The following is a 144,179-nucleotide window of genomic DNA, read 5'->3' as shown; positions in this document are numbered from 1 at the left end:
AAATCTGAATCTTTCACAATTTGTTACCGCTTTTCCTAATTTTATTGACAATTTTAACGCAATTCCAAATAAACCAGTTTACGTTGTAATATAATTTCAAAAGTAAATTATTTCCCGAGTAAAATGAAAGTTCATTTATAAAAATTGAACAGCAATTGTACAACTTATGATTTTTTTATAAAACACTATAGGTGTTTTAATTTCCTCTGACGCTCAACTTTGAGATTGATCTTTCGTAGTAGCTTAATTTCATTTATTTTTCAATTGTTTTTAAGTTTCTCTAAAGTTCCACTTATGTATGTAGTAAACTTGATTCCACTAAAATACATTTAATTATACATATTTAATTAAACCTAAATTTTTTCTAAATTTGTTATCGTTTTTTCAAATTTAACTGACAATTTGAACACAATTTCAAATAAACAAGTTTTCATTGCATTCCAGATTCTAAAGTAAATTATTCCCTGAGTAAAATGAAACTTCATTTATAAAAATTGTGCAGTAATTGTCTAACATATGATTTTTTATAAAACATTCTATGTATTTGAATTTCATCTAATACTCAATATTGTGATTGATTCTTCATAATAACATCATTTTATTTATTTATCAATTGTGTTTAAGTTCATTTGGAAAGGGGAAAAATAAATAAAGCTCTCCAAATGTGTATGTAGTAAACTTGATTCCACAAAAATACACTTAGTTATACTATTTCATTAAATCTGAATTTTTCAAAATTTAATGTTTTTCAACATCTATCGTAGTAGCTTCATTTCATTTGTTTTTCAATCGCTTTAAAGTTTTGGAAAAGGGAGATATAAATAAATCTCTTACGTATACAGTGAATTTGATTCCACTAAAATACATTTAGGTATACGTATTTCATTAAATCATAATTTTTCAAAATTTTTCAATTTTGATTGATAATTATAACACAATTTCAAATATATCAGTTTATGTTGCATTGCAATTTCTAATGTAAATTATTCCCCAAGTAAAATGAAAATTCATTTATAAAAATTGAACAGCAACAGTATTTGACTTTCATCTGACACTTAGTATCGGTATTTATTTTCCGTAATAGCCTCATTTCATTAATTTTTCAATCGTTTTTAAGTTTCGGAAAGGGGAGAGATATATAAAGCTCTCCAAATAAGTATACGGTAAATTTGATTCCGCTAAAATACATCTAGTTGTACATATTTCATTAAATCTGAATTTATCAAAATTTATCGTCGTTTTTTGACTGACAATTTTTGCAGACAAAAACAGTTAACGTTGCATTATAATTTATAAAATAAATTTTATCTCAAGTAAAATGAAAGTACCTTTATAAAAATTGATCAGAAATTCAACTTATGATCTTTTATAAAAGTAAATATAATTATTTGACTTTCATCTGACACTTAATATTGAAATTGATTTTTTTAATGGCCTCATTTCATTTATTTTTGAATCGTTTTTAAATTTCTTTATAGTTTTAGAAAGGAGAGAGAACTTTTCAAATATGTACGCAATGAACTTGATTCCATTCTGGTTATATGAATTTCATTAAATTTCAGTTTTTCGTCTTTTTTTTAAGATTTAATGACAATTTTTGCACAATTTCGAAAAAATGTTTTTAATATATAAAAAAAAAATCTTTTACCATAATATCAAATTTTAGTTACTGCAGTTTGAAATAAGATGGTATTGCCTCAATCTGTAACTTACGGTACATGATTTGAAAGTTCGAAATCACAGTAGCACCTTGTAATTAATCTGACTATTGTATACCTTTCGGATTATATTTTAATTACATGTAGTTTTGTGATGACTTAATTATACACCTGCTGTTTAATGAATTAACAGGCAGGCAACAGACCGAACAATGGCATATGTTGTCCGAAATTTCCGATAAAAATTGTATACAACAAGCATGTTATTTCGGTGCTGTATCTAGAGCAATAAAATTTATCGCCCCAAACACGTTACGTTCCACCCTCTGTCAAAAAGCTTAGGTAACACGACATTATTACGAATTGCTTTATTAATTATTTAAGGACCTGTTTCACATTATTCCGGGGTTAAATGTTTCAAAATGATTTAAGTCATGCAACGAACTACTTGTGGCAGTACGGGCACTGTATTAATCATACATCAATGTATTTTTTCATGTATATTTGCACATATGCTATCAGCGGCGTTTATTTGTGATGTAATTATTTTGAATCACAATTCTTGTTTGATGTTTGCCTCGTGCTATGAAAAAAAAAACGAATGCCGTTTTTAAACATAATCATTTTGTTTGTGTTGCAGTGATCGTACGTAGCAGATTCCGACGAGACATAAAATCAATGCAACGAAATGTAGAAGTCAAGGTTTCAGTTTGAGACTTTCGTTGCCGGTCGAAATGTAAAATACCGACCTTCATTGCCGGCCATTTCTTAGAGAAACTCCTCGTAAAAGTATGTAGGACGTGAGCCATAATGGATTTAACATTTTTTTCTCTTCCGCCGTGCAAACACCTAAAAAGACAAACGTCAAACAAACGGATGACATAGTTTAAACAAGTTGTATCAACAAGAAATCACACCGCCGTAAAACCGTATGCGCACTATGATTCAAAGAAAACGGAACATAAAATCCGCCATCGTCCACGTTACGTGAACACATGTGAAAATTATATATTTGATCAGAGTCGGCCAGTCGTACAATCGACATTGCCGTTAACACTGATTCACAACGTCATCTTGCAGTCACGTGATCGCCGTCCAAGGCATGCCTGATGTAAAATCAATCTTGACCGTTGAATTTTTAATGACTCTCGTGGCAGGCATTACCATCCAGGTCATGCACTTACCGATTTGAGTTATTAAATCCACAACACTTAAAGGCATTTCGTGACTGTCGGCTGCGTTCAGTCAAAAATTCGAAGGGTTTCGCACGAAATTTCACCAGCGTTTGCCGGACAGGAAATATGTAAAATTAGGCACCTACATAATTAACGAAGCCAACACCTAAACGAAAATTTCAATTACTTCATGCAAACATCAATTTCTCTTGTCCAATACGTAGTGGAGATCCATTGAAGGAACTCGGTACTTCATGTTGAACTCAATTATTTCGTCCCATTAAAAATCAGACGATTTAACGAGTTAATTAAACGAACACACAAAAACAGCAGAGTAATACGTTTGAACAGCAGTCCCCGTCCCATTATTAATAACGTCTGATGTTCAATAAGACGAGTAGCTTGAAGACACATCGATAGGGAAGGACCTGATACAGGGACGTATGTATAAAGGAAAAGCAAGGAAAGGGATAAAATCTGGCGAGATTGAAATATTCTAATATCGGCGGATCTGTTTGTAGAGAGAGCGCAGCGAAATATTAAAACTTGGTAGCTGGAAGTGAGCCGGGGGCTCTTGCGAGGTCTGCTGCCAGTCAGAGGCTCCCAAACTGACTGACTTAGGGCTTGAACAGACCGCCGCCACCGTTGCCGATCCCTTTGTGCTCCGCATCCGACTTCCTATATTACTTTTCAGTTTTGTTACTTCCGCAAACGGCGCCCCCGCCGGTCTCCCCTTCCGGACCTGCCGCCGCTGCCGCCGCCGCCCGTCCTTCTCCCATCCCGCTTCTTCCCGGTTTCGGTGAGTGTGTGCCGCGCCCCCGCTTTTATATATTTCGTGCGCGACTGCAAAACTAAGTTGGCGAGTGTGTTTCTTACATTAGAATGCCGGGATCGGAACGGGGTGTGGGGGAGGCCGAAAACAAAATGGTGTTGGGGGAAAATATACGATCTTAAAGTAAAATGAATCTTTCTTGTCTTTTTGTTCGTAGTTTTTATGTTTTATTAATACGGATTCTTAATATGTTTGTTAATGCACACAATGATCTATCTATTTATTCTCAGAATTAAACACTAGTTAATCTTGTGTATGGATGCTATCTAAATCTTCTGAGAAATTTGTTTGTTATCTGTTTGTTGAATTATCTCTTTATCGTCAGAGCCGTTTTATTATAGTTTTCTTACTGCAACCATAATTATATTTGTTTATCAAACTATTTTGAAGTAACATATACTTTTCAAAAATAGGAATAAAAATTGTGAATAAACTTAATTAACAGATCAATTAGAAATTGACTAATAGTATCTTTTACAATTTTATAAACTGGGAAGTTACACACAATTTTAAAATGAAACAATGGAAACCAGTTTCTTGAAGACTATATTCCATTGAGAGATTAGTAATTGTCATTTGGTTTGGAAAACTATTTAATAAGCAGTTTTTGAACTTTTTCAAAATGATCTGCATGGAATTATCTTCTTTTGTTTTTGTTATTGGTATTCCAGACCGATGAAGATGATGAAGAATACCTTCCTCCGATTTCCACGATATTTTCAAAACTATGATTTTACAAATTGACTTTATAAGTTTCAGTTAGAACTAGTAAAATAATGATAAATGATTTTTTATTTGTTTTGAAATGAAATGAAATCTATACAAATATTAATGAATATTTCGATATTATTAGAGGCTCACGAAATAATCAACCATTATTATATTTATTAACCACTCTGTGTAATCATTAAATCTTTTGTTCTTCAATTTTCTATACATATTCTCTACTTCCAGCACTGATTGATCATCAAAATTAATAAAATTTATTTTTATTCTATTCTAATTTTTCAAAGAATCCAAAAATAAAAAAAATATTAAAAAAAAAATTATAACTCACTCCTCATTGTAATATAATACATAATCTACTCTTTAAGATGGTTTATATTATTGATGAATATTTTGTTTTTCTTAGACGTTCACAAAATAATCAACCATTGTTAGATTTATTAGCCATCCTGTATAAACATTAACTCCTTTGTTCTTCAATTTTCTATACAAACTCTTTATTTCAAGTACTTATCTGCTGATTGATCATCAAACTTGTTAAAATTTACTATCAGCAAAATTACTAATTGACTCTTTAATAGTTTCAGTTATAGCCAGAAAAGACAATTTGTTTTAATTAGAATGGATGAATGAAATTTGCTCCTCAATATTTGAAAAGCAATAAAAAATGAATATAGAGTATGTTATAACCATTTACCTAATTTTTCAAAGAATCCAAAAATGGAAAAATATTTAGGGATATTAAAAATTATAACTTTATTTCATCACGGCTTGTTGTGTACTTAATTCACGTTTTTGGGGTGATCAAGCTTTACAACTTTTGATCAATATTGATAACCCAATAAATTTCTTAAAAATAAATTCCACTTCAAGCACCAAGCTACTAATTGATTTTCAAACTTAATGAAATTTATTTGTTGACAGTAAAATTATAGCTTGTGTTTATCCAATATTTTTGGACGTTCTATTAATAAAGAACATTCATTATGAGATCTGACGTTTTTATGTAATCCATATGTAATGAATCTTCCTTCCTCGAGACATTTTTCAGCGTTCCCCGTCATATACCATCCGTCTGCCGCAGCCGAATGCATACACCACAAGTTGATTATTGATCATGCATTTGAAAAATGTAAAACTGACAGACGAAACTCGTCTTCATAGTCAAGTATTCGTTCGATAATCCATTCGGTCCATTCTCCGCGAAACCTTTATTGCCCGGCCAATAATAGTGAAAAACTGAATAGTGATCTCTAATCCGCCAAGTATCCTTCAAACAAAAACGCACTAAGCGGTTTATTATATCGGCGTGTTCCAGGAGTTCTCTCCCGGCTTTCGATCCCCCGGAACAAAGGCGTAGTGTGCGTCTGCCGTTAGTTTCGCCGGTCCCCCCACGCCGGAAAACGGCTCGTTATCCGCGTCAAATCCCGCTCTGTTTATATGATTGACAGATGATCAAGTGTTTTCGCGTCTAAAATGAGAGGCTTTTATTAAAATGTGCGGTACGACAGAAATAAAACCACATGCTCGATTACTTCTGCTCCACGGGTGTATTATAATGAGTTCGGGTTTGGCATTTTGACATCTGATACTGGAGCTTCGACTACGCCGAAAACTTACACTCAAATTGATTTATAATAAAAACACCCACGTACACATGAAGCAATCAATTTAAAAATCCGTTGACAAAACGTTTTAAAAGTAACTTAATGCATTGTATTAAACAAAATGTAAATCGTGTTTAATAAAAGATCAATTTTTAATTATCCGGATTAAAACCGTATCGCCATGCTAATTATAATCATAATCACTTCCCCCTAAGAGGATCTAATTAACGCATTTTTTTTTTCACCCGACCTTATCGGACCTGATTAAAATAAGACTTAAATACATATTGATATTCATTTGTAATTTTCGTCGCCCCCAAAGAAAGAATTCGACGCCGGTTCGTTAGTTAAAGTCCGAATTAACAACTTTTTTACATTTCATTAGCAAATCTAACAGACTTTAAATACTCTTTGACAACTTTTTAAATTGCACAAAATCGAACCGTGATTTCATGGAAATCGAATGATTTTCGTTTAATTTAATGGCTTCCTTTCCTATCGAGTGACTTATTAATTCCGCAGCCTTAAATAAAACACTGCAACGACCGGCGGTTAATTAGCTATTTGTTAGATTTAATTATGCCAAGATAAAATATGCTTTATTTTGCCTCCCATAAAAATTGTGAATTATGTCCGGTAATCTTATCAACACCTGTATTTTTTTTATACAAATTGTGCGATTAACTTTATTGCAAATGTAATTCAGGTTAAAAAGAACGAAGTTGTGTCTGAGTTAAATTGCATAACTTAAATATTGAATGAATCTAAAATTACAGAAACTCTGACATGCATTCAAGTGTTGTTTAATTTGTAAACATGATTTAGATCCTACATACACATAAAATTGTAAATATTTTTTTGACTCAAATATTTTTATTTGACTTTCAATTTATCGTTTATAATAAATTTATTTTATCGGTAGTTAGTTAATATTTACTTAAACAACAAGTGCAAATATTTTTGAATATATTAAACAATAAATTTAAATTAAATTATTTCATTTGGATATTCCATTATTGAAATTTTTTTTTTAATTTGATATTTAATTTTCCTCGTTTATACCGTTTACCGTTTTTATTGATATAAATTTTAATCATTTTTTATTTATCTGGAAATTCAATATGCCCACACTTTTACATTTATTAACTAAAACATGCAAAATATATATTTGATGACCGGATTATTTGGTTAAATTTAATAATTAGAACTGCTAAACAACATACGAGTACATTTTTAATTATTAAATTAACGTTTCTAGTTTATATCAATATTGTATAAGCATGTCCAATTTATATTAAAAATGTGTATAATTGGAAAACAATATTAGCAAACATGATTTAAAATTGTTTTGAGCCGTGTTTACAAATGAGAAAAATAATGATTTGTTGAATTAAATATTTTATTTTAATAATTCATTATGGTATAAAGTTAATAATAAATCTGTAACGAGTTATAAACTCTTCATATATCGATTTTGCCTTCCAACTAGAAAATATTTATTATTACTGAAGTGTATGTATCAATCCTGTTACATCACCAACTCATTCCCAAGACGCATATCGTTTTCTGGAAAATATGTATGTTTGCTTTTCGAAAAAATTATCTAAGATGTTTGTACATGGTGTATCCGTTCGGTTTTGGTTTGTTACAAAACGTTTTTATGGTCGGTAATTACGTCATTTTATGATGGTTCAGCCTTGATTCGACTCTTATCTACACCAGGTACAGCACCGACAAGAATGTAGATAAGCGACACAAATACAACGAGTTTATTCAAAAACGAGATAAATATTATATTTTCCTCTATATATGCAAAATTTCCGTATTTGCAGTTTTTTCCTTTTTGATAGTCACTGTACTATATTTTTTGATTTTTTTGTCACTTCTACAGGGATTTTTGGAACCTTTCTCAAAAGTTACGAGAAGGGATGGTTTTTCTTTTGAAATTGATTTAAATTGTGTTTTCAAATATTGCCATATTTCAATGTTTCTATGCCGTCAATATTAACATTCAAAATCTCAATATTAGCTTTGCTCAAATTACTCAGCTTTATTGTTTCGATGTGGAGAGAAAACCACTAATCATAACGTTAATTTGTCTATCTATTTTAGTCGTTTATCACATTAGTGTCATGTTTGGTACTAAACTAAATGCAGTTTAACATAATTTCAAAAGCAGTTTCCTTAAGTTCATTATTAGTATCTTTCTATGTTTTTCCTCTATATTTTTCTTAGTAGAAATTAAGTTAAAAAGTCATAATAATAGAATATAATATTCTATCCAATAAGATTTTTTATATCCAAAGACATTTTACAAGATACTTAACAATGTTAATTTATCTATTTATTTTAGTCATTTATTGGGATTCAAATTTTGGGTTTCAATATTTTCTTTATAGCCTAATTTGAAAGTACTCTTTAATTTAGTTAAATCATTTCAAAATTAACTATAATAATAATTAATTATCAGTACTTATTTTTTCAATGAAGAAATAAATTTAATAATAATTAAAGAATATAATGTTTATTTTTATCAAATAAGAAAATTTAAAAAATATTATAAGAAAATTTAGAGTTCATGAATTTTCTGGGTTTTCCATTATTATTTTAGGTGTTAAAAGGTAAAAGGGTGTCTTTAAGTATCTACCCCAAAATATTTGAACTTCATATAAAAGAAATTTTTGGCAGAAATTAAAAATTTCGAATATTTCCACATTTCCTGTAAAAATTTGTATTATTCGAAATTTTAATTTTCAATTTTATCCAGAGATTTTTCGAGTTTTTCCATTATTATTTGGGTTTTTAAATGGTAGGATGATGTGTGGTGATACTCAAAGTGATTAATTAATTTCATATCAAAAAGATTTTGGGAAAGGATTAAAAAATCTCTTCCCATATTTCTATACTGCCATATATTATGTATTATTACACATTTCAAGATTTTTCATTATTAATATTTTACTTTATTCCTTTCCATGTAGAAATATTTAAAAAAAATATATTAACTAATAATCATTCTGATTCAGTAAAATTTTTGGCATTCTTTAAACATAATTTAATTTCCATCAAATTTCGAGGAATTGAATGATATTTAAAATGGTAAAAAAAGTAGTTTTTGTTTTTTTAACGCATGTTTTATTTAGCGTTTCTATGCATTAATTCAATTATTTTCACAGGCTGGCATCACAGCCCAAATTTGAAGCATCATTTAGCTTAATTGTAGTTCAATATTAACATCTTTCCTTACTTTTTCCATGCATGTATTCAACAAAATTAAAAATACTAATACTAAAATACAATATTCATTCCTATCCAGTAACTTTTTTGACATTATAATAAAAAATTTAAAAAATGCCAGTTTTTGAGCCATTCCATTATTAACTGAGTAGCTGGGTATAAAAGTAAGTTAATTTAATAAGAGGACAAAGTGATAATTATCATGAGTCTGTCCATTATTATTAACTAACAAGTTAAAAGGCAAAAGGGTGTCAAGTAGCTACTCCAAAATTTCCGACCTTGACTGAACAATTTAATTAACGTTTTTCCATATTAAAAAAAATGTTTAATAAAATTTTGAAAACGTTTTTTGTTTGAAACGTGACATTTTTTGAACAGTGAGTGAATTTGTTTGGTATCTTTTATTTGATAAAAGGGCAAAATCATAATTATCTTCGATAAAAAGTTTCACTTGTCGTTAAACAATTGGCATTGGCGACACACCGAGAAAATTGGCATCGTTTAGACGCGCCACTAAAACAACAGATATAGATTAGACCCGTTTACGAGGCCATATGTTACGCTCACAACTCGGCATGGTAAGCCGTGACCAGAAACAAGCGGGGGTCAGGCCCAGATTGATTGTATCTTTTGTTGCCGGAGGGGTGGATTGGCGCCCCCGTTATGTTTTGGTTTGACAACTATTAGATCCATTGTTGGGTTATTAGTGCTGAGCGGATGAATAAATTAGCAGCGACGAATTGAATAAATCCACCGTACATGTGTTTGGTTTGTCTTTTCACTGGCATCGAAGATGCACCAGTTCTGTACGAGTTTATTGGCAAATCAATTTTGAACGGGGTGTAAAATAAATTGTCGGCGTCCTTAGAAAATCGCATGCGAACGGAAACGCGGGCCAAAACAATCGAACGAACAAATAGCTAAATGGTTGTCAATAGAGAATTGTGATGATGGCAAGTAAATGTTTGCAGTGTAGCAGATTTCCGATCGCGCCTCACCTATCCTCATCCGACTCATATCTGCATCTAGTCATCCGCGATAATGCCGTTACGGCTCTATTTTTGTTTCGTATTAGTTAATATCGGATTCGACGAATATGGGTAAACAAAAGAGGAATGCGTGTCAACATACTGACAATTTAACTTCATGAACGCCAACTTCGCGATTTTATGCGATGTTGATGTTTATGTCACCCGGTTGTATCGTTTTGAACAACGCAATGTATACGAATTATTTGTTTAACAATTTTTATACCTCATCTAATTATAGATATAATAAACTCATGTTTAAAGGTTAAACTTTCATAAATTAAAATGTCAACTTAATTATTCTTGATTGTCAGGCAGTGATTATTGTCTTATTTTTAGGAAGTCCAACACAAAAAAATTAAAATCTTGGTACGTTTTTAAAGAAGTCAATACAAAATTTAGTTATAATTGATTACAAAAGTGTTTGCACGGGTATTTATCGATATTTGTTCGAATAATTATGCCTGAACGTAGATTAACTTCAGATGAGAGGGGTGGAGCAATTGGAATATTGGAATCTGGTGTTAATGAGATCGAAATCACAAGTAGACTAAATGTTGCACAATGTGCTATTTCTCGCTTCCCTACACCATTTTATCTAACTGGTTCTACTTCAGATAGACCAAGGATTGCTAGATCTAAGAGAGCTACCGGACAATATTTGCGATTAAGAGCTAGTAGAGGCCTAATATCGTCTTCCTTGCAACTGGCTGGTCAGTTAGAAAACACTACAGGATCTCATATTGCTCCACTTACGGTAAGGATGGATGGTAAATGCAGATTTTCATTCAGGAAGATTATTGTGATGCTTACATTTGACCCACGACGATAAGCAACAACGGTTGGAATGGGCAAAGTCCCTTCTTCCCTCGATGAAAGAATAGAAACATATTATTTCCGCAGATGATAGTAGAAGGAAAGTACAATGATGCTCGTTGAGTTTGCGTCTGATCCAGAAAAAATGATCCTCGAAGTCGCCGAAGAGTTCAAGAATTTTACCTATTTCAGAGATTCCATTATAGTATAGAGAATAATTTATTATAATGGCCATACTAAACTATATACAGTATCAGATAAAGATAAAAATTCTAAATACGTTTTTACATTTAAATTAGTACATGAGATTAGAAACAATATTTATATTTACCTTTTATCAGCTATATACAATTGACTTAAAATAAAAAGGACGATAAAATAAAACAAGGAGTCAAAAGTAAAGCAACAAAATCAAATACCAAGGTTTGTAATATTCTTTATTAGTATTTAGTGTATATTTAGTAGTATCCATTATTTATTATTACCTCTTGACATCATCTTTCATGGAAGAAATCAGGTTGTCAATTTCTTACTTAGGAACAGAATTCCAAATAATATTAATAGCTTCAAACAACAACTGAGTTTTGAAATTTGCCTGAGTAAGCTTGCCTAATTTTAAGATTTATCATGTCCCATAGATTTTCTATGGGGTTTAGATCGGGGTTTAAATCGGGTCTTTGGGCTGGCCATTTCATAAGATTTATATTATTTGGACCATTGTCGTACTGGAAAATCAACGACGAAGGTGCAATACAATTGGTAAGGATGTCAAAGTATTGAAACCTATCCAATATTTCATTTATTTTTACTAATGTTCCCATTTCAAGCCCAGAAAATAAGCTCCACACCTTTATTCCTCCAATCCTATGCTTAATTGTTCCCTTGGGGTACTTAGAGTCAAACATTTTGTTGACTGACGTCTAATCCATCGAATTCCATCTGATGAAAATAAATTAAATTTACTTTCAACAGAAAACAATACAGTGACAGATACCCCCAAATGTGCGATTATTTAGTCTTAAGATCTTCTGCAGTTTTATTAGGGTCTCTTTTGGATGCTCTTACAATCCTCCGAACCTCAATATTGTTGGTTTTTTCAATCGTACCACAGTTCCTCTGGTGTTAGAGCTCGAATTGTTCTTGATACAATACTTCGATTTAAATTTAATTGAGACGCAATTAAAATTTAAATCGACATTCGACAAAGCTTGTCCTGGAGGCATTTTTATCTAACATTATTTAATATTAAATAATCACCGTATGCATAAACTACTAAAGACAAACTAAAATTAAATGATTTATAACAGTGTTGCTTTACTTTTGACTGTTCAGTAACTTAAAATATTCATAAAGATTTTATAAAAACGGATTATGTTTAAATTCAAGTGTGATATAAATCAAGTTATAAAATGTATTATCTGACAAAAATATGGTTCATTGATAACATCCTATTTGCAAATGTTTTTATTAAAATTATGTTTTTTATTTACTTTTCACTGGTACTGTATATCAAGGCACGATGACTGGTTTGATATATACAACAGAAATTGTTGTTTCTGTTGTATATATGTTGTTATTCTACCAAAGTTTCAACAACTGAGACCTTGTACCAATGTACAAAATTTTATATATGTATAAATTTGATCAAATATATAAACTGGTGGTTTATGTTAAATTTATTAAGTTACTACAAGCTATTTTTAATTAAAAAATCATAAGTCAATGTCAACGTAATTTTTACAAACTTCTTTCAATAAACCTTTTGAACATAAAAAGTTTTCCTCAAGTTCATACACATATTTTTAGATTTCTATTCACATGCACCTTGTGTATATAACTGGGGTATTTACATATTTTTTGGAAACGTTGCCGATAAGACTATATAAAGAGGAAAATACATATAAGGATATAAATACGATTATGACTAAATGCAAAACACACCATCACCTTTCCGTCACATTTAAAAGATACAAAAACACAATGAAACCCTTGAGTGAGTGTCAAAATACCTTGAAACACTCTAACATTCTATCATGGCCAGTCCGATATCACCGAGGCGAAGTTTAGAATATTGGTTTGAATAGTTTTTTTTTGTCGCGTCTCACCAGATCACATTGGCAGTGACTGTTCCTTGAACCATTAGCAAAGTTTGGACGCTTCGTCACAACAACGGACGTAAACAAATACTTAATAGATACTTATACCTAAATAACCTTATATAATGACGATGAATCATTGCAAATATGTGCTTAACGCAAAAAACAAACAAATCTGTAAATGATAACGTCTAAACAATTGTACCAATATAATTAATGCCTAATTAAGTAGACAAATACTTTGTAGTTTTCCCAAATATAAACATTTAGTAAGCACTTTATAAACAAAACGTAATAAATAAAGTAGGCATATATTTATCCACGGAACGTTTTCACTACATATACCGAGTGATTGAATTAGTGGTAAACAAACAGCGATGTTTGCCCTATCAAATATTAGTCTACTAACCTATCACTGCAAATATGATTACAATATTTTGATGGCAATAAATTGTTTTGTTTCTACGTTACAGACGATTGTTTACACTGTTGTCGTAGGTCGCGATCAATTTAAGCAGTTTAATCTAAAAATACATTTAATTGATTTAATGATAATTACGATTATTGTTTGTCATCGGTTTTCCAGTGCGAACAAACATAAACAGAACCATTATTTACACGTCCGCGGATATTCTTGAGGATTCTCGAACGCGTAAAGTATTTACTTTTGCGGATGGATTAATGTGTGCATATTAATTAAATAATAAAACAAACCTGGAGTGATTTTCGTTGTTACTTAATGTCTGTTCGTGTTTGTGTGCTTAAATTATTAGCCAGATATGTACATTTTGCACATGTAGACGCACATAATCGGTTCTGTATTATTTGATTAATGTACAATTATTTAATAACAACTGATGTTTGAATTGCAAAAAAATGCAAATTTATTGTGTCAAATTGGAAAATACTGATTTTAAGGGGAACAATTCATCAAAGATCTTCCCCTCTCATTCTCTCCCTGTGCAAATGAGTATTGCTAAAATTTCGTTATAATTAATATTTGTTATTATTAGGTGTTTTATTGTTGGCATGTTTATGTTTCAAATTAACAAATATTTGGTCAAATTAATTAAAATTTGCCATATAAGTTTATGAACTCATTTTTATCACAACTCGTTAACCATGTTAAATAAAAATTACAAATCACGATGCTAACTGTAATTTTTTATCCTAATAATCTGACTGTTTCATTTTACATATTAATTCATTTGCTCAAACGCTTGCAAAAGGACTATTTTTTCTCTATCACGAAAAAGTTAATCAAAGATATGAAATCAAAAAAATAGTCGTTTTTTTTGGTCCACCTATAAAGTAATGATATCTTGGTAATTTGATATTTTACTTTATTATTTGAGAAATTTTTTGATCATAATTTATATTGATGTTTAAATACAACAGATTTTGTTTTCAAAATAACTAAATTTAATTAACAATAAATTACTTTTACAAGTATTTGTGTCAAATATCGATTATTTATAACATAATGATAAAAATACGATGGGATAAAAAATTAATTATTAGCAAATCAGTAATATTTTGATGTTTATTGAAAAATGTTTTGAATTATTTTTAAGATTACTTAGATTATTATTATTAATTACGTAATTTAAATGACTTCACTGAGATTTAAATCTAAAATAATCTCCATATCAATTAATTTTGATGGTGCATAAAGATAATTCCAATTTATTTTTTTTTTAACTGTGTTTTTAGCACAAGATCTTTTGTTTAAAGACTCTCAAACGTAAATATATTTAATATAATTTTCCCCCAACTTTATCAGACTTAAATGTATATTCAGTGATATATCTCTCTGCGACAAAAAAAAAAACAAAACAATAAAACTATATTATAGAATATTAAAATATATTTTTTATACTGATTGGCACAAAATTTTATGAAATATCCTACAAAATGTTTAATTTTAAATTTTGTGCTATTTTTATAGCCAACACTTAAAATCACAATATATCTTTAAGAATACATTTTTTCTATTCTCGTCCAGATTACTTCCGTCATAATGTAATAGCTTTAATGAATATTTTCGCCAACATTTTATTACTAAGGAAATAATGTGTCAGGATTATTAGTAATAGGAATGTACGAAAAACTGGATGCTCAGTACAAATAGTGAAGATAACGAACATTAAGTTATTATTATTATTATTTATATTTAAAAAAATATAAAACTGTTAAAATATAAAAAATTATTTAAAATTGTTTTATTTGACATAATTTCAGTTACAGTACAAAAAGCTTTTTCGGTTAAATGAGTATATAAACTGCTTGGTACGGGTTTCAACGAATCTATAAGACAAGGCATAACTTCTAGGATACTTTGTATACGAAAATGAGATCTGACTTGTGGTTTCACCGGAGTGGTTCCTTTTTCGAATGTTTAAATGGAATAGTCTGTATATTTTTACATTTTAGGATTTCTGATCAGGAATAGTCTCAGAGATCCAAAAATATAAAAATATACAGAGCATTCCATTTAAATGTTCGTAAACGGAACCATTTCTGGTGAAATCGGAAGTGACTAAAAAGTGAAAAATTTGCAAAAACTCTCTTCTCTGCATACCATTTACCTATACCAGATCTCATTATGATATACCCAATGTCCTAGAAGTTATGCCTTGTCTAATGGATAAAAAATAGAGCTAATTCATATAAAAAATATCGATTTTACAGACAAATATATGATATATGTATATGTAAAGCAATATGTAACATTTTTTCCCGAGGATTTGTCCAAAATGAAAGCTAATTTAGAAAAAAACATTGGTATTTTCGAATTTTATGAAGAATTTGTGTTCCACAGAATACTTGTGAAATTTCTCAGTAACTGTAAAATCCTAAACTTAAGACGTAAGATTATCAAGGGAAATTTTGAAAGAAAGAAAATGTAACGCCTGAATAATTAAAATAAATCCGTAACGAAACAAAAAACTACTACTACTACTACACATCCTATAACAAGCTGCAATAAGTTTTCGTTCCAACACCGTTCCGTGGTGTGCCCCCCAAGGGCAGACCGTGTCCGGTGGTGGTGTTGTGTCGCGTCTAGAGCGTTCGGTTGTTCTGGCGTCGTTTTTCACATCCCCCAATAAACGATCGATGCCGGTTATATAACCGTCAATCACTTTTGACCGCTGTCCGCGGGACAAGAATCGTGTCCGGCCTGTGCCCGGCCGGATTAACTGACCGGGGCTGCGAATTGCGAATTCGCCCGCGTATCGGGGGTGGACGGCCGGCCGTGTCACTGCATTGTCAAAACCGGTGATGGCATGAATTATGTGGGTCATAAATTCGGCCAAGATCAAGATTTATGCGCTCGAATTTGTAACGATGATTAATCAGCGTCAGTGTAGTGGAGAGCTAATGAGCCTCTCAGTCCGTGGCATTTATTGGAAATCCCAATTTGGAATGTGGGATAAATCAATGTCTAAATTTTGCGAACGCTTTAGATTATCGGCAAAGTGGACCTAATGCTAATTAATAACTAAGGTCCGCGCATTCACCTACATATATTGTTATGAAAAATATTTGTGCATCACTATTTCGATTATTCAATGTTTATGACTAATAATGTTATATTATGGTATTTTATAAAATTGGATTATCTAAATTTTATTTTATATCAGTTATAAATAGTAGGTATTTTATGATTTTTATTACGTTGTCGAGATAAAAATGCATCACCAGACTAAGATAAAAAATATATTCATAATACTTATATCTAAGGCGAGAATAAAATGTCTAAAATCATTTTTATGTTGTTTTATGTTTATTTATATGTAGACACACTTCTTTTCTTTTGTCTGGATTATTTGTGTAACCGACAAAATATTACGCATTAAAAATGGAAAGTGTCTGGAAAGTTTTATTCCCAAAAATAATATATCTAATAATAATAATAATAATAATAATAATAATAATGTCCTAAAACGAAGATTCTATAAAATTCTTATATTTCCAGTTATAATTAGTTACAGAAAATTGAAATTCTGCAAATTTTTAAAAGATATAACCTTCTTGGTTCCGATTCCTTTACAAAAAAGCACTTCTTTCTAAAATATTTTTCTGTTTAATATATGCAACTCTTTCTTTTTCAAATAAAAGTCAAAATTAAACTTTCTTTATAACAATGAAAAAAGTTAATTGCACTAAAACTATATATTCTAGTTTTCTAAATAAAAAATCTATTAAGTTTTAAATTGTAGTCTCTGTTAACGATATTTTAACCTACTATAATGTTATTTAAATAAATTAATAAAGTTTCGAATTTGTTGATTTATTTTTAGCAGTAGTAATTTTAATTACGTAAATGTTTATTAAATATTTAGTGAAGGTTTAACAAATATTTCTGCTAAATCATATTTCAGTTTAATAAAAAATTGTCATGTCCTCAATTTTTATTATTGACAATTTTAAATATTATCAAATTAAATTGAAATATCGTTATATTATTAATAATTTTACGTTCTATAAAGTAATTTTAACAAATTGTTATTTTATTTTATTAAATAATCTGTATGTAAATATGGGGAGGTTCAGTACAATTTAAACATTACTGTGGAACATATTTCTGACCCTCTAAACGTCAATATTTTTCTAAAATTTCTCCTAAAGAAAATACATAAAAAATTCAAAAGTTGTTTTATTTTTCTCATATTTCTGTGTATGATTTAGAAGAAGAAGGTATACTTGATTAATTTTGATTATTACATCCGTTTTTGAGATATTTAAGTTTTAATGTTTAAAGAAAGTCTAAGTGATTTTCATTACAATCAATATAAAATCAAATTAATATTTGTTTCAGGTTAGAATATAATTTCATCACGACTGGACTAAAGGTTACTGAAGTATGAGAAAAAAAAATAATTTAAATTAATTATATTTAAAAAATATTTAAATTTTCTTCATTGCTGGACTTGTTCTATGTGCTTCCAAATATTGACTACCTATTTTATAAACACCTTGTGTATTTCCTATTGGTATTTTTAGATTTGATTATTATATCCGTTTTTGAGATATTTGTGTTTTTATATTTGAAGAAGTCAAAGTGATTTTCAATACAGTGAATATAAAATCTAATAGATATTTATTTTAGGTTAGGATATAATTTGATTACGATTAGACTAAAGGTTATGGAAATATGTGGAAAAAATAATAATTTTAAATAACTGTATTTACTTGAGGAATAAATTATTTAAATTTTCTTCATTACTCGACTTGTTCTAGCTGCTTCCAAATTTTGACCACCTATTTTATAAACACTTTGTGTATTTCCTATTGACATTTTTAGATTATTTTAAAGATCCTGCACATACTATGTGAATACTGTCACACCGAAATTGTCATATAAGCTCTAATATTCTCTCAAATTTGCTTATATTATATATTATGATCATTATCATTTTTTTCTCGATAAGTTATCTTATTAATATCTTAATAGGTTTTTGATGAAATCTAACACGAACGACCTACATTTTATCCTGTAACACCGCTAATTATTATAAGACGTTGCACACACTTTATATTACATAATAAATTTTTGAAGTTAGTTAAACTTGAAAATTTCCTATGTGGCAACTTACGTAAATTCACTATGCAAACAATGCACTACGTTCGGCAAAGATTAATAAAACACCGCATAGTAATTAAATCCTAATAATGTGTTTACCACATCCGATATTTGACTTAAGATAATTACCGCCATAGTTAATAAATTAGTGGGTTGTAAAATGTTTAATGGCGGTATAACCTTAAAAATTATTTGTTGTATTTTTTCTTACCATAAAAGCGGCGCGGAATATTTATTGTTTGCACGATATTGTTTAAATAGGACCAGAGGAATTTACCTTTTAATTTTTGCTTAATTATTGCATATAAATGGATATAAGATATTTTATCAGGGAGTACATACGTAGGTGTCATTAATATGCGATAAATTATTATTTTTAATATACCGATATAATTAAAATGTGTTGCCCCACTTATTTGTTTCTTACCAGTCTTCCGTTAAATTTTATAATTAATAATTTTCTTTCAATTTTCCGAAGGTACAACTGAATTAAAATCAAAATTAGCTTTTTTCCAACAATATATTCTAAATTAAGACATCAAATCTAATTCCCAACTATAATGATATAGCTTATCTCCAAACTACACTGTATATATCGAACTGATTAACTCATTGTGTAATATATCTATATATGCTTCTTTACAATAAAAGATGGAGCAGTTTTAATTTTTTCTAGTCTCCTACATCAACGATATCGATCTATAACATTTATTTTGCTAGATTCGAAGGATGAACAAAATTGGCATCTGTAAAATGTCTGAAAGCAAATCCAAACGAAATGTGCAGCTTCGAAGTCAAAATAAACGACTACAGATACGGGAATATTTGCGTAGTTTTTTGAAAAATTGAAAATTTCCATCGCACCAAACCCTTCATCAATAAGACCAAGAAATGGAGATTGAGCCAAGAACTTTGGTCGTCCATTTTGTATCGTCGAGATATCGCAGCGGGCGCCCGGCGACGGATTCGGTTTCGTGGCAGCGTGGCCGGTTTTTGTATTAGTAGAGAGTGCCACTGGCGTGGATACGTCGCGGCGGCGGGTCTCGGATATCACGCCGAGTTTATCCGTGTGTTTCGGCACGGATTGGTGCCAGTATTGACGGAACGTTGTGCGGCTGCGCAGACTACGGGCTGTTGGCCTCCCGGCGGCCCCCGATTCAACGGCAATACCGAGTCCCCCACATTGGGAACGACTCTTTATTTTCACGAGGCTCCGAGTCGAGGAATTTTCGTTAAACGGATGGAAGCTCGTCTGCGTCAAAGCCATTGACTAACATGTATAAAGAAAACAAAAAAACCTTGATGTTTCATTTATAAGAATTGAAAATACTGGTTGTTTTATCGACAATCATTGATATAGATTTTGTTCGGTATAAATATGTATTCGTAAAAATGATAACAACATTGTTTTCATCAATAATTCAAATTTAAAAATTTACGTGGTATCCACATGAAATTTTTATATGAATATACCAAAATCTCTTAAAATACGTGTACATATGCAGTTTGTTTTTTTCCATTTTTTAAATGATTTTAGCAGTTTAAACAAAACTAAAATTCGAATAATAATTTATTAAATGTAAATAAAAATGTGCATTTTGCCTCCACTAGATTTGTATTTTGTAAAATTGCATAAAACGTTATTTCCTTTAATGAATCTATTCTAGTTTTGAAATAAAAATAAAATTATATTTAGTTTTTTCATGACCCAAATTATTAGAAAGCTTGTGTTTATTTAATTAATTTTTTAAATTAGAGATTTATGAAGAAGGGAATCAAATAATATTTGTTTCTACTATCTATGTGTTTCCAGAAGTTTCAATAAAGTCTGATAAACTTAACAGGTTCTTTAGTCATAGTGTGCAGTTAGATTCAAATTGACTAATTGAGACTATTTGAGATTTAGTCACAGTTTTAAATTAGCAGTCTGAATCTTTAGTCAAGGATTAAAAATAACTTCAAATTAGTTGTCAGTTGAATGAACATTCGCTTCTAAAATACAGTTTATAAAACTTGTTGTATAATATACTAACTATACATACAGTATCATTTTAATATGTGCTTCCACAGTCCTACGTGATCTTTCAGCACCACATTGACAAGCCGAGACTAACTGATTAGTCACGGTCTGAAGTTAGCGTAGTGGATCTTTAGACATGGGTTGAAGATAACTTCAAATTAGTTGTCAGTTGAATAATACTACAATTAATCTTTAATATCTCTAGTATTATCTGTAGGAAAAAAATGTAGCACACAATTGATTTCATAAACTCTTCTAGTTTCTCGTTTTTATTAAACATTCGTTACAAAAATACAATTTATAAAACTTTTTGCATAATGTACTAACTATAATTACAGTACCATCTTTAAAATACCATTTTCATATATGCTTCTAAGGTCCTAAGTGATCTTTCAAGTCGAGACTGATTGAGATTTAGTCACGGTCTGAAGTTAGCAGTGTAAATCTTTAGTCATGGACTGATGTTAACTTTAAATTAGTTGTCAGTTGAATAACACTACAGTTAATTTTCAATATTTCTATTATTACTTGTCGTAAAAAAGTATAGCATACATTTGGTTTAATAAACTTTTTTTATTAAAAATTCGTTTTTAATACATAGTTTTTAAAACTTGTTGAATAATAAATTAATTACACTTATAGTCTCATCTTTAAAATAACATTTATCATATATGCTTCCATGGTCCTAAATGAGTTTTCAACATCACATTGATAAACCGAGATTGGTTGAGATTTAGTCACGGTTTGAAGTTAGCAGTCTAGATCTTTAGTCTTGGGTTGAAGATAATTTTAAATTAATTGTCAGTTGAATGACACTGCAGTTGATCTTCAATATTTCTAGTATTTTCCGTCGGAAAAAATATAGCTTTTAATTGTTTTTATAAACTCTTTTGGACACTCGTTTCTAAAATACTGTTTATAAAAATTTTTCCATAATATACTTCTATACTTTTAGTTCCATTTTTAATATATTTTTATTTATCACCACATTGGCAAGCTGAGAGTAATTGAGTTTTAGTTGCGATCTGAAATTAGCAGTATAGTTCTTTAGTCACGGGTTGATGTTAGCAATAGGAACTTCATCATTTATTTCTTCAGAAATTTGTTCTATTCAATTACAGAAAACTAGTTTTTAAATAAATCATTTAAATTAGAGATAACTTAATAAATTTTGATTAGAATGTACTTTTAAATTATTATTCACAATGTATTAATTTTAGATACCACTATCCGACGAAAAAAATTTGTGAACAGTAGCAATAAATATTTGATAGTGACTCGGTCCCAGTGTGCGTTATTGTCGCTCCTACAACGAATGTAGGTGTACGCGAAGCAGAAGACCTAGGCGGGCTCTGTGTAGACTAGTTGCGGATTAACGAACCGAAAGAAATGAATTGTGCCTTCGAGGACTTAATTCGTTCGTATCGCACACACCGCCGTAATTAATTGGTCTCCCGTTGTGGCGCAAAAACATCCGTGCCGTCGACATTTCGGCTATCGGTTTCGGATTCGTTAATTTCACCAAGTATCACTCTATCCCCCTCTCCCCCTCCCCGAAACGTTCCGTCCGATTTAACAAATTTTCTAATTAATCACGGCCGACGGTAATGGATTATGGTAAAAATTTCAGTTGAACATTATGACTGGACATCAAAAGCGGAACGATGTTTGCCGCGTTTATTAGACGACGGGAACGCGCCGCTTTTAATTACGTTTATTGCAGTTTGATAAAAAAAAATGACGAAAAACAAAAAACTTGGGCCAATGTTTGTAAACGGCTTTGTAATTCATTTGCTGGTTCAATCGGCGTGAGATCTGAAAACGCGCGAGCCACCTATAAATACATAAAGCCTTTTCTGGCGAACTAGAACTCGAACAATATCGGCTAAGCATGCGGCCTGAATAAAAAAAACTGTTATGAAAATAAAAGTGTGTGTCAACAAATTAGAGAGTGTTTGTGTTGCGATGAACAAATCATTAAAGAGGGGGGAAAAAGAAAAATTCAAACATAACGGGCGACTTAAACGATGAAAATGATAACGCCGAATCAGATTTTATTGTTTAAATGTGTACACATGCAAGTCTGGGATTTTGTTAGGCCTTGCTTCGCACTTACGCTCGTTCCTAGATCATTGTGGCACGAGGAAAATTTTGTTAAAATTTATACATGTCATGATCTCACTTAAAATGTTCATATCTGTTACAGACAATGACAATAAGATATATTTGGTACAAAAATGTGGAAGCTAATATTAATTCAAATAAATCATTTTTAACTTGTCATTTTTTTTTTTTTTTGAATTTTAAGTTTATATTTTTCCTATAACAAAATGTTTTTTTCCCATTATAAGAAAATGGTAGCATATTATATTTTTTCTAGAACCCAGATTAATAGAGATATTGATTATTTACTAACATATGCTGGTGACTAAAGAGTACATTAAATTCATACTGTTAATTTCAGCCCATCCAGTGACTGAAACGGTCCAAGCTGAGGACCATGGGAATATATGTATTATGTTATAAATGGTGTTTTAAAAAAGTTTAAATGGATACTGAATTTTTTCTAATCCAAAAAATGCCAATCATATTGAAGGTTAATTGTATTGTCATTCATTTAACAACTACCTGGAAGCTATCTTCAACCTGTGATTAAAGAGACCGTTAAATTCATGCTGCAAGCACCAATTCGTGTCTAAAGATCCATACTGCTAACTTCAGTCCGTAACTAAAACGTTCCAAGCGAGAGCTGGCCAATGTGTATTGGCAAAAGGTTACTTCTGATTGCTAATATAGCTAGTTTCAACCCGTGACCTAAAACTTCTAAGCGACAGCTGAACAATGTATATTTAAAAGGTTACTTCTGATCATGAAAATGTACTTATCATAAATTGAGTTTTAAAAATGTTTATAAACTAAATGGATACTACATTTCTTCTAATACCAAAAATACCAGAAATATTGAAGGTTAAATGTATTGTCATTCATTTAACAACTAACTGGAAGGTAACTTCAGCCTGTGATTAAAGAGACCATTAAATTCATACTGCTAACACTAACTCATGTTTAAAGATCCATATTGCTAATTTCAACCAGTGTCTAAAACGTTCCAAGCGACAGCTGAACAATATGTATTTAAAAGGTTACTTCTGATCATGAAAATGTACTTATTATAAATTGAGTTTTAAAAATGTTTATAAACTAAATGGATACTATATTTTTTCTAATACTAAAAATACTAAAAATATTGAAGATTAAATGTATTGGCATTCATTTAACAACTAACTGGAAGCTAACTTCAGCCAGTGATTAAAGAGACCGTTAAATTCATACTGCTAAGACTAGCTCATGTTTAAAGATCCATATTGCTAATTTCAACCAGTGACTAAAACGTTGCAAGCGACAGCTGAACAATGTGTATTTAAAAGGTTACTTCTGATCATGAAAATATATTTATTATAAATGGAGTTTTAAAATTGTTTATAAAATGGATACTGTATATTTTCTAATACCAAAAATACTGAAGATTAGCTATATTGTCATTCATTTGTCATTCATTTAACAACTAACTTGAAGCTTCAGCCTGTGATTAACGAGACCGTTAAGTTCATGCTGCTAACACCAACCCGTGTATAAATATCCATACTGCTACAGTCCATGACTAAGGCATCCGTTAAGTGCACACCGCTAACTTGTAATATTCATATTTTAAAAGTTATATTAAAACCCCGCTGCAAATCATTTTTTTGTACTTTTTACATTCCCATCACGTAACGATACGCGAACATCTTTGCAATTTCCATTTCCCGTAAAAAATATAAAAAGAGTGCGTCAACAAATTAGGGTGTTTGTGCAGCGATGAGCGGAACCATTAAAAAATAAGCGCAAACCCTTAAACAATGAAACCGCAGCAGATAAAAATGATAAGCGTAAAACGTTTACTTATATAACATACTTTGAGTCAAACGGAATGGGGAATTAGACGGACAATAAAAAGGATTTTCGGTTTTCCATCCGAGAGAAAGGCTTTATTTTCGGTTATATGAAACCCGGCTTAGGATGACCATTATAAAACCACTGAATGGGACGACCGCTCGAGTAGGTATCCTTACATAATGGGAATAAAGGCGTTGATATACTTTGGGCACAGGCCACGCGCACGGTTCTCCAAACATTAATTTTGGACATTTAAGATACAATCTGTTGCTCTTCAACATTATCACACGATCGCTGACTAAGTGTACGGAACGGGCTGTATAATGAAACGGTTATGGATGTGATTTATCTCGCAGAACAATGGTTTTAATAATAGCAATTCCGCGTCGTCGTAGACAGGTGCACCTCATTTGGCATACGCGTACAATTAACTGGATTAAAATACGTAAATAAAATATTGGGCAAAACTAATATTTAGTTAAATAGTTACGTTGAAATTTACAATTTAATGGTTTACTATTTGATTGGCACCCGTTTTGTTTGTTCGGGAACTCCGCCGAGGAAGTAAATTGTCTATTATTCGAACTATTATTTGAATAAGACACCTGCTAAAATTCGTACTAATATTAATATTATACATTACAAACACAAAGAAGGGTGGAAAAGCGTAATGTATTGAACACCGTTTAAACTAACACTGAAGTCAGGTGGGACTTGGAAAATCCATTAGATAATTTTAAATACACTTACTGGGAAGCCCGACGTAGCCGTCCCAGTCATCAAGTTTGTGGGTACCATGAATTTAAAATAACAACTTTGAAATAATTCTCATCATATTCGAGGCTGAAAATTCGTCAGGATAAAACCATTTAATTCCTTTATGGAGAAAACGTTTATAACAAATATTTTTTAACGGCAATTAATAATGTGGAAAACTAAATTTATGAAACTGACGCAAATTTATAAATTAATAATTATACCGTGAAAGTTTTATTGTTCAGATATTTATCATTATTTACAAATACATTACATCAGTGAACATTTAAATTTTCTTATCAACGTCAAAACATGTTTTGAATATTTTAAACTACAGTTTTATAATATCGACATTATTAGTTAATAAATCATCCATGAGTTTAATTGCACTATAGTGTACTATTAGATATAATTAATCAATTTTGTTTCCGAATTTAATTACACTTGCACTGAATTATAAATTATGTTTCTTGTAAAAATATATTAACTCCATTTAAATGAACCATTCACACAATTAATTGTTTATTATAAACATTCACGAAGATGATAATTTATAACAAAAATATAAATTAGTGTTTATTGTAAATTATAATGTGATATGTTTAGCGTTTAACTGCCGTTAACCAATAAAATCATTAAGTTTACTTATTGCTCATTTACACTCATTTATAAGCTTTGTTATTACAGATATAATGATTATCAAACACTGGTTTTATACACAACACAACTATGTGTAAGCATATTAATACCAATATGTACCAACCAGATGTTTTTTAATGAAAATCTCTTTCTAATAATAATATTAATTTACTTACCTTATTTTATCTCAAATTCCCAAAATTATCTTGCTGACGTTGAGTTTAAGTTATGGCCTGGCCAGCTCGCAGTCCCGACCTTAACCCAATAGAACATACTTGGGACTTGAGAGATGTTTAAGAGACCATCCTAAGCGAGTAACTGAGAGGATGCACAATCAAAATATATTTTTCAGTGAAAACCAAGAACTTTAAATACATCAATCTATAATAATAAGATATTGAAATAAAATATAGAATATTGAGATGAATGATATTCAAAAAACATTTTTTTAACTTATCTTTAACAAACAAGATAAATCCATATTTTTATATTTCCGTTATTGAAAGTTTTTTCCTTAACTTTTTTTATTCATGATTTATGACTCACAATTTATTGTCGATAAGAAACAGATACACAAATAAAGCTGCAACTTCTAACGTATCAAGAAGATGTATTATATTTGAAGAAAAGGACGTTTATGTGTTGTTACGTGAAAATCTAGTCATCCAAAACACATTTATTCGACCAGATTTTAGTTATATTTTACATTTGTGTCAAATATAAGTAAGTATATTAATACTAGCTAGTTTTTTTAATAGTGTTAATGTGCTTCTAATAAAATGAATTTACTTACCTTTATCTTATCGACAAATGTAAACAAATAGTAATTTGTTATTGCAAACTGCATGAAACACCATTTCCGATGTCCATCAAACTGATTTCAATATGTGAGATCAATTTATCACGAGTTAAGTGAAATAATAATAATAAATATTGTTGTAATAAAAAACTACACGATTCTATAATTTTATAATTTTTATTTATAATTCACAAAATACAACTTTTGCTGAACTTATAATACTAGAAAATTTAGACAACCATTGTTTTATATTTTTGTCAAAATTTTCAAAAACATTGATTTTTAATTTGTAAGTATTTTTATATATTATATTTTTCACCCGCTACTAAATATGGATAACTGCGTGTTAAAGAATTTATGTTCGAAAACATTTATTTTATAGGCAGCACATTTTAATTTACTGTTTACGTTCACGCAATGTTTTCTTGAAATTATTATACACTGAAAGTTTGTTTTTTAGTGTGTAAAAATCTAGTCATCCCAGATATTATTGTTTGACTAAATTTTAATTACAATTTACAACAATAAATTCGTTAAAATGAACACTAGACATACAAATATCACATAAAAATATTCATAAAAGATGTTAAAATCTAGACGTCCATGATTTTATTTTCTGACTAGATTTTAATGCAATAAACGAAGTAGGCGATTTGAAACAACAATATTAAGTGTACTTACCTATGTTCCGTCGGTATCGATTTTTCATTAAACATATAAAATAATACAATACGTAAAGAGATCTGAACATTTATTAATTATTTATGACAAATAAATCAATATACACATATACATTGTCTATTATTTACAAATTTGGTTCAAAGTTGCACATTATTTAAAAAAAAAGTTCCTTAATATATCCTAATAATTACAGATTTCAAATATTGGATAAAATATATTTGAAACATCACAAAATGTTAATAAAAGTTTACGTTAATTGTTAATTTATTTTGTACATTTATACAAGAATCTATATATAAAAAAATTCGATACAAAGCAGATTATTTCGTTCCAGTACGAAATTACATAATATCTGAAATAGTAGCAATATAAAACAATAAATTACATATTAGAGAAACAAATACAGATCGAAATAAACGGAGATTACCGAAAGAAAATGTTTCCTCACAAAGCTAGTCCTATACATCTATTTTGTATACCGAATAGAAAGTATGAGAATTAAAACTATATTACACTGCACAGAAATCTCCTTTAACAACATAAAAAACTATTTACATAACAAATATTTCGAGTCATTTTAGGCCAGCGGATACTGTCACAATGTCGTCGCACCAGCCGGATGGTACAACGAAGGACTGTTGTAATAATCATTGCCTATGGACGTGGAATGTATGGAATTGGGCAGCGGACTCAACGTCTGATAGCCGTATCCCATTTCCGACGGATACATCTTGATATCTGTTTTGCTTTCGGTCGGCAAGAGCCTTGTGATCGAGAACGGGTGGTTAGATGGAGTGTAACCCGGAGATTCCTGCTTCAAATGGTGGTTCATGGCACCGTGATGGAGCATAGCCGCTTGCGGATCATTGGCTAACAAGTGGTTGTTTCTGTTCAGCATCGCCGAGAGTTGTTCCTCATGCGACATGTTTTGACCATGATGCGAATGCAGATTTAGCTCGTTGGGGTGAAGCAAATTGATTTGCTCCACGTCCAACTTAGTCGGATGCATGTTGAGCATGCTGCCCAAATTATCGGTCTTGTCTAGGTGGTGAGATTTATCGTCGGAATGGTGTAAGGGAGTTTTCTTACCCGAACTGTTGCTGTTGTCGATGCTGTGAGACGGACTCTTGTGCTGTCTCTGAACCTCTTTCTTGTCGTCTTTGAAACGTTTCTGGCGTCGCAGATAACAGCCGTTCTCGAACATGTTGCCCGATTCGGGATGCAGACTCCAGAACGAGCCCTTGCCCGGCTTGTCCGGCGTTCTTGGCACTTTAACGAAACAATCGTTGAACGACAGCGAGTGTCTGATCGAGTTTTGCCAACGTTGCTGGTTCTGTCTGTAAAACGGGAACAGGTCCATGATGAACTGATAGATTTCGGACAGGGTGAGCATTTTCTGCGGGCTGTTCTGGATCGCCATCGTGATCAGCGAGATGTACGAGTAAGGCGGCTTCGCGTGAGTGTACGATCTCCTGTACGACTTGTCGGCTCTGGCCCTTTGCAATGCGGAATTCGGGGACGTGTCGCCGCCGCTCAAATCTCCACGGCCTATGTGACTCGTGGGATTGTAGTTGTTTATGGTCATCGGTCCGCCGGCCATGCAGGCGCCCATATTCGAGATCGGCGATCCGATGGTCGTGTAGCCCAATTGGGACGTGTCGTTGATTTGCTGGCCCACCGTCATTCTGTTCATACCGGCCGACATTCCGGAGCCCAGCATTCCACCGGGTGCGAACATCGATGAGGCCTGGGGCGAGCCGTTGATCGGGGCCATCGAAACGCACGACATCGAGTTCATGTAGCCCGCCGTGGTCATCGGCGACATCGCGTTGGCGGACGTGGACATGGTGCTGACTTCTGGATAGATCTTTTGCGTAATCATCTTAGAACATTGCACGAACAATTGCACTGGATTTTAACGAAGCACTTAAATACTGTTTGTTAAAACGCAAAGTTTATACACACTTGTTGTTATTCAAACCAATCAATTTGATCTTAACTCGTCATCGGAGGTTTTGTTTCATTGTTTACATCACGAGCAGATCCACAAACAAGTTAACACTTTAGGTATTCCAAACCAGCACTGATTGGAAAAACAAATACTCCTTGCAGCCTGTTTACTTAGATACTACAAGCTGATGTGAAGTACCCAGAGCTTTAGGTAGTCAAATACCAAATCGCTAGGGGAGGGCGATCACCATGGCAACCCGGACACGAATAGCGACGCTCAAACGCAGTTTCCATAACGACGAAAGCTCCAAACAGCCACACCATTGGCGCAGACCTTATCAATCTCATGGATTCTGAAAGGGGAAATGGTCGGGCACGCCCCAGCGAGTCTGCGCCACCGGGCGACGGTTCGGCGAACTAAAAAATAAAATTCTCGAGCGTGCATGTCCCATGTACTGTTTCAATTCCTGGTAATCTAAAGTTTAGTTGTCAGTTTTTGGTTTTTTTTCCTGTAGGATTCGCCATAATAAATACATGTTTGTTCGCTCAGTGTTTTATTTATTCATTACGTGATGCGACACCTGTTTGGAGGTTTTCAGGTAATTTAATTTTTTTTTTGTTTTTTTGTTTTTGAGTCGACACACGTCGCATTGCTTTATAAAAGCTCGCCTAAGTCTTTTGTTTTTAATTGTGTTCTTTAGGAACTTTTATTTTTATTAGTACTCACGAATATCCATTTTGACTGTTGACTGGTCGATTTTAGTAAAAAGTTACACAAGTCGAAAGCTCGAATTGGACTGTCTCATCGTCATGGCTATTGAGATTTTCTTACATTATTATTTTATCATTTAAAATTTGTATATCAAATTGTTAATATTAATTTTAGTGGTTTATTGCCAAAACCTGTGTGTAAGAATATAAAATAGATGATAAAAATATTCGAAAACGACCCTTCCAATTTCCGTCGGTATACACTATCTTAAATGGACTTTATACTCACTGACTTATTAGTTTAACAGAGCTATTATTGCTTTAAAAAATCTACGTACGAAAATATTACTAACTATTTCATCTGCTTTAAAATCTAACTTGAAACGTTATTTAATTAATAATAAATTACAAAAAATGCAATTTTACAATCAATGATAATAATCGGTCACTTTATAAAATACTTAGATGAAGTATCACGATTAAATATTTTTTTGATAATAATTAGATAATTAATTTATATTCCTTAGATATATAATTATATCTTAATATAAAAAATAGTCATAGAATTATGGAAGATATTTATTATTTTACGTCACTACTAGCAATAATCTTATTACAACTTACATGAAAAAAATCTTAATTAAATATTTAGAACGTATTGAAACTTGAAATTCAATAAATAATATTTTCAGTCGTCTAATAAAATAAACACGATTCCTAACAGAGAAAACAGTTTTTAATTAAACTATTAACTTCGCAATAATTTTATTTTATTGTTAAAATTAATTGTTAAATTATTACTCCAATAAAAAATTATTAAATCCGCTTATTATATTTTCATTCCACATATATTTATTATACACGTTCATTTTAAAACAAAATATTATCAGAAATGAAATAAAATTTATTCAGGTTTACAAAATAGAATATGAATTTATAAACCATTGACTATTAACAATATATATTATTTACTTTAATTTATATAATATTTTCATTAACAATTTAAAATATAAGTTAATTTTAATTTTTATTATAAATCTATGAATAAACACAAATCGGAGATTAATGAATGAACTAAACATATTAATGATATTAATTAATACACATAGGTGTTTGAAAATATTTTCGCAAACAAATTACAATACGTTTTATCCGACAAAACATAAATGAGTATCTAAAAATGTACGTTAATTGATAATTATTACCGCATACAGATAATATTTATTAATTATACATTATTTACTCTAGTTTTTATAAATTATTTAAACAATACCTTTCAGTTATCTACTCATTATTTATTTTTTTTTATTAATTAAACTGAACTGTTTCCTTCTTTGTTTCGTATGAATGGTCTAAAAAAATATTAATTTCGAAACTAAAAACCCGAATTCTGATGGAACGAACAGAGGGGTTGATTGTAAGAACCAGGTTCGTGCGTAGAAAATCGGTTGGTGTTGTGGTAAACAATAATTAAGTCATAAGAAGAACGTTCCTGGTTTGGCACCGACACCGTCGACCGAATATGGGTCTCTGTTGCGAGTGTGTTGATGATACATTTAAATGGCTGTCCTAATCCTCAGTCAATGTGGATGTTCGCATAAAAAGTAAATATTGTTGTTTGTCAAACATTCGCTGATTATGTACCAACTTAATAAATAATTTCACTCTCTCGTTATGTTCTGTATCGTATCGATTCGGCACAATAAACAAACATGATAATTAAAGTCACATTACGTTTGCATTATAAATTTGTTTGTGATTATGTGCCATTAAAATAATAAAATTGATTTACAGGAGGCCAGCGCACCGACGGCTGGGACAACAATACTAAAAAACTGAAACGTTTCGGTCAAATTATTGATAATTGGGCCGGAACGCTTTTACGATTATTTTAAGACGTCTGTAATTTAAGTTGTGTAGATGGTTGGCGGTAGTTCTTGACTTATTTGTAATTTAGAGGTGCATGTATAAACATTTTTTCTAATTTAAAAGTTTCTTAATTATAAAAGTATTTTTTTTCGATAATATAATGTAAAAATGAGTGTTCTGCATTTAGTGAGACTTATCCATTTTTAAAGTTAAGTGGACTTAAGTAACATACACAAATTAAACTCAAAATAATTTTAAAAATTCATAAATAAAATGTTTATAATGAGTGATTCCAAAAATTAAATTTAATATTCAGTGTGGTCCATTTGACACCCTCAAAAAATTTGTACCTTTCGATCTAGATTGACAAACTTTTTTTATTGTAGAAAATGAAAATATGTATTTATGGATAAAATTTTTCCTAAAACCAAAACGTATTGAGCAATTTTTTAAGTATGAAAATTAAATAAATTACATTAGAAATTTTTTTATAGTAAATCTATCTATATCACTGGATTGGATTAAATACCCCCTGAAATGTGTATATACCAAATTTCATAAAAAATATGCATTCTGTGAAAAAAATTAAAAATGATATTCATCTTATGAATTCATTTTTTTAATCAATTTTGTATCAAAAATATTGTAATATAATATTTTGTCCCTAAGTACATATTTTTATGCTTTACAACTATAAAAAGAGTTCGTCGAATTCGTAGAAAAAATTCCATTTTCCTGTGGGTACCCCGCTTTAAAATGGGCGATACTGTATATAATTTGAAATATTTTAAAGTAGAGGGCATGCATTTGTATAAGTGTATTTAGTTTTCTAAAGTGCATGTTTTATTTTTTTTTCTGATAAGTAATGTACTTGAAGAGTTGATTAAAGTACATTCATTTTTTTTCTCTTAAATTATCTCTACTAACATATAAAAATAATTTAAAAAGGTGGTAGTTTAATATGGTGTGGAAGGGGCGTTCTATGTTTAAAAAAATTAATTAAAATACAGCATATTCGGGTTGTTCTAAATTCTGCATTAATTACGTTAATCAAGCAGTTTTAATTAAGAAAAATTTTAAAAGAAATTTAAAATTACTTAAAAATTTTCTCGACTACCCTTTACGTAATAATAAAATTTAAAATAATTTATCTAATTAAATTTTTTAATTTACTTTTAAAAAAAAATATTAATTAATGACGTCTAATAAAAATATAATGGTAAATTATTGCATTGTTATTATATTATTGACAATGGATTACTAACAACATTGATTCATGCATTATGTGATTATATGTTAAGTATCTTTTAAAATTAAATATAAAATATACAGTGCGGTCATAAAAAGTCCTTCCCTGATATATTTTGAATGGAACAATGTACCCCAAAATGTTGCCATAAAGTTGGCATGTGCCAAATTGGCCAGTACAACAACTGTTTTTTATGTAAATTGTGTACTCCGCTTGAAAGGCATTTTTATTCTCTATTAAACGCTATTTAGCTTTCTGAAATTGAGTGAGTGGTTACAGAGTTATGAGCCATTCATTTTATATATTTTACTTGTCTCTTATGATTAAAACAAATTTACTATTTTAATTAATTTGTTAATTGCTTAAAATGTTCGCCCTGAATCTCTTGATAATAAAATGTGTCTGTCTTAAAAATCGAATCTCACATTCACTACTCAAAAATTATTAAGAGGGGATTTTTTATGCTCCCACTGTATAAAATTTTAAAAGCCTCATTGAAAAAATGTTTATGGGACATGTAATTTTTGGCGTATAATAAAAATTTATGCATATATTTTGTGTGACTTTGCTTTCGTTACCTTTGTCCAGTGAATTATTAAAATTTTCTTATGAGAAAAAATGACCAAAAAATTAAACCTTTCTGTATAAAATTACAATTAATATAACTACGTTCATTCATTAAAAGAGATGTGAAAAAGTCTCGGTTACGTGCAAATCCTCCCATAATCACGTAACCTACCCCACATCCGTGTATTCGAACGTCCAACAATGGAGCCAACGGCAATCTGGACGGCGTCGCACCCGCACAATGCCCCGATAGGCACGGCAAGTTTTCCCGGGGGTCTCCCGGTCCTTTTTCCTGAGGATACGCGGGCGGCGCGTGATTTTTAGTCAAGTCGGCAGATTGTCCGACGGACTGCGGCGCAGAGATACCGACGGCTAACTAGAGTTTAATAGCCCCTCTCTAAAACCCCGGTACTCGCGAATGATGTATCGGTCTTTTCTACGCCGCATTCATGAATATGCAGGGCCCCATAACTAAAACCCCCGCAACGCGGAGGAATGGATGCGGACGATAAAATCCCCGAGTGCCGGTCGGCGGCGGCCCTCCCAAGATCCGAACTGCCCGGGACGGCGTTCTAATTAACGCGATATATTTTTTTTGTGCTACATGGTATTTTTTGAGTGCCAAGCGAAACGGTTTTAATTTCGGGCGAAACGCCGAGTGTGCTAGGGAATCGTTTTTAAATATGGAATAAAGGGATAATTGATTGAAAATAGAGAGGGGAAATGGCGGTAAACAACCGTATATTATTTTCTTTATCTGTATTATTATTATTTTGTACCATAAGTATTGATAATTCTAATAGTGTTATCAAGAACACAAACAACTTAACCTGTCTTTATGGTATATTTACCTTTATTCGTTCAAATGATTAGAAAACACTAAAAACACAATAACAGTTTACTGATAGATACTGAAATTTAAAATACTTCTTCAGAACCAATGATAAATTGTATTTTTATTTATTGTAACTATAAATCTAAATATGTACATATTTTGAAAGGAACGTGTTTAGATTTTAGGGCTGCCATTTTATTTAAAAAACAATTCCAAACAATCAACCACAACATGATTCGAAAATTGATATTTAAATCTAAATAGGTAATATTTTCTAAGGAACGTGTTTAGATTTTAATATCTTCAGCTACTCCTGATTGTTACATTAAAATTAATTTTTTTTATTAATACTACAGGAGCAATAAATAACGTAAAGTTTATTTTAAAATATTTTATATATTATATGTTAATATTAATGTACATTATTTATTATTTGAATAAATAAAATTGTTCAACAAAAACTGTTGGTTTAAAAAAAAAAACTGATACAGTCAGAATTGAAAATTAAATAAATTATTTTTTATTTAATATAATATTGAAACATAAATAACCTGAAGTTTGTTTTAAACAGCTTGCACATATTTAATTTAATATATTAAATATTAATATTTTTTATTATTTATTTAAAGCTTTTTCCCTTGTAAAGTTGGTCAACAAAAATTGTTTATTTAAAAAATCTGATACTCAAACTAAATTGAAAATTAATTGAATTGATTTTCATTTAATTTTTATAAATTATTATTATAAATAACCTGAAGTTTGTTTTAAACAACTTACAAATATTTAATATAATATGTAAATATTAATAATAATATGTACATATTTTATTATTTGAGTTAATTATTTAAAGTTTCCCCCTATTTAAAGTTGGTGGACAAAAATTGTTTGTTTAAAAAATCTGATACATAATCAAAATTGAAAATTAATTAATTGAATTGGTTTTCATTTAACATACTGTTTCACAGCGTAAATGAAAAATTTATCTTTGAAAATTTTTATAACTGAGTAATACTATAAATGTGCCATAAACTTAATTTGTAATTAATTAATTTAAAGAATTTCGAGTAGTCTTTTAGCAGCTGCTAGAAAATGTATATTATAGATTTTTTAAATATAGTTGTATAAAGTTTAGGTAAACTTTTTAATATTAATCGTAGAATAGATCTCAATTCTTATTATTAATTGGTGAATTAAAATTAAGTCATTAAATTTATTTTAATAATACCACAGAACCAATAAATAACCTGAAGTTTGCTTTAAACAACATACAAATATTTAATATAATATGTTAAATATTAATATTAATATGTACATTTTTTATTATTTGAGTTCCAATTTATTTATAGTTTCCCCCTATGGAAAGTTGGTCAACAAAAATTGTTTATTCAAAAAATCTGATACACAATCAAAATTGAAAATTAATTACATTGGTTTTCAATTAATTTAATGTTTCTCAGCATAATTGAAAAAAATAATTTTTCGAAATTTTTATATACAATAAACTTAATTAGTTAATTTTGAGTTTCAATTAATCTTTTAATTGGTGCTAGAAAATGTATATTACAGTTTTTTTAAATATAAGTATAAAGTCTTGGTAAACTTTTTAAAGTTAATCATAAAGTAGATCTTGAATTCTTATTATCAATTGATGTATTAAAATTAAGTCATTAAATTTGTTTTAATAATACAACAAGAACAATAAATAATCAGAAGTTTATTTTAAACAACCTTTATATAATATCTTAAATATTAATATTAATATGTACATGATTGAGTCTAAAATTATTCCTTCTCTGTGTAAGGTTTTATCAACAAAATTGATATTTAAAAAATCTGATACAAAATCAAAATTGGAAATGAATTATACGGGTTTTTATTTAATACAACGTTTTAGACTTTAATACTTTATAAATTATTAATAATATACACAATATAATAATATATACAATAAATTTAATCTGTAAATAATTAATTTGATCAAATTTCGTAATCAAAAAAAATCTTACAAAACACTTTTATTCAGTAAAAAAATGACTACATACGTACTGAAATAATCCAAATGAAAAAGTTTCATTATTAAAGAAATCACCACTAACCATATGTCATTTAATCCTTGGCGTGGGCGATAAAACGCCCTAAATAATTTTTTTCATGCATGTAGGTTTATCGACCGACTGATTCGATGGTTATCTTTCACTTATCTTTATCGTCGTCCGCCCGAACGGAACATATTGCGGGGATAAAAACAATTTGCAGCATAGATTTCGACGGGGCACAAACATCAGGGGGAAACACTCGTAAGAAGGCGCGGGCGGACGCGTACCGCTGGAAAACGATCATGATTTAATCATTAATTAATGATTTTTTGTCGTTGTTGTATTGTGTCGGAGCTGCGACAAATATTTCGGTGATTGACGAATGAGCAGAGTCATTCGACAAACAGAAAACTATGTCGAAATGAGGTACGTGTTTATGTACGTGCCAAAGCATTGGCAGGCCGCACCTTACTCTCATCCTGTCAAAACATGTTGATCCTTTCACCTAAAATAATAAAAACACGGGCGCAAACGCCGGCCCCAACAGGCCAATTACAAAAATGGTGGATGCACTAATTTAATTTCTATTAAAAACAATTTGATAGTCCGAGCGGAAAATGGCGAATGCAACGATTGTTCAATTTAGTTTTTTGTTACAGAAAGGTAAGCGTACATTTCGCGAATGAGTGCTAACACGATTTACGTTGCCCCAAGATGCAGGTAAAACGAGTTTGTCACCAGTTTGTTTTTATAGTATCGTTCCGGGTGTTTTTGGAAAAGTGCTAAAATTTCGGGGAATAATAAAATTTTACCTGGACCTAGTTCTTGAATGAACCAACAAACGCGGACCCTACCGATGCGGGGATTCGGTCGAATCAGGCCGGACCAATAACGCATATTTAGTCCGGTAGTGCCAAAATAATTCAATTGGCGTGATTAAAATGGCAAGAAAATTAGCGAACGTGAATCGGTTTTTCGTACGGCTACGTGTGTGGTCCACGTAAAATAAACGATGAAGAGTCTCAAGCGTTTGGATTGTCTCGTCTGAATATCTTCGAGTGCTACTTTACTCCTGTTGGAAAGGAGCTGACTTGTCATCGTTTCAAGGCGAAGCCGGGCCTCGATTGTTTTCATTAGTGTATTGTAACCACTGGCCAAGTACAAAATAAAAATAGATTATATAACGAGGCGGCTCAAATTAATTTCATGGTGGTCCGACTCTTATAGATATAATCAGCTAATGATGGACATTTTTGAAGTGACGAAATTTTGGGGTTCAGAAATTACTCTGTCTTTTAGAAATTAGTAGCAAATTTTTATTCTCCAGCTTCTTGACAAAACCACAAGTACTTTTAAAATTGAGCTTTTCACAAATTAATTCTATTTCATTATAATTATATTTACTTGCTTCATAACTGAGAAAATGTTATGTAGTTATAACAATATAGTTTTAGAACTTTTTATTGACAGCTCTTCTGTTCATAATGCTTTTAAAAAAACAAAACAGTTTCTTGAGTAAATTGTTAATTTCCATATTTTATTACAATTATTTAAACTCATGTTCAAAAATTAGGAATATTTAAAAAAAATCGTTCTGTCTTTGACTTTTTGTTATTTTGACTTTTAGAATATTTAATAAATGTAAGTTCTAATGAAAAAATAAAAAAAATCAGTTTATTAATCAGCAATTTATATTTTTGATCAAATTTATTTATACATAAAATTTAGTATATTGTACGTCTTCCATGAGTATCGATGGCTACTTGACACCTCCTCTGTACATTTCTATGAGATTATTCAATTCTTTAGATCATGTTGGTGAAATTGTTGCTTGAATAAGAAATTCTTTCTCATACCATAAGGGAATTTCCTACAAATGGGTTAAATTCTTGAACTCTTCGACGATTTCGTGGAACACCTGGGTTGGACCAGACGAGAACTCAACGGTCTTCATTGTACAGACCAACGTATTAGAAAACCTGCATTTGCCAAGAATATCCGTACTGTAGCAGCATGTTGCAAAGAAGATTCTGTAGAGTCCCTTCTGGCTGTCAATCGCAAATATCATTCATTTGTGGTGGTTTTCCTTGGTCTAGTACTCTTTGGTCTGAAGTACATATAAAATCGGGAAATAATATTTTGTGAACAACAGTCTATCTGCATTTCGATCTGATTGATTCAAGATTCCAAAATTCCAATTGCTCTATCCCTCTTAGTTAATTTTGTCTTGTCTATTGAACATGACCATGACTTCGAGTTATTTTAAACCCTTTGGTAGTTTTTTATTACGTTAAAAATGTTCTTTATTACTCAGTGTTGTACTAAGTTGGTTTAATTGATTCTAATGATGTTATAAAATTGATTGTGAATCTTATTAGCAGCCCAATCGATAAATTTTCAGTGATTATTCCGGCACACTTCTCCGATTACGAATCGAAGGGAATCACCTTGCCGGCTCTTAATCTAGTTAAAAAGTCCAAATTAATGCGACCGATAAAATGAGTGGGGACGGCACACCACCGCAAATTACAACTTAATAAATCGCCATCCCCCTGCCCGTCATCAGCGACAGGCGAAGCGTGAATCCCGAACCAGGTGCCACGTCAAAAGTACAATGCAATAATTGGTCAATGACTTGACAGAAATCAGTCAGTTATCAGCCGATATCTGGACTGTCAACGATCGCGGCGATGAGTCGCGGTAATTGGTCTCTCTACTCCCCGTCGCCCACCGCTTTCTGCTTAGTGAAGGGATTCATCCCCCACGTGTCTGACAGTGACTAAGCTTGTCTAAACACTGCATGATGAATATGGATTCATTGAGTTTAAATTGTGCGATAAAACGTGGAGTTGCCGTCACACCGCACACTACAGGTCGGAAATAAAATAGTGGGACGATTTTTATATTGAATTGATATTGCATGTTTTATAAGGGTTCTCTTAAATCCAAAATAATGATCAAATTTATTTTGTTTTAAATTTTTCCTTAAAATGTATAGAATTTATAAACAAGAAGGAAAAGAACTTTAATTACTTTTTTATTTGTAAAAAAAAATTAATATTAATTTTTGTTTTCAGAGTAATTAGATTTAAAATTAAGTATTGTTTATGGTATCATGGAAGATAAAAGACTCATCTGGCACTTCCATGCACTCAATACAATATATTTCTTCTATATTCTAAAACTCGTGGATAATATGTATATAGTAAAAATTACTAAATACTAATATGAGACATGTGATTATTTATATAGAAAATATAAGCCATATTTTTTACGTTGCAGTATATCTTAAATAAAAAATCAATCATTAAAAATACTAAGCTCAAATAATTAAAAAAAAATTTAAAAATATTAAAATCTTTTAATTTATAAAATTTAAGAGAAAACATATAAATAATCAATTAAACTAAAAAAAATATTAAAATTCTTAATTAAAACTTAAAATAAACATTAAAATATTAGTTATGAAAAATAATGAATTTTAATAGATTAAACTTATGTTAAATTTAAAAATATAAAAATCTTATAATTTACAAAATTCAAGAAAAAAATTCTAAATAAACAATTAAATTAAAAAAATTAAATTTTTAATTAAAAATTACAAAATTTAAAATTTAAGAGTTAAAATAAATAACTTAATTAAAAAGAAGTAAATTAAATAAAATTTATGTATTCATTTAATGGAAATTTAAAAGATTAAACTTAAACAAAAAAATTAAAAATAAATACTAATAATAAAATATAATATAATTTTGTTATTATTATTATTATTTATATTAATTTTTGTTATCAGAGTATTTAGATTTAAAACAGATTATGGTGTCATGGAAGATAAAACACTCTTCTGGCACTTCCATGGACTCAATACATTTTTTCGTTTTCGTAGAATTTTTATGTATTCTAGAAAATTTAAATTTATGTTTATTTTTGTAATAAAAATTAAATTTAGCCGATTTTTTATAACTTGAACAACTACTTCTCAGAAAAATGATTAGGTTGTCAAAACACAACAAAATAATAGGAATGGATAATCAAATAATAGTGATTAGTGATCAAAAATTAACCATCGTAAAGATGTAGAAAAAATATATTATTAATAAAAGAGGCCCTAAAACACGTGGAAAATATAAGTCTAAAATGGCCGCTAACTGACCTCAGAAAAATAAATTTTTCTTATAATTTACTAATTAGAGATACAACTGAGATATTAGATTATTTGTATAGAGAATATAAGCCATATTATTATGGTGTAGTATATCTTAAATTAAAAATCAATAAATAAGGATATTAAGCTTAAATAATTAAAAATAAATTGTTAAATTGAAATATTAAAATTCTTTAATTTATAAAATTAAAATTTTAAAAATAAATAAATAAATTCTTTTTATTAAATTAATGAAATTTAAAAGATTAAAACAATAATCGAAAGAAATAAGTTTGTTTGATCTATTTTCTATATTTTATTATTATTTTATACTTGACTAACGTTGTGACGTTAACATTCTTGTTATCTTTCAAATATTTTTTCAAAATAACATAAGCTACTCTAAAGTATCATTTAAATTCAGTACCTCAACAAAAACAGCCATAAAAATCAATGTTTATAACAGTATTAAGAAATCCCTCTAAAAATTCTTATCTTATTTAGTGACAAATATTTTGTTTCAATCATGAAGTTATTCGACCCTTAAATTTTGAGTTATTAAGTAAAAGTGGCACATAATTTTCTTGACGCTATTGCCATCATTTCAATTATCAAAACTTCAAGTAATGAATTAGGCCTAAGAAAAATGTTTACTTATATGAAAATATTTATAATATATTTTAAAATAAAATATTTTTAGATTTGTTGAAATGATTGTAGCTGTAGTTTTATTTTAGAGTAAATATTTATCATAGTTACTGGAAATTAAATTGGAATTTCCTACTTGAAATTATGGTATTGTCATTATTAATCTGATTTCATTTTACAACAAAAAATAACAATTATCTATCAAAATTGAATATTTTAACTATAAACAATAAACACACACATTAAAGTGAAATAAATCGTCGAGAATGACTAATTTTTTATGTTATACACTTATCAAAAACATTTTTATGGTATCAATTTATTATTGTACCAGTATTTTGATTACATAGAATTGGTAATAATTAATAGAAAGTCTAAATAGGAATTTCCAACACAAAATTAATGCATTGTACCAATCGGATATGAATTAGAGCAAAATTTATTTTACAATTCTATTAAAACAATTTTAGAGAATGCAAATTAATCGCATGTCAATTCATCAATAAAAACATGATGCACACTCCCAATATTTGTCCATCGCGAGAAAACAACAACTTCGTAAATGTTTAAACAAATAATTCAACAATATAAATCTAAACAAACGGGCCCCGGTAAATTAAACAAATGTTATAAAACCATAATGTGGCAAACAGTGATACCTCAGCTCCTGTATTCGATTTATCAAGTAATTTACTCACTCAGGTGTCCGTCTGTGTGTGTGTGTGTTCTTGAGTGACGCTAGTAAAACACAAAGTTATTTTTAATCAATTCACACATTCGAGCTGCATCATCTCAACCAACAAAGAGTGCTACTGTTCTGCGCTGTTAAAAAAACACTCATCTCACCTATGCCACAAAATGTTTTTTATTGTTGCTGTTCACCACTGTCAAAGACGTAGGATGTTTTAGGATGTTTTATTGATGACTTTTAAAGTGCGCTACGATGGATGGAAAAATAAAAAAGAAGTGCGAGGTGGTAAAACGTTTGAGACAGATTCATGGAAAATGCACGGATTTGTAAGTCAGGGTGACCGTACGTATTTTTTCTATTGTGATCGTACAAAATTTTCTGGTGGTTTGCTGAAGGTTGTCACGGGAAATGAATTAAGAGTATCACGCTGTTCCCGGGTATTGATTTTTGTGTTTGTGATAAAACTTGGTGATAAGGCCGTCATAAGGACGACCTTTATTTTCCATACGTGTATTTTTCAATTATGCGTCGGGAATTTATAGGATTTTTGTAATAAACGTTTGTTAATGTATTGAATGTAATGAAACGTAGTTTTGGAAATAAAATAATAATACAATAAAGATAAGGTGATAAAGTTTATTGCATAGAAAATAGCTGCATATAAATCTAGACCATACATACTACTTAATCACATGCATTATAGCAAGTAAACTCATATTCAAAAGCTAGGGACATTTGAAAAAGAATGTATAAAATCGCTTTTTATTATTTTCATTTATTTAGAGTTTTTTCATCAAAAGTAAGATCTCGCGGAAATGTAAATTAATACCACGACTAAATAAATTTACCACAAATCACCAATTTTTTTTTTTTTTTTTGATCAAATTTATTAATATATAAAATTTGGTACATTGTACGACTGCTTGACACCTCATCTGCATGCCTTCCATGAAGTTATTCAAATCTTCATGGGGTATATTGGTCCATGTTGGCGAAATTATTGCTCGAAATTCTGGAAGAGTATTAGGGTGAGATTGATGGTTCAAAAACCGACATTTTAGCATATCCCCAGAGTGTTCGACAGGATTTAGGTCAGGTGACCTCAGAGAAAAACTAAGCTCTCGCCGATAGCAGCTTGAAAATTTTCTAAAAATGGGTTAAATTCTTGAACTCTTCGACGATTTCGTGAAACTCCTCGTTTGGACCAGACGAGAACTCAACGATCATCATTGTACAGACCAACTCTACTTTCATCTGTGTAAAGTAGGGATTTTCATTCTTCCATCCGGTGAACATAAGACCTTCCTCATTCTAATCATTGTTGGTCTTGGGTTAAATGCATGTGTCGCAATAGTAATAAAACCGAGACGGAAAATAATATTTTCTGAACATTGAGCCTGCAATTTCGATCTGATTGGTTCAAAATTCCAACATTCCAAATGCTCTATATTGATTTATCCCAACACATTTCGACGTAGACATTGCTCATTGTATTGACTTTTAACCTTTAAAAAATGCTTTCTAAAGATGAGCTCTTAATTTTAATAGGAATGTATTCCTCCTCTCAGTTTTCCATTTTTTCTTCAGGTCCATATTCAAAATCCATATTTCGCCATTACTTAATCGTACATGAAATTTTGCATTTTATAATATTTACTATCTATCTACGAAAATTTAAAAGTAAAAAAGAAAATCTTTCTTCAAACTTTGACCTCAGATATCTCCTAAACGGTAAGAGTTATGAAAAAATTGTAAGATACCTTTTTTGGAGAACATCCAATTTCCTACAAAAAATGTAAATAGAAATTTTCTGTACGATCAAGTAATGACGAGATATGGATTTTGCCATATGGAACTGAAGAAAAAATGGAAAACAAAGATGAGGAAGACCTTCCTATTAAATTTAAGATCTTTGGAGGTGCCTAGGAACCAATTTTTCAGTGTCGATTTTTTGGCCCACCCTACCAGACACATTTATTATTCTATGGAAAATATATAATAATATTTGTTGATATTAATTTTTTAATACAAATTTATTTTCATTTTTTGCTTTCTCACTTGATATTAATCAAATATTTTACCAGCCTAAATTACTTGTTTCTTGAATAAAGTAAATTGACATTAAATACATATTTAATTAAAATGTAAATAATATCATTCAACAAAAAGTTGATTGATGATTGTATCATTATTTGATTGTAACTTTGAAATTGCACATATTCTATCAAATTCTCAAAAATACAATGAATATTTTCTGTTCATACTTCTAAAACAAATATGTTATTGTTTTTTTTCTATTGAATGAATATTATTCTGTTCTGCTTTGCTGTGGCTTAAAAAATGTACACGCTGGAGTAATTTATACAAAATAGAATCTCTTAGTGGTAAACGGCAGAATCATAAACTTTATTCGACCGGCCACGACACAACACCGTTAATAAACTTTTCCGTGAATGAGCCGAGATTGTCACTATCATCTATAAAAGCGGAAACTTACCGATTTCGCAACGAAATCTCGGCGAGGCAAAAAAAAAACGAGGATCGTCCTGCGAGCCCGGGGCATGTGCACTTAGTAATCGTAAAAGAATTAGTGGAGTTATGACAGAACGGAATAATAAAAACGTGTTAATGCAAGGAGATATTTTTTCATTGACACCGCCGAGTCGGAGCATAAAACTTATCCGGTTCTTCGTTAACACCTCGCCGCCGTGGGTGGTCCTCCAGATACGAAGGGAGCACAAATATTTGACATTTTAATTTCACCTGGTACTTGACGAACCCCAAAGACAATGTTCCAACTAGGCGGTGGTTGTTTGTTTTGGGACGGTGTGGTTCCTTTGATGCGAAAACGTTTTTTTTTTTCTGTTTCGTTTTCGGTCGCGTCTCGTGTGTCCGAGGTTCGGGGGGATAATGTGGACGTTTTCAGCGCGTCATCCTTTCCAATTTCTTTTCAGGTGCCGCCTTGTTTTTCTTATTCCTTTCAAGTGCCTTTCGAGATTTATGAAATTCCATATTGCGGTGGGTACTTGACTTTGTTGCCCAACCTGGATTTTATTTCATTAGTCAATGTTTATGTTGGATTACAAAAAAATAAAAGTTGGCGGCGGTTTCGTAATGGACTGCAGCGACACGAATGAAAAAATGTGATGAAAGTGGAATAGTAAACACACACACGGTTTTCTTGCCGTTGACGCAATCTCAAGGGCAAAAAGTACGTCAGTTACTTTACGAAGAAACACCGTGTAGAATTGCACAGAAATAAAATGTAATATCTACTTCCACCCTCCAGTTCATAAATCGATTGAGCAAACATAAGTCTCCCCAAAACTTATTGCACCAAATTCCAATATAGATCGGCCGTGATGTATTTATGTCTTCTTTCTCTTGTGTGTTGTAGGTGAAATGAAACGTTTATTACTAAATCAATATATTTTTCCAGTTATCATCTAATTGAAATTATCATCGTAACGAGGACATTCTTTTCATTACTGCTAGTTTTTTATTAATTAATGATTTTATTTATGATACAATTCGAAAAATGCCTTCGTGTACTGTAATTGATATAAAAATCAACTGGAAATATTTAAATTCCTGAGCAATTAGTATACAAATATCATAAATAAGTAATTATCAATATGGGGTATCTATGAAATATTAATACTTCTTTTGTAACACTTATAGCAAGAGGACCCAATGAGACCTATTTATCACGATTAAATTGATCATTCCATGAGATATGTATAGATATCTAATCCAGTGTTTCATTTCGTTATTGTTGTTGTCAAAATAACTGGTAACTATGAAATATTATCACCTCATTAGTAACATTTATAATTAGAAGAATAAAAAAAATTGAAATGTCTTTATTATAAGGAATAGGTCATTCCACGAGCTATGAGATGAGTAGATATCTAATCAATTTTTCAGTAATTAGATAACAAACTTGTTTGTTGTTGTGGAAAAAAGAAATTACCAAAATAGAGTAACTATGAAATATTATCATCCTTTTGTAACATTTATAACTAGAGGAATCAAAGAAGAATAAAAGAAATATTCATCACAAGTCATAGACCATTTCACGAGCTATACGATGTGTTGGTAACTAATCCAATTCTTCAATTTCTTTTTGTTAAAAATTCCTGAAGAATTAGAACACAAACATTTATGTTGTTGTGGAAATAAGAAATGAACAAAACAAAGTAATCATGAAATATTAGCTGTTCATTTGTAACATTTGTAATTAGAGGAATTAAAGAACAATAAAAGAAATCTTCATCACAATAGGCCATTCCACGAGCTATAAGATGTGTTGGTATACAATCCAATTCTTCAGTTTCTCTTTGTAAAGAATTCCTGAACAATAAGAACACAAACATTTATGTTGTTGTAGAAATAATAAGTGACCAAAATAGAGTAACTAAGAAGTATTATCCGTCCTTTTGTAACATTTATAACTAGAGGAATGAAAGAAAAATAAAAAAGTCTTTATCACAAGTATTAGGTCATCCCTCTATGTATCTAATCCAGTTCAATTTGTCTTTGTTAAAAATTCCTGAGCAATTAGAATACAAACATTTTTGTTGTCGTGGAAATTAAAAATCACTAAAATAAGGTAACTATAAAATATTATTACTTCTCTTGTAATATTGATAACTCAGAAATCAAAGAAAAATAACATACATCTTTATCACTAAATTGGTCGTTCCATGAACTAGGAGACGTGTAGGTATCTAAACCAATTTGCCAGTTTCCCTTTGTTAACCACTCTCAATTTCGTTCGTACGTTATTTTGAAAGACGATCTCGTTCCCGTCTTCGTTGCAGGCGACAGTAGCCAAGGCCGCCACGAGCACATGCGATAACGGTCTAACGACATAATTAAATGTCAATTAAAGTCCAGTACGACGGTCGGCCGAGTGGCGTCTTCCCATTTTCCAATTAGATCGGACCCCGCCGAACGCATATTAAATTATGAGAGCGCATCGTGACGCTCCGGAGGTGGGTACGTCACGTGTGGGCCACGGGACCGCAACTGCCCACTTCCGGCCGACGGCAGGAAGTACCCGCCACCGTCACTTTATACTCCTCAAATAATTTACATAATTGCGTTATTGTTTCGACGGCGCGGGGGCCAGAGCGTCGCGCCACCCTCATTCTCGCGCCCAGGTAACATTCATTGCACAGAAGGGTTATTATTACCGCTATTAGTGTTATTAGTGGAGATGCCGCCGTTTCCCGACGGAGTGTCAGATCCGGACAGCAGTAGAATTTTATGTAACAGGTAATCGTGCAATAAAACACATTGGCCACAACTTTTGTGGCCGTGCCGGACCCAATATTCAATGCGGTAAATAAAATTCAAACACCTCCATGCCAACGGGGTCACTTGATAACTACCGAACACCAAAGGGTTAAATGAAAACGCTGTAATTAATTCAGAAACGCTGGGAATTAAAGGAAGTAAGTTCAATTAATCCCAATACTAACAAGTGAGTAAATTGATGGAAATTACAGAGAAATGCCCGTGGAACAATTGACGAGCGTTGTAATTGAATAGTCAAAGAAAGGATTCGCTTGTCTCTTTATTTTTAAACTCATTTTCTCGCTTATAAAAAACAAGTGTAAATATTTAAAGTCGATAGTCAGTGATCTCTTTCACTCTATATTTTCATCGGAAATCTCTCTGTCTATAGACATTTCCTGCACTGTTTACTTTAATATTTTTCATAAAATTGAGATTATAAGGATTCTGACATACAACCTTGGCAAATATTTTTATAATGGAGTATTTTTATTGAATTACTTCTTTAAAAATACGCTCTCATTTAAATTTGTTTCCCGTCTGTTTTTACTTCTGTTCGGGGCGCACGTTTAATTAAAATTACGTTAGCAAAACTGATTTTAAGCTTTGTTAAACGTTATTTTCAGAGACATAAGGACAAATATTTTTTATTTATATTTACTTAATGGTTATTTAATGAAGTTACTTGATAGTCCAAATTTACCAACAAAAACACGGAAACCTATATTTTATTACCATAAAGTTCGGGCAACACATTTTATTAGGTACACAAACAGATATAATGAAATGCGAGTTATATTGTTGCAACAATATTCAAGAACGGTATTGCTAAGTATATAGAAATAATTAGAATGCTTTTACACAAACAACAATTATCACATATTTGACTTAACATTTAGTGAGAATTTCAATTCAAAAAATGTACTGGAGGATAATAATGTTAAAAGCAAACAATTCAGTTGATTACCATAAGTTGCACATGAAACTGTTATACGAAAAAAAAAAAACGAATAACTAGCAATTAATAGAATTAACCGTAAAACTTGATGAAAATCACACTGAAATAATAATAAATAATCCCTACCTTCTAAAAGCAGGATAAACTTATACATTGCTTACTTATCGGCTTACGCTTTATTCGTCAATATCCAACCATCTTGTGATGACAACTGCCAAGTTTCACATTACACGTGTAGGGGTGGTAAAAGAAAGAAAACACAGGGAAAATGTTATAAAAATATATTTATGTATCATCAATTACTGACACTTACCCTACCGTTATCTCAAACATTACATTTATTTAATTACTTGTCGTAGGCCAATCTTATAATAATTTCAAAAATCATCAATTCCCAAACTCGTTCAGTAACGTTCAATTTCATAAATTTGTTTCAATCACAGTGTTTACAATAGAGAGCAAGAACTTGCATTTTATAACCTAATAAAATAAAAAGGAATGTTTTTAAGTACATTGGGAATTTCTAAAAAAAGTTGAGTTACGTTCGTCTTAAAAACCTAACAGCATTTCAATACTCTATATGTATACAAATATTCATGTGTATAAATTCAACAAGGCATTATTAAAGGCACCTACAGCATATAATATCTATTAAATCAGTTTCAATGTAACATTATATACAAAAACAAATAGTTAGATATGGGTAGAATTAATAGAATTACAATAAACATAAAAATATTTACAAGGAAGTTCGAAAAAAATATATATATGTATAAGGAAAATATAAAAAATTACTTAAAAAATAAATCCATCTAATTTTGTACCGATTTAAATATTTCTCAAATATTTGTTAAACCTCTAGATATGTCTAAATCTACATAAACAAACATGTCAAAAATGTTCCTTGTAAAAGTATTACTTTTTGATCAGTCATTTAGTATATTAGTTATTATAATCTGACGGGATATTATAAAGGACTAATGTTATTTGTTGAAAAATCTCTCGTCCAAATTCCCTGAATTTACAAATCAGTCACTGGTCCTGAAAGTGTGACTCTTGGAGCTGGTTGTGTGACTGACGATGTCGTTGTGATGGATATACTATCCATGGAAGCAGCTTTTCCATCCTCAGAAAGATCGGAAATACTACTAATTCCGTTGCGATGAAGAATCGTATTGTACTTTTTGTCCAACCTAAACGAAAGGACAATTATCGAATGGGCTCACAATAAATGGTGTTAAATTATTCCAAATACCAAGGAAACATGTTAGCGAAAACTAATTTGAATGCTTATTAAGTACTATTTATTATACATTAGTAAGCCCAGCGGTGAATAAACTATGAATAACACTTATCTTACCACGCAATAAGCTCAACATTTTTTCGATATCTTGTAAACAAATTAAACATGCAATTAAGATTATTCCAAAACATTCACTTAAATAAAATGAAAAGGGTCCAATGGTAATTATCAGTTTAAACCTGCAATGGTTTCCTAGGGAGGTATGAAATAACATGTCACAACGTGCTACGTTACGAAGTGCGACCAAATTAGAATCTTCAAAACAGTATTAACGACCAAAAGGGCAAAACAAACAAACAAAACATAATAAACATATTACTGACGGTTGTAAAAATCTTTACGAGTCATTTATCCAAGTTCAAATATTGTCAAGATCGAAATTAATTTGTTTACCCAAAGTATTATTACCGTGGCTCTCATTTACTTTCAGATAGACAGATTAGGGGATTCTATTTTGTGTGTGTTTGTTATCCAATTGTAAATCAAAACCGTTGCAGATTCAAAACGACAATCTAAGTGCGAAATTCACAAAAACTTACTGAATTAGCTTTTGATCGGCCTCCTCCTTTTTGGCCCTCGAATCTTGTAGCTCCCGTCTCAACTCCAAAGTCTCCCGTTCCAATTCTAGGACCTGACGGGCCGAATTTGATACTTGTTCGATTGCCGATGTCGATGCCGAATCGGAAACTCTGCAACACGGACGTGAATGGTGAATTCGAAATTGGTACGTTGATTTATCGAATTGGTCGTGTAAATATACAGTGTGGCCCATTTGAACGAGACACAAACTTTTTTTTTCAATTTTAAAGCATGAATACTACGTCTTTATTATTTTCTTTTACTAAAACCCGCTGGATAACTTTTTCGTTATGAACATTGAAAAAATTAGCAATTTTTTATAGAAAAATTATCCACGGGATTAAACATCCTCTTAAATGGATATACAGTGGTGGTCAAAAAAATTTCTAACGTTAATTAGGAAATCCATACCTCTAATTAAATGCAATCAAAATATTTTACATTTTATTTAAAATACATACACTATATTCTTTCTCCCATAATTCATTTTGTAGTTAAATCAAATATTAAATCTTAAACAAAATAAATACGGACAAGAATGATGTAGTACCGATTTTTCTAATTTATCTGTCAACAAAAGGAGTTCCTTTTTTATTAGGACATTTTTTTATTGTATTCTTAATTAAAAGTAATACATACTCATAATTCCATGAAAAAATTAGAAATAAAAAAATGGAATAAACTGTCCACAACAGCACAAATTATTTTTTTTTTTTTTGTTAACAATATTGGAATATTATACTAATAATACTATACTTATACTAAAATTCATAACACTCAGATTTTATTTGCTTCGACTATAATTCAATGTATTTATTTTTTTTATATGTTTATGATTTCCTTTCCCAATTGTTCTGAGGTAATGTCCGCACATAATTTATTAATTAGTTAACAATTGTGCATTGTGTAACATTATTTTATGGTTTAAAATCTTTAAAATGAACAACAAAAATTGTGTGGTAGCCTTTGCACTTTACGAAGAAGGAAAAAGTCAAACTGAGATTAAATCGACTAAATGAGTCACAATCAGCGATTTTAAAAGTGATTAAATGATTTTACGAAACGGGTACCAATGAAAAAGAATAACTTCACCACAATAAAACGGATATTTATGAATTCATGTCCTTAGACAAAGGTTTGTAATCTCTATTTTACTACAGCAACAGTTTTTATTGACTTATAATGTAAGAATAAGCCAAGACACCATAAGGAGAAGACTAAAGGAAAATAATATAACCCAGTACCGTGCTGTAACAGGTCCCTTATTGACTGCAACACGACTAAATTTCGCTCGAGAGTATCTTCATTGGGGAGAAGCTGAGTGGAGTCATGTATTGTTTAACTATGAATCTAGGTTTTCTTTAAATAGCGAAAATCATCGTAGAAGAGTATATAGACGTCCAGGAGAACGTTAGGCTCAATGTAATATAAATGAAACTCTTACTTTTGGTAGAGAATAAGTAATGGTTTGGAGAGGTAATAGTTTGGAGACTCATACGGATTTGGTTGTCTTTGCTGGTAGAAGTTTAACGGCTGATAGGTATATCCTAGAATCTCATGCTGTACCCTTTGCTCCATTTATTCGTGAGGAGTTCATTTTTATGCATGGCAATGCTTGACTTCCCACAGAGAGAATCGTCAGAGACCAACTTGACGGGGTAAATATTCCGCTGATGAACTGGCCAGCAAGAAGTCCGGAGTTCCGATTGAACATCTATGATACCATATGGGAAGACAAATTAGAGTATTTCAACTACCACCAAACACTTTAAACCCACTAAAGGAAAAGATCATAGAAATTTTGGAGCATGTCATAAGAACATTAATTTTAAGTATGAAGCGACGTTGTCAAAAGGTCATTAAAGCAAATGTTGGAAATACTTGTTATATATAATTATTTCTCTAATAGAATTGAATTTTTTTCTTTTTTAATAAATATTCATAGATTTTCTTTGAAATTGTATCCTTAAATTATTTTAAAAAGTAACAGAAAAGTAACGTACTTATTTCATTATTGTTATTTTTTAAAAGTATTCCATAAATGTGTGCCGCAATGTATGTTATATTCATAAGATGAATATGATTTTTTGTAGAATTATGAACATGCATATGATTCTAATAAAATTTGGTACCAATTTCAGAAGGAAATTAAATTAAGTTTGCTAGTATGATTTTCTTCAATTTTCATATCTAAAAAATAACTAAGTAGATTCTGACATTTTGTCCATAAATACATATTTTCATGCTCCACAATTGAAAAATAATTTTATTGTCAAAATTGGACAAAAAATGTAATTTTTATGAAGGTACGTATGGATGTAAGAATATTACACATAAATTAATAAAAATAAGCTTTGTCGGTGAAGGAAAAGACCGATAATAAAAATATTTAAATATACTTGCATTAAATGTTTCCTGTAAAAAGACGATAAGTATTAAGAGGAATTCAATGTGTTGGAATGTTTCATTTGTTTTTCCTAAAACGACCGCCCGAATTAACAGTTTAGCGATTCGTGACAGTTGCGTGCGCTCCTCTGTCCGTTTTTTAATTAGCCCACACCTACCCCGAACCTGTGCCCTCGGCGGCGCTACCTTATCGCCAGATCGCACTTGAGATGTGCCGTTCCTGGGTCATATATCGCGTCCCCGGACTCCCCCATAACGGGACGCGCATAACTCAACGGGCGGCGGCGGTGGCGGCGGCAACGACGCCGACGACGAAGTATGGCCCGTGATAAGACACGGCCCGGCCGCTATCTGTAAACGTCCGGTCGGAAAAGGCGACTATCAGCGAATACGTGGAGACCGGCAGGAGGTGCGGATGAGCTTGGAATGGCGATAAATGAACGCGTTCGTGGGGAACCGCGAATTATTTATTCTATAACTGGAAGGGTTGAAAATAACTCCTTGAGTTTGTTTGTCGTTCGCATATCAATGGAGTAACTGTATATTTTCATTTTCCCTTTAAGGTGCACTCGATCATTCTGAACGTTTCTCGGAGTCGGAGCCACCCTTTGAGTATAGTCGCGTATTTGGGGCGTTCCTCCGATGTTTGCAATCCATATCTGTCCAGTTTCGCCTCGGAGTCGATGTTTATTGAGAACTTTCCGCAAGCGTCCTCCCCCGTCTGTTTTATTACCTCCAATTACGGGTACCGTGCGATAATGAATCGTCGCACTGTCAACTAATCTAAATGATGGGCAAACACCACGTCCATCTCTCCACCGCCGCATTTCGATTTTGGTCTTATATTAACTGATATCACACTAATATCTATGTATATCCGATAACCAATATTAGGGCACAAAATCAAAGGATATTATTTATATAAGGGTGTTTTTTACGAGCAAATATAGTAATTAAGAATTTATATTTATTTGTTTAACGTTGTTAATATACTATATATATTAATATACTATATATATTATAAAAATGAAAAAGTAAAATATTTGAATTGATTTTTCACAATTTTTAATAAATATAAAACACCTTCTAAATAGAATGATTGACATATAAAGTATAACGTTAATAAAACCACTAACAAAATATTTAAATTGATTTTTAAAATTTAAAACAAATATATCATATTTTATACAAAATATAAAACAACGTGTACTTACTTAAATATATAATTTTGAAATAATTGATAATTAAGAATTGATATGATTATGTAGTTATGTAATAGTTACCATTTTTTAACATTTTAGTAACTTTAAACAACTTATGTTTCAATTATCATTTTGATGAAATAATTTTTTTAAAGTGATATTTTGAATACTTAAATTGATTTTTAAAGTATGTAATAGTTGCCAAGTATTTTACCATTTTAAATAAATAGAAAGCAATGTCTATTTAATTAAATATAATTTTGAAAAAATCAATTTCCAAAATTGCATTTAATTGCAGTAAAGTCTTTGAATTTATTTTTAATGTATGTAGTAGTTACCATACATTTGATATTTTTAAGTACTGTGCATAACTTATTCAATTACCATTTTGATAAAATAAATTTTTAAATGTTTTTTTAAACAATAATCGACATTATTTATTTTTTATTTATTTAAAACAACTTGTTTGTCTATTTAAATATACATACTGCAAAATTTTGAAATATATATATTTAAATCCTAAACTTACCGTTGATTGATGGATAAATTTTTTATTTGTTCTTCCAATTTGGTAATTCTGTCGTTATTTCTGTTTTTTTCGTTGACCATTTGCATGTGATTCTGAAACAATAAAAGCACACTTCAGTTGAGTACAATAATGTTAAGATATATATTTTTTGAAAATACATTTTTAAACGTCTCTCTTCAACAAAAATCACTATTGTTAATGTTTATCATGTAATATTCGTTGTGTTCACAATTATTGAATCTTTCTGCGGGAAATTTGATTCTGGTGGGTCGATTTAAAAGTTCTGCTATCGTTTGTCTGGCCGTCGGTCGCTGCAGATATAGTCCCCATCCATCCACGTCCACTAGAGTTGATGAGAATATCTGCTGCTCGCTCCTCCACTCAGCTGGGAGCAAATATTGACACAGCGTTGTCCACGTATTCGCCGAGGAAATCTTAATAAAATCAATAGCGGTCGCCGTTGCCGCCATCGTCGCACACAACTTTTTAATGATGATCAACGAAAAAAAAACTACAACGGTCTCATTTCAACCAGAAATTTCAAGTTCCAAAGTAACCGTAACAGCAGAATCTGGAAATATCGAATCGTTTAAATCGGACAATTCATAAAGTTTTGCCATTCAACGTAACATTAGTACAATAATGATGGAGTAATAATAACAAACAGTCCGAATAGCAAGGACCCAACAGGTAAGAAACCCCGTCGCCAAGTCCATCGGACACCTTTATGGTTTTAACATGCTAAAATTACAGAACGGAAGTGGCGTTTACGTTCCACTTAGCGCTGTGGTTTTGCACTTCGAATCGCCCGTTTACACCCCACCGAGGCCACCCAGGGCGTCTCACCGGGACGCCGCATTCGAAGAGGAATTAGTAGGATAACAATGTGAAATCCACTTTATTAACCCCATTTACCCTTTATGGGCGCCGAACGGACCGATAAACGGCGTTTCATCCGACCAAAAAGCCGTCCTCTTTCCGCGGCTTGCGGACCCGCGTCCACATTTTGGTTTTAAACTCGCCGTGCCGGGGGTCGTGTTGGGGTTGCAGGCGACGGTAATCCGAGGAGGTTCGCGGGTGCCGCATCTGCGGTTAATTGCCGTAATGGTTCGGAGGACGTCTCGCAGTGTGTGTGTATGGGTGCGCCGTCGAAGGCCCGGTCCCCCCTCGACGGTGCCTCCATTAAGGCAATCTTCTTGTTTGCGCGGCCATGTCTCGCGCTCTCCCCGACCGAGGCCCCGTATCGTGTTACGGACCCGGCCCTGGGAGAATCTCCGTCTTTGCCTCCAGTTAACTGTACTTTGCTTTTTTTCTTCTTTCTATTATTGTTAAGTAGACGCACTAAACTGGTACCAGTTCGGGGAATTATTGCTGACGGATTAATTAACGTTAATGTACATGTCGTGTAGGAAAAGTGTGTTAAATTGATTTTTTATATACTGGATGGCCCTAAACGTTCTATACAATGTCTCCAAAATGGTTAGTACAATGAAAATGAATTTTGAAGGACCAATTGTGACGAAGATGATATGCTTCTATGCCATAAAAAAATAAAGTTTTTGCTCTAGGAATATTTGAAAGTTTATGTCACGTCCTAGAAATCTGCAACATTTACATGATAGTCAGCAACCATCATTATCGTTTACTGCTATTAAAAAAGCTGGTAACTTACGGTTTTTAACGTGAATAGTTTCATTTCTCAATAATTCGGATATTTTACAGAAAATCCGCCTATATATCGAGAAAAGATTTTTTTTTTTTTGGTAATGTAAAATAACATTTTTATTTTTCAACAAACTTTCTTCAAATACTTTTTTACTTTGGTTAATTAATCTTCTTAAAACTTCGGGATATGTGCATTTTTTAATTTTAAATGGAAACCATAATTGTCTTTAAAATGTCGGAATATATGTGATATATTAAAATCATCTTTAGCAGGATATAATATATCTGGTAATTTTCGAGATATTTTAATATTGTTGTCTATCCGTGACCTTAACAATACTTTTGTCATATATTTTTTCTCAAAAATCAATTTCTTTTTATGATTTAACTCTTGACAGAACTTTTGCGATTGTTGTACTAGTGAAAACAACAATAAAATAGGAACACTCATATAAAAATATTTGTTTTTCATATAATGAATCATTATTATAAACTTTATTTCTAACTATAATGATTAAATCAGTATAAAATACTATTGTTTATATAATTCAACTAGGAAATTTAGATTTTCCTTTAACTTTAAAGTTCTGTAGTTTATCATTTCACGAGTTAAATCATTATTGAGCAAAAAATCGATTTTTCATTTTTTTCAATGTGACGTAGCGTTTTAAAAATTCCCGAAGCTCATAATTTCATCGAAAATTGAATGAGGAATTAAAAAAAAAAAAAATTTCATATTCATATTTCATATCGTAACATGGTTAAAAATCAAAATTATGAAGGTAACCTCATTTTTTTTAAGGTTCTTGATTTTCAGCATTTTTTGATTTATTCAGAAACAGTAACAGATAAAGATCTGAAATTTGCAGCATCAAGTATCTTATGAGTACCAACATTTCTTGAAATTATGAACCCGATACCTTTCTGGGGTCGATTCGGTATTCTTATCGTTCCATGGCCTTTACGTCGAATCTCGTTATATCTTAGATAATTGAATATTATGAATTATATATTTTTGGAAAACTAGACTTTTTCTGAAATTTCGGAATTCAATTATAATTTCCATTTGAAATAACATATATATATATATATATATATATATATATATATATATATATATCTCAAATATTTTAGATATTTTTTAAACATTTTATTCTATGTAAAATGTGCTTATAGACAATTTTTTATCGTTAGTCATAAATAAATATATAAATAAGACTACTACATTGATTATCTCGAAATTTATTAGAAATATAGTTATATCTCTTCTAAAAATAATTAAATGTGTTACAAATTATATATTTTTGGAAAGCTTGATGTTTATGAGTCATTTTCATTTCAAATAACAAAATTGAACATATTATCTCAAAAATTTAAGACATGTTTTGTGGCTATTATTTTTTACTACATGAAGTACATAAAAAGTGCTTATCGTTTGTGACAAATAAATAAATGTACTACAATATTAATTATCTCCAAATTTATCAGAAATATCGTAATATCTCTAACAAAAAATAATTAACTAAATTATAAATTACATATTATTGGAGAGTTTGACTTTTTCCAATACTTTAAAGCCAAATTCAATTAGGATTTCCATTTGAAATTACAAAATATAAATAAAAATATCGTTTTTATCGATTGATTGATGTAAATAAGACTATTAATTATCTCGAAATTCACCAGGAGTATCCGTATATCTCAGATAATTGAAATACAAATTATATTGATTGACTTTTTTCCAACATTTGGAAGATACAGATTTCTATGTAAAATAACAAAGTTAGACCTATTATCTCAAAAATTTGATATATATTTTTGAGATAAGTATCTTAAGTTACGTAAAAAGGTGCTTATTGAATGTTTGTATCCTTTGTCAAAAATAAATAATAAAACAAAATATTAGACAACAATATAGACTATTACCAGAAAAATCGTTGTATCTCAGGCAAAGATAATTGAATATATTGCAAATTATATATTTTTGGAAAGGACAAATTCAATTATGATTTCCATTTAAAATATTGAAGTTGGACAATTATCTCAAAAATTTATGTGATTCATGTTACGTTAAAATTGCTAAATAAATGAAGTAGATATCATATTTTATGAGTTTTTTTTCGAAATTTCGACAAGACAAATTTAATAAAGGTTTCTATTAGCCTAACACACTGTACAGGAAAACGAAACCTTTTCAGATATATAAATCCTAAAAATAAAATAAATTTTCATTTTATTAACAGCCCTCGAGCCATTACTTGAACGCACGCCACGGTCCACCCCGTAGAAAATAAGTCGTGTCCGACGAAAAGACATTTCCGAAAGAAAACTGGTCTCATTTGAATAATCAATTGTGCAAATAAACCACGCGCAAAATAAATATTACATAAACAGATGCTATTAAGAGCGATAGATCAACAAGGCCGCAGTCGAGTATTTATATTGGGACGCGGAACAAGTCCAGAATAAACAAATTTAAAAACGCGAAAGAAAACAAATCATCTGGAAAAAAAGCGACTGGGCGATTATTAAAAATTAAATCGGTGGCATTAGAGAGGGTAAAGTGTTAAGCCTAACCGCACACATGCTGCAATTTTTATCAGGAAATTCTAGAGCAAACTTAAAAAATGGAAAAAAGTGGTAAAATTGAATGTGCAGAGTCCACATGCCAATATTGCTACGTAAATATAAACAGTGTACTTTATATTATGTACAAAGCATACATGAGGGTAATATAAATTTGCACAACGCTCCGGAGCGCGGCCGCGAGAGCCATCTAGCTCACAGATTACATACTAATGTCGATATAATCCCCGTACGTCATTACGGACCTTCGTGTGCGGGACGCACGGGGAGGAGGCGAAAGAATCATCCCCGACTTCGCCCTTTTCACACACACACGACGACTTTTATTCCCGGTCTCCCTTCTGATGCCAATTTCGCTTTTTTCTCTCTTTTTTTTACTTTTTTACTGTTGCCGTATCACTTCGGGTTGCTCTTTCTCGTCTCGCTCACTCACTTTTCGGGCGACACGTTTAACAAAAATAATAAAAAGAAAAACGTTAACATTTTATCTTGCTTTACTTGACAATAAATAATGTTTAATTTTGTGCACAGTCTGTTTGTAAACTGTTACATTTTTAACCGACACCGATGACCGTGTAATATTTTATGGCAGTAACTGAAACATAAACAATTCAACGGTGAATAAAAAGAAATCAAACAATGCGGTGGAACGCGCCGTGTAATATTAATAAATTATTTTATGATTAAATGATGAATAAACAAAACGTATTGTTTGTTGGTTTTATATGATTATTTATTTATATTTAACTCATTATTAGAATATTTTATTAATTTATTTGCATAAAAATTGTAAAAGCAACCATCAATATAATGGATCAATGTTTGTCAATAACAAACAAATATTTTAATGGAAATCTAAACACATTTTATTTATAATACGAATTAGTATATTCATTAAATTTGTATATTTGCAAGAACGCGTACTATGCAATTAAAATGCATTACAAATTGTTGAATATATTGTAACAGGGTTTATTAATATCTGTTTTATTAATTTATTTTTAATATAAAATGTTAAATTGAATATATTTAAAACAAATATTAACGGAATATTAACTTTCAATTTGAATAAATATTTACAGTTTAATGCAGAAAGTCAATTTATATATTTTTAAAATTACTTTATTTAAATATTATTACTGTAACAGAATTAGTACGAAAAATATTTAAAAAAATAATCAAAATATTTTGTTTATGAAAACACGTGAATTTTTATGTTCCTCTTAATTAGTGTTAGTAATTCAAAATATGGAATGTTTAATTATCAAAATGCACTAATAAACGCAATTGTAAACTTTAGTATTTGATTTACAGAATTTCATGGGTTGAATCTTGCTTCAAGTAAACAAAAATATGTTTACTCAATGAAATTGAATTGAAATAAACAATACGTGAAGGCATTTTTACTTTAATTAATTAAGGTTCTGTTTCCTAATACTTCATTAAAAAATCATGTTTATACATTTCTGAGCAATTTTGTCACCGTCAGACAATTGTGTGCAAAATATAATTAGTAATAAAAAACAAGACCAGACACAATAAGGTTAGAAATAAAACTTTTGTGTTTACACTTCTAAAGACAATTTTAAATGTCCCACGCGATTTTCCTAATTTTTACTAAAATAAATTGTTTTATTAGACAAAAAACATACAATATTAGTAGTCATTTATATATAGTATAGTATATATATATAGTATTTTGACCATAACTCTTTTATTTAATATAAACTGTTGTTATTAATTTACTATTGTTCTTTTATATAAAATTATAAAAATTACTATATTCTTATTCTATAAAATGCTACATATGTTTTTCTGAATTGACCTGGACATAAATAACATATAGCAACTTTAATTTTAAAAGAGATTTTGTGTCATTTAATTTAACATTAACACAGGACAAGATTATATTACTTCAAGCTTCTTGAATTACTTGCTGAGTTTATGTTGAAACACATTTATTAAAAACATCATTTAAATAATTCTTCAATGTATCCTTGTACATAAATCAATCTACGGTCTACGCAAGAAGAATGGAGCATCCCCATAACATAATTGAATAGCCACCGTGTTTCACTATAGGTATAACAAACTTTTTGTGTAGTTTTGTCTTCTTAAGATGTTTAACATAAGAAGAATTATTATTTTTTATAAATTAAATTTAGACTCATCACTAAAAACTACTCAAATTTTGTGATCCAAAGCTAGTCATAACTGGACTTTCAATAGAAACCAAGTTTTTTCTTATAGGTTTATGGTCAAGCGAACCCTCATCCACTAACCATCTTCACACAGTCCTTGAACTAATTTCAGCAAGTCCTATTTCCTCAATGTTAGCTTTAATTTAAGTAGTTAATCCAGTTATCGATTTTTCGAATTCAGACAAATTCTTTCATACTTACCACTTGGCCAATTTCTTCAAATTTTTTAATAATATGGAAAACGATTGACTGATTTAGACTGATTTAGTCGAAAACTCTTAACCATACCTTCTTATTAATTTGAGTCTTGCTAACACTAAATTATAATTTTTCTTACAGTTTCAAAAGAACGTTAGCAAATAATCGATTTAAATTCACAGAGAGCAATGAAAAACCATAAAGTAAAAAATTACAGCTATAATTTTGCCTATTGAAAAATAAAGTAATAAAAAAGCAAATAATAATGTATGCACAATTTTTTAAAGAATAAAGTTAGATTTATCAGTTGTATAGTAGACACAATAATAATAAATAACCATAAAAATTATAGGTACTGACATCAATTTAAGGAGTACAGCTTTAATTTAATATATATTAATAAATTGTTGTAATTATGAAAGCTACTGTGTATCAAAATTATGATTGATATAAATCCCTTGGGGTGAACCTGGGTTGATTATTTATTAATTAACCTTATTCGATTTTTGCACATTTTCATCTAGTACGATTAGTGAGTGTTTGTTTAATGAAGAAATATCTCGCTTTGAAATTACTTTTTTTTTTCGTGAGTATTTTTTGTATCAAAGAATTCAAACATTTAATAATGGTAATAAATTGATATTAAGAGTAATTAAACATCAAAACCCCAAATGTATTTATTTTCTCTTAATTTACCAAATTTTAATGAAGTCGCGTAAATTATATACACATCACACATATGATTTTTCCAATTTACTAATGCATAATTAAATAATTCATATATTCTAAAACTGGTATGACTAGAATTAATAAATTGCAACATGAATATCCTTATTAGGAAACTTGTAATTCCTATACAGCAAGATATGAGTAACAGTACAGTCTATTTTTAAAGCGCAATTGCTGTATAATTTCAACAATTTCTAATTTATAATATCACCTGATAATCATAATTTACTATAATAAAAATAGTATAAATTAAACATAAAATATAAAATTCTGACTCACCATACTTAATTGTTTCTCCTCAATCATGTGTTTTACTCTTGCAACCAATGCATCCTCCCTAACTCTAGCAGCATCTCGAACCTCCCTTATAATGTCAGACAACATCCCAGGCTCATAATCTCTGTCATAATGCCTTAAGCTCTGCTGTTGCTTTAAGATGTTCAACTCAATTCTCATCTCCATAACTTCCCTCGACAATTTCCTATTACTTTCTCTCAATGCATTTACTTGGTATGTCAATTTTTGGATCATGCGTTCATCAAATGAATTTGAACTGGAATCACTTTCATTTGGCAGACCTGGATCACTGAACCTTCTCTTGCTATGTTCCTCAGTTTGATCTAAATTTACAACCGGTAAGCTCAGATATTCGGTGTTCTCCCCATTCATCATTAGATTATTTGGTAATGTGGCATGCTTTGGCGTACTCATCGTTCCCATAAAGTTTAAATTGGGATTAGATGGATATGAATAATTAGGATAATTCGGAGGGTACACGGGTAGTGACATTGGCCCCGAATTCGTCGTCCCATTCATGAAGGAATAGTAAGCGCTGAGGTCTGGAATGCTTGTATTGTGATAAGGAGGGACGTTGGACGGAAAATAAGTACTGTTAGGCATGTTTAAATCGAAGGAATTCATATTATTCGTTGAAGCAGTCTTTTTGTCTCGGTTTTTCTTACGTTTGATTACACTTGGGGGGTTTCCATTGATTTCAGGGGACATCTCCAAAGAGCATTTAGTTGTAGCTGGATCCTGGGCCGTTGTGAACACTGTACTAATTATTGTTTAAAGAACTGTTATTTGTTTTTGTTATAATATTTATAATAGAAGCACAATTATTTATCAACAACTACATAAATGTCAAAAAGTGAAAGTGGTTTTAAAACAGGTTATATTTAACTAGCGCCATCTAGTCGAAAAACGTTCAACTTAACAATATATCATTTCTAATGATCAAAATACATAATAAATAACTAATTATATATATATAAGTAATTTATTAGACTCAAAATAATAACATAAAACTTCTACATTGTTAAATTTATAGTTTTCGCAATTCTAAGTTACAATTCGTACCATATATCCGTAAATATATATATACATGGTAATGATTTCTGTAATATGTAGTTTTAAGTTATGTAGTACACAGATGGCACCACCATTAATTTCTTTAAATTTCAAAAATTTTCTAACAATTCGTCATGATCAGGAAGAGTATACAAAAACTAGTCAGTCAAAATATCCTAATAATAAATTAAGAATTAAATTTATATATTTACTTTTTGTTATAAACTTAATACTTACCTTAATCTATCAAGAAATTTGAAGCCTTTATATGTAATTGATCTATATTAAATTTAATCAAATCTTGTCTACTATAACTTATTTAAGTACTGGTAAACTTTCAATTAAACTATGTTGTAGATATAAGTTGTTAAATTGTAAAAATAATAAAAACATTCACCCAACTAAAATTTATTACCTTGCAAATTCCCAATTACAATAATCGACATTTCCAAAAATTTATTTAAAAATCTAAAAATATTATGCTCTCCATGATCCTAAAGCCTAATAGATATACTTTTCTTAATTTACAATAAAAAACTATTAAATAGCGATGGGTAGAGGCGAGTACTTTTAAGAATCGTTATTCTCTGTACTCAAGTACTTTTACGAATCGAATGATTATCTGAGTAGGAAGTTTAAAGCAATTCATTCGGATTCGAATACACGCCGCAGGTGGTACGCAGCGATAAAATACTTGAGTACGGAGAGTACTAAATCCATTCAAATTGATTCGAATCCATGGGTATTCAAATGCGTGGCGCACTTGAGTACCCATGCACTCGGATCTATTAACTCGACAGATATTCGGGCAGTCATTAGAGTACTTGGTATTGGGTAGTCCTAAAAAGTGTACTCGAATGCTGCGAATAGATTTATGATTCTTGTACTCGACTCGTCCATAACTATCGTTAAATCAAAATAGATTGCAAATATTGATAAAACAAAATAGAATATAAAGATATTCGATTAACAAATGGATCTGTTACAGATATTTCATAAATGTACTTTTCACAATTTTAAAACCTACAATACAAATTTACATAAACATTGAAAATGCGAAATGCAATTACAGAAACTAGCATTGAAACATTTAAATATGGCAGTATACATAAAACTTATCTTTTCTATTGAATAAAATTTGTTACTAAACCTAGATTAGTAGATGATAAAATATGCATGTATATATTTCTTTAAATAAAAACAAGTATCACTAATTTATTAATGTAACCTTTATCACTATAATATATATGTGCAGTAGATGAAGAGAGCTTGAAATTAGGATTGAGACTCTAGAAATTAATGAAAACAATACAATTTTTAATGAAATGAGGAAACATTAATACGATATGATTATCAAATTTATGAAGAATCTTATAAACTAGTATATGTATATATATACATCCAATCTCAGTTTAGGCCACTCCACAACTTGTCTTTAATTATTTGTATAAAAATGTACTACTTTTTTGGTATCTGAAAAACGTCTTTTGGTATATGCAGGAACAGAATAAACAATAATAAATGCAATGCACATTTCAAAATTGACAAAAACTCTTACATACATAAATATATTAAAAACTGAGATTGCTTACAACAATAAACAACTTTTTGAGCATTATAATTCTACTTCTTAATCTAAGACACCCTCATTTCAGTCAAATTGCAATAAAGCCCATCCATATATTAACCATGAACGTTTTGTGACATGTATAAATTGTACAATAGTAAATTCTAATAAGACCATCATGGTTAACGTAAGGACCACTTCTAAAAATTTACATGTCGCGAACCACGACAATATTTTGCACTGTAACATTACTGCCATTAACAACGATCAACGGTATTTCAAACTCTCGTTTATCTGCCGGTCCCGTGTCCTCTAGCTCTAGCTAAATGGTCCCATTCGCCAACTCCAGCGCCGACAGAAGGTCCTGGCCCAGGAGAAGATTGTGAACGGGCGCGTTCACCTCGTAATCCTGCTGTGTGAGGTCCATGAGCGATGGAATCGTGCCCTCAGGATCCAACAGCGATATAGAGTTCTTCCGGATTATGGTCCTCGCTTTATTTCTATCCAGTTCGATCTGAATTCGTTTGTGTAGTACTTTGTCGATGTTTGCTCTTGTACCATCCATCGGATCGTCCTGAAACATCAAATAAATTAATATTCATGTTATTTTAGATGGTTGGTTTGATGGTGCTACGTGGCTCCCTCACTTCATTTCTGCTCTTACGTTTTATAACGAATTTATTGTTTTGATAATTCATTCATTTACTTTAAAATTAGAACGTTAGAATTGTAAACGTTATTATTAACTCACATGTACGTTTCTTAACATCTATTAATATATTAACATAAAAATATATTCCCAGTTTTGTGTTAAAATATGAATCGATGAAATAAAATAAGCAGGATATGATCAAGTCGTCATTTCAGAAAAAATATACTACATAACGTCTCCTGATGTCATTTTCCTTGGTTTGTAGTCTCCTCACGTCTACAATTCCATTTCCATCATGGCAAAGCTGAACTAGGTAAAGAAAATTATACAATAATGTATTGATAAAGTTTTATAAAAAATTTAATTATCAATAAATTATTGTACTCACAAAACTATTTTTACAAAATTAATATACTTAATAATAATCTTAATGTTTAAACATGTGATAACCTTAAATATTAAATTAATATATTATGTAACTTATAATATTGCTTTGTGCATACTTATTTGCTTATTATGGATTTGAACTTGAGACATGTTTGGGGCAAACGAGCAATGAAGTACGATTGTTTGCGGCTCTAATGTTTTTAAAAGAAGTAAACATAAACACTGACATTAATCGTAATGGTCAAAGTTTTCATCTCGTTATTGACGTAATTGTACCAGTTTTAATCATCACCAAGTAACTTGTGTGATAAATATTATTTATCGATTTAACCGCCTTGTTCTGTGTCAACTATAAATTCAGGTAATTACAGGAAAATGTTAAGTGCACATTTGTTATAGAACAGAATCTTGACTCTTATATAAATCCCAATTAGCATGTGCATGCAAAATTACGCGATTATTTATTGAATTAATTAACTATTTCGTTTAAAACTTGTTAACAAAAAACGCGAATTTTAAGTGGATTTAAGAGAAGATTATATTGAAATCACAAAATTAAATAATTAACTGAAGTAACTGCAAAAAGTAAAATATTTCTTGGTAGTTTTACATTACTGCGATTAAAAATGAAAGCATAAAAATGGATGAAGGTAGATATGAATGCAAATTCAGGATAATTTCAGTAGAATGCTGAAAATTGCATTTTCAAGTAATTAAATTCACGTTTTAATTAAATTTCTTGCTTGATAAGCTGCATAAAAGCAAGCTAATTGCAAACATAATATCTGTTGTTAAACTCCGATAATGTAATGAAGCAATTCTAATACACGAACGTTTACATTGAGAGCAGATGTGCTATACTTTATTATAGTAACTAGATTATGCAAAATACGAAATGAATTCGAGCGTATTTCAGGCTCAAAGATATAAATTGTTATTTTGGTAAATCAAAGTTTGTTTTTAGCTAGATTTATCTTGTTTTTTCCACTATGGAAAATTTTAAAGTATTAAGACATATCTGTTTGTGAATATGAGTAACTCTTTAATGCTGACACAGTTTTATTAGTTTTGGGAGGAAAACAAGGGCAAAATATATCAAAATAAAATACTATTTACTTCCCCATTACTCAAGTTCAAAACCTAAAAGCAATAAGACAACAAGTAGGATTTAAAATCTTCATGTTTTATTGACAACAAAAGACATAAAAATATGTCAAAAAATAAACACACAAAATCTAAAATAACCTTTATAAAAGATTATACATTTTATCACTAATTCTTTATTGCTATAACAACTATTTACAAATAAATGATTTAACAATTGGGACCGTATTTAACTTCAAGTACCGATGTAATCACAGTTGGTACATAGGTTAAATGCGGCTAACAAAATGTAATGGATCTTCTTCGTTGCTTAATTATATGATTTAATTTTTTTGAAATAAATAACATCTAAGATTATTAGGTATATACATAATATGAGTGATTTTCAACATTTAATTCTACAATAACTTTCTATTGAATTTTAGAGAACACATTTTTAAAGCAATATATTACATTTTTTTTTTCAGATATGATATGCAAACAAAAATTTTTCTATTTATTTAACATTTAATATAAAATATATAGTATATACAAGGTACAATGTTTTGCAGTATTTGTGGGTAAATACCTATCTTAACTTTGTCAGTTTCTACATTGGAATCACCAATCCTTGTTCTTATATATTTGAGGTGTTTAATAAATAGATCATATAAAAAATTATTTCAGATATTAGTTGAATGGCAACGTACTGTGAGTTGTTAATATCGTTTACACTTCTACATTTTGTTATCGAGTTAAATAAATTATAATTTTAATGTCACATATCACAAACATGGTGTTTTTTGAGATTTAACATCTAAAAATTTAAATTAGCAAAACTAAAAGCGAGGATTATACAGTTTTATAGTCTCAAGATAATTTTATTAATACTTATAGATTTTTATTAAATTATTATGATGTTGAAATGGAAATTTTCATAAAACATATTGACTCAGTTTCTGCTAATCAATGATTGAAGAAAATCATGTTGATTATAAATGAGAACGGAATGTGTTATATATAAATAGAGAGCATTTTAGATAGAATTTCTATCACAGTCAATAAAAAATAGTGCGCTGTCTCCAAGTTTCCTTTAATTAACAATATCATGTTTATAAACATTTTAAGTAATGGCAGTTGTAAAGTAATTCCCTGAACTTTCTTGTACTTTTTATTATTTTAGAAGACTATATTATTTGGACTAAACAACTAAAGTTAGTTTATGATTTATTATTTTAAACAACTAATTACTTGTTTCCGCTAAAATGCATTCTCTAACTTTTTAATCAGACTAGATCTTTAACCAGGAACTTTATTCAAAATAACTGAATGGTAGGGTTAGCTTTATATGATATATCTATACAACATTATGAACCTATGGAGTTCAGGATAAAGGTCAACTCGAAATAATTGTTCTATAAAGCCACTTGTGAAATGTATTGTACCTGAAAAGTCCTGACTTGTGACACGTGTATTTGTACAAAATCTCGATATTATCAACAATAATATATCTCTGTTTTAAATAAAAATATTTTTAATATAGAATCACAGTTATTGAGAAGGCCGGGGCTTGATATCAAAAATAAATACATTTCACAAATATCGATGGTAACCCTAATGCCAATGTAAGTTATAAGGAACATCTACGTGAGAGCAGCACACTTAATGTAAGAGCAAAAACGGTTTCATCTTTTCGTTTTCGTGGGGGCCAGACATATGTAACCCGCCCGAATGTCGAAACCGCTTACCAAAAGATTCATCAATACACTGTCGCTGGGCTGCGATATGCAGGCGGCCTTTTGACCGCCCGAATCCAACAGCCAATTGCTTTTCCCTTTGGGACGTCCCCTGTGGTGGTTATTGGACATCAACTGTTGCAACAGTTCGGACGACATCTTTTCAGTGGGCTCGTTCTTCGACCGTTTGTTCGATATATCATAATTGGTACTGTTGGTACGTTTCGTGCCCGGCGACCTTTCCAGTCTACTTTCTTTCTTTGTCGATTTTATTGACCAAGTTGATGAATCTAAAAACATAGCTCGTTAATGGTACCCAGGTGAACGACTGCACCGCTTACCGGACTTACTTTTCTCATTATGTAGCTCTCCGATATTCGAATCGTTTAGCATGCCCCCGCCATGATCTTTTGTCGTTATCGACTGTTTGTTCACAGAAGACGATAACAACTGTGCTAAGCTTGAACTACTGTCTCTAATTACTTTTTCTTTATCGTTAGTGTTCCACATTAGATCGTCTGACATTAACAGAGGTAAATCGTCTGCCATGTTCATGGGAATATAAGGGGCTTTCATGGCGAGATCATCATCCTCCATTTGGAGGTTCATGAATGTGGACATTTGATCTTCGTCTCCGAGCGAGTCGGTCGGACTGTTTAATGACGGCAAACTGCTGTCAGAATTCTAAAACAAACAACCATTATAAACAATAATTTACACAAGTAAAACCTCATAATAATTAACGCCAAAAAACAATGGGAAACTGCACAATTAAGTTTAAACATTGCCTTTGGGTGTTAAATGATATCCGCATTCCCGCCTACCTTGGACAGATTTGGCGACAATAGCTCAGGTGTGGACGAGTCGTGGAAGTCTCTATAGGCGATAAAGGGATCGGAGGGTTCCTCCGACAGGAGGGGCCCGAAACTGTCGCCCAGGAAGTCATCCAGGAGCATTTCGGGCAAAAATTGGCTGTCGTCCGTCAACGGGATACAGACGTCGCCCGCGACGGGCGCTAAGTGAGTTAGATCGTCGGGTTCGTCCTTTAGCACTACGACAAAGGAGAAAAACGTTCCATTAAATTGGTTCAATTGAGAAAATTTATTTGCAGTTTAACTCAATTTCTCACTTCTAACAACTACACATAAATTGATTAATCAAAAATTAAGACGTAATAAAAGATTATTTTGTTCTAAACGTGTTGAGGCCACAACACCAGGCACAGAACTACATTCAATTAAGTGCTATTTTAGTTAAATTGTGGGCAATTAAAAATAATAGACACATTTATAGCAAAAGAGATTTTAATGAAAAAATTAACGGGTACCCATGTAAGTCTCCGGCAACAATTTGTTGACATAATAAAATCATTTGAATGTCCTTTATTGGGATCACTTGGGATTATACGAGTACCGAGAGATTTTTTTAATGCATCATTACATTATGTAACACAATAAAGAGAAATGTTGTCCGACTCGTTTTCACCACTGACACAAAAATTGAAAACGTGACCACCAAGTTAATTTATTCGCGAAACATGAATAATTATATCGAACGTATGTTTAACCAGAAATGATAAAAATGGCGAATTTGAAATTTTAATTGAACGACCGAATCAATTTTCTTATTAACACACAATGCGCTTTGTCGTCAATTTTCCTTGCATCCCACCGAACATTTCATTTCCTTTCACACTATTGATTATTCATGACGAATCGTTTTCGCTTGTCTGCGAATAACGGTACAGATAATTCAAAAACCTGCTTCGCATCTCCCGTACCATTGAGGCGAATTTTACATACACTTAAACACACCGGTTTTACACGCGGCGGATGCAAAGGACATTGAATTGAAAAAAATTGAATTGAAAGGGTTTCTGCTTCGGTGTTACCGGGCTTTGTGGATCGATGTTGCGTTTAGAACGTGTTGTGCGAATTGATAATTATTATCGCACCAGACAACGGCTTATCTCGTATTTAAAGAATGAGTTGTACAATTGTTACGCCGAAAGTGACACCTGTCTGATAAGGAAATTGTTTTAAATATTTATTTGCATCCGAGATATGCCGGCGCTTTGAATTATGCAGCGTTCAGTCACTTAGTGAAGACATTTGGAAGCTTTTCTAGAATTCCCAATTGGCAGCATACTGGTTGGGGTTCATTTCAATTTCCGAATTTATTTATCGGGGCACCCGCACTTCGGCTAACAAGCGGGCGAAATACGCGTGTTTTCAAAAACGACTCAGTTTCCAATAAACAAAATAAATCAGTGTGTAATCAATGTCAAGGTGAGGCATCAGCTGATCTCTCATTGTAAATTTAAATTTAAATGCAAACACGCGGTCTAACTAAAATTAGAATGCAGATGAATGTTAGAGCCAAATATCAAAATTAACTCATTATGCCGGGAAACAAGATGCTGGCGTGACGGACGTAGCAAATATGTTCGCAACGTGCTAAAACATAAATCGTGTACGTGCAACATTGTATTTGCTAATTCAAATGCGGTTTCCACCGTCCCAGATGATTCAATAAACTGTGATAAAATTGGGGTTTTCTGATATCGGGCAATTTCCCGAGAAAACCGTACGTATTGATAACATATAAATGTTAACAACACTCGTGTGTTTCACTTCTATTTGTTTACATTTGTGATGTGCTAATTAATCGTTTGGAAATCGTTCAATAACTCCATCAATTCATTGCGCCCGTTCGATGGGGCATTGTTGTTAAATTAGACGCATTTCACCGCTAAAAAATATTGGCAGTACACCCGACAAACATATTTAATCTATTCAAACGTTTAACGCCTGTTGAAAACGGCCTTGGACTGAACTAACGCAAATTACATTATGCAACTGACAGAATTAATGTGCGATAATGTGACATACATCTGGAGAAAATCACCTGAGTTCAACGCATTTACTTTAATGTATTTGTTTTAAAAAATTCCACTAATTTATTATGAACACACATCCGTCATAAAACCCATAGATAAACTAACGTTGTTCACATATCTTTCGCACTTCAACTTCTATTTTAATTGATTATTTGATTTATCGGTCGCTAAACAATAATGATCGTAAACAGGATAATAATAGAACACATTTTCACTGAATGCAAAGCTCAATTATTTTTATTTAACGAAAACAAATTATACGGTGCCTTTGAAAATGGGAATCGCTCCTCCAAGTGTGTTTACTACATTCCATAATCAATTTCGTAAATTATCAAAGTTTACATAAACACCACGGAAAAAAGGTTATAGATTATCGGTTTCGTATTTATTTATCAAGACAAATTTACTGTAAAAATAACGTTTAAGTGCAACCTCAATATTATTCAAGCAAATTATTGTAAAGTTATGAAAGGTAATGAACTCATTTACATTATCAAGAAGATTATTATGTACTAAAATTGAACGTTTTGCATAACTTAGGGTCACCCGCAACATTATTCAAATGATTTGTATATTTGAAATTGTAATGAAAGAAAATTGTTTGTCCCAAAAGAAAACGAAAACATTGAACTTAACCTCAAAGATTTGCTGTAAATGTGTCTTCAGTACTAAGATAATAAATAAAATAATGTACTTACTTGTAAGTCCTGGTTCATCTTCAGAGAATGTTAGGAATCCCTTACTCATATCCTCAGTTCTTGGTGCAAAAATCTTTGTGGTTGCCGTTTCAGGCTTGGAGAATAGTTTTTCAGTCACAGTTAAGGGTTTACAATCCCTCTGTGGTTCAATCACTGTCTCTTCGTCTTTAGCCACTACCGGCAAAACAAGCTCAACAACTTTCAAATTGCTGAGCACTGGCTTCTGGTTAACCGAAAACGGTACGTTTTTGTTGATGCACACAGTAGTACTATTGATGGCCGGTCTTAGTGAATGCTGAGATGCTGAATAGATCTCATCTTTGCATTCGACACCACTGAAAATAAATACAACTGTCTAGGAGACACGTCTATTTGGCCCAAGCCAAACGACCGATTTCCAAATGTGTAACGAACACTCGAACCGCGGCCGGCAGGGAATCTTTTGGCGAAACACTCTTTCGTTAAAGTCGCAACACAGCCGGTATCACTTATCGACTTCAAGGTACAATCCAACAACCGAAAAACGTATGCACGGAGTAGCGGTTGTAGTATCGGCGAACGAATGAACCGAGTCTCCTGCGAACGCACGTATTAAACGCTGGCTCTTATCAAACGGACATCGACAGAGATCGTCTCCGGACTGATTTTATCCTGGTGGATGTGTACACGTCTGGCGGAGTCGCGTGGTACGACGCCCCACCACCGTCGGTCGGTCGCCCAGTCAGTTGATACGGTGTTGGAAGGCCACCACGTGACTACCCGAATTCGCGGCACACTCGTTTTCTGGGACCCCGGTGCAAGGAAAACCTAACACCGCACGTGATTAGCTACTCGTATGACCGTGGTGGAGATTGTGCGGAACCCAATTGATTTTGCGGAGAAACGTGATGATAAGGGTTATCTTGCTTAACTGTCGTCGGCGGTACGCGTATTATTTGGTCGCGATGCGGGAACAATCGTTAAAAATAACTGTACGGCGGCGGCAATTAAGCTATTATTAGGTTTATCGACCGTCTATTTCCAATTTTTATTTATTTTATTCGATACAATGATCCATCAAAAATTTACTATATATTGTATACAATCATAGGGAATTATTTAGTGCTTTGGTATAATACACGTTTGTTTACTGTCCAAATGACCTAATTCCCCAATATTTTCCTATATTTTCTTACTTCAAATTTCGAGATATTAAAACCTTATTCTCGCTTCTGAAAGCAAGAATAAGGAGTTCTTATGTAGAATGGTACTTAAAAACTGGTTGCCTCAAGATATCGTAACTTATTAACTGGACTAAATAAAAAAATAAATGAAACTGGATATTCTATTTGCCTTCATCAAAAAATTACTATAAATTACATAGAATTGTGGAGAGTTATTGAATACTCTGATACAATACACGTCTGATTTCTGCCCAACCAACTTGCCAAATTTCTCAGCATTTTTCAATTATTTTGACTTTTAAATTCCGAGAAATTAAAACCTCTGAAAGCAAGAATAAAGAGCTCTTACTGTGGAGAGATACTTAAAAACAGATAGATTATCTTTATTTATTAACATTAAATAAAAAATAAATCAAATTGGATTGTCTACTTGCCTCCATCAAAAATTATTATAAATTGTGTAGAATTACAGAAGGTTATTGAGTACTTTGGTACAGTCCAACCAATTTTCCACATTCCTCAGTATTTTCAATAAATTCGTCCCTTAAATTCCAAGAAGTTAAAACCTTATCCTCACTTCTGAATAAGGTGCTCTTATTGTGGAGTGGTATTTAAAAATAGGATGTCATTAAGATGTTTTAACTTATCAACACTGGAGTAATAAAAAAATAAATGAAAGTGGACATCTCATTTGGTTGCATCAAAAATTTACTATTTATTTTAATCAATCGTCGAGAATTGTAGATTGCTTTGATACAATACATGTTTGATGTCTGCCCAACCACCATTTTTCAATTTTTTTTTTGTGCTCCAAATTCCAAGACATTAGTACCTGATCCTCGTTTCCAAAAATGAAAATAAGGAATTCATACTGCCACTTAGAGACAGGATGTCATGCACATATCTTATCAGAACCGGATTTAAAAAAAAATAATAATAAATGAAATCGAATATACCATTTGCCTTCGAATCAACAACAATAAATTCCTCAAGCATTATAAACCGCATTTAACGATGCAGTGTAACGGAGGCCTTGTTTCCACACGCACATTTGTGTGGCTTTCAACACGTAGCCCGACCAATTGACTGTGACATCACACCAGTTATGATGATTTGCACGTCACGAGTAACTTTATTAAACCCATTATATGCCCAGCGATTATTTAATTCAGAACGTTTTAAATCTTATTTACGAAAAGCGGCCGACCGACCAGCTTTACAACCATTTGAAACGCGAGGCGGCCTCTCGAAAACCTTCGCAAACCCTGCGGAACGTGGCCCTCGCAATATATATTGTCGTTCCGATATTTGATTAAAGTCGATGGGAATGTCCCGTTTTATGGGTTCGTGGCTATTATTTTTAGATGCGACAAAATAAAATTCAACCTAGAATTTTTCACATTGCGAAACGGACGTTTTCGTTTTATAATTTCCAATTCTCGTGATCCGTTGCGTAACGGAACCGCCGCAATTTGACTCGAACTTGAGTGTGCAATTTTGAGAAAATAGGCGGACGCCTTCCCTCGTGCGGTTTTGCACATCGATCTAACAAGTCGTGTCTGTTCTTTTTTTTATTTTAAAACTTACACGTACGTTTAACGTGTTCCGTTGCTTTCATTGACTTATTGCCAATTAACATGAATGCCTCTGTGATTTGTCGGTGTAATATTTCCGAATTTTTGTTTAGCTTAGTGTTAAAATAGCGATCAATTTTAATTCTTTTTACGTCAACCATTAATGCTAACCAAATGTGTCTAATCAATGGTGTTTTAATTGTGTGTAAAAATATTTGGGATGATATATTCGATCTCGACTGAACCGGTATCAAAATTTAGTCGCATTTTTTGATAAGAGTATCATGTTATGATATAATGAGCTTCTTTAAGCTGTAACATAAATATGGTACATACATGTAAATATTCCACAGTGATATCATATTAAAAATATGATATTAGTAATAGTAGCGTTGCATATATTTTTTCCGTTTATTGAAACAACTCCTTTCAATTCCTTGACACCAGAGGGTCAGCTATGATAATATTAGCAGATATATACTCCTAGTATGAAAAACAAACATCATACCATAAATATGAGAGCATAGATAAGCATTAAGATTAGTCTATCTGCAACTAATAATTGTTACGTGATTATCACTAGTAATGTTTCAATTCTCACGGCAGGACTAAGTGATGTATTAACTGTAAAACGTGACCTTGTTTATGATAAATTTTGTTTGGGTTGTGGAATTGTTTTAAAGGCAATAGAAATTTCCGAAATAAACGTGTATACTCCAGTTGAGTCAACATTTATATTAATAACTCAACATTTGATTGTAAAAGTTGTATTTTTAAAAAATGTATACGAACCAATAGATAATACAGGATCAAACAGAGAGGCGAACGTAAATATATATTGTGTTTATTAAACATACATTTTAATTGTTACATTGTGTTTTTAAAATTAATGTAAATGTTTGCTGGCGCGGTATCAACAGCGTGTTCGAATGAGATAGAATTTAATTAAGCAATTATTGACAAACACAACAACATTGAGGTGTGTTCGAAAGATACTTGAAAAACTCCATTGAGTGCATATACGTAATTTATTAAACTGCAATTATCAATCACCTCGTCAAACACTTACTGTAATCATTACAATTAATACCCCCTTGATTAATTTTATCTGTACATGTAACAGATAATTTCCAAATTAAAAATGACAACCCAATTTGGTAACGAGTATTAAAATCATCGATTATTAACGCCCTTAAATCCTTGCAATTACTCCGTGCAAACTTCAGCCAAGATGAAATTCTAATTTGTTCTACATCGATTGCAACCCGACATCGTAAACTTTGCGAAGTTTACGCCGTTCGGAATAATCCAGTCGTCCGAAATCGTAACGAAAATATGCCCAGACACTTATTGGCAGCTGCAAAACGATTAAATTTGTAGTAAGTCAGTTTTGTGCATCAAAATCGACTCTGGCATTAAAATAAAAAACATTCTTGGATCATTGACGTGCATGTACGCGTATCTGTTTCTGCACTGGAACATTTTCATTTATAAATAAATTCTAATCTGCGTTATGTAACTAAACAGAAACAGATTAGCAACGTTTGTTTTTATTTTTGCCATTTCTGAATTGATTACATTGTATTTTTAAATAATAAAGCTGTAATATCGGTTTGTGTAAATAGTAAATAAAATGTTTAACTTGTACTACGAAAGCAGTTTAAGTTAAACAAATAAAAACGATCGGACCACTGAAACACGTTGTTCACGTTTGGTGACATTTATCATTGTAAGTGGAAGGTGAAACTGGTGCGTGTTATAAAAACTACGTATTAAATGCCTTAATTGTTATTAATTTGACTAGGCTGTGTACTAAACGATGTGAAAAATTATACTCCTGTACGTCGCTTTTATACAAGCCATAACGTTATGAAGTGTCACATAAAACGGAAAATGTCCCACTTAAAAGTAACTACATTTCCCTTATAAATATAAAAACTAATAGGCAACTTTTATTTACGTTTCCCAATAAATCGGACTTCAATTTTGACCTAGCAGACCGGAAATTGAATTAATGAAACGGTTCGAGTGAGGTAATTCAGACGAACGGGGGTGTGAATCGAAATGTGTAGTCTGAAATGTGTTAATCGTGTTCACTGTTTACTGGTTCAAACTTTATCATATTAAAGTATTTCGTAACGGCTCCGCCACGGTATTTTGGTCGGCTTAATTAATGTGCCGCCGTGGAAAGACAAAACGACGCTCACACGATCCACTCAACCTTTTCGTTATCCGACCACGTTTCTTTTATCGTTTATAAAACCAAATTAATGTCGTCATTCGGTGCGTTACAAAAATAGCAACGACATAAACGCACTTACGGCTCTCCACCGAATGCAGTTTCGTGGCTCTTTGCCCCGTTCGACGCAAAAGTGGACGACCGCAAAGTAAAAGTCGTGATGTGAAAACATTTCGCGTGCATGTTTGTGTGTGTGTGTGTGTGTTGCACGCCGACGTGTATTTTGGTCGTGTACACTCACTGGGCCGTTCCGTACCGGAGTACGCCAGATTAAATTGACAGCAGTTAAAAGACCATTATGCGATGAATTATGTAATTGAAACAGCATTGACCAGGTCGAAAGGCGGCTGGCTCCTTAGCTACGTGGCGCATTAAAATGTCAGGCCAATTGCCACGAATTTAGGGCAAATGATTCCTGTTCGAATATCAATATATCGGGGTGTATTGGTTTGGTGGGATGGAAAATAGGGAGGCGATTGTTTTGGTTGGTGTCAAGTTAATGCGTTTTCGCCTGGACAGTGAGTGAATAATCATTGAGGAAAGTCGGTGAAAAGGATCAGCTGATAGCTTGCTTATCAGTAATAATGAACGCGATTAGTTCTGTAACACCCGGGCGGGGACCGACGTTCATTCCAACAGTGGTGTTCGTACGTGAAAATCAATAGGACACATCCTGACGCCACAAAGATAAAATAAGAATATTACGCACGTACTTAATATTATTTAACTTATTTATACAGTAATATGATATAAATAATAATAAAACAGACGATAAAAATATGAATATTCGATGTCAATCTTCGAGTTGAACAGCAATCATCACTTGACGTCATCTGTCTATTCTTTAATGAATGGTATTTATAAACTTTATATCAAATAAGTTAAATGGAAGTTAATTAACAACGAATAGTTTAATCCTATTTATTGGCTTTCAGCTCGTAAAGTGGATTCGAATTAATCCGATTTAACTGTTCAACATTGCATCATACCAATTACGAAAAAAATCAAGTTCAACCTCACAATTTTCAGACGTTCATCAGTGTTATTTATAATAATTTGAGCCCCAACACCAAAGACAAACAGAAACAAAAAGGGGGTCGAACATGTTTTGACCCGAAAATTCCGGGGAACCCTTCCCATTATTTAATTAACACGAAAATCAAATAGCGATAATTGCATTTGCCCAGTCCCGTAAGTGGATCAGCGGGAAATCGGATTGCAGGAAGCGGCAAAACTTTCGAAAGTGCGTGTTGGCGGAGACTGAATTTTTGGCACGACCAGGTTCTATCGACCCCGCGTCGTGCCCAGCTCTCGTAGTGTTTTACGGCCTTCCAGCCGGGGTGAACTGGGAGCGGGCGGATTTTCACTTTCCCGTTCAGTCTCCTATCGACCGGGCGGCCTCTCTCGCACCGCAACACGGCGAATGCGCACACAATACGGATCGCGACGCCGCCGCGCCGACACGAATGCACACACAAATCAGCTGTGCGGGACCCGGTGATAAAGCGCGATACCAAAACAAAGTTCGGACGTCGGGATCATGTGGTGCGGCGGCCGAAAACAAAAAGAATTGGGATTTCCCGCGCTTCCGTCCGGGCGTGGGTGAGATGTTTTGCCGCAGAGCCGCCCCCGATTGACTCGGGTTCTCCGATGGGTGGTTTCTTCATCCCACCACCCCCTCTAAAAAGGCTTTCGTCGCCCGTAGTAAACGATCAATGGTTATCACTATCAACACATCGACGAGCGTAATTTCATCTGGCCAAGCCGAGTCTCTCGGTGCCAAAATTGAGCTCAATGTGGCAATAGTCGGGGCGACTCGAAGCTAATTTAAAGATTAAGAACGGAAAACAAAATGTTTGCTAATCCGACATTGGTTTCACAAACCGACTTCGCGTTGTAGGTGGACACGAATAAATGAATGGAAAGCTCTCCCAATTTTTAAGGCGGCTTCTTATTAATAATAGATTTTCGTTTCCTATTAAGCTGAAATTGAATCGAGAATTCGAGTCTGAGGAAATCACAAAGGACACTTGATTAGACCTCCTTTCGTTCCGATCGTAACAAAGTCGCTCTCGCTTTTCCCTCTGCCAGTGTAAGAATTTAAATTTAAGCAATCATAGTTAATTGAGTTTTAAGACTTCATTTCCAGTCGAGAATAGGAAGCCATCGTTAAGTAATTAGCAATTATGTATACAATTTACTTTATAAAGGAATTAAGGGAGAAATTAACCTTTACTTTGTGCCATCAAGTCAAGTTTTTATGGTGCCGAAGATATACCACAGCGTTTATAGCTCAACATCACGTGTTCAATGCACTTTAGAATATTATTGTTGATTATCTCATAAAAATATTCGAAGTCAGGGCATGCAAACTATCAGGATAAAAATGTCATGTGCGTGGTTTTCTCATCGAACTGTTTTCGACAAAATAAACCGTCAGAATATTTTTACAAGTCTGACCTTGAACCTCCTGAAATAGAGGCGAAACATTGGTGACGTACCAAATGATAACGACGATGAAAATATTTGTTTCTTATGTAATTTTATGCTTTTGCATTGTCACTTGCGTCACACGCCGCGATAACGATTGTTTGATTTTATTTTAATTGCATATCAGTTGCCGTTATATCTTAATTAAGATTGATTTTTAACTAATTTATTGATTTTGGAATAATCCGTTGTGTATTTGCGTCAAATTTAATACGTTGTACTTATTTAAAAAAAAAAAATACGTCCGGTATTGATGTGCTGGAACCTCCTCTCGTTCGTCTTCTCACGGTACAACAATAAAACAAATCCCTCGATACTATTGTACCACGTTAAACCGGCCATTATTGAATGCGATTTGTATATGGGGACGCCCGAGCTACATTTCGGAAATCATTATGCATTCCACAATTATTAAATTCCCATTCGTTTCCTGTCGGTATTATTGTCTTTGTAAAGAGGACCGGATTTACCGTTAGCCCGGGCCGGCAAAAACCCGATTCAATAATAGATTGCAAATATCCAGTTCGGGTATACAATGAATGGGTGACCGAAAGGCTTTTTATGACGATATCAGACTCGCACACATTTGGAAACTGGACGTTGCGAAACAAAACAATGGAAAATAATTACATAAATATTAATGAGTTATGGTTTTTTACTGTTCTGGGTTCAGTTATACACGAATTCGTGCTGGAACATTAAAACTGGAGGTACGACGAAAAAATCAATCGAATGAAAACCGGAATCCCCAGCGAGTTTTAATAAGTCCCGATGAATTTTTTAGTGATTGCTGCCCCGCTCCGGAACTCGACTCCGGGTTTGTTTTGTCGACGTGACTATCGAAACGTAGGTACGTAGGTGTGGGTGGCTGTAAGCAAATAGTGCCGGTCTCCGAAAGGGGTTTATGTAACTTCGAAGTACAAGTTCGCAGTAAACAAGGTGTGTTATTTCAAGAACGGGTGCGGGTGGATGAAAATTTAATCTCGCAGCATAATCGTGTACAATGAGTTATTAAAATGTCGACTTTGTTTCGTCTCACTTACGAGTGCATGTTTTCCCTTGCCAAGCTTATAAATTGCACATTTAATACTTAATGCAGTGGGAGACGTTCGCGAAATTTTAATACAAATTTTGTTGTTAAACGTAATGAAAACACTACGGTATCCCCGGCCTAATGAATTATTCAATTATGCAAACTTAACAAGAGACAGAGTTAGTTGCATACGAATAAGCGTTAAAAATCGCAATAACCTTGCCTCGTTATTTTGGTCGTCGACCCGATAAATTAATAATAAAATCCAATGTACGCAACGCCAACAATCACGCAAACGAAAACTACAAAGAGAAAAAACTCATACGTATCTTCAACGAGCAGACTCCAGTCTTAACGTACCAGCGCAAATTATGAATGGACTTGAACCGCATAACGTACAACCTCCGATGCGAAATTGATCTAGCTGAAAGTGAAAGCTGAAAGCGGCCCGACAAAGCTGAAAAAGGAATAGGCGGGCCGAATTCCAAACTGCTGCCACGGTTCAAGAGTAAATAAAAGCGAAAGTCCGAATTGAAAATAGTCAACAATTTGGTCCGGAAGTTGTACGTAATGGAAGCTTCGAAAACACAAATAATTAGGTTACCGTTTCATGTGGCAAGATAATCCATGCGAACCCGTCACAAAAAACAATTCACTCCACTGCCGGTTTCATTGAGAACTCACGGGCCTCTCCTCGTGTGAAGTTGTTTGTTTTGCAGCCGTCAGCTTCTTTGATATGATGTTGTTGTGTGGGAGCGAGGCCTGGCCTCGGGAGTTGCTGGAATAGCTTTCTCGCAACTGAAGGAAGGGAAACTCCGGCTTTCGAGGGTAGTGCGCGCGAGTTCTCTCGTTTTCGGGTGGGGATGAATGCCAAACGGCGTGTGGGGCATACACACGTTCCGTGCAACGATGCGATGGTATTGCCCGGATGGAAAGGAGGATATACCCCGAATTAGATGGGTAATTGGTTCGGACGTGGGGCCGGGCACACGTGGTCCTCCGCCGAAGCTGGATGTGAACTTTGTTGTGGTGCACATTCGGCGCCATCGAAAGTGAAATCGATAAACGTCCGCCTAGACAATGGCAAGACGGGTTTTCGGGAAATCTAGACGACGAGGAACGAATGGAGAAAAATATTGACTTTCTATCTATTTCCAAACTTATATCAAATCCACACAGATTGGGACAAAGGCGCTCTTAAAAATTACATTTTTGTTTTCCTAAATAAGGCATAAACGTACAGACGGCGACAGATCTGCAATTACTGTTTGTGTTCTAGATTGTTTGCAGTGCTCAATGGCTCTATATTTTTTCCACCAGTGACTCTCTCTCTTAATAAACTCCATCTACTACATTCGTGGTCTACGAACTGAACAAAAACAGTTAAAACAGAGAGTAAACAAGCAGTTTAATATTTACTTGTTTTTCCTCAAGATGCACTAGAAAATTAGATTTTTCTATGAGTGTGATATATTAAACGAATTAAATTTTTCCAAATTGTCCCACTAATTTTTTTTTAGAATATAATACGTAAAATTTAAAAATAAATATAGACAATAAGTAAACTAATATATTATACTGACATTAACATAATGAATTTAAATATTTTATATTAAGAATAAAAATTGGTAAAAAATGTAGAAAAAAAAAATAAAATAAATTCTTTACACTAAAAAATATATAAAACAAAATGTGAGTGTAATAAATAATGTTTTTTATTATTATTTTACATTATAATATTGTTTAAATTATTTTGAATTGTGACCAAATATTTTCTTTCATATTTAATATTTAATATTTAAACTTTATTTTAACATATTTTATTATTTATTGAATTAAATATAATTTCTTGTAATGTCTATATATTTAGTTCTTATTTACATGTACAGAAGTATGTTTATTTTGTCTTTAAATATATTATATATGATTAATATATACAATTTTTTTAACATAGATATTTTTGATGAATTATATACCAGTTATTAATAGCAATATCTTGATCCCCACCGATTAGAAAGTTTTATTTTTATTTTCAGAACTGTTTACTAATGTCTGAAATATATTATTGTTTAATAATATTTTATTAAGTAATTATTAATTTCTCAAATAGTTTGATAAAACTAAAGATTTTTACCCAAACAACTTGTTATTTTGATTGTAAAATATAATTTGTTTACATTTTCAACCACATTTTTAGATTATCGTATATTTTAATACCGTTGGCAAACAATGTAAATAATTAAGTTATATATCAAAATTATTTGTTCTCTAATTTAGTCAATTAATTAATATTTGTATGTTCATGTATAACTGTAATATTAAACGATAAGAGTAATACTATAAAACTATTTATTCTAGAAATGTTGTATATAACCTTATTAAAAGTTTCCGTGAGCAGGGAAATTAAAGATTGTAATCGTAGGTGAAAATATATATTTCAAACGTCAGTTGCCAACAATTAAGGGGGTTTATTTTAACTACATCCCACATGTAAAAAAAACTATTATTTATTAATAAATATTTTGCTAAAACTAGTAAAGAAATATTAGTCGTATGAAATTTATAACATTCACAATCAATTCTCCCAATCAACACGTAACAATATGTTTATCAATTTCCATTATTATTAATCACCGGTGCTCACAAAACCACCGTTGTCTCCCCCCAGTGGTAAACAGTGAATAAACCGCCTCGTGCGTTGTCCTTGGCCTTTTAAAACATCCCTATCGACTGCCACTGCTGCCCTCCCCGACGGGCCCCGATTTCCTACATCGACTCCTCATTTACGTCCAAATCCACGTTTCCCCAAAATCTATAGATTTCTCCCGCCGTATTTAATAGGAATCGTGTTACGGCAATCCGATGACTTCAATTGGGGGGACCGATGAACGAGCCGGGCAACCACTTATTGGGGCAGTTTGATGTGGTCGACGTATTTTTAGAAACGAGTTACGTTTTGACTGGTCCGTATTGATTACCCGCGCATTTTGTGGGTAATTTAGGCAGTTTTGTACCCAAAAGTCCAGAAGGCACGCGATTTCCTAAGGCCCAGCTACTGATTAGTTTTTCCCTCGTGCCGCACGATCTTGAGGCGAAACCACGGATCCGAATCGTACCGTGCATTAATTATTAGTATTTTTTTTTTTTCGTTCGAACACCTCCGTTTATGTGTAACAGTTTTGTACTGATAATATTGAAGCGTGTAGGTAAAAAATGTAAAGTCAAATATAATTAAGATCATTACATTAATAAACATTTATTATCTCTGAGGTAAATAAACTTGCACGTTATTGCTGTTACAGTTCACTTGAAGGTGGTGTAAATATAATCGTGGGTTATTTATAAATTAGCGCAACAGTTCATAATATCCCACTATTTGTTGGTCGAAATCTTGACGAATTTTAATTTTGCGTACTATTACGTATGTAATTAATTTGTTTGTGCCAATTAAATTCCGGCTATCTTTCAACAGCGCTTATTAATTAAAACGGACATGTTTTAAAAACTAATGAATGATTGGAAAAATGCTCACCCATATCTAAGATTTTCAATAACTTTATTGAAGGGCAACGATATTGATTGTCGTATTACTATAAATATCCCGAACAACCTGATCTCGTTCGCATCGAGAATATTAGATCTTGAATTATTTATCCGATCGCAAAATCAAATTTATGCTTATCGTATACGTGTACGATAAATTACCTATGGCATTTCGCAAATTAAACAAGAGTACGGGAACATAGGAGGATTTGGTCAATATTTGTGGAATATTTTCGAGAGTGAAAGATATTGTTTTAACCTCCATCGTTTCCTCAACCAAGTGGAAGTTAACGCGATGTTTTTCTAGTATAAAATTACCAAATGTTTATCTTCTACTGGTTTAAAAATCATGGTTAAAGAAGCGAACAAATCGAAATCATTAGTTCGTTCCCAAAACTAATACCAACAAATTTCTCTGTGTTGTTATTTTCGAACTTAAAAGAATTTGTAAAACGCAGGCAAATGTTTGAGGGTTATTAATAGACTGCCAAATAGTTGTAATTATTGTCGAATGTCACAAATAAAACGGAACATTTGAGATTGAATTGCTAAAACATTTTGCAGTTCAAAAAATAAATCCGCCGAGCTATAAAATCCGTGGTAGTGGGCACGTAAAAAGTCTTACTGGTGTTCTAAATCATTATAACATAAAAAAACGGTCTTTTAAGGTGCAATAAAAGCAAATTGAATTTAGACTAAAAGGTTTTAATAACGTCGAATATGGGACAGGATCGTTTACAGCTTCTGTGGCACGTTTTAGAACTGAAAAGCTACAATTTGATAAAAATGCCTTTCAGCATAAATTTTTTGGGGGCCTCGGGGAATCGTTGTTTCAGGAAGTTCCCCACTAAATTCAATATGAAAGATGTTGTGAACTTCGGATGTTTGTTTATGGTTTAATCAATATGGCAAAAATCAGGGGGCGGGGATACGAAAACTAGTAAATAATTGAGGAAAGGCCCGTCTCGATACGCTTCCTGTGAGGTAGGTTAGGATTTGTGAACACTGGCTATAAATAGTGCCCGCATGATTGATTATGTATATCGACAGAATCGATTTGAATTGGGTGATTGATGGCATTAAATGTGGTCGAAATTTCTAGCAATTCTACATGCTCATGATCCTTAACGGGCATTGTCGACGCTTTAGATTTGCCTTTCAATTAATTGAAAACGAAAAAGTTGTGTGCAGTCGTTGCATTCTGAAAAAGTCGATTGCTAACAGTATATTGAAGTGTAATCGTACAAATATTTAATAGGCCTGCTTTAATCTTCCAATCAAACAACGATAGCGGTATCTTACATCATGTTATTGACTGATAAGTTTAGTCAGTTTACTCACGTTTCCGTTAATCCGCCTTCACCCAAAGAAAAACAATAATGATATTTTTATATAAACCGTAACCGTGACGGTGCAATCGATATCCACCTGATTGTTGTGGATGATGTTGCTGGACGTGGCAGCAACATTATGCCAACACAAGTTGTTTATTTATTTTTATTATGGTTAATTGTGCCGTGTCACGCACAGATTCATGTTCAACTGCATTTGCACAAAACAATAAAACACCGAGTGCGTTCGCATAATCCAAGACAAATAAATTACAATGCAGCTTTTAAAAAATGCCCATCAATAGATATCATACCAACAATGGGGCCATAAGTTAAGTGAGCCGGGGCACTTGAAGCATCGTGTAGGAAATTTTATCTGGTATAAAGCGTCTAGACATGCCTACAATGGACAAGATCCCTTGATTAATGACTCCAAGAGACGGAAACCTGTGCACCATTTCCACTTGACTCTATCCCACACTTATACGCAATCCATCGGCTGAATTAACCGAAAACATATATCCATTTCTGCCGATTAACCATTCCGAAAGAATATCTCGCTGCCTCGCGATTCCTCGAACCATGTTATGTCAATATAATAAAAATCCTATTTGCATTTTATTCTGGACACATGTTGAATGCACAATTTCTTGTGCCCCGTCTGGTGCATTCCACTCCGTAGATCTTTTTATTATCTCCAAACAGGCCGTGCATTTTTATAACTGCACCGTCGACGGAAAGGCCTGAGAACGGAAACAGATTCAAATCCTGATCGTAAGCACGTTCAACAATTATCGAATTAATCTGACGGTTGATCGATGCCCCCAGAAATTTTGAATTAACGACAAATAATAGATAAAGTGTATTGACCAGTTGACATCTGAAGCGCGGAGGGTATCGTTTGTCAAATTTTAATAACTAAAATAATGACCGGGTCCATTTTACATATCACAATCAGTATTTTATTATCGTTCCTCGTGCGTGTAGCGGAAAAACGCACATTAGACCCTGACTCGGTAGAAAGCGATATCATTAATCATTCGACTGTTTATTTTAAACAGGTATTATCCAGGTGGTTTAACATTAGGGAAAGCAATAGGCGGGATACCATATTAGGCCAATTAACGCCACTCATCGTGTTGACAACAACTTCAAAGTAAATCATTTAATACTAATTGGAACGGATGGGTAATTTGCAAATTTAAACAGACATTCCGCAACGCAATTATAGTGCTGATGAGCAACAAGCTAAAACTCACTTAGTCAATGATGAATGAATTTAAAAAAGTGACCGGAACATCAAAATGCTAAGTTACCAATATCAGGTAGTCCACCTCCAAAGGACAGTGAGTAACATCAGCAAATTTTATGAACTGTAGTGGTTTGTTAATGAAAATCTGGCGCAGTCATAATATCTTATAAAAGTCGCATATATCACAATACGCAAACCCATAAATTATACACGATTCCTTAAGTGTGTCCAAGTTAGTCCAACACTTTCCGTAACAAACAAGTTCAAAGTAGTAAAAAATAATCGTAAACAGCCGTAAAGTCCGTGAACCTAAATAGCGATCTCATATTTTGGATAACTTCTATCACGCGGTCTTCTAACCCTGATATGCTTGTAAATAATTAAATGGATCTATTTTAGTCGCCAATGAGACACGTGTTTCACAGAGTGTAGGCAGAAACAAAAGTTCATTATCACATAGAAAATAAAAGTGCGACGTTTCATATAAAAAAATGAAAACACAGAAATTGGGTCAAAACGTCTAGATATTAATTTATTTAAATTTCAACTAGGATGAAAACATTTGTAAATGATCGATTTTAACTTCAATGGCGTTTGATATTGGATACAGTAAATCCTAACAGCTTATTTTCACAATGGCGATTCCGGCACCGGTTATTTTTATTTCGGGGTGGGCTTTATTTATAGGCGGCGTTTTTCTTATAAAAATCATCTCACACCAAGATTTTTTATACGAAACAAATGGCCCGAAAAACGCCAAGGTTTATAGATTTCGAACCGTGTCGATATATTTCACGACAGATTTAATAAGGCTTCGTCCGCATAACAATAAATAGTTTTGTAAGACAATATTTAGTCTACTACGGGTAACGTATTGGTTACACCGGAGTTACTTGTTTAAAACGAAAAAAAAAAACATCCATAGAAATTTATTTAACGCATTCCAGACACGGCATTTAAAGCGCCTTTTATTTTTAATGTGCACGGCAGAACGGAATATCTGATTACTCACTTCGGGCACAGTCTGATAGTTGTCTAAACGCCTCGGCATACCTGTTACCGAGAACCACTTTCCAACATGCTCATAGACAAGTTATCGACGTGACTTTGATCAGGTGAATTGTACACAAGAAACGTTAGTTTGCCCACGTACCCGAAGCAGCTGCCAAGCGGCCGACGGGTCGAAGAATTTCGCACGTGAACCGATATTTCCAGTCGAGGTTGCGAGTTATTGCATCATCGCGTCCGACCGATGGTTGCAGGAAACGGCGTGGCACAACTTTGTGCAATGCCGTTCTGGAAACGCTGATGCAAATTCGCGACCGAATCGTGGGACGCGTTCCGGAGGTGTGGTCGTTGCTCCTTTTTTCGTCATCGCCTTCGTAATAATATCACCAACGAAGGTGTATGCAGCATGGTGTTGAAAATAATTAAACAAGACGATAATTTTGTCAGAAAAGAGATACACCACCGTCGTTTTATTTTTTATTTTTAATTATGTTGCTTCAAAGTTACACAAACTTCAAAGAACTTTATGTCACAGAGAATTTCAAGGAAAAATGATTTAAAGACTTCTAAAGTAAATGCAACTTTCTTATTATGTCTAAATTCAAAGAAGGTATAATTAAAATATATAAAATTGAACCCCTTCAAATGTTTCCTTGCTGTCCATACATTGGTAACGAAAATTAAATGAAAACTGTACAAAATCTTTGAAAATTTATTTAATTATTATTACACTAAAGTAATATGAAAGGAAATATTAAAACATCAAAACGTTAAAAATAATAAAACGTTACTTTATTATGTAGCTTCAAAAAATAAAAGCTTTATAAGACATCATATGAAAGATGGTTTAAAGGAAAATTGATTCAAGGAGTTTTAAAACAAATACAATTTTCTTATGATCGCAAGAAATATATAACTAAAAATAAAGGTTTGAGAAATTTAGAACAAGTTTCTGATTTATTGGTAACATTGGAAATAGAAATTAAATGTAAAAAACCTTTAATAATTTATTTAATTGTTATTACACTAATATAATATTGAAGGAAAATAAATATTAAAACGTTAAAAATTATTAATTAAACAAGGCAACATCAGGATTATAAAATAAAGACATCTCGACACACTATTTTAATTATGTAATTTCAAAAAATTACGTGAAAAATAATTCTAAACAAAATTGATTTAAGGAGTTTTAAAATAAAGGCAATTTTCTTATGATTTCAGAAGAGTAAACTAAATATATAAAATTTTAGAAACTTAAGACATGTTTTCTTATTCTCTACACATCGGTAACTAAAGATTATAAAAAAGACCTTTAATAATTTATTTAATTATTATTACACCAATATAAAATTGAAGCAAAATAAATAATAAAGATTAAATCATTAAAAATTATTAATTAAATATGGCAATATATGGGTTATAAACTATAATCGTTCGAACACATTATTTTTAATTACATAGATTCAAAAAATAAAAGCTTTACAGACCATTACATGAAACATAATATTAAACAAAATTGATTTAAGAAGTTTTAAAATAAAGACAATTTTCTGATGATTTCAGAAGATTAAATTAAAAATATATAAAATTTTAAAATCTTAATACAGTTTCCTTATTCTCTACACATGGGTAACAATATATTATAAAAAAAAACTTTAATAATTTATTTTATTATTATTACATTAATATAAAATTGAAGCAAAATAAATATTAAAGATTAAAACATTAAAAATTATTAATTAAATACGGCAATATCTGGGTTATAAAGTATAAACGTTCCGACACATTATTTTTAATTATATAACTTCAAAAAATAAAATCTTTATAGACCATTATATGAAACATAATTTTAAGCAAAATTGATTTAACGAGTTTTAAAAAGAAGGCAATTTATTTACGATTTCAAAAGAGTAAAATAAAATAATATATAAAATTTTAGACGCTTAAAACATGTTTTCTTACAACTTCAACATGAGTTATTGAAAATTATAAAAAATTGCAATAGTTTACATTGTTACAAAAAGAATACATACGTGTTTAAAGAATTATATTTACGATAAATCGTTAAATTAAAATAAAAACAGTGTATAAATTACCCATATTTCAATAAATTGAACGTTGCTAATGAAGACCTTCACTTTAATCGAATACATAATTGCGGTAAACCTCGACGTAAATTTTAAAAAATATATACATAATCCTCTTCACGTCATAAAAAAATTATGAACAAACAAACGCTCAATCATAAAACCACTGCCTTGGATCCGCATTTACCTAATCTCCCAATGCATACTCTTAAAAAAAGTTCTAGGAAAATCCTCTCTGGAACGACATTTACACGTGTCTGGAATATTAAGGTGTAGTTTGCCGTTATTATGCATACACAAAAGCATCTTTTTTTTTTGTTAAAGAGGCTCATGTCCGCTACTCGAAATCGCTTTGATTCTCCAGTACTTTAGACACACTTCAAACGATGTTATATCTGGTGGTATCGGCGATGTTTTTAAATCTTCCGATGTGTTTACTCACGTGAAAGCATTGAAAGAATGATAATGCGGTTTAATCTTAGTTGAAATATCCGGCGTTACATAAATAAGGTGTTCAATAATTTTATTGTTGGATATACTCACGCACCGATAAAATACAAATAGAAAAAATCTTGGACAACAAAATTTATATCCTGTTGTCATGACTACAGGTAAATGCACCGAAATATAAAATGTGTGGACAAGTGTTCGTCTAATTTTAGACGCCGGTTCGTAGGTCCCATTCCACGAAATTCTTTATTTTTACTCGGTTACTACCGAAATAGCTGCGGGTGTCTCATGTGACAATTCTCTCGGAGAATTATTGATCTCGTAAAAAAGTCATGATTATAAAAATGGTAGACTTAAGAAGAATACGTCGGACATAAAAATGTTGGAAAAAGATTTTTATGGTCGACGTAAAACCGCTTCGTCAGCATTCGCGAGGAATGTTTGCTAATTATTAACATTAACAAAGGATACGCGATAATTAAATAAAAGGCAGGTTGCACTAATTGAAACTAACGAAACGATTTTACACTAAATAATTCTCGTTTAAATTCCGCAGAGTTTTTGGCAAGTTTAGTTTTAATATTTTTGGCATGTTCCTTTGTTGAGTAATATTGAATAATGGCAAAAAAAAATGCGATACACGAGCGCCTGGTTTATGATCGAACACACGATTTAAAAATTTACATTTTTAAGTTGCCAGCAAAGTTTAAGGCTCAAGTTAATGAGCAATTAAACTGATAAGCTTGAGACGCCTTGAAATGTGTCATGTGTAAAAATAATGACAAATATACATAAAAACGAGACTTCCAGACAAATAAACATTTTTTTTGGAAACGCCGAATATTTTGACTTCTGGTCTAATCACCGGACATGATAAGCTATTATCTAATAAAACGGTCACAAACACACGTTTCCCCAATATGTTTCCAGTGCTGAACCGAGTAATTTGCTAAAACACAGATAAAGCATGCATTTAATTTACAGTTAACATTATTGGCCCGGAGGTCTTTGCACGGGCGTGAAAATATTGTGGGGAAATTAAATTAAATTTCACAGCAAGTTTTACAGTTTTGAACTTGCCCCGCGAATTCCTGTCGAGCTTCCAGGATTTAGTTTACATCAAAACCCTATTATGTACATTAATGGATTGCTTCGAGAATTCTTGTCGCATCACCCCGAATTTTAACATACACACTCGTACGCGGCACCGAGCACGTTTTTTCGAAACCCACACAATTATAAATAGTAATTATGTAAACCGGGAGAGCCTTCAAAAAAATGCGTTTCCAACAAATCAATAAATCATGTTTTCTTGCCGTGCAACCGATGGATTTTTGTTTATTTTCTCGTTTCGACACTTACGTAAAACCTACGCAGGTAAATAATGTTATTGTCGAGATTTGGAAGCTACCACTATTTTTCAGTTGGGCTATATTTAGAACAATGTTGGTGACATTGGTGTATATTTAAAACCAGATGCAGGAATAAATAAGGTGCTCGTCATTTGCCGGTAGGTAATCTATTTACTATGGAACAAACAATTTTAATTTCCTCAAATCAACCATCCACTCTATGTTTTTTCCACAGTCTGTGGCATAATAACAAAACAAAAAAAAATGCTGTGACTAATTGTGGTGAAATAATCAACTACGGTAGAGCAGCTCTAATCAAAGTCACGGCAATTAATAAATCGTTTTAATAACAGGAAACTCGATAAAACTAGGCAACACGAGTTGCTGATTACAGGTGGCCATTGCATAATCCTGCTACAATGCATAAAATTGAAAACGTTACTTTTGGAAGTGTAATTACACTAATAGGACATCGTATTTGACGAACATTTTTTAATGTTTGGTAAATTATAGGGTTTCGGACAACCGAAATGACTGTGTCCTCGACTGAATTGCCTACAATTATTCACTGGTTCAGTAGATGACCACTTAACGTTAACAAAATGTTATGACGATTAAAACTAATACGCAATTCGTCAAAATGGTAATTTTGTGAAACAGCACACAACACACTTTCCTTTAAACGAATATTGGAAGTAAAATTACATTAACATTACTGTAATTAAGCACGGCTTAATTAAAATCGAAGGGAATTGAAATGTACACGCCAATATTGTTTCGTTTCACATTATCTCGTGTTTCCAAAGGATTTATCAAAAGTGGCGTTCGACATTTGTGCGATTCTATATTTAGAGCAGATTTTTACTGACTTCCCCCTGCCATTTCTCCGTTGATACTCAAAAGGCGCCGTGTTTACAAATAACCTATCTCTTACATATTAATTTAATGTTTTCGCGAGATTATATCAGTGTTTTGATATAAATTTAATGCGTGTCAATAGGTTATCGATATCAGTTTAATGCATATCAAACATCATAAATATTGAATTAATTGACATGCCACATAGATGTGGGTCAGTTATCCGACGAATTGTACAATATGCATTTAAGACAAACGTCGCAGCTCCTTCACGGCGTGGCATGATGAATTAATTGCGGCACAATTTGAAGTCAACCTTCAATTTCCTGAAGCGCTAAACACAATTTTCCGGTGTGTAGCTCTTGATACAAATGAAGATGGAACGTTGGATTATGCCTCCTTCCGTCTTGTCTGGAGGGTTCATTTGTTGCGGACTAATGGGGGCGCAACCCATTGATTTGTCCATATTATGACTAAGATTGATGATGCCGATGTACACCCGTAAAGTCGATCGATATTTTTTGCAACACTTGTTGCTCCCGCCTCGGCAAAAGTACAAAGTTATCCGTGTAAACAGTAAATGTTGTGATTTCGGCGCAGACTGACGTTTTCGTGTAAAAAAAGCGTCGTTTAATTGGGCCGACATCTAGATATTACGCTGTACATCCGTCGTCTCGTAGTTTTCCATTCTTTTCGCAATAAAAAGTGTGACGTACGATGATAAAACGGGTCCAATATGGTTATACAACGGACCGTTGTGCCGCTTGTTTGTCGCACATTCTGGCCACATTACGTATTCGTCACTGTGGAAACGGCGTAAATAAAATCCTCGGTGCGATAATTGCGTTGGCGCATTTCGTATTTTGGCTTGGAGCCCGTCGAGTTGCAGGAGCGAGCACTGACCCATTAGCCAGAGTTATACTATTCAGGTTATCGAATCTACGATGAACAAAAAATGATTTATGGCACCGAAACGGTTTAAAAATTGAATGAAAGGGTTAAACTGAAAATTTATTTTGGCGGGCTTTTAGTACTGGTGGGGGGAGGCAAATGCCATCAGAGTGATGGTGGTTTTAGTTGCCACATTTACTTGTCAGTTTTGTAATTTTTTATGCACACCCTAAAACAGGGTTTGTTGACAATGATCTTCGATGTTTATGTCTTGATAATTATCAATTGATAATCGATCTAGAATTGCTGTATTTCCCTTAAATTCAACAAAAAATCCTTTAATAGCAGCTTGTCTAAAAAAATGAAATCATGAAAATTCATAAATTAAACATAAAATTGAAAAATATAATTCCAAATTCGTTAAAAAATCATTCAAATTATACAAAGAAAAATAATTGAAATAATCTTCAAGCTTAAATTAATATATTTTGACTGAATTCAAAATTTGTAAATAAATATTTGTGTTTTCTAAATTTTACCTCAAGTTTTCATTATGCAAATTTGTTCTAAATAAGCAAATTAACAGTTTTGAATATATCAAAAATTCAAAACTTTCTTGACATCTGTACATTAATATTGTCAATTATTAATTATACCAAAAATTTTATTTTATATTTACGACGAGACATTTAATTTAAAATTAAAAAAATAATAAAATATTTAATTTAATATTAAAACTAGAGTTTTGACCAAAATTCCAAAATTCGTCTAAAAATCTTCAAATAAACATATTTTTTCTCAAAAAAAATATATAAATTGAACACAAAAGTAAAAAAAAATACTCCAAATATAACTCGTTTAAAAAGTGTATATTATACACAAATACATAAATACTTGAAAAACATCCTCGTGTCCTAAATTAGACTGATACATGTTTTCAAAATTAAATTTATTTAACCTATTTTGACTGCGTTTAAAATTTATGTAGTTGTTATTACATGAGTATAAACGTTCATTAAAGCTTCTACATTTCTTATTAGGAATCACTTTCTAAGTTTGTCTTTCTTAGTATTAACCAATGACAAACTTCGATGAAGATTGGTAATAATTTATAATTCAAAATAATTTAAAGTATTATTTTACTTTTCACATTAATTGTGTAAAATTTCTAAAATAAGCAATATACTAGTTTCGAATTTATAAAATATCATAATTTTCGTGATATTTATGGCTGTATATTTACAAATTCAGAAATATGAGTTTATTAAAAAATATTGTTTTTATATTAATGAAATTATTAATATTTTGTATTAAAGAAAGTCTAAGAAATATTTAATTTTATAATTTTATCTTATATCTTATTAATTATAATACAATTTTATTAAACATAAGCAAAATAATCGTACGAAATTTAACAAAAATTGATATTTTAAATATATTTAAATCTTCACAATTATCAAATGATAATAATTAAATAGAAATTATATTAAGATCTATCAAAACTATTTATACTTAAGTTACTTAAGATTTTTTGAATTTCTCCAAAACTCATCAAAAAATCCTCTGATTAGTTTATAAAGAAACTCTAATCAAATACAATCACATATGTTATTAAAAATATATATAAATTGACCATAGAAATCCAAATTTGGCATATTCGGTTAAAAAAATATCTAATTATAGACGGACAGTATCAATTATAATAATCATTATGATATTTGTTTAAGCTTTAATAATTATTTGAAAATCTACGTAGTGTTTTGTTTCCCTACAAAAACCTTCAGAAATAGCGGTTTACCCTAAAAAATCAATTCACATAAAACACCTTTATACATCGCATCTTTTAGCATCCTGCCCTAAACCATGCATGCTCGACCGACCATTAACAGAATTCAGTTGTATGACCGGTAAAACTTTGGCGGCACGAGGCGAGAGCCAGGCCCATACTCCGAGTTCCATTCTCGAGGATTTCGCTGGAAGCATCCGCGATTTAGTGGGTGTGTTTCTCGAGATAAGTGCACCACACTTTTATTACTCACCGGACTGGTTTCTGTTTTAATTCAGGAATATATACACCAGCCCCGGTTTTTGTGTTACTGAATCGCACGTAGTGGCCATTTACTGGCGGGCAAAGTAAATAACCGAATCGGCCGCATCTCGTTTCCAAGGCGAAATCATTTTGAATACGAATCGCATCGTAGAACCGCAATCCAATTATGAGTAATATTAATTCGTGCGGTTTTCACGTGAACTAACGAAATTGGCGGGTTTTTTGGAAAATCACATCTCCCCGTCCCCCGAATGATGCAAAATTAACCTTGATTGCTTCGAGATTAACGCCGTGTGACTCAACAATAGCGTCGACCGCATTAATTAAGCGGAGTCTAGAAACTGGAAACTAACCGACACCGGTTTTGTGCGAGGTACAAAGTTCCGGAAATCCAGAATTGCACCACGTTTCACAACGTAGTAAAGTCGATCAATGGTCGTAGTAAGTTACATCATATCGTGTCTCACTTTTTATAGACCGTTAGTCACATAAGCATATTTTTAGAATGGCGATGATAATGCGGAAATCCGAGTACTATTGATAGCTTTTTAACAATTCCGATTAGGTGAATGTGGATAATGGGGAAATAGATATACGTGATGTCGGTCATACGGTGTAAAATTTCGTGTCGCCGTTATAATTCCAGAGAAACATGACAAACTCTTTGTGGGGAATTCTAAATGATAAAAAAGTTTGATAAAATGTTCCTTTTACGTGATTAATTGTGTGCCCACGATCTAACCACCAGATAAAACATAATTAAAAAAGTACAATAATTTTCACTTTGGCGTAAGTAATTTCGATGAAAATGAATAGATAATAAGGGAATGCTACACATCAAAAAGCAATTAAGACATATTTCCTCAATAAATTACATCGTGCACATTTAAGTGCCTCTTCTTTATTGTTAGGAAACGGGCAAAGAAGCGGGCTAATGTTGCGTTTGCCGTACTGACGCGACATTAACTTTTCAGCCAATAATTTTTAGCAGCAACGACGAGATGTTAGGAAGAGGTCATTAAGTCGTCCTCTGGGCACCCTAAATTGTAGCCCTATCAGGAGCGGAGGCGCACGGGACTGCTTGCGTGTTAACTCCTTTTATGGGGTCTCCATCTTCAATCGATACGCGAGAGTCGGAAGAGCGGAACTTGATTAGTGGCTTTTTCGATGCGTACTGAAAACAATTTAGGCCCGGGAACGATAGGGGCTCCGCCGTCAAAAGAATCTCGGCTGAAACGTCGGTCGATCTAATTGGCAACGTCAACACTAACAATAATAGTCGGAACAGATGCTAAACCCAACTAGAACGAATGCAAGGAAATTAAACTTGCGTTGTTCGCAGCAAAAAAGTGCCCCCAAAAATAAAAAATTGGCTTCATATTCATAATAGACATTCAAATGATATGTCTGGCTCTGGCTCTTAATGTTCCATTTCAATATTATTAGTGCAGTAATTAACTTAATTATTGAATTTATATTAAGTAACATTAATAATATCAATTACCTTTTGTCGTCAATTCAAAAATACAAACAACCCACCACAATTAATTCCAGATTTCGATCTCGAAACAAAGGATATTTCTAATACATGGATAGCACCAAGGTTTCAAAATATATTGCCGTTAATTTGAAACACGTGGACGAAATTATACGGAACACATAAAAATAGACATTGGTGAAGATGAGTCACGAAAAAACTGTATAGTACTGTTATTAAACTTAAAAGCATGCAAATATTGCAGGAAGGCTAAAATCCAGGCAGGCCAGAATAAATATTAGTTAGGTAAAATTAAATTTATAAAATCACGAGCACCATGTTAGAGAGGAATCGATGACGGACGGTTATAATCCGTGCGCCAAAAAATCTACACGTCCTAACAAACACCTGCAACCACTCGATGGAAATAGAACGCCATTGATATTTCGCACCGGAACGACGAGGGGGGCCCTCGATGTTCGGATGGCCATGTCCCAGTATGTGCGGGACACTTGGCACAGTACAAATCAATATTTACCGTTCATATGGACACACGCAACAAAGGCCATCCCGAAACGGTGGCGTGGTATCGGAGACCCGAACAAACAATCCGATCAGATGCACCGCCAAGGATTCCGAGGGCAAGGCAAAAACGCCCCCGGGGACCATATGGCCGGTTTAAGGGTTTTATGCTGTGCTATTTATAGCAGCAGGTTTATGGTGGATCCTAAAAATATTGCCGGAGATTACCGCAGATGCGTTCAGCGGCAGGTGAAGTAAACATTCACAAGACCTGCGACAATAATGCAACGCATGGCTTAGTCACGATTTGAAAAATCTAACGGATTTAATAAAAAAATAATTGTATTTTCTGTTTAGCCCAGCTTTATTTCGGATACCAGATTTTATATCATAAAATCTCTCAAAATTTAACGCATCATTATGAAAACGTACTTTTATCACCACACTTTACAAAAAAATAATTAATGACTTGAAAAATCTAAGAAATAAAATCCAAATATTATATCAAAATAAAATAAATTCATTAAAAAATTTAAGATAATCAATAAGAAACGACTGGTAGCTTAATTCAGTTTTTTCAGATTAAAAAACCACTTTAAACTCAGACACCTTTTTCAGCATAATGTAGATCTTGTTCAGATAAACTGAAAAATATAAATAAGAAAAAGAGGTGCATATATTTTCAAGTTAAATTTATATTTTTCTCAGATTCCAAATATCATTTCAAATAAACAAATTAATTAAAAAATATAAGAAATTCAATAAGAAACTATAGATATATTTTTCAGTTCAATACATTTTTTTCAGACTTCAAACCTTTTAAAATGCTACGCATGTCCCAGTTATAATGAAATACATAAGAAAATCAATAAGAAAAATCAGGCACGTTTTTCAGCCTAATGTACATTTTTTCAGATACCAATCTTTACCTAAGTAAAATAATAAATAAATTGGAAAATCTAATAAAATGAATAAAAAATGGTACATATATTTTTAACATAATTTTTTTCCAAATACCATTTCAAAAAAATTAATGAATTAAATAATACAAGAAAATCAATAAGAAACGATGGACAGTTTTCAGTTTAATTTAGATTTGTTTCAGACACCAAAGCTTTATTTTGAAACACCTTTTAAAAATGCTAGACATGACCCGGTTATTTTGAAATACTTAATAAAATCAATAAGAAAAAACACACATGGTTTTCAGTATAATTTAGAATCTTACTCAAAACTTATTTATTTTTTATTATAATCAGTTTTTTTTAGATAACAAATTTTTTATTTAAGAAACACTTAATTATGTAATAAATGATTCAGACATAATCTGAAACATTTATTAAATCAATACGAAAAAGCAGGCATGTTTTCAGCATTTTAGATCTCTTTATATGAAATAATAAGTGATATTTTTTAAATTCAATTTACCAAATCCAATTTAAAAAATTATTTTAATTAAATAGTTAAATTGATCTATGTAAAAAAAATAAAGGCACATTTTTCAGCTTAATTCAGTTTATGATGAAAAGGTATATTTTATTTTAATCGCTTTTCGTATACGAAGTTTAAAAACAAATTAATTAAAAAATATAAGAAAATCAATAACGAAGGACCAGGTATGTTTTTCAGTTTAATTTAGATCTCTTTCAGATACCAAACTTTATCTTAATAATGTCGCTTTATTTTGTTCGAAATCAGATAACTGCAACTTATTCGAAACTTTCGGAACTTATTACTTGCCGGAAAGTTTATCCGGAAAGTTACGTCTTTAGGAAAGCTGAACGCGGGGGAGTTCTCTCGTTATTCCAAGGATTTTTCGGTTTACAAACACGACAAAGGTTTATTGCAAATCGCCTTCGGCGCCCGAATTAAAATTAAACTCAAAAACAACTCGGGCGGCACCTGTTCCATCTGTAATTGCAAATAATGACCGCCGCGGTGTCTTCATCTTAATTAAGCAAGGCCGGCCGTCATCCTCCCCATAACGAAGTTAATTTTTCAGTTTCAATTTCGCGTGCCGTACACTTTTTCGTCGCCTTTTTTTCCCCCCCACCGACTAATTTTAATCTTGGCTCCCGTGCACGCGTTGTGTTTCGCAATTGCCCAAAGACGCAATCATGTAGATTTATGCCGTTCGGCCGCAGATAACCCCGAACGATTGTCCCACCGAAATGCGGTTGCCGCCCGAACGCCGGAATGAATATTTATGCATTATTCTTTCGGGCTGTTTGTACCTAACGGTCGCTCTTTGTGGCGACTGTTTTAGCAAATTTTGCCAATTACGGCTTGCCCGGCGTTGGCAATTATACAAGGATATTTTTTAATTAAAAAATTACGGTGTTTTTGTCCGAAACGAACTTCTATCGTCTAATCCATTTGGGCGTCCTCAATTTCGAACTGTAACCTGATATTATCACCCCGCATATGCGCCACCGTCTAGATGAAAATAGACTTTAATTAACCACGAAAGTGGGTGGCAGAAGCCCCGGAATTAAGTTAGCAGTGCACAGATTTTAGACTATGGAGGGTAGGTAGGTAACGAACTGACTTCGCATTGAGACCTCGACGGCGATAAAGATAAGATTCCGATCTCTGAGCAGGAAACAATAAGATAATTTGAAAATCTACGACGTTTCGGGGGGGTTATTACGGGGCCGCGGATTCGCTCAATTACGTATTCAACGTTCGAATCACGGGGACAACGAAATCAATCGATAGAGGCAGGTTCAACAATTCGAATCAGGATCGGATAGTCAGATAATCCGGGCGGATACATAATCCATTATCTGTGACCGATAAAAGGAACTATCTTTGTGGAATTATTTCGACAAACAGTTGTTCAAACAATTCCACAACAGAATATTTACATTGAGTCACTTGTGTAAATGAGTCGTATGTGTTGATTTGATTTGTACATGCGTTTACTTCTTCCATCCGAGTGGAATGTTTTATTTTTTTGTGAAAGAGTAATTTATTGAAACAGTTTCAACGCGGGGAACGTAGACAGAACAATCGTTTACATATTACTTTCGGAATGCCTCCGATTCTCGTTAAATTTTTAAACAAATATTTGTGAGGGGGTCGAAATCCGGTCGGCGCTGTGAAATTCTTGTTCCGTTTACTCTTCACCGTTTTCCTTCTGTACCTAACGTTGATTATTAATAAATATCGATTGTTTTTATTACATTTCGTTCATGGGCCACACAAAACCGAGTGTATTGTATTGGTTTAGTAGGAAACTCCCTTACAATTAATCAATTTTCCGTATACCACGACACAAATTTCGTTTTAATTAAAGTACATACTTGGGGTCCACTGAAAAATGTATTCATAAGCAACGGAATTGGGCCTTTCAGGCAATAATTCACGTTTGACTTCATTTAATTTGGGCATAATTTATTACATCCTCGGAACTAATTGCGTAAATCACTTTATTAATTTAATTTGGGCTGTCAGTTTTACTAGCACGAGACGTTGCGTTTTATTGGTGGACTGAACGGTGCAAAATGTGTTGAATAACAAACAAGATGCACTTCTGAGAAATGGAATATTCTGATCTGTAAGCTTAGCTCTGAATATTTTTACGGACCTAATAATAGCCACGTTAGTTTTGAGTTTGTGTAAAATATTGTTGTTGCTGTTGGCACAACAAAAATACTTATTTAATATTACCGTTGAACCCGAAAAACACGAATTTAACACCGATTAACGATTGGAATCGGATCGACGTTAAGTCGATAGAGTGACGACGCTGTGATGTCGAAAGAGTGTAAATTTTCACCAAAAGAAGAACACAATCTTTCACGCGCTTCAACCCGAACAACCGAAAACGTATTCGAACCACGTTCACGGAAAATTCGGATAAAACGTAAAAAAATAAATTGCCGCTCTGAAAGCAGAAAAATATCGAATACCCCCTCTGTGAAATATGAAGCCGGACCCAATATCGCCACGGCTATCGCATCTTTTTTCTCACTAACTGTCTTATCGAAGTTTCGAGTCGATGTGAGGGAAGTTCGTTATCATTTTTAGGGGGGAAAAGATATTTTGTTACACGGGAAAATTAAATTCGTCCATCAAAAATATATGAGATTTTGAATTAAAAGTATTGGATGTCCCGTTTAATTTTGTGAAAAAACAAGGGTGTAAGACTCACAAAGGTGTGTTACATTATACCTAAGCGAAATTGGGTCCACGTGTTAAATATTAAAATCTTGACGTATTAATAAAACAAGAAATTAGTGCACAGAGGCAGTGCTTCGGTATTAAAGCAAAAGAGTAAAATTTGTCCGACGTTGATAATAAAATAATTTCATAATGGTGACAGTAACGCAGTAATTGAGTGGGGTTTATCCGCTTATTAAATATTACTAATGAGAGCATTAACTAGAGTCGAAAATCGTGTTTTTATTTTAACGTCACAAGTGATAATCATTTTGATTTTCATCCATTAAACATGTAATTACTGTTACGTGACAACTTAGATGAATCAATTTTTCTAATTTTCGCGTTAATTTACTACAAAACCGGACAGATTTCACAATAACAAAAAAAAAATCCTACCTTATGACGTAGTTGACGCAAACCACGCTCTGCGGCTTCTGCATTTTGTCGTAAATTAGCGTGGCCTGGGTTACAACCCAAACGTAACCGCCCGTCTTGGCCAGGAAACGGTAACGGTTAGTCTCGGTTTGTCCCTTGGAGAACACTGTAACAGAAAAAAAGGCACATCAACCAAAGTAAAGAACGGGTAGCATAAAATGTGGCACACGGATACGTGGCCGGCGAAAGAGTTATTACGCGATTAAGCAAAGTTCGCCGAGGCTTCGGGGGACACATTTAATATGTGTACGTTCATTTTGCGCTCCCCCAAGGGTGGAAAATAATGGGGGTTACGGGTGCGTGGGCGCTTTTTCTTTATTATTTGGGGATTATTTCGAGTTCGTGCGACCGAAAGTCGCAATTTGTACCGCTAAGAAAGTGTTAATGATACGAAACCGAAAGTACTTGGCACGGTTTCAAAGACTTCTTGGACGGGCGAGAGAACCGCCGCCGTCGACGTCGCCGCGGCCGTTTCAATATCGGTTTATTAACCTTATAATAAAAGTCAGAGAACGCAACGCCGAAACCACGTCGGCATGTGACTTTTATTGCTAATTTCAAGTTACAAAACTCCGATATATTACGACGCTGGCATCTGACCAGGCTGCAATACACACACATTTGCGAAATTTATTTTTACTTTTCGCGACTCTTAATATCTAACCCGTGATATGTTTTATCGCTCTTTTCCTGGTACAATGAGAACTACTGACGGACTATTTATAAATCTGTCATATGATTTTCAGACTAACCGGGAAACTAACCATAAAATCGCCGCAGAACCGTTTTAGAATTGCTAAAATTAATTGGACAATACTTCTTTAATGAAACACATTTTGTATCACATGGATGCTTTTCACAAATATAATTTCATTTTATATATTTGTATTACTTAACTTTTCTTAAAAAATATATTTCCCCCACAAAGCTATATTAAAATATATAATGATAGACTGTAAAAAATAATAATGGAATATAAAAGTTATTCATTAACTGATGTTCCGACATCCCCTAAAGCTTCAACAGTAAATAATAAAGTCCTTAATCTACTCAGCAAGTCAATAATGAACACTCTCACAATCGAAATTAAATTTAAAAAGTGTCTGTCACTTCCGTCTAGCCATCAATAACGATTTTTTTATCTATTAATAATAGTATTTTAGATCAAACGATAATATTTATTTTTATGTTTATGTTTAATTTCACTTTATATATTGTTATTACTTAGCTTTCCCTAAAAAATAGTGTCACAACAATAATTGATGGGAATAAATATATAATGTTTTTCAAGAGCTAGAAAGTATTCGAAACATGAAGCCAAATAAATGAACTGATTGATCTATAATCCGATATAGATTATTTTGATCGTAATAATTTATAAACAAATAGAAGAGTTATATTACTATCCATTAATTTATTGAATGCTTTTTTCAAAATTTCAACAACAAATAACAAAATATCTAATATGTTCAGTAGGAGCAAATCACAAAGGGACATATCTAAAATTAAATTTAAAAAGTGTTTTTCACTTTCGTCTCGATTGTCTCATCTGTCATCTATCATTAAACTACAATATTTGTTTTTATATTTTGTTATCATTTGGTTTTCCCCAAAAAAAGTTAGTTTCATAACAAACTGTTGATGGAAATAAATCAAATGTATACATCATATATTTTCTTGAAAGTTTTCGAACACAAGATAAACTGATTTATCTATAATCCCATATGGATTATTCTTATTGTAATAATCTATAAACAAACGAAAGAGTAAGACTATTATGCGTTCATTGATTAACTGATCTTTCAAACATCCCCAACAGCTTTAACAGCAAACATCACAATCTTTGATCTACCCAGAAGGGAACACATCAATAAAATACAATCTCACTGCTAAAATTAAATTTAAAAAGTTTCCTACACTTCTTTGCCTTCAATAACGATTTATTATTATACTAAATAAGAGTGTTTTGAAGCAAACTAAAAAAAACTATTTTTATAATTATGTGTAAGTTCATAATTTTGTTACTACTTAGCTTTCTCTGAAAACAATTTCATAACACGAAATCAAAGATATGAATTTATTCATGTATAATCCGATGTAGTTTATTTTGTTTACAATAATTTATAAACACATAAAAGAGTTGATTAATAATTAATTTATTGAATGATTCTTTCAACGCCCCCTAAAGCTTCAACAGCAAACAACAATCTAATCTACTCAACGGGAGCAAATCAATAATCAACATTCTCACTGCCAAATTTAAAACTGTAATATTTGTTTCTATTTTATATTTAATTTCACTTTATATATTGTTATTATTTAACTTTCTTTAAAAATATAGTTTGTGAAACACCTTTGAAAGTTGGGAACAACACAAGATAAAGATATAAAATGATTTATCTATAACTGTAATAATTTATAAATAAACAAAGGTGGAATATAACTATGCATAAACTTATTGACCTATATTCTCGTCATCGCCTAAAGCTCCAACAGCAAATAACAATATTTTTAATCTACTCAGAGGGGAGAGCGAGTCAATAATAAACAATCTCACTGCCGAAATTAAATTTAAAAAGTTCCGTCACTTCCGACTCGTCTTAAATATCCGATTTTTTTTTTCTCGCCTCGACAATGGTGGCATCTTAATGCGTCGACGCACCGTTAATCCGCTCAAGCTGATTTTGTTGAAACGGCATAAATCTCTGATGTGACATGTAGAACAGGATGAAACGCCACTCCCGCAGACCCTGCGACTTCTGGGGTTGAGGGTTGTCGAGCCTATTCTGTTTTGTTGTTTTGGAGGTTGGGCATTGTTGGCAGTAACTTTGGCTGGGAGTGCGATATAAATTAAAACTTTATAAATTATACTAAATGTAAGAAACGACCCCATAATTTGGGACGAAATCGGCTGGACTAAATGATGAATATTTTTTATGTATTGCAGAAAATGGAAGGAAAACATTTGGTTTTTCAAGTGTCAATAAATCCAGTACTCGGCCGATTTTTAATCACATTTCGAATAGATAAATAAAGATATCAACCGTTATGATGGCGAAATTTACCGACGAAATCAATTTCTTAATTTCTCTTCAGAAAAAAACATCAAAAGGTGAAGTTATACGCCTACTGTGCCAAACAATCAACAGAAAATTTAGTTTGAACCTTCTGTAGGAGCCGGAGTAATGGATCGCATCTTTTCGGTGAAAGTACATAAAACGCTCAGTTTACCCAGGAGTTTCTCCCTTGATAAGGGTCTGACTTTTTCATTCTAACAAAAAATCTATTAACTTATGTGTGCTGTTTATTGTAGGTACGTGAAACGTGAGTTAAAATTAAGTTATTATGTAATATTTTGATAAATACTCCTCCTCCCAGTGTCACGCAGATTGCATTTAAAATTGGGTTTGATAATATTCGCGTGATGTGAATGACCTACCAATTTAGATTGTTTCATCATACTTATGACGCAGAAGATATTTGAGTAATTAAAGCATTTTAAAACAGATGCTTTGAGACTAAATAACAATACACATAGATTTAAGAGGAATTTTACTGAATTTCCTGAGCACGCCAATTATTCCAAAGTTTGAGATCTCTGTTTATTTAGGCAAAAGACAACGTAAACCCGACGCTGGAATATTACATTAGTTTGCTCCACTAAAACAATTTACTATTAATTAATTTGTTTTAAATTTTAAACTAGTGGAAATGTTAAACTCACAGAATTTAATTAATTTGCAATTATTAAATATGAAAATTGAGGAAATTTTATTAAAACATGATTAACATTAATTAGTGGCTTCTCATTTTAGAAAGAATGTTATAATATTCATATGGTGCAACTACATAACAGTAAATTAATCCAATAATTAATGATGAAGCGCATTCGCCATTTTTGCAATAATGATTTCAGAGTCAGCAAATATTTTACGACACAATTTTATTGTCGACATCGGGAGACTCTGCAATTCAAAAGCTGTTCAGTGGACTTCTACAAATAAAATGCTCCCATCGACTACATTAAATTCTTATTGACTTTCAGAATCTATAACAACCCTTCTTTATTTTCGACATTTACATATCATTAAAAGCCGAGATATTTAAGAATAAAATATTTCCAGTATCAACAAATTCACAAACGTTACGAGAAAATGGGAACTGACGGGAGTTACAGATGACATGATGCAAATAGTCAGATTCCAGTGAATTTTTGAAATCTCTTCATTCAGATCCTTTAACAAATGCCGACGTTTCTGTGCGTTTGATGTAGGTTTGCTGTTCACATAAAAAATTCAGTATAAAATAGCGCACGGGCTGCTAAGTTGGAATTTATCTTTATTCAGCGTCCCAATTATTTTCAAATCTATAAATAATTTGCTTTATGCTGGTATGTATCATAAATCTAGGCGAAAATACACACATATTTTACGCTTAATTAGAAATATTTAAAATTGAAATTATTCTGCCATCTGGTGAAAACTAAATAACTGTCCCAGATTTGTTAGGTCGGGTATTACAAAATTATAAATTAAAAGCAATTTATATGTAATAAAGTCGCACGTTTCTCGTAACGTATGGTGTGGCAGAACATTTCTGCCAGATTAATAATAAACATAGATTTTAATCTGTTGTTTTTGTTAAATTTTCTGTTTATCGTACGGTGTAACACACTGAACATTACCGTCAAAATATGGACCAATATAATTTAGAATGATAGTTTTTATGTTTGTCATCCGACAAAGAGTCGCATCTGGTCCCGAAGCTAAATTGTCTGTAACCAAAGTTTGAACTAGGACGTGTCATGCCTTTACCGTATACCAAAAGCCGTTCTTAACTTTATCCCAAACAATTTTTCAGCTTTATGAAAGATCGGTTCATATATGAAGCTGCGCACTTTGATTCCGAATGATAAATTGTTCGGGAAGTCTGACGAATTCTTCCTCGTTTAGTTCTTATTGGATTTAATATAGGACAGCGACTATGTTGAAAAATTGCCACTTATTAAATTATATAAAAAAACAACTTCCTGGGGGAAACGAAAAGGAAAATAATGATCTAATTAGGAACCAATTATCTGGAATTGTTCGCGTTTTAAGTCTACCGAATACTATTTTCGTCTGGTTGCTTAATCTCAGATCGTAAATGTGTCTGTATCAGGATTGCAGCGGACAATTTCCGAGTGGATCCTCAAAAATTGCTCTTTGTCTCGGAACGCGTCAGCCACACAGCAAATTTAACAGTTACTGGCGGCTCAGTTTTATGACCCCGGCACCAACATTGGGACAAAATTGCTTTGCAGTCAAAAACAGTTTATTCCGTATCTCAAAAAAAAAAACCTATTACTCTGGCCGTGCATCTTTGATTATTTTTGTTTTACTCACAAAGAAGTTTTACCATCAAAGAATATTTCGTTAAAATTAAATGGAAGATGGGAGAGAAGTTAACTTTTGTGACTTGTTTATGACTCATTTAAAGAGATTGACAAGTTTAAACACTTGTATATAAAGAAAGACAAGAAATTGTATGAAGTTTTATTTAATTACTCTATATTCATATTTATAAAATCTTTAGAACGACGTTGATTTAGAATGAAAGACAGTTTATTCAACATCTCAAAAAACAAACTTAATAATGTGATTTTTCCCTATTGTTTTTGTAACAACAATATACTTCAAAAACGAGTATAAACATATTTTTATATAAATATTTTTTATAAATGCAGCATTGGGACAAAATTGAAATAAAAGAAAATTTATTCTGTGTTTAAAATTTAATATTAATTAATTTAATTACATACTTTTCATTCTTTTTTATTTATTTACTGAATTTTAAGAATTTGTATGACGAAAACAGTTTAAAAGTTTAATTGTGATAAGGAAAGGTAAATAGCAATTATAAAAAATATAGGCAACAACTATTAATTTAGATAATTAATAATAATAATTAATTTTTTATTAAAATATGTTTTGTAGAAATTATACAAATGAAGGGAAAATAGTCAACTCTTGTGAGTTGTTTCTCAGCAATTTAAAAAAATAAATTAAAAAAATTTAAATAATATTAACATTTAAACTATATTTAAATAATTTAATATTCTAGTAATATGTAGTCATCATATTCATTCATACTGGGACAAAATAGCTTTGCAGTGAAAGGCAATTTATTCTGTATGTATATTTAAAAAACTATTAATTTGATTGAAGAGAAAGAAAAAGTTAATTTTGATTACCTCTTCATGAACAATTTAAACTAATATGTTTCTAAAAAACTAAATATTATTTGATATAATTTCTTACTTAAGTTTAAGATTTACTTTAATTTATAAAAAATATTAAATTAATTAAATCTAATTAATCTAACTAAATAAATAGTTCAATTACTTAAAATAAACTTTTAATAATTTTTGATGATTATTAATAATTGCTGACTGAAGTTTATTAAATTGTATTTCAGATATGGACAAAATTATATTTTTATTCATGTTCACATTTGTCAAATATTACATGTTAAAAATTTATTTAGTTTTTGACAAATAATGCTCCCTTCAAAACAATTTTAACTAATATTACTTGTAGTTTAAAGTAGAGTTTCTTCACAAACACATAAAACACACGCTAACCTGCTTAATTCAACTTTATTATCGCCTTCAAAAAATATTTCTGGAAAATTAGATTAACATTTTAAAAAGCTAAGCCTGGCGCATGTCCGACATTTCGCTGAAGCCGTCGAAACAAAATGTTGGAACATTTAGCTCCATTAAAGCTCAACAGGAATCGGGATAATGATGAAAAGTTGATAGAGCACCGGCCTCCATTTATCATGGTATTCCCGCGTGGAGCAGCCTCATTTACATTCGTATTATATTACCTTACATATTTCAGGTCCTGTCAAGTCCTGTCACAAATGGCCGAGACCTGATACATGTGTATCCGACTTCCACTTCATGCATGATAATATAGTATATACATGTATAAAAAGACTGAGATAAAAATAAACGTAAACAAAATAGAATATAATTTATTGATTCGCTGATAGAGCCATTAATGAACATATACACCCGTCACCTAAATTCGTAAGCCGATAGTGATGAGGCCCGATACCAATTGACCTTTATCCGGATAACTTGAGAAGTGCGTTGTTAAGAATTATGTCGACAATTTAGGCCAATCATGTAAATTCTAGCGGCCAACGGTAGAATATAAATTAAGCTTAACTGCGTTATATCACGCGTGCAACGCGGGTGCGTTTTACTGCCTTTGTCCGGTATTATTAAATCTTTTCATTGTTTTGAACAGAAATGGCACGTGTACTGACTGATGCTAATGCAAAATCGATACGTTTTATGTGTGTACAAGTGCGAATCATTTGCGTGTCTTGTAATTTTGTCGTGTGTTGCGCATCCGCCAATTGTTTAACAAGAGGACATCAAGCCCGAAGTTTTCAATTTGTATGAAATCAAGCTGCAGCTATAAATACGTAAAAGGTGTCAGAAGCTGAAATATATGTGCGCACCGAAAGTCGTGCATCATAATAACACTGCCTACGCCGACGTTGTGTTGCTCTGCACGTTTCCATAATAGCCATAAATTTCCAAGTTTACAACAATAAAATCCAAATTCATTTCCCGTGCAATTAAAATACCCTTTTATTTACGTTTATTATATATATTTTTATTCGGTCACCAAAATTCCACGGCACACGAGGATCGAACGGTGTGGGACTGTTTTATTTTTAAAAAGATTAAGTTAAAAATAAGAGAGTAAATTAATAGAATGTTTTCGAATGTTTTAATGCACATGTTATGTCATATATATTTGGGAAATTATTTTTAAACCTTCGAGCAATGCGGGAATACAAAGTTAGAGTAGTAACTTCTGCGAAAGTAATAACAAAGTTTGTGCAGATTGGGAATACGTTCCTGAATTTATTCGACATATTTACCGTTTCCATTTTCTCCGTGTTATTCAATAAAGCCTCCGTAAACCACTATTCAACAATATTGACGTGATTAAAACATATTTAACATAAACCGACGCACAAAATTAAATTCACAAAAGTTGCTTGATGACTTTTTTATTAACCCTATAAAACTTTTCTAATTTACATGTGAGATTTTCGTTCCACACCACAAAATAAAATATTATCTGACCACATGCCAGCGTGTATTATTTTATAAAAATATCAAACAAACGGAATTCCCGAAACCTATTGAAATTGTTCATTCGTCCATATTAAGGAAATTTCATTGGCACCTATATCAAATGAAAAATGTTCGGTGTTTATTTTTATTATTCATAAAAGAATCACATGCCAGTTTCCACGTGATGCTACAATTTTAAATGACTATAAATCAGATTAAAAATAGTCGCATCTCGTGGTTGCTTTTTTTATTTTTAAATAAAAGTTTTATTTTCATTTAGTGGAACTTCACAACTATTTATTTGTGTTTGTATTAAATTACTTTAAATTTAGCTAATGGATTCCCAACTTCTAAATTCGTTGTCCTCTTTGGCACTAATTATTTTTCCGACAATTTGGTCTTTGTTTAAATTAAATTCTTGAGTGTCTGATAAAATTTATTGCCAGTTGCGCAGCGATTTGATTAAGAATATCGTCGGATTCGAAGAGATATCTGTTTCGTTTAACAGGCGACAAGAATATGGCTAAATTACTAAATAAAGACAGCATGCAAACAACATATAACTGATACGCGTTTGTTCAAGCCCATATGAAACTTTTTAACGAGCACAGAGACTTAATCATTGTCTTATTTAGTCTCACTTATAGCAGAATCGATAGAACAAGTTAACAGAGCTTGAATTATTCATAATGTCCTTTGTCGATTTACTCAAAACACCGGCTTACGCCGTGCTCTCCAGAGGTGTTTCCAAATTTGATAGACAAATGCAAAATATCAACCTAGAATAATACAATATTGTTCCAGCAAAGTGATATTTGAATTAACATAAATAACGTGGTTAATTCAAATAAGCCTTTACCATGCGTCTTTCTGATTGGTTTATAAATCGTCCAGTCCGAAACGAGTTTTCTTGTTTTCGTGTAGGATTCAAAACAGCAAGATTTATATGCTCATTCCCCTCGCAACCCAAGAGACAATCTCAACGGGGCAAAATGGGACGTGTATTCTGACAAGAAAACCACAAATTTTAAACAAAAATTATTATTCAGCGGATGCATTAACACAATTTCTAAATGCAACAAACAGAGAACTGATATATTGATATTGATTGGCATGACCTGGATATTTCTTCTTATGTTCGTTACTCGCAGCCGGTAACTAACCCGGGAAATAATGGCAGATACTCTCAGAATATAAGTACCCTGCTGATTCCGTTAACCCACATGCGAGTCAATGCACTTTTGCAATAAAAAAAAAACCTACCAGTTTAAATCTGGCAAAAGTAAATTTGCTCTTCTGGTCTGTGTTTGATGCGGATTTAAGCAAATATTAGTGTTTCGCATATTTTAATAGCGATACCAAGTTCGCTTGCTTATTTAATAAACAAATTTGCACTTTTTCTAACCACTTATCGATTAAACACTATAGTTGGTTTTAATCACATTCGAGAGCGTTCACTTGAAAGTTTTTTTTTTTCAAACTTTGTCACTTTTATTATTAAATCCAGGCCTTGAACAGAAGTTGAGCAAAAGTCGTGTGATTGTTTGGGAACGCCAAGTTTAGAAAAAGAAACTCGATTCTGCTTTAAGGCATGAAGTTTCGTTCACTTTTCGGGATTTCGTGCTTCGTGAACTGTTAATTTATGTTCCTTTGAAAAATAAGGAAATGAAAGAATAAATCAACTTTATTGATATACACTTCGTGTAAGGTGGAAGTACATAATAATACAAACCAATTAATTAAGGAATAACAGATACAGATGGTAATTAATATTAACAGTCCATTATAGTGGCTCTAAAACGCGATCTCTGGATGTTGTAATTAATTTTGAGAATCTCCCAATTACCTCAGTAATCTTACACAAGGTATAAAGGAATTTAAATTAAAACTGAGGCCGTAAAAACGTTTAAGTTATCCCAATTGTTATATCAATTCTAGTTTTATGCATTTCCATTCCATTTTACGGTATTTTAATGAAATTGCTTGTTTAAAAGACCTCATGGAATGCAAATAGGTTTAGAAGCCGCTAATGTGTTGTCACAATTTTTTTAGAAAAATTAATTTATTTGTTGTAATTTTATTTAGTTAATGCAGTTTCACTTCAAAACATTCACACGATGTTTTCCATTATTTAGAGCATTTTTATGGCATTTCATTCTTTTACAATTCTACACGTGGGGAAAATTGGTTGGAAGGATCTCGACTTGTATTTTGCGTCTCTGTTACTTTAAATCCCGCCGAGGAAAAATATTATTGCCCTTTTATATGCAAATGCTCTTAGGTTTCTGGGTCGCTTGTCTGGAGAAAGAAGTTCAGCGAATATGACACGATGTAGTGTGATCATAAAAATAATGGGGAAATGTAAAGTACCTTACTAGGAGAATGCAATTAACTGTTATTACTCCCTAGTACTAGAGGATTTTTGCAACACCACGAGGAGACGATTTAAAATGATAAAAAGTGAAGAACGAAATCGTATGTTGTGCAGCACCCGTCCTTATATTATATCGTCGTAACTCCGCGGGTATAAACCTTTATATAAAAAGGGGATCTGTTCGAGGAAGGAAGCATCGCCGGGGCGGCCATCTCCTGAAACCGTCCCCCATCTCCGCTATCGACCCGCTTCCAGAGCCCAGTTTTGTCAGTGGGCGAGGATTCCGCACTAAATTAAAATAAACCGGTCGACGTGCAAGACACATTTTTCTAGATTTTCACGGATTCCCCCCGCTGTATTTTTAACCCGATAAAACATTCATTATACACCTGTCGCGACGTGTGGCACACACGAAGGTTTTCTTCGAAAAATCATTCAATAAATATCTTTTATCGGGATAGATACATTTTTCGATAAAATTATTGGGTATTTCTACATATTGCATTTTGAATATTTTAGTGAAGTGGCAATTATCGTGATGTATGATATGCACTACATTTCACTGCCTGATAATATTACTTTGTAATTACATTATAACTTAATAATGTTAGCTGATAATAGAAATAATTCGATTAAATGTAATGATTTCAGATTTGATCACATCCTTTTATTAAAAATAATTAAATATATTTTAAAACCTCTGACCTTTAATTATTTAATTAATTGTAAGGTTTCAATACCTTAAATAATGAATTAAACAATAGTAAAACATTATTTGTCATTACTTTACTATTGATCTTCATAATTCTACTTCAATAAACAACCATTTATGCTTGTGATGCTTTTGTAAATTACCCTTGGTTCACCTCAAGCCAATAAATAAATCGTAATATTATATCGAAACAATATAATAAAAGGAAAAAATAAAAACTTACAGCACTTGTAGGCGGTCCCTATAGCATCGCTGTCCAGGGCATGGTGGTATTCGTACACTGATTTTCCAATCAAATCTTCAGCATTGTACCCGAGAATGTCTTCCAAACTATAAAAAAATAATATAATACATTAGAACATTAGCATTTAATATACAGTGTGGACCATTTCAAAGCGGAACACCCCCATAAAATTTGTATTTTTTTAATTGTAAGGCATGAAACTTATAGAAAAAATCTTACGTTTTTCGCACCAAAACCAAAACCTACTGGGTAATTTTTTGGGAATGAAAATTGAAGAACATTAACATACTAACATTTTTTTATAGAGAACTTAAGTTCGCCACTGGATTAAGTACTCCTTGAGATGGGTATATACCAAATTTCATACAAAAATATGCATTTGTTCATAATTCTGTGGAAAAAATAAAATTCATATTTTTTTCATGAATTTATTAGTTAAGTCAAGTAGTCTAATAAACTGCAAAAATGCATAAATTATCTTATTTTTCAAGAATATTAAAATATTATATAAATAAAGTTTTTTGAGGGTGTCCCACTTTTAGATGGGCCGCACTGTATGATGAAAGCAAATGTAACTTCAATACAATTTTGAAGCAACGAATGTTTGAGTATAGGCAACCACGATTACACCAGCGTCGCGTGGGTAAGCATACGACAGAGTCCGGTTTATCACGTGAATCGAATCAATAATTAAATTTTGAAAGTAAACCAAAGAGTCATGACTACAATAAAAACCAAATTAACATACACGTTCTGTTTACATTTCAATCTGCGTTAATAATTAGAGTTTTCCTAATATCAAAGTCCAAGTTTAAATTCTTGGAGTGAATCGGCCTGAATTATGCAGCAACGCATAATATGTATGTTATTGCCACTGTTAAGCAACCCAATGCAAGAGTTTAATGCGTGATTGAGCGTAAGACACGCAATTACAAAATATATCTTACATTTTATCGTCGGCGTGGGTGAACTTCATGTCAAGGCTGTGCTTGGTGAGGAAAGTTTGTCGTGGAAGCGGATCTTCTATGTTAGAAGGATGGGGTATGGGTTTGCCGACTGCGACCAAGCATCGTTGTAAATTTCCGTTGTCATTATTCTCCGATTTAACGCTGCTCCGGATTATGTGCCCGGTACAGTGGATCACCTGAAAATCACAAAATATTTCGTTTTAGGGGCAATTTCTGTCTAAAGTATCAGGTGCGGGATGAGGAACCTACCTTGTAGGTGGCGGACTTAAGGTTAACCGATCTGCCCTTGCTTGTCAACGTGCACTTGAGCCGTATGAAGAATGATTTTGGTGCATCAACGTCTTCCTGACTCTTGGACCCGAGAATTTCTTTAATTTCGTCGTGGTCACACGGATGGCTGTATTCAAACACGTTCTGACCCATGAGGTCAACCTGGAATTAAGAAATCCAAATATTTTATAATATTATAATTACACTTATGTGTAATTATAAAAATTACAAAATGAATTTACAATAAGTCAAAATAGATTCCTGGAATTTTCAATGTTGTACTTTGACCATTGGTAATAAAATCACAAATTAGTTTCACATTATGTATTCATCAAGTTAATTGTATGTAGTTTATAGCCATTGAACGACGACTTCCACATGTATAATAAACAGTTACGAAATAAAGTTATTTATTGTCCCTCTACTCGGAATCGGAGGTTTCAATTATAGCATCTTGTTTAAGTATGAATATTTAAATATGAATACTAATAAAATACGCCGGAGATTTTACTATAAAATTTTAAAGAAAGTTTAGTTTCCCCGGCTATCTTTTTATTGCTGTTTTAATGTTTGCGGTTAACGTTCGTCGTCATTTCAGAAGAAACCAAACTGCCGTTCTCAAAAGAGGAGGTAAATTACCTGCGTAATACCCAAGTAGTCGCTGACGTTTTCCGAAAGATAAACAAAGTCACCTTCCTTGGCGAGGACCAACAGAAATCCGTCGAGTGTTTGTAAGAATGTTGAATCGTCGATGTTCAGCTTTTTGTCCTCGATGGTCAACGGTTTGGGCACTGAAACAAACAGAGAAGATTACAATAGGGCCGTCACGAAATTTTATCGGTTAGACTCACCCAAATTGGCCATATCTCTGACCTTAAGGTACGAAATGGCTAATCGCATGACGGAAGCCTTGTCCAATTGCTGGACCTGCTCCTGCGACAACGGAAGGGCATTGGCCAAATCTGTGAAAATCTCTGTCTCTCGCGACCGACGGGAGCGAGCCGCGTCTCTTGATTTCTCTTTTCGTTTTTCATTGTTCCTGAAACAACAATAAACGGGGCATTAACAACAATGCTATCTCATTTAGTTTTAATAATAAAAACTATTAAATTATTTATCTCTTGTATTTAATTGATGTTTTGATTACTTCGTTACAATTTGTTTTCATATTTTAACTGGGTCAACAAATACTAATTTTAATATTAATGTTTATAAATAATAATAGTGTAAATATGCGGTGGATCAAATACAAACTTTCTTCCGTTAAATTTAACATTACACATATTCCATTTATTTATCTTAATTCAGGCGAAATGATAATGTTGACTTTTAAAAAGTAGTTGAATATAAATCTGCATTCATATTTTCGTCACTATTTTAATGGCTTTTATTAATTAGGTTAATAACTGAATATTTATTTAAACGTACAAGTTCATTGAAAAATAGAGAAAATGTTAATTATTATTAAGTGTGGAGCATGCGAATTTTGTATTCGTGCCACGCAGACTGTTAAAAATGTTGTAGGTGTTTTGCCTCACTTAAATGTAATTTCTGGTAACTTGTGTTTACTACATAAATTTAAATAAATAAAACAGTAGTAAAAAGTCCAACGATGAGAACTTCGGACGTTTGTTGCTTATTTAATTTTTCGTAACATGCAATTTAAATAATTTATTTTCTAACTTATTGGTCAATTAATTAATCAATCAAAGAAAGTTTTAAATTCAGGTTTACGATATAATTTCTATGATTTCCAGATAGATATTAATCATAACAACCAGAAAGATATCGGTTCGTACTCCTCGGAATATTGGCAGTTAATATTAGACACCAAATAAATTTCCATAATTTAAGTGTTGTGATTTCTAACGACGAAATATATATTTAAGTATAAAAATCGCATTTCAGCATGCACGTGGCGACAAAAGAAATATTTTTATAATCGAGTAAACTCACATTGTTGCCGACAATTAATTGCACCAATAAGACACACAGTTTCGAATGATCCGATCTATATTTAAAGCCAGTAGTCGGTGAAGGCATGTGACAAACCTCGTGCTTAAAAATTTGCCAAACGAATTATAAGAAAACCGCATTTTTTTAATATCCATGTGACTTATATTAAATTACACGCTAAAATAAATATAAACCCATGGCACCGTAGCGTTGCTACAATTTTTATTTTTTTACGTAATTAATTGTAATTAAGAAATAAATTTGCGATCCATTAACACTTTAACAGTTGGACAGTTTGTTTAATGAGAGTTAAACAGTTGTTAAAAATAGTCGGAATTTTTTTGCCGGACGTAAAAATATACCAACCAATACTGATTGATTGCACATTTAAAATTAATTTTAGTTTGGAATTTTTTTTGATGTCGCTCGAAATATTTGTAAGACATTTAAAAATTTAAAAAAAATATAAATATTTTACGTTTTTTTATAAAATAAGGCTCAAGGTTAACACTAATTGGTTATTATTAACAAACCAACTAGAAGTTACGTTAACAATTTTTAATGTAATGGAATACAAAAAAGGATGGAATTTTACAATAATCCAGATAAAGATTTTAAAATGGCGGATCAGACATTTAGAGTATTTTCATTTAGAAAAAATTGACAATAGCTTCCATTTACGAAGTCCTGCTAAAATGTAGAAGTACTTATTTGCACGGTTAAGGTGTGAAGTTGTTTTTAATTGAAAATCTCAGGAACATAAAACAGTGATCAAAGAACAGGCGCCATATTGAATAAATGGGTGGACTTTAGAATAAATCAGCTTTAATACACAATAAAAATGTTAAAGTAATCAAATAATTAAAACAAAACTTGAAATAAATTGAATTTTTATGTAAATATTAGAATCTTACCAGGCGGATTTAAATAAAACAAGCACAGGGTACCTTTATTGCACTAATCAGATAAAAAGTATACGAAAATTTGCGCATAATTAACGTATTCTTTTTGTTAATCATAGCACTTATATTTTCACCTGGTCTAGGAATCGTCTATAAATATTTATACGACAGGAAATCTATTCAACAATCGCCGTAACGGTGTGTTTGTTCTGTGTATATGTATATGTAGATACTTCGATAATTTAATAGCACTATTGAGTGCTTCTGTTATCAGTGTACGTGAGATTTCTTAATTTGACTAAAAAGAAAGGTCGAGATTTGTGTATTTCACAATATGTACTTTATAACATGTGGGCCGTTAACTGATGGAAAAAATTATTTCGATATTTTTAACGTTGATAATTAAAAAAAATTGGAAAGAAATGGGGGAGATACAAGTATATTCGTTGAATCTGATAAAAATAATTTATTCCTAAGCAAATTATCTTTTTTATGAACAAAGACTTTTGTCTCGCTGCCACCAAATTTTCCCAAATTCATTACAATAAGCAAATTACTTATTTATTGAAAATAGTTAAAAAACGTCAAGGAAAGAAGTTACCGATAAGAAGTTAGTGTACATTCTTATTTTACCGAAGCAAATATTGGATATTCCAGTATATTCCAGCTACAGAAAGCGAGGTGCAATTTGTTTCACTAGTCATTTTGCACCACGATCAAATGTTACTTATATCAAAACAAAACAAAAATATTATAAAACAAAACTTCGCTACCACGTTGTTTTAATAAACAATTAAATCCTCACGTGTCCACGCTTTAATTAGGACCAACAACAAGTGATCTTAGCCATCGCAGACGTCACATCCATGAAGTGTCAAGACTACTTACATAAAATCTTCGATATCACCAAACTGGACGAATTGACAGGTATTATAGCATCCGTTGGCGTAAAAACTGTAGCAATTGTTGTAGTCGTAATCAGGATTGGTCTGACAGGGCAGCCCCAATTTGGCCAGGAGACCGTTGGGCCTGATCCTGCCGACCGGTCCGTTCTCGATGTCCGGCACCGTTCTCCCGGGAGAATTGCCATTGTTCGTGTAATAACCGGCACCGTAACCTGTACAATCGTTCGCACAACCGTCATCGGAACGACGACGGGGTTGATTCTGGTCGTGATTTACGTACCCGGACGGGTAGTAGTCACTGCTACACTCCATCTTGGTCAGGGAAACATTACATGTTACGGCCTTTCACGTGCACGACGCAAAAATTGTATAAACACAGCGAGACACGGCTATGTGTGGCGTAGGAATTGTAGTCAAAGGTAGAAAACGGTCTTATCTTATCTTGGAAAGAACAGCCACTTCAGTCTTGTAACGCATCTGTGTTTGCCACCCTGAGCAGCGAACAATATACGATTTTCGCGGTCCAAAGCGTCGGAGGTGGTCATTCAAAATTTTGGCGTCCGATAAAAAATGCTACTTTTAACAATAGTATCTTATGGTCGGTTACGCGGATCCTGTACTACTGATAAGGTAGATCTTTTCAACGCAGATTAAATTGTATCATTTGAAATTTTGATAAACAGTTTTCTGTTTTCTTCATAAAATTATTTTTATGTTCACGAATTACGACAATGTGGTGTTTATTATACTTTAACTAACTTCATCAGTGTATTTTTATCTTGACGACAAACATTTATACATATGTTTGGCTTTATCGATATAAAATTCCACACCAAACACCAAATAACGGAATACTACATAGTCTATGTCACTATGTTATGTAATATTTACTCTGATGATTTCATACTATAGTAAATTCATGCTAATTAATCCCAAAGTGCTGCGAAAGAAATTAACTCGTACAAAAAAATGTGTTAAATTAATTTCGCTAATCCGCACGGATTCAAGGTGCCATGTGCATATTGTTAAATGTCCGAACGAGACGTATGAGATTTATTTAAAGCCAATTAATATCGATGTGTACATATCCAGACTCGGTCCAGACATGCGATATCCAAACAACAATGATTGCCATCCATCGGTCAACGAACGAACTAAATCGAATTATGAAATCAGTGATTAATAACCATTTATCATTTGATTTTCTTTATTCGAATTCGGTCGCGATTTTGATTTATTTTAATCGCCGTATTTTACACGCGCCACTCGATCCTATCGATTTTTTATCAGGTTATTATCGGGAGTATTGTTTGGACAAAAAATCTTTACTGTAAAATATAGGCTTAATAATTTTTACACATAGTAATACTTAATTTTAATTCATGGTTACCGATATTAGTTAGAGTTAAACCGAAACCATAAAATCAGATTAAATTTTAATATAAATGAATTTAATTCCATTTTGTAATATTGTTAATGCTTTGCTTAAAAATATCCAAATAAGTTGAAATATAAAGCCAACAATACTTTTCACATTACTGATAATATCTCTGTAAATATTCATTTTGGCCATGGCGTTCCATTTCGATTAAGAAAGTTATTGGCATTTAAATTTGGAAAAATGTAAACGGATATATCAAATACCCTGTTTAAAATTTTATGTTAGGATACTACAACCGCTGAAAGAAGCCTTTGTTAAGGTATATTCCAAGAATGAGCTTTACAATATTCATGTATAAGTTATAACGTATCTCAACAACAAATGAGAGATTGTATTGGCATTGAATCCATATTTTGTTACTTAATTTATTTTAGTAAATTACTACTGAGTGTATTTTTCTGAAATATGAACTGGAATACACGTCTTATTCAGTTTATTAATTTTGCAGTCTGCAAAGATAATCTGGATACAAGATGTTGATTGAAAACAACAAAGTTGTTGATGATTTAAGTCATAAAATTAAACGCATACCACGGACACCCTGTATAAAATTTAGGAGTACTAATAATGATTACTGAAAGGATTGGTTAACGTTAACTTTTCAGCATCAAAATTGGTGGGTTTACAGATATTTTAAGAAGACCATCATCAATTTGTCAAATTTTTGGGAAAGAATTAGTTACCCAAAAAATGAGGTTTAGATATAGGACATTATGGCATATTATCATATACAAACATTTGGAAAAAATATTTAATTGATAATTAAATTTTCCTAATTTTGACATTAATGATGAAAAAGATAAGTAAATAACAAATTTTTGAATAAATTGTTATTTACTTATTAACTGTTTTTTTTTTCATCTAAAAAGTAACACAGTAAGAATAAATAAACAACAATAACAAAGAAACCATTAAAATTTAATATATATTATTATATATATATTATATATATACATATATATATATACACATATACATATATATATATATATATATATATATATATATATATATATATATATATATATATATATATATATATATAGTATTTCTGTAGAGATAGTTATAAATATTTTGTCCAATATTTTTTATGTTTTTGTTTTCTATTTCTACTAATTTTTTAAATAATTAACTGTTTAAAGATATGTGCCATCTACCATTGAAAAATAATAATAGTAATAATGTAACCAAATATTTGGTTTTTGTTTATTTTTTCCAATTAATATTTTTAATAATTTTTTTGAGAATAATTTTTTTTTCACAACATGCTTCTCAATAATAGGCGAAAAAAGTTAGATAAATGATTCAAAATGCAATAGCTACAGAATCTACATAAAATTCGTTTAATGTTCACTTCCGGTTGAACCGGAAGTGGCAGTACATTGACAATATTTTGTAAATTAGATAATACGACGTTATTTCTGCAACCAAAATATCACATTAATGTCCTATAGCATTTCTATAAACTTCCATTGAATCAATTAAATGAATCACCCCATATAATTTTCTAATATCACATAATTATGTGCACGATTCTTAAATTATCACATACATAACAAAATTAATTAATATTTATTTACAAATACGTAAACTCAAGTAATCTACGGTTAGGGATAGCAAAGTTTGACGTCAATAGTCATCAGTTTAACAAACTAAACATGCAGTAGAGTTAAACAAATAAAACAGAGATAAATGGGATGGCACATCATTTGACCCACAGCTAAACGATTCCGACATAAAAGCAGAAGTTCAGTTAACTGCCAAATAGTTATCAAGGATGTACCATTTTTCTAATAATCAGCGAATATAAATTTAATAAATGCATTATCAAATTTTGGAACTTTAAAAAGCGATTGCCGCAATAAACATGAATAATTTCCCGGAACCACATACTTATCTATTCAGCGCGCGTTTCTCGCTCCAATTAAAATTATTATAATTACAGTGACAGATTGTTATTTTTGCAAATCTGTACTGAGAAATGGTATTGCTGGTAACGTGGGCACTACGACAGATTCTGCACGTAGCTGCCGTAATATTTCTTCTTCCATTGAAATTTCTTCGAACCGATTTCGCGTGTATCGAACGCGCCGAGGCCTTCGCCAATTTTTCTCTCGGCTACTTGGCGAGCGTCTACGGCGTGACGAAAGATCGCCATTATATTCGTATAATTTCGTTCGGGTTACTTCACCTGTTTTCAAGGATTAGATGTGAAACACGAAAAAAATCAGCGTCAATTTGTTTAGTTAAAATCATTATTAAAATCGGTGAAAGTACGCAATATACAATTTAAGCATTTACAAAGGAATATATTTTTTTCTTTGAAGTTTATTTTAAAATATTTGCCCCGTAAAGTAGATAAAATAAAAAATGTTTAATTTATCCAAGATTAAAACACTTTAATTTTGTGCAAAATATAAACAGTGATTTAATTTAAGTACACTAAAAATTCCATCGAATGTTAATAAAGTTTTAAAACAAATTTTATGGCATTACATATTACATCATTTATTTCTTCATCGCACATTCGAACATTAAATCTTATAAAAATATACCAAGACATTTGATTACTCAATAACGTAAGTATTATAGTTGTTAAAAATACAATGTCGAATCACTCACATTTTTAGTCTGTACAGTTCCAAGAAAAAAACTGGTTCACGAAAATACACACTGCCGATACAAACTACACGAGTTCTGGATGTTTAATATTAGTGTAAACACAAACACGGGCAGCGGCAAGTCGACCTTTGTATTAGGGGAAATTGGGAATTCCGGGACTTCTAATTAATTCCGTATTGTCGGGAGCTTCTAAATAGATAATTAATTGGTTACCAAAAAGGGGAATTTCTTTAAATTCGATAATAAAATAATATTTAAAAGTGAATTCTGTGTGACTCACTAAATATGCGAATATGTCGAATTCTTTTCGCATAAATTAACGACCGAAAATTACATGCTCATAATCGTTAATGTTGCGGAAAAGTACCACTTTAAAAATTTGTTAGTACACCACAGTATTTTATTACTGTTTCATAAAGATAAAATTACAAGAAACAAATTTATTATCATTATATTATTATTTATAAGAATATTTTATTTTTATAATTTTACTAAGGCTATTTTTGAAACAAATTTTTGTGCAGTTTGAACATTTTCCAACAAAGTTAACACCACGTGTAAATATTCGATACCGGAAAATGTAATTTACGTTTTGGTTCATGATTTATTTGAAAAAAAAAATCTAGCATATTTTAATATTATTGATTTAAATAGTATATGTTATTTTATTTTTAACTTTGTTCATGCTCTTTGGAACTACGTAATTCATTTTTTAATACATTGTATTTAAAACATTTTTTATGTTAAAAATAGAGTGGTGGCACTGTGGTTCGTACAAATTTACTTAAAACAAACAAAAAATTAGCTTAAAACAACGTGGAATGACAATGAATAAATTGAAGATGAGCATCATCAAGGTCATCTTGAAACTTGTAACCAATAAAGCAATATCTCGTGCTACAGTTTGAAAATAGACTAGATATTAAACTGCTATTGAAAAGAGGCTTCATGCAATAAATTTCATCAAAAAGTTGGGCAAATCGATTCAACAAAAATTAATCAGAATAACAAAAGTAGAAGTTAGACAATTGCCTTTTGTTCCCTTGCACAAAACGGTAATCAACCTTTTATTGATTATATTATATACGATGGTAAATGTATTGATAACGACAATTCTCGGTGGAATGGTTATTAAAAAAAATCCAATAAAGATTTTGGTGGAAGAAATTTACATAGTGACGGCCTACAAAGAGGCCAGTCGACCAATTCAGCTGTTCCAGAGTGACCAAATCCATGAAAAACTTACTCAAAAACGAGCGATGTGCTTCTTCAAGATAATGAAAGACCACATGTGGCATTCACAAGAAGTTTCAAAGTGTTAAATGGAAACCTTTACCTCATCCACCGTATGATCCAGATATTGCTCCACGTGACTATTATGTATTTTTACCGTTAGCAATTTTTTATATAATATAATAAACGGTTTAATTCTAAGAGAATGTGAAAACTGATATTAATATTTTCTTCAGTTCCAGGAACCCATAAATTTATTCTCCTGGCATCAATTTGGTTATAGAATGGTGTCAAAACTTATTATTATAACGGTTATTATTTTGTTGAATAATAATAAGTTACTTTAGAGAAAGTTATATAAAGTTAAATTAACGTTTACTTTTAAATAGTAGTTTAATTATATCTAATTTATACACAAACTAGACCAGTTCTAGCTTTTTAACATGCTTTTTAAGTGAGAGAGCACCAAATTCGTAAATAATAGAAATAACAAACACCCTAATGTAGACTGATAAAAACAGCAATTTGTTGTAATAAATATTGACTAACACCGATGTCCTTGAAATTTTGCTACCAGTTTTTTGTTTCTATTTAAAATATAACAACAATTATCCAAATTGTTATTTCTAATTTAAGATACTCGAACATAACAACAAATAAAATGGATATATGCAAAGTAATATTATACATACAGAGAGATGTGCTATGATTTCGTCAGTCGTATCATTGACGTTCTGACCACATATGCAAATGCCATTACGTACATACATAGATTAGCATCAATGAACCGCAATCAGACCGTATTGTCTCGTGACGACGACAACTGTGACTAAAATATTCGATTTTAATTGGATGTATTGGTCTGAGCCGCAACAGGAAGTTGATTGCACGTTGATCATACGTTTATGGAATAAATAAATCACGTTTGACAATTTATTGTTGTTTAAATTTCTAATGATATCAACAAACGTGGATAATTTAATAACAAATTATGCGGTTTATGTTTTACGATTGTGTCAGGTAATGAATAGGGTCGATTAATTTGTGGGAAATAAAAAATTGGACAGAAGATGCACACAAGCAACGCTATTGGCAGTGCAAATAGGCTCCTTCTAATTGCGATTATCGTTAATAGCACGTGGGGTATAAAAAGTTTAAATGTTGAATAACAACGAAAAATAAATATTTTGATAATTAATGATTTTAATTGAACTGTACTAACACGTAATGCTCTTGGATGGCCATAAATAATAGGCGATGTTTATGGTGCAGACGTCAAATGGCGTATGCGAATTAATTTAAGTTGCGTAACGATGCAATGTGAGCAGGGAATGCAAATCTAATAATTATGTGTATGTTAAACATGTGGCACTGTCACTTTTATAACAAGTTTCTTAATTAACACGCTCTAGTGGTAATTAGAGACCGGATATTTCACAATAATTATTACCTGGTATGATCAGAAATCTTCATTACGAATAAGATTATATAAAAATGGAGACAGATGTATATTAAACATACATTTTTAAAATTTTATTTAAAGCATAAATTGACTGTAAATTGCAAAACTAAATTTTTAATTAACTTCAATTAGTAATTACTGCGGATTGGAATGTCTTAAATATTTGCTTAATTGATACAAATTGATTCTAAACAAATCTGCCAGAAAATTAAATATCAAAATTTGTAGTCAAGATGCACAGAAGTGATAATTAGAGACTGGATCTTACACAATGATTATTACTTTCTATGAGCAGAAATCCACAATATAACTAAATTACAATTAGTAATTAATGCAGATAGGAATGCTTTAAATATTTAGTTAATGGTAGTTCTGAAAAAAAAACATAAAAAAAGAAATAAATGTATATTAAACATGTTTTTTAAATTTTATTTAAACCATAAAATGACTGTAAATTACAAAACTAAATTTTTAATTAACTTCAATTAGCAATTACTGCAGATTGGAATTGCTTAAATATTTGATTAATTGATATAAATTGATTCTAAACAAATCTCCCAGAAATACTAAATATCAGAATTTGTAGTCAAAATGTACAGAAGTGATAATTAGAGATTGGATGATAGATGATTATTACATTCTATGAGCAAAAATCTACAATAAAAATAAATGTCTTTAAATATTTACTTAATGATAAAAAACATAAGTTAAATATGGAAATAAAGACGCAGTGCACTCCAGTGTAATGGAAAATAATAATTAATAAGAAAGTCTTAATGTTTCTGACGACGCTAAAAACTTATGATGCTCCCGAAAAATAGTTAACAATTTTATTAATAAATCTGAATCGTTTGAAAATTCAATAATAAAACAAAATCACAACTCTTTATAATGAGATAAATTGGAAGAATAAGCAAACGAAATCCTTTCTTGTCTTCGAGGAAAACAAAAAATGAATTAATATCACTGTATCTAGTAGAGCAATCAGACGACGATTGAATGAACAAAACTAACAAGGATGTATTTCAGTAAAGAAGCCATTAGTATCAAAAAAGAGTATTCGAACAAGACTAAAGTTTTCACAAAATATATTAATTATCCTCCAGAATTTTGACGAGGAGTATTTTGGAATGTACTCGAATTCTAGTTCAATAGAACAAGATCAAATGGTGAAAACAATACGTTAATCCTCCTCCAAATAATAGTTTAGACCCTAGATACATTACAAAAACTTTGAATTATGGCGGAGGACACATAGTTTGGGCTTCCTTTTCATAGTATGGACTTGTACCATAACAGAAAATTATTAGTAATATGGACCGTTTCATGTGTAAAGATATCAAGATGTACTGGAACCATATACCAAGGTAATTTACCAGTTACATGGATTTTATGTATAATAATAATCCTAAGCATACGTGATTAGATAGATAAAAAATAACTGATGTTGAGGTACTCGATCGGACAACGTAAAATTCGGATCTAAATCATACTGAAACGTAGAATGACGTCTCGATTAAAACACCAACAACCATCAGATTTATATAAATTGTGGTCAGCAAATTAAAAAACGTAAGTATTAATACTTTTTTAATTTATGAATAAATTATTTAATAAATATTTTTGCGTTTGGTTTAAGTAATAATTAATTATGATTACATTTAATGAGGTGTGCATTTCCTATTTAAATAGTAACGTGTGCCATTTCCCTAACCACCCTGTATATTCCACATGTATTTTTCAATTTGTCATTTAAAGGATATATTGATTGTAAATTAAAAAACTATAATTTTTAAGTAATTTCTATCAGTAATTAACGTAGATTAGAATTTATATAAATATTTACTTAATTAAAACAAATTAATTCTGAACTAATTTGCTGGAAATATTAAATATCAAGATTAACAGTTAACACAATTCAAAACTAGGTTGTGTAAACACAGGTCAAATACGCTAATCAAAATAAGTTGATTGAATATTCAGCAGGAAACCGTAACCATAATTGCCTACTTTTCTTAATCTATTTTCTTAAATATGCAACAAAATTTTAAAATTAATTATTGTGTCCAAGAACATGAAATATAATTATATTGTTTGGATCATTATACAGCATGTTACTTCAGACTGAAATATATTGTCTGTGAAAATTCCACCGTAAGTAGAACGCATTCACCACAATTAGAAAAATGTTCCTACGCATAGATTTCGAAACACCCAACACCCTTTGTCAAATACTAATTTACTTTTAATGTTTCCTAATCAAGTTATAAGAAGCATTAGGTGTCGCGTTTTATTCTTTACGTGGAAGGATATTAACATAATCTGTTCAGATATTCTAAACTCGTTTGGCCCTACCTCGGTCCGATAACCACGAAACTTGTTTGTTTTGAAGTTCGGTGCGTTGGAATTTATGATATTAAATGCATACATTTGTTTTAAACCTACCACACATTCACCAAACAACAAATACGAAATGGCTTCAAAATTATATTCGTTTAATCATTCCACCTGATCTTCTATTATACTCGAGGGTTATTGACCAGATTGACCAACACTTGGCAACGTATCTACGCATGTTTCGACATCGGTGAACATATTAATGTATCTCGCCAACGTTTTAAATTAATCTTATATGTTTACATCTCTTCAAAGGACGTGATTAATCGAAACGATTCGTTTGAATCTTACGAAAAACTAATGATCAACAATAGGAATATTTACATGCGTCGATAAAAACAACGTTGTTTGGGGTTTCAGGAAATCCGACAATTAATGTAAATAAACCGTTGATGAGCTACCAAAATAGAATCCCAAAAGTGCGGCCCAGTGTTTTTATAAATAAGCATCGAAAACTCCTTTTTTTGCATTCGAGGAAAAACGAACGGGCAGCACGGAGGTATTCCCTGAGACCTTGGGACGATTTTCATGACACAGTAGTGAGCCAGTTGCATTCGACTAAAATGAACGGCCACCATTGATTTTGCGAATCACGGACGAATAAAACCGCGTGTTATGCAAATATTACAATTGCAAATGAAAGTTAGACTTAATAAATCCTTCACGTGTCGCGACGTCCTTGGGTTTTTTCGCGTGCGATAGGAAACCTGCGGTTTCGTTTCGATTTCTTCGAAAGCTTCCTGCGTTCTCCATTTTCTGCCGACATTAAACGGCGCGTCATCGGATAACCCGCAGCCTTCCGACATTTCGGAGATGCAATGATCCGGTTTCGGTATTGTCCCGGTCGAAAGAATACCAAATTGATCCACGACAGCAGACCGATCTTCGTTCTAACAGTCGCCAGATCGTCCCAAGGATGGGCGGCGTGGTAGCGTGAGGTCGGCTCATTATGCACTTTGGTTCGTATGTGTCGTTGAACTGTGCGCCGTCAAGTTTGGCTCACGGTGCCAAGGCTGCGTTTGTGTGGCGATATGTGCGACTAGCGTAAACAAAAATTTACGGTCAGATGTCTGAACAGCCGAATCGGAGTGCACATAGTCACAGCACAAACACGTGCAAACACCTCGTGTTGTATTCAGAACGAACTACACATAATTATGTTTTTTTAATTATTAATTATAATCGTATAAAAATTTGATAATAAATAATAAATATCGAATAAATTATGATTAATTATGTGATATTTTTTTATATGAATTTATGTAACACGTATAATATTTGCACAAGATGTTAAAGAATATTCAAAAGCAGTTTCACTAATGAATAAATTAAGTCCAAAAAAAGAAGAGTATACCACACATCTATAAATGGTTGACTATTTTTATTAACTGATCACAATTTCTATCTTCATTAAAAAGAATAATTAAATATTATTGTAACAAAGCAAATTCAAGCGCACAAATAAACTTATGGCTTACAATTAATATCTAATATTTACTCAATAAAATTAAAAGCCTGATAAAATTCACATTCGTTTATTTTATCCATAAATCTTTTATAAATACTGCTGGTAATAGGAAAATTATACAAAATTATGGTAGAGATAATACTAAAATTAAAGATAAATGTATTTTATGGTAACCTTTTTTAAAAGTTCATATACGTCATAAAAGATAATTCAAAACATAAGTATCTCTATTAACAAAAAGACAATCAGATGCTTATTCTGTTTTATGCCTTTTCAAAGAAATTCATATTTTGTCATTTTCACTTTAGTGACTACTGAAATGATAACACAGGAATGTGACAACTAACAGTTTTGGAACCAATACAGAAAATGTAGTTTTGACAAAATAAATGTATGAGTTTATTGTTTATTTGTATAATTGTAATTAATGAAGGAGCCAAATTTTGAAATGTGTACACAAATGTGAATTAATTGTGTATTATTGTATTTTATTATTTTTTTACTTTTCTGAATTTTATCATCCTCATTACAGCTAAAATTAAATATATGTTATCTATTTTTTTGTACTTATAATTAACCAAAATAAATCGAAATTAATAATTTATCAACAATTTTATATATACATTTTAAAATGTAAACCTTACTTTTATTATAAATTTTCACATATTGTGATTATTAATGACAATTTTGCTACATTCATTACATTCATGAGATATTAAATTTTAACCTTTTCGAAATCCTTAACTTAATATTTTCATAGAAGTAATTATAAAACAAATGTACTTATTTTTTTACTTACAATTAATTGTTTCGAAACTAATATTTTATCAGGGATTTTATAACTAAACGATTTACATTCTAAACTATAAATGTCTCATTTTATTATAATTTTGTACTCTTTTGAAGACTAAATATCAATTTTACTGCATTCATTATTTTCATAAGATTTTAAATATTACCCTTTTCGAAATCCTTAATTTAATATTTTCATAGAAATAATAATAAAATAAATGTACTTTTTTTATTTACAATTAATTTTTTTGAAATTAATATTTTATCAGGTATTTTACAAATAAACGATTTACATTCTAAATCATAAATGTCTCTATTTATAATAATTTTGTTTTTTTTTAATATTTTTAATTATTTTCACGAGATTCAAAATTTTTTTTTTATTTTGATATCATTAATAGATAATTCCACAACTAAATACTTTAACATTCTGAAATGTAAGACATTTATTATAAATTTGTAGACTTTTTAAGTGTAAATATTGACCGTTATCCATATTTTTACATACATAAATATGCAATTTATATATTTTATAAATAAATAAATATACCTTTTTTAATCAATTCGTTGTAACCAAATATAAAAAAAAAAATATGTAGTTTTATAATAAACTAAATGTACACATCTATAAAAACTATTCATAATTAAAATTACATAAATATTATTTTTACGTAAATTTAAGCGTCCAAACCATATAATTTTATGTTTTTACACTTAATGTTTAAATAATTTAAATTATAAAAAGAACACATAAACAATCATCTATATACAATTTATATTTGTAAAAAAAATTTAGTTTGCTAATCAAATTTACTATAATAATAACACTGACAATACTTTCAATATTTATTGACTTTGTATTTAGTCAGCGGTTAAATCAACCTAAATATCGATCGATGAATCGATAAGTAGATCTTGAAGCAATATTTTATAGTAACGAATAAACATTAATTTACCCACATATTTTATAGTACTTGGACTAATATATTATATTGGAATCTAATATATTATAATAATGTACACATCAGTAAACATTCGATGTCAATAGATTTTAAATATTTATTGTCTGGCTTGACGTCAACATTCGCCCGAGTGATAATAAAACATTAAAAAATGCATAAAACATCTGTTTTTCCTATTAATTCTTACGAAACTTCGAATTGGGCAACACGTAAAAGGTGCGCGCGTACACGGTGATTATTAATAATTTTTCATTTCCTTCTCAGACATTTAAAAATTAATTTAAAACCTAGACATTCGCCAACTTTCACTTCATGACCGAATCAGAAAGTGATAATTCATCGGTTCCTAAATTCCACGATACAAGGCTCGCGAACAAGGAACTAAAAAGACTTAAGGTTGCCTCGCACCGACGTATCTATCGAAACGCCAATGTCACAGCAGTTGGCGTGCAATTAATCTAAATCGAATCTCGATTACAATGCAATCGAATATTTTAAACAAGAGATTGTTTCCGATCGCACCGATTTTGCGGTTTGGTGAAGGTAAGTGGGGCCTAATAAGGGTTTGAAAAAATAGATCGGGCTCGACATGAAATAGTACGAACATCGCAGTATATCAGATCAGTTTCGTATTCGTAAACAATAATAACGCAAATTTATTGGTCGTATTGTATATTCAGGAAAATTAATTAATAAGTTAGTTATTAAAGTTGTTCACAATAATGTAATTGCAGTAATTATAAGCACGTATTGAAAATAAATGCTATAATAAAATTACAAGATTTACGTCTGTCATTAGGTGCAATTTGCTCTTTTTATTTAATCACGAATAAAGAGATAGTCGATCACATAGGTCCTTTTTGGAATTTGTTGAAGATGATAAGAACTGAGGTATTTAGTTAAATGATTGTTAATTGGAAATCGATTTGGTAATCAAGAAGTAACCAAATTTAAATAGTTTCTTAATAATCTATTAAGTTTTCTATGATTGTTTGGTAATACTATTTACTTAGGACAATTTTAGAAAGACAGACACGTTATTCATAGCACATACATTGTCCTCTTGACGATAGTAATATCTAGCAAAATGTTTGAACTAACTGACTGATTCCACCTACAAATTGAGCTCATTAACATTGTTACAAAAATTTACAGATAATATTTTTCCTGGATTTACTCCATAAAACTATTTCGTGATTTTTACAACAGTGTTTTATCGTCGTTACACGACGACATATCATTTTAACTTATTTCCAAACTAAAATAAGTGAAACCATAAAAACCACAATTTCGATATAACATACCAAAATTTAATGTCGATCTCCCGTTGAAAGTATCTGGCCGGATTAACCGGCACAGGATTGACTGGTAGATGATGGTTGACCGTCAACGGATTTACCGATAGATGATTCACCGGACTAGGAAAATACGGAGGCACATACGGATACATATTTAAAATGAACTGGAATCACAGAACGAACATCACAATAAACTAAATCACAGAACCGAAACAATGCACCGACGTCCACGGCAGATTTGTATCCACTAATGATGATCCGAAGCAGTTCCAAACAAATTTAAGACTATTAATGTTTAATGATAACTAAATAAACATATTAATTACTAGTTTAAATTATCATTAATATCCCATTTTACAAACAATTTGTTCCTTTGTAGAAGAATGTGGTCGTCGTGGAAAATACTCACTTACGAAAGCACTAGGTACTCAAAAGCAACAGTTTTTATCAACGCGGGTTTCGGTGATTAAATAGAAATGCAATTTTATAGTTCTTAAAAATGTGAGGTCGGGAGGTCGTTTATGTATCATAAACACAGCTTAATCGTGTCCAACATCATCATCAATTTAAAACGTCTCATATCGAAAACAGTAAAATAATTATGACATTATTCTCAGCACATTAAAAACGTGATAAAATAAAAACAGTGGTGTATTAGAAGTTATTCTAAATTATTATTTTTGCAAATTTCAAGGCTGCCGTGAAAATAATAGTAGGCTAAACTAATCGATGACTGTTGTCGGCGAAGTCCAACTTTCTATTAAATCAATAATGAAAATCGGTCAAACTTTTTAAAAGGTGAATTTTTGCAATCAATTGCAAACGCACCTTATGTAAGTTATGTACGTATATCTGAGCACAATAGAAAGTAATTTGGTTAAAAACGAGCTATTTTTAGGCCGGATCATAAAGATAATTAACCGGCGATTATTTACATTTACTGGAGAAAAACTGCCAGAGCAAACCGGGTCAAGGAGTGACGAAAAACAGCGTATTGCCAAGATTAAAAAAAAAAAATTCGCAAACTGAAGGTCTGAACATGGAACTGCAATAATCCAACCTTGTTCTAATGTTATTAAAATGGAAGGTCTTCAGTGACCGACGGAATAGATTGTTCGCAAAAATAAATTCGTGTCAATTAATAAAAATAAAACATGCGGAACGATCAATCGTAGTTGATTTAATTTTTAACATTTAATTAATGTTTTGGATTAAAAGTTTTAATCATTTCGCCCTCTCCACAGGTCAATGTCGAAAATTTATCTCATCCGATGAGTACAATGATCTGGGATATACGTATCTTGATAATGATATTAATTGGAGCGTTTTTATTATTATTTTAGAAATGTTTTTAGTGTAAAATTATCGTTTAGTATCATATTTTTTTAGTTTGACATCGCAATATCAGAAAAAAATAATAATAACACAACTTACATTTATTTACACAATTTTAAATAGATAAAATAGAAACGTGATTTTAATAAAATGGAACAAATGGGGTTCAAATTAAGCAGTTTTAATGATTTTGCACCACTGACAGTAGTTTCAAAAACTTAAATACTATTATTATGTACAGGGTGGTTAATTTCGGTTGTTTCCTGATCAGATACAAAAAAACTGACGTCTCAAACTACATTTTGATTGTTTGTGAAATATCTTCGAGGACTGACATTTGATAAATTTCAAAATAATGTAACAAATTTATTTTCTAAACTTTTCAAAAATATACAATTTGTGATAAAATAACTTATTTTTAGATAACTATAACATTTCTGGTTTATTCTGAGATATTTGATATTGTTATCTATGAAAAATAGATGGTAAATTATTGTTTTTAAAAAAAAAATTCAATTCAACCTCACTAATGTAAAAATTGTGACATTTCAAACAAATTACTAATGGATAAGATAGCTTAATGATAATTTTGAAATTATTGTAGTTCTTACCGTTTAAAAAAAAAGTAATAATAATAAACCAAAAGATTATTTCAGTCTACTAAATTCTGCCAAACATTAGTTTAAATATTTGAAAAATACAGAAGATAATTACCATGGGGGGTTGATGGCAATTAACGTTTTAAAATGAAATGAGCTCATGGCATTTTTTCTATGGTGTGGAAACATTCGTAAAAGCTAAAGCCAACCAATTTAAATCATTTTTGGTCGATTACTTGAGAGTAGTTTACATAAATAATAAAAAACAAAGAGACATAAAATTGTTTAAGAACTTAAAAGTTTATAGACAAACAAAAATATTTACAAATATCGCTTACGTAATAAAGACTTTAAGAATTTTTAATCAGTCCAATAATGAACATTAAAGTTAATCTTAGCTTAGTGCAACATGTGCAATGAACTATTGTTAATTCTTGTCGAGACGTTATTGACGCGTTATTGAAAGTAATAAATCAACCAGGATATGACGTTTAAACATAATTAATCTAAATATGTCAGAGTGCGTGTTTGAAAGACGAAACATGAGGGTCCAATTAAAGTTACTTACAAATAAAAGAATTTCGGTACAGAGATAACATGTTATTGTTGTGTCATTTTGTCAAACCAACGCAATACAACAAACAAACTTAAAATTAAGTTAAATGTGATAAAATTCAAAACATCTCAAACCAATAAACGTAAGTACGGATTTATAATTCTAACGTTTAGAACCTCAAAAACATATTTGTCAAGCACCTAATAAAGACGGTAATTGCTCCCAAACAAACATTGAGGAAGGTTTGATCGTCTAACGCACCGTGCTGCTCATTATAAACACAACTGGAAGGTGGAAGTACATTTTGATTTCGTTTTTTGAATGTATACCGGTGAAAAACAAGTTCAATGACAAAGGTACATTGCGCACAAGCTGGCAAGGTCAGGAATCTAGTCAACTTCCGCGTTACGCATTTTCCCTTGACAATCTGTACGGAAAACGTTATCTATTGTTTGGATTTATCACGATTTGTTTTCATATTAATTTGCTTACCGCATCGAATAGAAACAAACAAAGCAATAAAATCCCACAATCGGAAGTAAAACTACAAAAATTTCATAGGCAGAATTATTTTATATCAATTTTATTATTATTTTTTTTTGTGAATCAACTTCTTTAATATCGTACGTTTACTGATGTGTGGTTTATATCATAAAGGAAACTTAAGACTAAACAAAAAAAGATAGGGATAAATATCAGGAATTGTTTGTATCAGTTTCAGTTCTTTCTTACTAGATTCTTTTCTGACCACTGATTACAAATCAATCACGATTTGATTTTCGAGCAAATATTACTTTCGATTTGACCAAACAAAAGATAATGCAGAACTATATACTTTTTTTTAAATCTCATCGGTTTTATCCTTTTACTTAGATAAAACAAAAAGAAACAATTAATTAATCAGTTATAACGTGAGGTTTTATCATTTGTCTTGTTGAGGGTGAATTTCTGATAGTCCTAAAATTAATAATAAAATTGGAAATTAATAAAAATTAAAATAAATGTTCAATTAAAACATTTTATTTTGGTATCACAAAGTTAATAAACATCAAAAGGTCAAAAGAATCAAAACTAGTAGTATTCCTTCATATAAGGGGTATAAAGAACCCCATGAAATTTTAGTTATTTTTTATAATAATATAATTTCATATTTTTTATTGATGTATGAGATGTTTGAATAAAGTAAGATTTTTCTCATGATAAAATAATCACTTCCAAATATGGTTTGTGATAAAATTCTATTATCGTAAACCATCGATCAATATACTAAACAAAATTATAGTTATTATATAAATCTCATTTTATTATTTGTAAATGTAATTTTGAATACCTAATATTGTTACTAATTTTATATAAGAAATCAATAAAAATAATGTATCTAATAACAAAAATTACAAAATATGACTAATATGATTATTAATTTTATATAAAATTTCAATAAAAACAATATTTTTGACAATAAAAATTAAATAAAATTTTTTCTGATTTAATATAATTATATTAATCTTTAATGACCAATATTATTACTAATTTTATGTAAAAACTGAATAAAAATATTATTTTTAATAACAAAAATTATATAAAATTTATTCTGATTTAATAAAATTATATTAATTTTTAATGACCAATATTATTACTAATCTTATGTAAAAATTTAAAAAAAAAATATTTTTAATAACAACAATTATATAAAATTTAATCTGTTTTAATAATATTATGTTAATTTTTAATGACCAATATTATTAATAACTTATATAATAAAAATTCAACAAAAATTATACTCTTAAGAACAAAAATTATTCAAAATTCATTCTGCTTTAATGACTAATATTATCCTTAATTTTATATAAAAATTCAACAAAAATAATATTTTTTACAACCAAAATTACATAAAATATATTCTGATTTTATATAATTATTTTAACCATTACTTTAATAAAAATTTGATAAAAATAATAGTTTAACAACAAAACTTACTAATTTTTTTATGATTTAATAAAATTATGTAAGTAGAACTATTACATATTTTCTCTAACAAGTTTATTACAAAAAAGCACGTGTTTTATGAAAATATTTTTGCATTCAATATATCAAGTGGCCATGTTACATACTATCACTTTTATATAATTTCGTACATTTAGTACAAAATTTAAAATACACTCAATATGTTTTTACAATTTTTTTTTAATTCAAATCAATATCAATATACTTAATGAATAAAATGTAATTTCCTTAATCATCGAATGACTTGTTTTGTATTTTTTTCAAATTTTCCACAATCATGGATTATTAGCTAATCGATTAAAAGATTAGTTTAATAAACAAATTGTAACATTTGGTATGTCTTAGATAATGAGCGCATTATGGCCCAAAAATTTAAATAATAAATAAGACATCTTAGTCTTATCACATATCAAAGTAGTTAATATGTATATAAGGATTGGAACTGACGAAACTGGAATCACGAAAGGAAAGTCTCGACCGATATTAACTAAATAATTTAGTTGGTTTAGAATCAATAGCAAATCGTCTTGCTTAAACAACGGACTTTAATGAATGTATCAAATAACACAATGTCCAATTGGAATTTAAATCCTATTGACCAAATTATTCACGGGGATGAACGTAACCGTCTGTGAATACAATATTGTTTATTCAAAAAATAAATCCTAATGGACGCGTCTGTAAAAAATTCCAATGGGAAACGTAGGTTATATTTTGGCAGGTAAATAAAAGGATAACGTAGGTTAAGGCCAGGTCATTCAACCTGATTCACCCTCTTTGTGATTGCTCCCGATACCAAATACGGCACAAGGCCGGCGCCCGTTGTTTTGATTTTGAATTAAAATTGCAACGATAAACAAATGAAGACCTTCAATCGTCAGTTTACGGTGTAGCGGATCCACCGTATTAATATAATCAAACGATGCCACTACAAAGTTGTTGGGGTTCTATTACATAAGGGTTATCAGCTGGCAATGTTCGACAGACATGTTACGCACATTTAAAAAAAAAATTACACACGTCTCGTGTGCCTTTCATATTTTAGGCTTGTTGGTAGCCGACTTTTGATTTAAAAGAAGGGAAAGTAGGTTATGAAATACCACGAGAACCAGCACTGTGTTCAATGTGACATTTCTTTAGGTTTGACACCTCTTGTTTCTGGTCCGGCAAAGAACAACAACAACAATCCGTAATGACCAATTAACCGTTCAATTAGCCAATTCAACTTCCAGCAACAGCTGAGATCTTCCGCTGAACACAAACGAAAAATTGTATCTACCAACCTGCGCTTTTCTTTCGGTGGTTTTTGTTTCGTAACCATGGTTAAACGTGCACTTCTTAGACACTGCTAAGGAAGCACACATACAACACAAAATTCGACAGTCACTCACAAAACTGTAAACACAAATTCACAGAAACAAACAAATTATCTCACAATATTCTGTATACGACGTGAAGTATCAGGCGACAAAACAAACTGCATTTCCCGACAACTGCTGGCATAGTGGATAACTAAACAACGCGCGCAATTTAAAAGCGAACGGGGATAACGATACGCTCCACGAGTCCTTGTCGAGTTAGAGATGTCGTCGTTTTTACAGATTAATTATTATTTATTTGCCGGCCGTCATGTAATTAATAAATAATTTTAATATTTGCAGTTTGTTTCAACTATTATGACTTATTACCAACTATTGTCTTCTAATTTGTGAACTTATCTCGTACGATAACGTTATCGGTTTTTAATCTGACATCTGGTTTTTTCCTAGCTGACTTATAATAAGTACTTTTAGATGGATGGACTTTCATAAAATTCGGCAAAAATCTATAAATAATTTATTTTAAAAGGAACGGCGTAAAATCTAACATAAGTTACAGAGTACAGCAATTTAATTATGTTACAATTTATATAATATTAACATTAGTTTATGACAACTAATATTTATAAAAATAAAAAAAATATGCATAATAAATTTCTACAATCAGAAACAATTTTATTTTATAATTTCTTATTAACACACTATAGGCGGGTAGCAAAATGATTCAAACTAAGTTGTTGAACTATAACAAAAAAAAAGTCCCGTATGTAAACCAATAGAGTAAAATTATCTCACCCCGCTTTTAAAGTAAGTACATTCAAAAAGGTAAAAATTACCGACCAGCTAACAATCAACAGTTCTCGAGACGGGTATTTTTACCCGACCCGCTTATAGTGTGTTAATATATAATAATAAATTTTAAAAAATTCTTTTATATCAACAAATAAAACACTCAACATAAAATTTTAAACATTAATTTCATTTATCATTAATTTAAAAATTCAAATCAAAAGGAGAAGTCAAATACAAAAAATAAATTAATTTTTATTAAATTAAGTATATAATTTGTTCTTTATAACTTTTATGCATTTATTTCTAATAGATAGTTTATGGATATATTGTTTTTGAACTAAATTCCATCCCGTAACAATTGCACACCGTACAATTCTTCAGAATTTTAAAATTTTTCTATACAGGTTGATCGAATTTCCTTATCTCTCAATAATTTTCAATGGGATTAATATCTGGACTCCGCGCTGGCCATTTCAAAACTGTCTATTATTGTCTTGAAACGTTTGGAATATGTTTGGGATCATTATTATGTCGAAAACGCCATATAATTGGCATATTTTCATGTGCATGCAATATTATTCCATTATTTTTTCTATCATCAAATCATTATATTTCCAGTATCATGTTTAAATGTACCGACTGTGTACTTTAGATCGAACCTCTTGTTCTCAAAACGCCTTATACAATGAACCATCAGAATTATGCAAGTTAAACTTGTTTTCATAAGAAAAGAACAGTTCTAACAAAATATTCTCTAAATCATTCGTAATTTCAACTGGTCTTCTAAATGGGTCCTATACAGAAAGTTGTAGAATTTTTTTGTTGACTTTGCTAACCGATTGTCTAAGTCTACCTCCTCCAGAGACATCAACTACAGATGGAAAAAGTTTGATGGTTTTGGAAATAATGAACCTATTTCATTTCAATTATCCAGTCAGCTTGCTTAGCTTTGATATTATAAAGTGCTTTAACTGCACATTTAATTTAACTCCAAGAAGCATCTTTTAAATCAAATATAGACTGATTTAAAGTGTATATCTTGATGGTCTATTTCTGTTCTTTAAATTTAAAATTGATTTTTCTTAAATATGAAGTGTTTCAAAGGCATATGTCATTATAAAATGAGTGTGCAAATAATAAAATTACGAAATACAATAATTTGTAGCAATTTTGTATTCAATTAGTCAATACAAGTAATTCGAATAGTTGGTTAATTCATAAACAGTATTGCAAAGAAATATATGTAAACATTTCAATAAAAACTATAATATGTATTAATTATTTGAAATTTATTATTAATATAATGTATATCGTCTATTTATTTGGTCTCCCATATTGGCAAAATTTTTTAACAACTTAATAAATTACTACAAACTGTATGTAAAATGCTAATATAAAACCTCATAAATAATCTAATGTACATGTGTAATGACTTTAATGTTCAGAGTACAGCGATTAAATTATATTAAATATATACAAAATTAACAATAGTGTTTGACCATCATCATTTATAGGCGAAATCAAAAGTTATTTATTTTAAAACTAACACATAATTGATTAAATAACAATTAAAATTATCTGCTAATAATCATTGGTCGATGTCCTGTTTAATAATGAAAATGATTTGACATAAAACTATTTTCTAAATATTTTGCAAATAATTTTAATATTTAACTATATAAAATCTTTTTTTTCTTTAAGTAAGTTCTTACATTTTAACATAATTAACATATACATACAAAGGATGACTCACTATTAAATAAATTAGTTGCCTATTCCAAGAAGAAAAATTTTGAAATTTTAAAATTAAACGATAATACAACAATACCGGTATATACCGGTTCCATAAGTGATTCCTGATGGGTCATTTAAGCACCATTAGTTTGATAAAAATAATATTAAAAAATATATTTTCATTATAGTAAATTAAATTCAATCCTAAGAAAATACTAGTGACACAAGACAAACCAAGTAGTAATCGACCAAGTCTTTAAATTTGAACGTGAAACACGTTCTAGGTAAACAATAAATCTTAATTTTATTTTAATAGATGAGAAATAATTGATCTCTAGCTTAATTATTGCACTGAAATATATGGCTGGAATTTATAGAAGCACAAGTTAAATAAAATTACATTTTCGAATTTGGTACCTTTCTGTTTTGAAACTAATATACACGTTTCCACAAACTTAAAAGGAATATAATTACTTTAACCATGTTAAGAAGCACTAAAATCAGGTAAAGTGGGATAATACATCTCAGGCTAAGAAACTATTTATAAATTTTTGATAATATTATGAGACTTTTATTATTTTAATGTATTCATTTGTTTAGAACCATTGTCCGGATAAAATAGGCTTTCCCTGATGAGTCCTGAGGGCGCCCTAGATATAAACAGAACGTCTTTGAGATGTACTTTTATCCCAGACAGACGTCATATATAATATTACTAATATATGCAAAGTTCATGAACACATAAATATAAAAAACAAGTTTATATATTCCGTTTTTTTATTTGTATACTTTCATTTTCACTTATATTATTCAATGTCCTTAATATTTTTGCGTTATATCACTAATTATTATATGATAATAAAAATTATTTTTAACACATTTATGTATAATTAAAACTTTAACATATATAATTAATCAATTTATATTCAGTTTGATAGATTTTACAACAATCACTGGTGTAAAAAATAAATTCACTTGAGTTACCTAATCTTTATTTAGTTTTTTTTTTATCACAATAGTTAATTTAGAACTATGCTTAAATATAAATTTAGTTACGTATTTTAGAAATATTCAGTATCTCGAAATATCCACTTCATTATAGTCTTACTTAAATGTAATATCACAGTGAAATTGGCACAGTTGATTATATTTCAGTTATAAGTAATTCATTCTATAGTAAAACTTGTCAATCAACCATGTCCAATACATGTAACAGTTAACAATTTTCTTCCCATAAAAATGTGGACATTTTGGGAAACTGTGTATTACTACAAGAATATAAATATCTTCAGGAACTACGAATGAAACTACAAATTCGAACTGCGTATTCCAAATTGCTCCATCCACAACCACAGTCAACCATCTTGACTGTTATACAAATCCTTTTATTCAAAATTCAAAAAAGAACTCTCCTCTATGCCTTTTTAAGGGTAATTTCTATGGTATTATTTGTTAAATCTTTTGCCTTTTGGAGATATTTGTCCTACGCAACATATTAACATTTGATTATGTTTGTAAGTTATTCTATTACATAATTTTAAATAAATTTAATATTTTAGAGAATTATTTTTACTATGAATTAAGGAATACCTCATAAAAATAATAATCGAACTGATTTCCCTGTAGCATGTACTAGATTTTTGGGATCCTGGTTCCTTTTGTCCATGTTCTTCTTATTCCTGGACTGTTTTTAGCTGAGCGTCGATGTAGCAATATGGAGAGCGGATTCCCGGTTGTGTCTGGAAATTTAAGTTATAAATAGCATTGTTTTAAGCTTAGAATTTTAAAAATAATTATTTACTAAACATATTTTCGTCATTTAGCCATGAAAATAAAAAGGAGAATGAAATATTTATACAACTACAATAAAAGAAATTGTTTTAATCGCGCATGTCCATTTCATACACTAATTTTTGAAAATTTGATATTCTATTGAAGTAATACCTAAAACTAAATAAATAAAAATTGATCTGTAAGGCAAATAAATCAAATGAAAAATTTATAAATAAACGTATTATAAATAGAAAATAAATGTTAGCAATTTTGGTGTGCAATTAATCTGTCATTCAAATAGTTGGTTTGTTCTTGTTACGAAAAAATTTAAAAGTTAACCACATCTTATGGAATCTGTAAAAATTTCTACCGTCATTGTAAAACAATAATTTCAATAAAATTAATTGTTAATTGTTCAGAAATTACTTACTATAAATATTTGAAAATTAGAAAAGGTAAAAATAAAATATACCTAATATTCATCGTCCATTTATTCAGTTCCCCATATTAGTAAAAACTTGTAAGAACATTGCCGACATAATTTAGACTCTTACTCTACATATTACTAATATCTGTATGTAAAAAAACTAATATAAAAACTCATTAATAATCCAATGTACATTTGTAATGACTTTAATGAAGTTCATAAATAATGTATACTATTGTCCATTTCTTACAGGTGATTATTTGCTTGGCCCCGGATTGTTTTCAGGAACATTCTCTGGAACTTTGTTACTGGCTTCATCCTTCCTTGCTTCACTTTCTGCTTGTGCTATTTGACTAATCTCATCATCATCTGCTAAATCCTTGTTGTAGAGTGTAGGATATTTCTGCATACATACTTGCATTGTTTTAAACAGATCATAGCAGTCACTTCCTGAAAACAAACAGTTGGATTTAAAACTGGGTAAAGAACAAAGCAGTGAACAACAAACCCTTAGGTTCAGCTTCAGAGTAATGGAAACAACTAAAAGCATTTCTAAATTCGACACCACATGGTCCAGTGGCCATACCACCTAAACATGGACAATTCCAATTGATGTCACCATTGGGCAATATTAATCCAGGTTGGGGATCAGGTTCTGGCAAGTTTATTTTACTAGGTGCTTTATGGTCGTCTGCGGATGCGAATATGACCAAATCTTTTTTGTTGGGACCAAGTCTTCGACTGTGAGACATTTTGCTAATGTGTGTAGTTTCTGCTATTAGATTGTAATGCTAAAAGCAATGGACTGGTTTTGTGTACTTTGAACGACGTAAGTTGATCGAAATAATTGCTGCTGTATAGGGTCAGACTGCTGCGAATTTTGATATACTCAGTTTTCGGTACTCTCAAGATGCCTCTTAGCTGTTTCGGATTGTATTTCAAAACATCAATATCCACCGTTGCTGTCGTGTCGCCAAAGAGATTATACACTGCTTGCACCACGTTTCTTTTGAGATCAACGGCAGTTGCTTCGACGGGATTTTGTAGGTTCCTGAAATGTAACTATTAGGTTATGGTGATCGGCAGTTACGCGAGTGTAACGAAAAGTAAATGATAATTACTAACAATGATAAGTCAATGTAGTAGTAAAAACTCATAATCACATTTCACAATGGTAGAACTGACAATTAGATACAGAAATGCAATAAACATTCCATACCTGAGAAAAATTTGACCGACATAGG

General features: G+C 31.4%; 5 protein-coding genes across 7 annotated transcripts; all 5 read right to left on the bottom strand.

Moving 5' to 3' along the window:
* Positions 1 to 27,646: 27,646 nt before the first annotated feature.
* On the bottom strand, positions 27,647 to 29,713 carry LOC109594348 (protein fork head). Its single transcript, XM_020009568.2, has one exon. The coding sequence runs from the start codon at positions 29,473 to 29,475 to the stop codon at positions 28,189 to 28,191; it is 1,287 nt and encodes a 428-aa protein (XP_019865127.1). The 5' UTR covers positions 29,476 to 29,713; the 3' UTR covers positions 27,647 to 28,188.
* Positions 29,714 to 48,818: 19,105 nt separating this feature from the next.
* On the bottom strand, positions 48,819 to 63,111 carry LOC109594119 (uncharacterized). The gene is made up of 4 exons (XM_049970634.1): positions 62,230 to 63,111; positions 54,572 to 54,663; positions 50,395 to 50,544; positions 48,819 to 49,745 (listed from the first exon to the last, which is right to left on the bottom strand). The coding sequence occupies exons 1-4, from the start codon at positions 62,953 to 62,955 to the stop codon at positions 49,574 to 49,576; spliced, it is 1,140 nt and encodes a 379-aa protein (XP_049826591.1). The 5' UTR covers positions 62,956 to 63,111; the 3' UTR covers positions 48,819 to 49,573.
* A 581-nt stretch (positions 63,112 to 63,692) lies between these two features.
* On the bottom strand, positions 63,693 to 138,440 carry LOC109594646 (protein similar). Of its 2 annotated transcripts, none has more exons than XM_049970629.1 (12): positions 138,174 to 138,440; positions 115,810 to 115,997; positions 115,598 to 115,749; positions 114,938 to 115,120; positions 114,668 to 114,864; positions 113,700 to 113,806; positions 102,209 to 102,353; positions 72,323 to 72,657; positions 69,550 to 69,776; positions 69,076 to 69,409; positions 68,738 to 69,015; positions 63,693 to 65,441 (listed from the first exon to the last, which is right to left on the bottom strand). In XM_049970629.1, the coding sequence occupies exons 1-12, from the start codon at positions 138,209 to 138,211 to the stop codon at positions 65,190 to 65,192; spliced, it is 2,436 nt and encodes an 811-aa protein (XP_049826586.1). In that variant the 5' UTR covers positions 138,212 to 138,440; the 3' UTR covers positions 63,693 to 65,189. The 2 variants fall into 2 exon arrangements, with proteins under 2 accessions (XP_049826586.1, XP_019865443.2); XM_020009884.2 differs by lacking the exon at positions 138,174 to 138,440 and adding an exon at positions 132,403 to 132,565.
* LOC126266510 (uncharacterized) lies at positions 118,680 to 119,240 on the bottom strand. The gene has a single exon (XM_049970637.1). It carries the CDS (start codon positions 119,031 to 119,033, stop codon positions 118,701 to 118,703), a length of 333 nt encoding a protein of 110 aa, XP_049826594.1. The 5' UTR covers positions 119,034 to 119,240; the 3' UTR covers positions 118,680 to 118,700.
* A 3,270-nt stretch (positions 138,441 to 141,710) lies between the features above and the next one.
* LOC109594377 (mitochondrial intermembrane space import and assembly protein 40-B) lies at positions 141,711 to 143,826 on the bottom strand. Of its 2 annotated transcripts, XM_049970636.1 has the most exons (3): positions 143,444 to 143,826; positions 143,186 to 143,385; positions 141,711 to 142,474 (listed from the first exon to the last, which is right to left on the bottom strand). In XM_049970636.1, exons 1-2 carry the CDS (start codon positions 143,685 to 143,687, stop codon positions 143,192 to 143,194), a joined length of 438 nt encoding a protein of 145 aa, XP_049826593.1. In that variant the 5' UTR covers positions 143,688 to 143,826; the 3' UTR covers positions 141,711 to 142,474; positions 143,186 to 143,191. The 2 variants fall into 2 exon arrangements, with proteins under 2 accessions (XP_049826593.1, XP_019865159.2); XM_020009600.2 differs by lacking the exon at positions 141,711 to 142,474 and having other exon boundaries at positions 142,985 to 143,385.
* Positions 143,827 to 144,179: the final 353 nt, after the last annotated feature.

Source organism: Aethina tumida, chromosome 1, assembly GCF_024364675.1.
Source record: "Aethina tumida isolate Nest 87 chromosome 1, icAetTumi1.1, whole genome shotgun sequence".
Classification (NCBI taxonomy): domain Eukaryota; kingdom Metazoa; phylum Arthropoda; class Insecta; order Coleoptera; family Nitidulidae; genus Aethina; species Aethina tumida.
Note: the sequence above shows the minus strand (reverse complement) of the source record. Positions and strands in the feature narration are given on the sequence as shown.

Excerpts from the sequence above, each read along its gene's own strand:
- LOC109594348 (XM_020009568.2), bottom strand. The coding sequence starts at position 29,475 with ATGATTACGCAAAAGATCTATCCAGAAGTCAGCACCATGTCCACGTCC.
- LOC109594119 (XM_049970634.1), bottom strand. The coding sequence starts at position 62,955 with ATGTCCCCTGAAATCAATGGAAACCCCCCAAGTGTAATCAAACGTAAG. Across the intron at positions 54,664-62,229 it reads AGGAGAAACAATTAAGTATG|AATCACATGCAAATGGTCAA; the intron begins GTGAGTCAGAAT and ends TTATTGTTTCAG. Across the intron at positions 50,545-54,571 it reads AATTTATCCATCAATCAACG|AGTTTCCGATTCGGCATCGA; the intron begins GTAAGTTTAGGA and ends TCCGTGTTGCAG.
- LOC126266510 (XM_049970637.1), bottom strand. The coding sequence starts at position 119,033 with ATGGAGTGTAGCAGTGACTACTACCCGTCCGGGTACGTAAATCACGAC.
- LOC109594646 (XM_020009884.2), bottom strand. The coding sequence starts at position 132,548 with ATGTATCCGTATGTGCCTCCGTATTTTCCTAGTCCGGTGAATCATCTA. Across the intron at positions 113,807-114,667 it reads ACCCACGCCGACGATAAAAT|TTTGGAAGACATTCTCGGGT; the intron begins GTAAGATATATT and ends ATTTTTTTATAG. Across the intron at positions 69,410-69,549 it reads TGTCGCCAAATCTGTCCAAG|AATTCTGACAGCAGTTTGCC; the intron begins GTAGGCGGGAAT and ends TGTTTGTTTTAG.
- LOC109594377 (XM_049970636.1), bottom strand. The coding sequence starts at position 143,687 with ATGTCTCACAGTCGAAGACTTGGTCCCAACAAAAAAGATTTGGTCATA. Across the intron at positions 143,386-143,443 it reads CTCTGAAGCTGAACCTAAGG|GAAGTGACTGCTATGATCTG; the intron begins GTTTGTTGTTCA and ends GTTTGTTTTCAG.